A 139,130-nucleotide genomic window follows, 5' to 3' on the forward strand; every position below is an offset into this window, starting at 1 on the left:
CAGACAGGAAGTCCACACAGAGGTGGCACTGGAGATGAGGCCAAGAGTCATGTCCCTGACAATATCCCCCACCAATATTTTCTAACAACCATTGGCTATACTGTCAATGTATTGATTCATTTATTCCACACTTTTTGACACCTACTGTGTGCCAAGCATCCTCCTGGGTGCACTTTCTAGACTGTAAATTCCTGCACTGGAGGAATTTACAGTCTATAAAGAAAGACAATAAATATATTCTATGGTCTATTTTAAGCTTTTTGAACACAGGAGAAAGAAATAAGGGTGTAAAGGGGAAGATAACCCAGGTATGGGGAGTAAGGTGATCTCCACGACTTTCCTCCAGGGAGGAGATGGTATTTACCTTCAACTGTTCAACCTTCTTTATTGAGTACTTACTGGGGCCAGACCCTGTTCTAGGTTCTGGGAAGATGGCCATGAACAAGACAGAAGAAATCCCTGTCACTGTAGAATTTTATATTTTAGTGGGGACAGACAATAAAGAGATGTGAATACATGGAATATGTAGTGTGTTAGATGATGGCAAGTAATACCAGAAAGGACAAAGCAGGGGGGTGGGGACACCAAGGAGTTGTAGTTTTTAAGTAGGCTGGGTAAGGAAGGTCTCACCAAGAAGGTAACATTTGAGCAAAGACCTTAAGGAAAGGAAGACATGATCCTTGTGGCTACCTGGGCAGAAGAAACAGCAAGTGCAAAGGCCCTGCAGCAAGCGTGTTTGAAGAATAGCAATGGGATTCGAGGGAGGTGATGTGATTGAAGGTGAATCTGTTAAATTTTCCTCTGGCTGATGAGGGAAGAAGAATGTACAAGGGAAACAAGAATAGATAGATGCAAAGATGACAGGGAGAAGAGCCTCCTGGGGGCTCCATGCACAGAGACACTGCAAAGAAGACAGTGCAGACAGGTTATGTTAGGACAGAGCCTGAGTCAGCAGTTGTAGTTGATCTGTGGCAGTGGAAACACCACAAATACTCTATCTTGTAGAAAAAGTAAAGCCATCTGCATGGAGAGAGATGGGAGGGTCACTAGACTCCAAGGTAGGGAGATAACCGAGGCCCACATCTCAGTGCATTCCTCTCCATCCCCACTGCATTTGAGGCACGTTTTGCTTCTTTCTCTGCCCACAAGTCCTCCTCTCCCTTCTTTTCAGTTCTCGGCCCAGGATGACCTAGAGATCAAAGCCAGCGGCAGTGGAAGAGGCACCATCTCGGTAGGCCTGGTGTCCGGCCCTTGTGTTTCTTACCTAGAGCCGAGGGCTCCCCTAGCTTGTAGAAATAAAGGCAAATCTAGACTCCAAGAGAAGCCCGGACTCATCAATAATCTCAGCCACATTTTAAGACACAACTCTTTGCTAGGAATCAAGCTAAGGACACCTTAACACCCACCCACTCCCCACACCACAGAAGCTGGTAAAAAAATATTGGCTGCATTTGACAGGTGGGGAAATAAATGTTCAGAAGGGTTTCTACTTGCAGTAAATCAAGAGTCAGGCAAGGTAGAGGCCAAAGATCTTTGGACACCCCTGCCCCTCCTATGCCGAGTCCCTGAAAGCGTGTCTCTTTCCTTGATCCCTGCAAAGGAAGAGTTTCCCTCCAGGCACCACTCAAGGCCCAGAGAATAACTCCACCCTTCCCCCAACATCTGGGGGTTCCATCACATCATTTGGCCCTAGCCCTGTGGCTGAGAAAGACAGCCCTCTTAGTCACCAAATTCAAGGTAGCCTGCTACCACATTTTAGGCAATGGAGCCACAGTTGAATTCCTGCCTTTGTTGTGTGACCTCAGGCAATCACACTCTAGCTTAAGCTTCAGTTAATTTTCAATTACATAAAATTAAAAATTCAGCTCCTCAGTTGCACACTAGCTACATTTCAAGGGCTCAGCACCCACATGGGGGGAGTTCCCAATGTGGCTCAGTGGTAACGAACCTGACTAGTATCCATGAGAATGCGGGTTCCATCCCTGGCCCTGCTCAGTGGGTTAAGAATCTGGTTGCTGGAGTTCCCGTCATGGCTCAGTGGTTAATGAATCCAACTAGGAACCATGAGGTTGCAGGTTTGATCCCTGGCCTTGCTCAGTGGGTTAAGGATCCAGCGTTGCCATGAGATGTGGTGTAGGTCTCAGACGCGGCTTGGATCCTGCATTGCTGTGGCTCTGGCATAGGCCGATGGCTACAGCTCCAATTCGACCCATAGCCTGGGAACTTCCATATGCCGGGCAGAGAGTTGGGCAGGTGCAGCTCTAGAAAAGACAAAAAAAAAAAAAAAGACTCTGGTTTGCTGTGAGCTGTGGTGTAGGTTGCAGACCCAGCTCAGATCCCACATTGCTGTGGCTGTGGTGTAGGCCGGCAGCTGCAGCTCCAATACAGCTCAGCCTGGGAACTTACATGTGCTGTGGGTGTGGTCCTGAAAAGAAAAAAAAAAAACAAAAAACAAAGACAGCCACATGGCCTGGTGGCTGCCATGCGGACAGAGCAGATAGAGTCTACTGCCGTTACTGCAGCAAGTTCTATTACACCGAGCAGGCCTAGATTCTATGGGCTTTCTGGCCACTGGACCCCTGGATTGAGGGAGGAAGACTTTGTTGTGAACTCCCCATGGGGCAGAGAGCTGGGCAAGTAAGAACTGAAGCAAGGAGGAGAGGAGTAGCTGTGGATAGGCTCTGATGCTTCCCCTGCCCCGACAGATCCTGACCATGTACTACAGGTCCCCAGAGTTCTGGAAGGACACCTGTAACCTGTACCACCTGAATGTGACTCTTCACACAGCCCAAGAAGGTGAGCCTGGGCCCAGGGACACCCAACTCTTCTCTTTTTTTAAATGATTTTAGATGTTATCCAGTAAGCACATTTATTGCTTTATCTAGCCGTTCAACAAATATTTTTTGAGTATTTGCTATGCGCCACGCTCTGTTCCTTGGCCCTGAGAATATAGGCAAAAACAAGAAAAAATATCCCTTCTTCTCCCAGATCCCATATTCTAGTAGAGAGAGGGACACAAACAAGGCAACAGTAACAATATATTATACTTCTGGAGTTCCCATTGTGGCTTAGCGGTAATGAACCTGACTAGTATCCATGAGGACTGGAGTTCAATCCATGGTCCCACTCAGGGGGTTAAGGATCCAGGGTTGCCATGAGCCATGGTATCAGTCACAGAAGAAGGTCGGACCCCACTTTGCTGTGGCTGTGGTATAGGCCGGCAGCTGCAACTCCGATTTGATCCCTAGCCTGGGAACCTCCATATGCCGCAGGTGCAGTCCTATTTTTAACAAGTATAAATATGTAGTGTACTTATGTAGCAAGTGATGAAAAGTGACAAAAGTACCATATAAAGTAGAAAAAGGAACTACAGACTTGGAAGAGGTCCAGGGAACACTCTCTGAGGAGGTGGCATTTGAGCTGAGACGTGAGAGAGTAAGCCATGGAGGATCTAAAGGAAGAGCATTCCAGGCAGACAGAAGAGCAAGTGCAAAGGGCCTGAAGCAACAATGAGCTCTGCTGTTGAGCAACAGCGGAGATGACAGTGTGGCTACAGAGGAGCAAGTGGTAGTGATTTAGGAGCAAGAGTTAGAAAGGTGAGGTGGGCAGAGGATGCAGGGACTTGTGGGTTACGGTGTGGACTTTAGGGTTTGCTTGGAGAGAAGTGGGAGCCAGAGAGGGTTCTGAGCAGAGGAGGGACATGACCTAGCGCATGTCTGCACGGGCTCCCTCTGGCCGCTGTGGGGGAAACAAACTGTAGAAGGCACAGGTGGGAACCGGGAGACCAAAGAGGCTATGACTGCACTGGTCCTGCAGGAAATGGTGCGGCTGGACCAGGCAGGGGCCGTGGAGATGGTCAGAAATGGTGGGATCCTCGAGTTTCCAGTCTGGGGTACCAAGAGGGAAGAGACTGGGAGCTCACTGTTGGGGTGGGGGGAACAAGCCTCACCAGTCCCAAGCCTTTCAGGGACTAAAAGTGATCAAGACTTTGATTTGGGCCCCATTTCTTAGCAGTCATAGTCATATGATAGTAATAACAACTGACAGGTATAAAGCACTGATCAGGCAGAGTTAAATGCTTTATTTATATTAACTTCCTTAAAATGAACCAGCTGGGCACAGGAAACTAAACTCAACATCATGTAATAGAGAGTTTCCGTCGTGATGCAGCAGAAACGAATCCAACTGGGAACCATGAGGCTGCGGGTTCGATCCCTGGCCCTACTCAGTGGGTTAAGGATCCGGCATTGCCGTGAGCTGTGGTGTAGGTCGCAGATGCAGCTTGGATCTGGTGTTGCTGTGGCTGTGGTGTAAGCCAGCAGCTGTAGCTCCAATTCGACCCCTTGCCTGGGAACCTCCATATGCCGCAGGTACAGCCCTAAAAAGACAAAAGGACAATTATATATATATATATATATATATATATATATATATATATATATATATATATATCCTGTGATAGACCATAATGGAAAAACAAATTAACCAGCTGGGTTGGGAATATGATGATCCCCATTTACAGCTTAGGAAACCAAGGCTCGGAGTCACCCAGCAGAACTAGGATTTGAGTCCAGGAAGCTGGCTCCAGAGTCCCTGTGTTACCAGGCCTCTAAATTCCTGCCTTCTCTCTGCAGAGAATAAAAAGGGGGAAGAGACCTTTCAGCTCCGGATGAAAACAAGGTCAGAGCACCAGGATCTTGGACTAGGCCAGGGGGAGGACCCACTTCCTGGTATCCAGACGCCTAAGCAGCTCTCCCTGTGTACTGAGTGGAGGGTGGGAGCCAGCCAAACTTACCTCTCCATGTCTGTGCCCTCATTGCTACATTTCATCCCACTCTCTCCTGCCTGTCCCCTGTGCTGCCCCCATTCCCTGCCCTCCCATGCTTGTCCACCATCCTGATCCCCAATCCTGCCTCTTATCCTGCCATGTCCCAGAATGACAGGCTCCTGCATGGTGAGCATCCACTGTGCCCCAGACGCTCTAAGCCCTGTGGTTCTCTCTCATTTTCCTCTCCTAACACTCTGGTGCCCACCCAGATCCCTCTGTCTCCCAAATACCCTTCCCCAAGTCTGTCCCAGATTTTTTTTAAAAAATGTATGTAGCACCTACTGAGTGCCAAGCCCTGCTTTAAGAGCTGGGGACACAGCTGTAAGCAAGGCAGTGCCTCCCTGCCTGGTGGAGCTCACAGCTTATCAGGGGAGACAAATGATAACAAAATAGCCACACAGAATCAATGGGAAATGACAATGGTGATTAAATGTGGTAAAGGAAAGGTCCATGGAACCACAGGAGGACAAATTAGAGAATGATCTGGTGTGTGGGCTGGAGAAGGCTTCCCGGAGGGGGTGATGCATCAGCTGAGAGATGAAAGAATTTGCCAGAGCAAAGAGGGAGAAAGAATTAATTCCAGGCTGAGAGAACAGCACATGCCAAGGTGCAGCAGCAGGAAGGAGACTGACCCTTCAGAGCAGTCCGATGGAGGCTGGAGTGGGAGGAGGGGAGGTGGAAGGGGGAGCCCAGGCATTTTGGAAAAGCAAGGAGGTGACATTTCAGATCCCTGTCTGCTAAAGCTGTGTGCTGTTGGGAGACAAAGGGGGAGGTTACCGCGCTTGTCCAGGCGAGAGGTGGTGGCAGTAGGGGTGTCTGGGGAGGGGAAGGGGGACAGTGAGAAGAGAGACTGGGAGCTATGACATCCCCAGATTCCAGGGTTATCGAGAGGCCACAATGACCATCATGGAGGTCTCCCTGCTCACCGGCTTCTACCCCAACCAAGATGACCTCAAACAGGTAACGACCAGAGCGGGGATGCCCCTCTCTCCCCATGTGGGTGCAGAGCAGCATCTGCCTGGGTCATGGCCCCCAGGTTAATTTAATGCCCCATGGTCCACACCCCATGGTCAGTCAGTGGGAACGGTCCCTTCTGGGAAACATCCTGCATGACCTTAGCCAAATCCTTGCCCTGATTGTGCCTCAGTTTCCCCCACAAGGGGGCTGATTGGACAAGGGAGCCCTGTCTGGAGCTCCCAGGGCTGGGTGCCTTGGAAGATCTCTGCCTTGCCACCCTCCTCATCCTCTGCCCCAGCTCACGAGTGAAGTGGAGAGGTACGCTTTCCAGTATGAGACCAAGACGACCACCAGCGACAGCACCGTGGTCCTCTACCTGGAGAAGGTGAGGAAGACCAAGCATCCTCTACCAGAGGTCTGTGGGCAGCTGGGTGGGCAGAAGAACTCGGATCAGAATCCTGGGTGGTGTCGCCGGAGAGCCCTGCCCTCTGATGTCAGCTCCTCTGGACTCAAGGCCATGTGGTCAGTACCCCATGTCCAGTGGCCCTGATCAGCTTAGGCAGGACTCCCCCCCCCCAACATGCCCTGCCCAGCTCTCGCACAAGGAAGACACGGTGCTGGGTTTCCGGATCCACAGGATGCTGCAGGCGGAGTTCCTGCAGTCCGCCCAGGTCACGGTCTACGACTACTACGAACCTTGTGAGCAGGGGCCTGGGGGTGGGGGGGTATCACCCAAGGGTAGGAGGCCTGAGAAGGACTCAGCCAGAAGGGATGGCTGAGGGGCGGGGCCAGGAAGGATTAATGGTGCACGGCAGAGAGGGTCCTTGGCTCAGTGAGGGGGGGTGGCCAAGAGGGTGCCAGAAGGGACCTAAGGGGCGTGGTGATGAGGGGCGTGGCCTTCCTTGGTAGTAAAGGGGGCCGGGGGATGGTGGGGAGGGACCTGGAACGGGATGTTGCAGATCTGAGAGGAGACTGGGCTTGACCTGATGGGTACGGGTGGGCAAAAAGGGGGCAGGGTCCTCAAAGGGGAGGGACCTGTTGAAGTTCCCCGGCGGCCTGGCAGTAAAGGACTCTGCGTTATCACTCCTGTGACTGCTGTGTTGCTGGTTCAATCCCTGGTCAAGAATCTTCCTCATGCTGCCAAAAAAGGGGGCGTGGCCTTCTGGGAGCGGGGCTAGACGCGTACCCAGCTCCCAGAGAGTCTAATTCCAGACATGCGCGCCCTCTCGCAGCCCGCAGGTGCAGCTCCTTCTACAACCTGCCCACAGAGGGCTCTTCCCTGCGGAAGATCTGCCATAAAGACGTCTGCAGATGTGCCGAGGGTGAGCTCATGGGGACACGGAGGGCAGGGGCTGCCAGGCTAAGGGTTCAAGAGCTTTTCATCACCTCCTGGGCTGAGTTTAGGCAGAGAGAGAGAAACAGACAGGAAGACAAGAGACAAAGCGAGAAAAAGAGACCCAGAGACAGAGAAGGACATACGCTCAAGCACAGCCAAAGTTCAAGTGAATCGGAGACACAGACACGGAGGGAGACAGAAAAAAACTCAGATGAGAGAAACCGACAGGAAAAAGGCCAAAACAAGAGGCAGAGGAGGAGAAAGCACCCTACAGACCAGAAAGGCCAGACCCAGAGACCCAGGCGTTGCCACCAGAGGCGGGATGGGGGTCAGTTGGAAGGCCCCTCCCCCACCGCAGCCCAAGTAGCCGCCCCCTGGTCTTGGCCTTCCAGAACAGTGCCCATCTCCTAAGAAGGACAGCAACCATGTGAGGCAAGAGGAGCTCCAGGTAGCAGCCTGTGAGATAGGCGTGGACTTTGGTGAGTGTGGGGAGTCTCGGGGCAGGAGGCTGCCCACCTGTGGGTTGGATGCCAACACTGAAGCCCTCCTGGATCCCTTCCCTAGTGTACAAGGCCAGGCTGGAGTCTGTGGAAGCCTCCACCTCCAACCCCTACATCTACTACAACATGCAGCTCCAAGCCATCATCAAGAGTGGTATGTCCAAGAAGCTCCCTGGTGGCTCAGTGGGTTAAGGATCTGGCATTGCCACTGCTGTGGCTCAGATGGCTGCTGTGGTGCGGGTTCAATCCCTGGCCCAGGAACTTCTACATACTGCAGGTGCGGATTAAAAAAAAAAAAAAAAGGAGTTCCTGTTGTGGCTCAGCAGGTTAAGAACCCAGCTAGTATCCATAAGGATGCAGGTTCGATCCCTGACCTCACTCAGTGGGTTAAGGATCCAGTGTTTCCACATGCTGTGGCAGTATAGGTCACAGATGAGGCTTGGATCTGGCTTGCTAAGGCTGAGGCAGTGGCATAGGCCAGCAGCTGGAGCTCCAATTCAACTCCCACCCCCAGCGTGGGAGCTTCTACATGTCATGGGTGTGGCCCTAAAAAGAAAAAAAAAAAAGAGGGAGATGGTGTGGGGGCCTACCCTGGCTGGGGTGGGGGGGGTCCCAACGGGGGAAGGCCCAGGCTGTGCAAGCTGACACACTGGGTTTCTTCTCCAGGCACAGACTCTGTCAAATCCCTTACCATGAAGAAATTCGTCTCCCACACCACCTGCCATGACTCCCTGGGGCTGGAAGAAAATGAGACATATCTCATCATGGGCCAGACATCAGACCTGTGGAGAGTCAAATCTGAGTGCGTGGGGAGGGGAGTCCTCTGCTACACTAGGGACTCAGACCTGGGTTCCCTTCCCAACCCCAGCCCAGTTCTTGATGTCAAAAATTCTACTGTTCCTGTCAACAGGAGTCTTGGGGGAGTTCCCATTGTGGCTCCGTGGTAACGAACCTGTCTAGTATCCATGAGGATGAGGGTGTGATCCCTAGCCCCACTCAGTGGGTTAGGAATTCTGCGTGGCTGTGGCTGTAGCATAGGCCGGCAGCTGCATCTCTGATTCAACCCCTAGCCTGAGAATTTCCATATGCTGCAGGTGCAGCCCTGAAAAAGAAAAAAGAGTCTTGGGTTTCAAGGCTGCCCTGAATGGAGGTGCAGGCTGTGCACTGCACAACTCCTGGGAACAACATTCATAAGATGTTGTAAATGTAGATGTAAATTTGGTGTTCCGGAATTCCCATTGCGGCGCAGTGGTTAATGAATCCGACTAGGAACCATGAGGTTGCGGGTTCGATCCATGGCCTTGCTCAGTGGGTTAAGGATCTGGTGTTGCCATGAGATGTGGTGTAGGTTGCAGACGTGGCTCGGATCCCACATTGCTGGCTCTGGCGCAAGCCAGCAGCTACAGCTCCGATTCAACCCCTAGCCTGGGAACCTCCATATGCCGTGGGAACGGCCCTAGAAAAGGCAAAAAAAGAGAGACAAAAAAAGAAAAAAAAAATGGTTTTCCAACAGAGGACAGTAAAGAGTTAGAGGAAGGGGAGCCTTTTGCAATCCCCAGAAGTATGGACTAGAGGTGGGGGAACCCAGGCTGGAGGTGGGGGAACCCAAGATGGCCCTCTGGAGTGGACACTGCAGGCTCTTGGCTCCTGGAGCCTGCCAAGCAGGGCAGAAGGGTGAGTCAGGAAGCTCTCCACACCTTCCAGGCACCAGGCTGTCCTCACCCCCTTTTCCATCTCTCGCCCACAGATATACCCATGTCCTGGGTAAGGAGACATTCCTCATGCACTGGCCGGCGGAAGGGACAGCGGGCAAGAAGGAATTGCTGGACCAGCTGGAGGGGTTTTCGGAATATATGCGCACCCATGGCTGTGAGTCCTGAGATCTGGAGGCCTCTGCTATTCTCAGGGAGTTGTCTCCAAGCAGGCCCGGGGCCACCGGGCTTAACCCCAATAAAGAGCATGGGCTATCTTGCCCAAACTACAGACCTTTGTTCCTGCTTCAGCATTCAGCAGGGGCCCTCCAGAATCTGCCCTGACACTGCTTGAACCTGCCTCTGCCCTCTCATTCCTACTCCATTCCAATTACACTGGCCTCCTTTGTGTCCTTCCAACACCCAAATTGATTCCTGCCACAGGGCCTTTGCACTCACTGTCCCCTCCACCGGGTACACCCTTCCTCCAGATACCTGTATGGATTGAACATTTCCCCTACTTGGACTCTGAATGAAGCAAGAGGAAGGCTAAAGGGCTTGATCATTATCAGGGGTAACAGGGAGCCTTGGAGATGTTTGAGCAGGAGAGGAATTGACCAGCTCTGAGGTGGAAAGGCTCAGTTGGCTGGCGGGCAGAAACCAGAATTGATGGCAGGAAATCTGAAGAGGAGCCTGGGGTTGTGGGGCCACAGGACAGCAGGGCAGCAGCTGCTTGAATTCTTTTTTTTTTTTTTTTGTCTTTTGTTGTTGTTGTTGCTATTTCTTGGGCCGCTCCCGCGGCATATGGAGGTTCCCAGGCTAGGGGTCGAATCGGAGCTGCAGCCACCGGCCTACGCCAGAGCCACAGCAACTCGGGATCTGAGCCACGTCTGCAACCTACACCACAGCTCACGGCAACGCTGGATCGTTAACCCACTGAGCAAGGGCAGGGACCGAACCCGCAACCTCATGGTTCCTAGTCGGATTCGTTAACCACTGCGCCACGACGGGAACTCCCTGCTTTAATTCTAATTCTGCCTCCACCTCTTCCTGGCTTGTGTGACCTTAACTCAATTACTCCCAACCTTGTGCTTCGGTTTCTTCATCGCTAACGTTACTGTCCTCAGAGTCACTGTGAGTGCCCAGCACATAGTAAGTATTCACTAAATGTTCACTGGCTTTATTATCAATGAGGCGAAAGGCCTTGGGGAGAGAGTAAAGCTGCTAGAATCTATACGACAATCAGAGAAGAAAATCAGACCACAGCAGGAGTTCCCGACGTGGCTCAGCAGTAGCAAACCCAACTAGTATCCGTGAGGACACGGGTTCAATCCCTGGCCTCAGTCAGGGGGTTAAGGATCTGGTGTTGGTGTGAGCTGTGGTATAGGTCGAAGATGTAGCTAGGATCTGGCGTTGCTATAACTGTGGCTGTGGTGTAGGCTGCCAGCTACAGCTCCGACTCGATCCATAGCCTGAGAACTTCATATGCCACAGGTGTGGCTCTACAAAGCAAAAAAAAAAAAAAGAAGAAGAAGAAAGAAAATGAAAATCATACCAAAGCAACCCCCACCATCAAAACCCTCCCAGGCTCCCACTGCTGTGACACCGCAGCACTCAGGGCCCTGCAGTGTGGCCCTGTCACCTCCTTGACCCCCACATCCCGCCCACTCTCCACTTCACTCACTCCACTCCAGCCACATGGGCCATCTTTCATTGTCCTGAGAAACTCCAAGCTCTTTCTCACCTCTGGGCCTTGGGTGCATAAGCTGTTCTTTCTGCCCAAAGCACTTTTCCCATAACCGCTTTCTCTTCATCCTTCAAGTCTCCAATCAGAGGGGCCTTCTCTGCCACCCTTGCTAGAGGAAACTGGATCCTTCCCCTGAGGTTATCTCTCCCTGCAATCTGTTTGTTCCCTTCGGAGTAAATGTCACAGCGCATGTGATGTGCTAGACTCTTTACTTACATCTTTGCCTTCTGTCTCCTTACTGGGCTGGGAGCCCCAAGAGGGCAGGGATGCTATCTGACTTAGTCATAGATATAATCGCAGCAGCTCACTGAGGACCTGGCACATAGTAGGTGTTCATTTTGCTGAATGAATGGCTGAATAAATTTAAAAAATGAAGGACAGTGAGAGAGAAGGGAGGAGGAGGGATACAGGGAGAGAGAAAGAGAAAAAGAGAAAAAAAGAGAGTGATGGAGGGAAGAAGGAAGGGGGGAGGGAGGGAAGGAAAGATGTCAGGCAGGCTCATGGCTTCTTTTTGTCCAGCCCTTAAGCTCAGAATGTTTTTTACATTTTAAAATGTAAGGACTTTAAAATAAAAGGATTTTTGGTGTTCCCACCATGGTGCAGAGGAAACGAATCCGACTAGGAACGATGAGGTTGTGGGTTCAATCCCTGGCCTCGCTCCGTGGGTTAAGGATCCGGCATTGCTGTGAGCTGTGGTGTACGTTGCAGATGCAGCTTGGATCTGGTGTTGCTGTGGCTGTGGTGCAGGCCAGCAGCTGTAGTTCCAACTCGACCCCTTGCCCGGGAACCTCCATATGCCATGGGTGCAGCCCTAAAAAGCAAAAAAAAATAAAATAAAAGGATTTAAAAAAAAAAGAAGAAGAATGTATGACAAAGAATGTATATAGCCTGCAAAGACTAAAACGTTTGTTATCCGGTCCTTTATGGGGAAAAATGTGTGTCTACTCTTGAATTAGTGCATTGGTTATCCCTTGCTATGAAACATATTTCCCCAAAGCTTAGAGGCTTAAAGCAATAAATACTTATTATCATTCACAGTTTCTGTGGGTTAGGAATCCACAGGAACCACTTAGCTGTGTAGTTTTGGTTCTGCAGTCTCTCAGGTTATAATCAAGATGTCAGCTGGAAGCTGCCATCATCTGAAGGCTTGACTGTGGCTGAAGGAGCCATCTCTAAGGTAGCTTACTCACATGCTGGCAAGTTGGTGATGGTTGTTAGTGGGAGGACTCAGTTCCTCACCAGGTGGACTGCTCCACAGGGTTGCTTGTGCCTCCTCACAATCTGGTGGCTGGCCTTCCCCAGAATGAGGGATCCAAGAGAAAAAACAAGGAGGAATTCATGGTGCCTTTTGTGACCTAGCCTCAGAAATCACATACCATCATTCCTGCAATTTCCTATTGGTCACACAAGCAAGCATTATTCACAGTGTGGGTGAGGATGACAGAGGGCCTGACAACCAATAGGCAGGCATTACTGCAAGCCACTGTGGAGTCTGCCAACTACAAATAGTAAGTGGCAGAGCTTGGAATTTGAACCCAAACAATATGGGTCCTCACCAGCATATAAAGATGTCCCTCAATGGCAAAAGTGGGCACATTTTTTTAAATAGACTTCATTTTGTAGACTAGTTTTCAATTCACAGAAAAATTCGGAAGACAAAATAGATATGAGAACTTTCTCTTATACCCCTGCACAGTTTCCCAGAGCTCTTATAAGCATCTTCTATTAGTATGTTTGTTATAATTAATAAACCAATATTGATACATTATTATTACATGAAATCCACAGTTTAAATTTCCTTTGTCTACACCTAATGTCCTTTTCCCTTCCAAGATCTCATCCAGGACACCCTATTACAGGAGCTCCCCTGTGGCTCAGGGAGATAAGAATCCCACAAAGTGTCCTTGAGGATGTGGGTTCAATCCCTGGCCTCACTCAGTGGATTAAGGACCCAGTGCTGTTGTGAGCTGTGGTGTAGGTCTCAGACTCGGCTCAGATCTGGTGTTGTTGTGGCTGTGGCCTAGGCCTCAGCTGCAGCTCTGATTCGACCCCTAACCTGGGAACTTCCATATGCCACAGGTGTGGCCTTAAAAAGGGCTGGGGGAGGTACTCTATTACATTTAGTTGTCACGTATCTTTAGGCTCCGCTTAGCTAAGACAATGTCTCAGACTTTAGTTTTTTGGTTGTTTTTTTTTTTTTTTTTGTCTTTTTCCCTTTTCTTGAGCCGCTCTCACAGCATATGGAGGTTCCCAGGCTAGGGGTTGAATCGGAGCTGTAGCTGCCAGCCTACGCAAGAGCCACAGCAATGCGGGATCCGAGCCGCGTCTGCGACCCTCACCACAGCTCACGGCAACGCTGGATCGTTAACCCACTGAGCAAGGGCAGGGATCCAACCCGCAACCTCATGGTTCCTAGTCGGATTGGTTAACCACTGCGCCACAATGGGAACTCCAAGAGCTGCAGTTCTGATTCGACCCCTAGCCTGGGAAATTCCATATGCCGCAGGTGATGCCATTCAAAAATGATAATATTTATATTTATTATATTTATAAATAGTCTTAAAATAAAAATAAAATAGAAAACATTTTAAAAATAAAACAATTCATTCAATCATTTATTTAGTTCAGCATAGAATCATGAAATATTTATTTTATACTTCGAGTTATAAACGAATACTACTTTATTGCTCAAATCACTCCAGTTTGGCCACTGGAGCTCTTTCAGTTGGCTCCTAGTGGATACATGTAAATTTTCATGTATATTACTAAGTTAGATCCTAATAGCTTTGGCAGTTTACATTTCCACTCTACTGTAGATGGAGGTTTTTATTTTTTATTGAAGTGAAATTCACAGAACATAAAGTTAACCATTTCAAAATGTGCAATCCAGTGGCACCTGGTATATTTACAATATTGTGCAATCCCCACGTCTCTCTAGTTTCAAAACTTTTTCATCACCCCAGAAAAACATCCTGTACCCATTATGTAATCACTCCCCACTTTCCCCTCCCTCCCATCCACTGGTAACCACTAAACTGCTTTCTGTCTCTATGGATTTGCCTGTTCTGGATACATCAAAAAAAAAAAAAAAAGGAATCATGCAATAGGTTGATATTTGATGCCTGGCTTCTTTCACTTAGCATCATGTTTTTAAGATTCATCAAAATGAGAGCATGTATCAGTTCTTTGCTTCTTTTATAGCTGAATTATATCCCACTGTATGTGGGAGATACAACATATTGTTTATCCATTTATCTGTTGATAGACACTTGGGTTGTTTCAGCCTGTTGGCTACTATATAGTGCTGCTATGAATACTGACATACAAATGTCCATTTGTGTTTTCCAATACATATCCTGGGATAAATCCCACCTGGCCATAATGTTCAATCGATTTAATATGCTGTTGGGAGTTCCCTTTGTGGCTCAGCGGATTATGAACCTGACTAGTATCCATGAGTTTTCAGGTTTGATCCCTCACCTCAAGCAGTGGGTTAAAGGATCTGGTGTTGCCATGAGCTGTGGTGTAGGTTGCAGATGTGGTTTGGACCATGAGTTGCTATGGCTGTGGCGTAAGCCAGCAGCTGCAGCTCCGATCTGACCCCCAGCCTGGGAACTTCCATGTACCTTGGGTTTGGCCCTAAAAAAAAGGCGGGGGAGAAAAGAAAAGAAAATTTCCTCTTCTTTAAAAAAAAAAAAAGTTAAAGGAAGTTCTTCAAACAGAAGGAAAATAGGAGTTCCTATTGTGGCTCAGTGATAATGAACCAAACCAGTATCCATGAGGATGCAGTTTCAACCGCTGGACTCACTCAGTGGGTTAAGGGATCCAGCGTTGCCGTGAGCTGTGGTTTAAGTCATAGATATGGCTCAGATCCCGCATTGCCATGCCTATGGCTTAGGCTGGTGGCTCCAGCTCAGTTTCAACCCCTGGCCTGGGAACTTCCACATGCTGTGGGTGTGGTCCTAAAAAGACAAAAAAAAAAAAAAAAGAAAGAAAAAAAGGAAAAAAAACAGAAGGAAAATAATAACAGAAGGAGAGTGGAACTTCAGGAACAAAGACAAACAGAAATGGTAAATCTCTCCGTAAGTATAATAGAATATTTTCAAAAAAAAAAAAAAGAATATTTTCCTTCTTAAAATATTTGGTGGAGTTCCCGTCATGGCGCAGTGGTTAACGAATCCGACTAGGAACCATGAGGTTGTGGGTTGGATCCCTGCCCTTGCTCAGTGGGTTAACGATCTGGCGTTGCCCTGAGCTGTGGTGTAGGTTGCAGACACGGCTCGGATCCCGCATTGCTATGGCTCTGGTGTAGGCCAGCAGCTACAGCTCCGATATGACCCCTAGCCTGGGAACCTCCATATGCAGTGGGAGAGGCCCAAGAAATGGCAAAAAGACAAAAAATAAATAAATAAATAAAATGTTTGATTGGAAAAAAAAAAATGTTCGATTGGAGTTCCCTGGTGGCCTAGTGAGTTAAGGATCCAGTGTTGTCACTGCTATAGCTCAAGTTACTGCCATGGTGAGGGTTTGATTCCCTGGCTTGGGAACGTCTGCATGCTGCAGGCTTGGCCAAAAAATAAAATAAAATAAAAATAAATAAAATATTTGATGTTGAAAGCAAAAATTAAAACTCTCTGATGATCAATGTATGTAGATGTGACAATTCCAACAGAGGGGAGGAGAAATGAAACTAAACAGTGATTCCACACTCCACTTGAAGTGGTAAAATATTAATTCTAAGTAGATTGTGAAAAGTTAATATGCATATTGTGATCCCTAGAGCCACTACTAAAAAAGGAGAGAGAGACTGTGAAAAACTAAAAAGCTGAATTAAAATGGAATACTAAAAATTATTCAAATACAGTCATGCCTCATTTATGGCATGTCACTTTGTCTCGTTTTTGCAGATATTGCATTTTTCACAAATTGAAGTTTTGTGGCAACCTTGCCTGCATTGAGCACATTTACTGCCAGCATTTTTCCAACAGCATTTGCTCACTTCAGTTCTCTGTGTCACATTTTGTTAATTCTCACAATATTTCAAACTTTTTGTTATTATTACATTTATTATGGTGATCAGTGATCTTTGATGTTACCATTACAATTGGGTTTTGTTTTGTTTTGTTTTGGCTGCACCTGTGGCATAAGGAAGTCCCCAGTAGGGACTGAATCTGAGCTGCAACTTTGACCTACACCACAGCTGAGGAAACACCAGATTCTTAACCTTCTATGACACAGTGGGAACTTCTGGACTTTTTTTGGGGGGGGCCCGCACCTGTAGCATATGGAAGTTCCCAGACTAGGGGTTTAATCAGAGCAGCACTGCCAGCCTACACCACAGTCACAGCCACAGCCACACCAGATCCAAGCCATGTCTTCGGCCTACACCACAGATGCTTAACCCACTGAGCCAAGGCCAGGGATAGAACACATATCCTCATGGGTCTTAGGTGGGTTCGTTAAGTGCTGGGTCACAAAGAGAACTCCCTGTTTGATATTTTTTAACTAAGGTATTTACATTGTTTTTTATACATTAAAAACACTGTTACAGGAGTTCCCATTGTAACTCAGCAGAAACAAACCCAACTAGTATCCATGAGAATTTGGGTTCGATTTCTTGCTCTGATCAGTGGCAACAGATCTGGTGTAAGTCACAGACGCAACTCAAATCTGGCATTGCTGTGGCTGTGGCATAGGCCAGCAGCTCTAGCTCCAATTCGACCCCTGGCCTGGGGACTTCCATATGCTGAAGGTATGGCCTTAAAAAGAAAAAGAAAAAGAAAGCAACACTCTTTCACACTTAAAAGACTACATTATAGTGTAAACATAACTTTTATGTACACTGGGAAATCAAAAAATTCATATGACTGGTTTTGCTGTGATATTTGCTTTATTGTGGTGATCTGTAGTATCTCCAAAGTGGGCCAGTAATCCAAAAGAATGAAGGAAAGAAAGAAAAAAGAATGAAAAACAAAAGAGACAAACAGAAAATAAATAATAAAACAGTAGACCCGAATTCAACCAAATCAATCAAGCCTTGAGATGATGGCAGTGATGATGGCCACTTTGTGAGAAACTTTGAGGCAAAGGCACTTTGTTAAGTGGTGCCAAGATTCCTGACCCACAAGAACCACAAGAAAATAAAGGTTTGTTGTTGCAGCCATTACATTTTGGGATAATTTGTTATGCAGCACTAGCTAGCCAATATAGTGGCTGCCTTTGGAAAACAGTCTGCTGCCACCTGAGTCCTGTCTAGCATTGTTGGGTTATTTGAGATCTTTCAATGAGCCTGTCTCACTTCTCACTCTCATCAGAGACCCATCTCCCTGCCCCTCTCAAGCATGGCCAAGTTACATCGGTCACTCAATGGCCAATAATGAGTAGGTAGAGGATTGCAGGATGGTCTCACTCCAGACCTTGAGTGCTTGGCCATGTTGGCATGCATCTTGCTTCTCTACATATAATGCAAGACAAAAAGGAGACATGTCTTGGAGCTCCCGTTGTGGCTCAGGGGTAACAAACCAAACTAGCATCCACAAGGACACAGGTTCGATCCTTGGTCTCACTCAATGGGTTGAGGATCCAGCATTGCTGTGAACTGTGGTATAGATCACAGATGCGGCTTGGATCCTGTGTTGCTGTTGCTGTGGCTGTGGTGTAGGCCGGCAGCTGCAGCTCTGATTCTACCCCCAGCCTGGGAACTTCAGGGAACTATATCCAGTGATGTCTGATAGAACATGATGGAAGATAATATGAGAAAAAGAATGACTGGATCACTTTGCTGTACAGCAGAAATGGACAGAAATTTGTAAATCAGCTGTAAAGAAAAAAAATTTTTAAGAAAAAAATTTTAATTGAAAAAATGGGGAGGAGTTCCCGTCGTGGCTCCATGGTTAACGAATCCAACTAGGAACCATGAGTTTGCAAGTTTGATCCCTGGCCTTGCCATGAGCTGTGATGTAGGTTGCAGACACAGCTCGGATCCCACGTTGCTGTGGCTGTGGTGTACACCAGTGGCTACAGCTCCAATTAGACTCCTAGCCTGGGAACCTTCATGTGCCGTGGGAGCGGCCCTAGAAAAGGCAAAAAGACGAAAGAAAGAAAGAAAGAAAGAAAGAAAGAAAGAAAGAAAGAAAGAAAGAAAGAAAGAAAGAAAGAAAGAAAGAAAGAAAGAAAGAAAGAAAGAAAGAAAGAAAGAAAGAAAGAAAAAGAAAGAAAGAAAAGAAAGGAGTTCCCGTCGTGGCGCAGTGGTTAACGAATCCGACTAGGAACCATGAGGTTGTGGGTTCGGTCCCTGCCCTTGCTCAGTGGGTTAAGGATCTGGCGTTGCCATGAGCTGTGGTGTAGGTCGCAGGCTCGGCTCGGATCCTGTGTTGCTGTGGCTCTGGCGTAGGCTGGCAGCTACAGCTCCGATTCGACCCCTAGCCTGGGAACCTCCATATGCCACAGGAGCGGCCCAAGAAATGGCAAAAAGAAAAAAAAAAAAGAAAGAAAGGAAGGAAGGAAGGAGAGAGAGAAAAAAAGAAAAGAAAGAAAAAAGAAAAAATGGGGGAAAAAGAGACATGTCTTAAGATAACCAGGAGTCCCCTGGTAGCTCAGTGGATTAAGGACCTGGCGTTGTCACTGCAGTGGCTTGGGTCGCTGCTGTGGTGCAGGTTCCATCTCTGGGGGAGCCCCTCCATGCTTCAGGCACAGGCAAAGAACAAAAAAATGGGAGAAGAATGATAACAATAATTTCCTTCTATGCTCTCCACATAACTGTCACCATCCCCATTGTCCACAGCCACTATCAGGAAACCTTCACATAACTCTCTCCACCATTAGAATGTCAGCTCCTGAAGGGAAAGGATCTGAGGACCAGAACAATGTCTGGCACTCAGCATTTATTGAATAGATAAGATCCCCTGTCTTGGAGTTCCTGTCCTGGCTCAGCAGTAATGAATCCAACTAGTATCCATGAGGACTTGGGTTCCATCCCTGGCCTCCATCAGTGGGTTAAGGATCTGGTGTTGCCATGAGCTACAGTGTAGGCTGAAAACTTGGCTCAGATCTGGCATGGCTGTGGCTGTGGCGTAGGCTGGCAACTACGGCTCTGATTTGACCCCTAGCCTGGGAACTTTCATATGATTTGAGTGCAGCCCTAAAAAGCTTTAAAAAAAAAATCCTGTGTCTTTGCACTGCCTTGGCACTTCTCATAAGTCTGGGGTGAGCACTGGGAAGTTGCCTTTTTTAACAAGCCCCTGGTGAGGTCCTGATGTTCTGGAGAGCTTGAGAACTCCTAGTTCAGCTCTTCCTCCTTTCACCACCCAACCCTGTGTCACATGTACCACTTCCTTCTGGAATACTGCCCACATGCTCTTCCTCCCCTACCCTGGACATCTGTATGGAACATTATGATTGCTTATTGTTTATTGGCACCCCTGGAGTGGGGCATCCTGGAGGGCAGAGTGGTAGCTCCTGTGTCTCATTCTCTCACTTAATCCTACAATAGGCACGAGTGCTGTGATCCCATTTTGCAGATGAGCAAACCAAGGGCTTCAGTAAGTTTCAGCCTTGGGCAGGGAGACATCTTGGACTCTGGTTTGAACCTACATCTTTTTATTTCGGCCACCCCGTGGATATGGAGTTCCTGGGCCAGGGATCAGATCTGAGCTGTAGTTGTGACCTAAACCACTGCAACAAGGCCTGGTCCTTAACCCACTGTGCATGGCTGGGATCAAACCTGAGTCCCAGAGCTCCCAAGAGATGCTGCCTATTCAGTTGCGCCACAGCAGGAACTGAACCTGCATCTTGTAAAAGAGTCAAAACAAACATTTACTGAACACCTATGTCGGGAAGGCTCTGACAAAAACACTTCTTATACATTAATGGCTTTCTTCTCCCAGCAACTCTAGGAGGCGAGAACTGTTTCCTTCCCATTTCTTAAGTGAAAAAACAAAGGCACGGTGGAGTTCCTGTTGTGGCGCAGTGGTTAACGAATCTGACTAGGAACCATGAGGTTGCGAGTTCAATCCCTGGCCTTACTCAGTGGGTTAAGGATCCGGCATTGCTGTGAGCTGTGGTGTAGGTTGCAGACACAGCTCAGATCCCCTGTTGCTGTGGCTCTGGCATAGGCTGGTGGCTATGGCTCCGATTAGACCCCTAACCTGGGAACCTCCATATGCCACAGGAGCGGCCCTAGAAAAGGCGAAAAAAAGAAAAAAAAAAAAAAGGCACGGAGAGTGTGTATATCTTCCCGGAGTACCCAGTAACAAAATAACTTCCACTTTTGATCTGGAACTCTGCTTATTTAGAAATCTGGACTTACTTTTTTCTTTTTTTTTCTTTTTTGGCCACCTCACATCATATGGAGTTTCTGGGCCAGGGATCAGAACTGAATTGCGACCTATGCCCCAACTGTGGCAACGCTGGATCTTTAACCCACTGTGCTGGGCCAGGGATCAAACCTGCACCCCAGTGCTCCCAGGACGGTGCCAATCCCATTGAGCCACAGCGGGAACTCCTAGGGTGACACTCGGTTTACTCCACACAGTGCTCCCGTCTTTTGGGGTCCAGCTGAAACCAAACAAGACTTTCTTCTACCTCAATGACTGTGCTCTGGGTGTGAACATCCAAGCCCAGTGAGTTCTTTTATCCCCCAGTCCAGCCAGAGGACCAGGGATGCCAAGAAATGGAATGGGTAGAGAGAAGTGAGCCACTTCTGTGGTAGCACCAGATTCTTTAACCCACTATGCCAGGCTAAGAATCAAACCTGTGTCCTGGCCCTGCAAAGGCATCAATCATCCTGGTGTGCCACAGTGGGAACTCCTAGACATGTTTTTTTGTTTGTTTTTTGGGTTTTTGTTTTTTACTTTTTAGGTCTGCACCCACAGCATATGGAAGTTCCCAGGCTAGGGGTTGAATCAGAACTGCAGCCACTGGCCTATGCCACAGCCACAGCAACATGGGGTCTGAGCCGCATCTGCAACCTACACCACAGCTCAGGGCAACTCGGATGCCCAACCCACTTAGTGAGGCCAGGGATCAAACCCAAAACCTCATGGATACTAGTGGGATTCGTTTCCACTGCGCCACAGTGGGAACTCCCTACCCTTGATTTTAAGTCACTGTTTTCCTTTAGTTATCACTATTATGAAGTCAGATAGAAAAATAAGTAGCTTGGAGTTCCTGTTGTGGCAGAGTGGAAACATATCTGACTAGGAACCATCAGGTTGCAGGTTCGATCCCTGACCTTGCTCAGTGGGTTAAGGATCCAGCATTGCTGTGAGCTGTGGTGTAGGTCACAAACATGACTCAGATCTGGCGTTGCTGTGGCTGTGGCTGTGGCCAGCAGCTGTAGCTCTGGGAACCTCCACATGCCGCATGTGCAGCCCTTAAAAAAAAAACAACAAAGAAAAAGAAGTAGCTCAAAGGAAAAAGACCTGGAAGAATATGCATCAAATGTAATGGGGCTTATTCTGGGGACAGGGTAATGAGGAGTTACCAACCCTTCTTGTATTATTATTGTTGTTATTATCATTATTATCATTACTATTATCATTATCACTATTAATGATACATGAAGACATTCTAGCAAAAAGATTCCCCAGATTGTAGAGATATAGGAAAGAAAATGTAATACCCCATCCGAAGCCTCCCCATCCAGGAAGCAGAACTGTCCATGGCTTGTTGGCACACCCTGTGCCCTCTTTCCTGTGTGTTTCTGGACACCCTGATGGCCACAGGCAAAGCTTTAACTTAAGGTTTTATTTTGCTGTGTATATAAAGACTTCCTCTTTCTAAATCAAATCTTTCTTAATATTTTTTAGAACCAGCACACTTCACTTTGGCAACCAGAAAAAAAGAAAAAAGAAAAAAGGCAGTGTCCTGGGGTGGGTTTTTTGGGGCGCAGGGGCTGGGGGGTGTTCTACAAATTTGAAATTTCAAAATGTGAGATATAAAGAGCTGAAGTCACCTGAACACCCCACTCCCAGAGCTAAGATTACCACATGCACTTTCCTGAGAGCTTTCTGGAAGGTGGGATCAATGATTAACTGTGGATGTGTCTGCTGCCAGGGGCAGACAGGGAGCCACCAGGCTCAGGGCTGGAGCAGAGAACTGTTTTCCCCACATTTCATGCCAGGGGAAAAGCAACATAAACCAAGGTGGTGTGGTAATAAAAATAGCTATGCGTTCCTGGGAGGGTTACTGTGTTTTGTATCCTTGAATCAGCACAATCCCATAAGAATATAATGGAAGCTGCATCTGTAATTTTAAATTTTCTAGTCATCATATTTAAAAAAACAAAATGAGGGAGTTCCTGTTGTGGCTCATTGGTTAATGAACCCGACTAGTATCCATGGGGACGCAGGTTCAATCCCTAGCCCCGCTCAGTGGGTTATGGATCTGGCGTTGCCATGAGCTGTGGTGTAGGTCACAGACGCCACTCAGATCTGGCTTTGCTGTGTCTGCGGTATAGGCTGGCAGCTGCTGCTCCGATTTGACCCCTTGGGGGAGAACTTCCATATGCTGCGAGTGTGGCCCTAAAAAGAAAGAAAGAAATAAAAAATAAAAAGGCAAAATGAAACCAGTGAAATTGAAGATAATTTTATTTAGCCCAGTGCATCTGAAATAGTATCACTTCAACCTGTAATTAGAACAAAAAGTCAATGATGTGTTATTTAACATAAATCTTTGAAATCCAGTGTGCATTTGACCCTGAAAGCACCTCTGGATTAGGACCTGCCATGTTTCAAGGGCTCAAAGGCCACATGTGGCCAGAGGTTACCCTTTCAGACCACACAGGTCTACATGGTTTATCTAGTGTTTTAATATTTTTTCATTAAAGTATAGTTGATTTACAATGTTGTGCCAGTTTCTGCTGTAGAACAAAGTAACCCAGTCATACACACACACACACATATATATATATATACACATATATACACATTCTCTTTCTCATACTATCTTCCATCATGGTCTATCCTAAGAGACTGGATATAATTCCCCATGCTGTACAATAGGACCTCATCGCTTATCCATTCTCAATATAATAGTTTTCATCTACCAATCCCAAACTCCCCATCCATCTCACTCCCTCCCCACTCCCCCTTGGCAACCACAAGTCCATTCTCTACGTTTGTGGGTCTCTTTGGGCATAGATATGTTTACCTATCTTTGTACATAAATACGTTTATGTTACTCTTTGTACATAGGTTTTGGTTTATATACATTAACTCACAGAACCTTCACACCTTTATTCTCATTTCAGAAATGGGGAAACTGAGGAGTTCCCGTCGTGGCGCAGTGGTTAACGAATCTGACTAGGAACCATGAGGTTTCAGGTTCGATCTCTGCCCTTGCTCAGTGGGTTAAGAATCCAGCGTTGCCATGAGCTGTGGTGTAGGTTGCAGATGCGGCTCGGATCCCACGTTGCTGTGGCTCTGGCGTAGGCAAGTGGCTATAGCTCCGATTCGACCCCTAGCCTCCATATGCCACGGAGCAGCCCTAGAAAAGGCAAAAAGAAAAAAAAAGAAATGGGGAAACTGAAACCCAGAAAGATGATGAGATTGCTCAAAGAACTAGCAATGGACCCAAACTCAGACTGTCTGGTACCAAAGTTTGCCTCCTTGACCTCTATATTTATCCTCGATTCCAGCTTGAAAGAGCATAGCGGTCCTAACTCTGCCACTTATAAGCCAGGTGCCCATGTGATTTTCCCAGGCTAGGGGTCTCATCGGAGCTGTAGCTGCCAGCCTACACCACAGCCACAGCAATGTGGGATCCAAGCTGCATCTGCGACCTACACCACAGCTCACTGCAATGCCAGATCCTTAACCCACTGAACGAGGCCAGGGATCAAACCCGCAACCTCATGGATCCTACTCAGATTCATTAACGACTGAGCCACGCACTATTTTCTTAATCGCTCTGAAACTTAGATTCTTCATCTGATAAAAGGGCTGGTGGTGGAATTCCTGCTGTGGCTCAACAGAATCTTGGGAGCACTTGTTCAATTCCTAGCCCAACACAGTGGGTAGGTCGCAACTCCTGCTCGATCTGATCCCTGACCTGGGAACTCCATATGCCTTGGGGTGGCCAAAAAAGAAAAAAAGGGACGGTGGCACCTAAGCCAGAAGGCTGAGAGATGATTTGATAGCCTGAAGCCTGGAAGACACCCCACAGAGAGCCTGGAGCCCAGCTGGTTCTGAGGGTACTTAGCCTGTTTCAGCTGCTGCGATGTCTCCACTCACGAAATTCATTTGAACAGAGTTCCAAACAAGCCACCCAACTTTTGCACATAATGCATTCCTGGAAATTGATTTCGCAAAACTCAAACAATAGATTTCTGGGCTGTAAAGGACATTCTAAAGACTACACAAATTATGAAATCCCAAATTACTTCTCACTTCTTAAGTGTCATTATCAAAGACAGATTTCCAGGACTTCATACATGTTATTTTTTAAAATAATTGGATTTGTCTTATTGTGTATTTTCTTGGTTCTGATTACAAAAGTGATAGATGATTATTGCAAAAAAAAATTGATTTTTAGAGAAATATGCCATGTGGAAGGTAAAGGTGCTGTGGTGGAGATGCACATGCAGAAATATTCACAAATGGTTTGGGTGTGTGCCCAGGGAGGGTTCGTGAGGCCCCAGCTGTCAAAGCACCAGAATATGGGAGTTTCTGTTGTGGCTCAGTGGTTAACGAACCCAACTAGCAACCATGAGGACATGGGTTTGATCCCTGGCCTCTCTCAGTGAGTTAAGGATCCAGCGTTGCCGTGAGCTGTGGTGTAGGTTGCAGACGCGGCTCAGATCCCGAGTTGCTGTGGCTGTAGCATAGGCTGGTGGCTGCAGCTCCAATTCGACCCCTAGCCTGGGAACCTCCATATGCCATGGTGCTGCCCTAAAACGACAAAAAGAGAGAGAGAATGAATGAAAAGAAAGAAACTTAAAATAGCACACAATGCTTTAATAAGTTTTGATGAACTACCCCCTCCAAAGGTTCTAATAAGGGACACCTTTTCCAAGGAACAGTTTGGAGCTTTCCCATTTCCAAGACCACCAATTCTGGGCATTCCCAAATTTCTTCATTTTCGTTAAACTGAAGGGGAAATTGACTAGGTTCCAAAAAGAACACACATACTCCAATTGTGTCCATCACCTCCACAATTAAACATACTGTCGGGAGTTTCCTGGTGACTCAGTGGGTAAAGGATAAGCTGTTGTCACTGCTGTGGCTCGGTCACAGCTGTGACTCGGATTCGATCCCTGGCCTCGGAACTTCCACATGCCATGGGTATGGCAAAAAAAAAAAAAAAAAAAAAACCAACCCTGAAACATACTGTCACCCAGTGTATACCTCAAAAAGTCTAACTGAAGTTCAAGATTTGGGGTTTGGGGCATGAGCTTCCTCTTCTCCCTGCTTGCAAGGCCAGGCCACAGTGGCCTTTAGTTTCCCACAACAGATCAAGTCTCTTCCCACCTCAGGGCCTTTGCACATACTATTTCCTCTGCCCTGCACCTCTTCTCTAGTTCCTATTCACTTTTTAGAGGGAACCCTTTATCAGGTTTGAACTTGTTTTCCCTTTTGTAATAATATTACTCCCTTTGTAGGATTGCTAGGAAGACACAAAGAGATACCTAGTTTAAAACACTTGACACAATGTTGCGGAAAGTGCTAAGATTTCAATTCAAGAGGCACCTCCTCCATGAAGCCCTCCCTGACCACCCTATGCAGATCAGGTTCTGACGTGTTATCCTTTCTCACATATTTCTCATTTATTTTCCCTCTCTGTCTCATATACTATCAATATAATTAAATAACTACTTACAGTATTATCTGCTTCATGTTTCTCTTTCCCATTAAGAGGACTCTGGGAGTACCCATAGTGGCTCAATTGGTTAAGAACCTGGGTAGTATCCAAGAGGATGCAGGTTTGATCCCTGGCCTCAGTCAGTGGGTTAAGGATCAGGCGTTGCCACAAGTCATGGTGTGGGCTGCAGACTCAGTTTGGATCCCGTGTTGCTGTGGCTGTGTTGTTGGCTGGCAGCTGCAGCTCTGATTTGACCCCTAGCCTGGGAACTTCTCAGGTGGAGCCCTAAAAAAAAAAAAAAAGAAAGAAAGAAAGAAAAGACTATGACTCGGGAATGGTAGAAATGATGCCCAGAACCGTGTCTGCCCCCAGAAGAGGCGCTTGATGCATGCATGTCAAATTAATGAACGGATGGCTCAAATGGGCTCCATCTTTGACTCAATTAGACTAAATTGCCAGAGGTTACACTTCTTTTTTTTTTTTAGGGGGGGTCCTATTTTGGCTATCCCACAGCATATGGAGTTCCTGGGCCAGGGATCAGATCTGAGCCACACTTGCAACCCTGCCAGGCCAGGGATCGAACCTGTATCATGTAGATGCAGAGAAGCCACCAGCCTCATTGCGCCACAGTGGGAACTCTGGGGGTACACTTCTTATCACTGTTATCGGCACATCTATTTTATCCCCTTCTATGCCTTTTTATGAAAATAAAGGATAAAATGCAGTAAAGTTCACATCACTGCACCAGCCACATCTGAACAGCCCAAGATGGCCACAAAGCTCAAACAGAGCTACTGGCAGGCAGGCAGCGCCCCCACGTGATCGCTGGGAATCTTTGTTTTTCTGTTCACCTACAAATGCCAAAATTCAATACTCAGGTTGTATCTTTGTCCCTCCAGATTGACTCTCACCCTTCTCCCCCTGCTCTGAGCCCTGAGAGGCTAACTGTGTGACTGACTCCCTTACTTTCCTTACCTTCTGGTGCAGCCAGTGAAAGGCTCCAGCAGGAAATGGTAGGGGAGGAGCAGAAAGAGGACCGTCTTTATCCCCCAATCCCTAGACATGGGCTAGATCTAGTGACTGGATTTTAACATAGAGGATGCAGCAGCAGAAGTGGTGCTATGTGACTCTGGAAGCTAGATTATAAAGATACAACTTCCACCTGGCTTTCCTTCCTCGGATCACTTGTTCTGGGGAGGCCAGCTGCCAAGTTGAGAGTATCAAGCTCAAGCAGCCCAATCAGGGAGGAACTGAGGCATCCGGCCAACAACCAGCAGCCACATACCTGCCATGTGCGTGAGCCACCTCGGAAGTAAGATCTTCCAGCCCCAGTCAAACCTTCAGATGACTGCAGTCCCAGGCAACATCTCGATTATAACGTCATAGAGACCCTGAGCCAGAAAGCCCAGTTACTCTTGGATTCCTGACCCAAAAAGCTGTATGAACTAAAAAGTGTTTCCTTTTTTTTTTTTTTGCTTTTTAGGACCACATCCTCGGCATATGGAAGTTCCCAGGAGAGGGTTCAAAATGGAGCTGCAGCTGCTGGACATAGACACAGCCACAGCAACACAGGATCCAAGCAGCATCTGCAACCTACACCATGGCTCACAGCAACACCGGATCTTTAACCCACTGAGTGAGGCCAGGGATCGAACCTACATCTTCATGGATACAACCTACATCTTCATGGATACTAGTTGGGTTTGTTTCTTGTTTTAAGCCACTAATGCTTGGGGATAATTTGCTATGCAGCAATAGAGAATTATAATACCTGGTAACAACAGTCCAAGGCTCCCACCTTCTACCTGGAATTCTCCCCCTCACCACATCCTTCAGATCTCCCCTCAGCTGTTACTTCCCACAACCATTTCTAAACTCCCTTTACCCATTCCCCCTACCCAGTTCATTTTTCCTCCTGGCACTTATCTCCTATCCTATTACATACTTGTTTCTTGTCTCCCCTACTAGAATGCTAGCTCGATGAGGATTTGTTTTATTTGGTGCTGTGTCCACAGTGGCTGGCACAGAGTAAGTTCTCACTATGGTGGCCATTATGATGAGAATCTAGCAGACCTGACTTGTAACAGGACTGTTTTAGGCTCCCACCCGTTTCCTACCTGCTCAATGCCCACCCTAACCAAGGGATGGGACGTAGCCATGCCCTCCCCCTCCACTGGATAAGGAGTAATTGGCAATTATAATGGGAGAGCCCCTCCACGCCTCCCCACTTCCCTCAGGATAAAATCCCAGGTCCTATGTGCTGCCTAAAGGCCCCCATCCCTGCTTGCAATCCCACCAGCCAGCCACAAAGAACTATGAACTATTTACATTCACTAATAGAGCAGGCTCCAGAGAAAGGTGCATAGACCCCACAAACAAAAGGTTGAGGTTCAAGAAGAACACTTTAGAACACTTCTCTTTTTTTTGTTTTTTGGCAGCCCCTTGGCATATGGAGTTCCCAGGCCAGGGATCAGATCCAAACCACAGTTATGACCTATGCTGCAGCTGCGGCAATGCAAGATCCTTAGCCCACTGTGCAGGGCCAGGGATCGAACCTGCATTCCAGCACTCCAGGAACACCACCGATTCCGATGCGTCACAGTGGGAACTCCGGAACATTTCTATTTTTAATGTCCTTTTTTTTTAGTCTGCTGAGGAATATCTTTATGCACTGAATACATTATTATTAAATAATCTATGGAATCTCTCAGTATAACTGTATTTGTATATAGTTTATACACAAATAGCCACCTGGGGATGGAGCTTGAACATAGGGGTGCTCACTGAAAAATGATTTTTGGAGTCATTTGTCCTAATGCAATTTAGCCCCTCAGAGGGTATTTGGCAGCATCTGGAGACACTTTCAGTTGTCTCAACTGGGGCAAGGGTGCCACTGGCATCTGGTGGGTAGAGGCCAGGGATGCAACTCAACACCCTACAATGCACAGGGCAGGTCCCCACCACAAAGAACCATCCAGCCCCAAGTAGAGCTGAGGTTGAGAAGCCCTAGACTAAAGCCCTAGATTCTCTTGATTCTGGGGTCTTTGCAGGACTAGCTCCCTCCTTCCCTACTCCATTCTTCGCTTAGCTGAGACCTCATACTTCAAGGATTCCTCAGAGAAGCCATTTCTGAAGCCTTCAGGCTGGGCCAGAGCCCTTCCTAAGAGCTCCTCCAGCCCCCTCTTCGCCCCCTGCTAGGTTAGAAAAGTTCGGACCCCTGGGGTTCTCAACCTTCCCATTTACAGTGTAAATTCCCTGTAATCCCCTAGACAGCCTAACTCTGGACAACTGCTAGGGACCCAGGGAATTTGTATTCTTAACAAGCATCTCTTCCTTCCCCCCAGCTGCTTGCCCCTCCTTATTTTACACATAGTAGGTGACCCAGTGACTAGTTAAGTATCTGCCAGGCGCTACTAACTGCTCTACGCGGGGAATCGAATCCTGGCAAACACACACCGCCCCCGCCGCCCCCCGCCGCCAAAATACACCCAGACTGTAGCCACTACCATCATCCCATCTTACAGAGGAGTAAATTGAGGTTCAGAAAGGGGACGTGGCCAGGTAAGAGACTCAGCGCAAGAAAGGGGTCCAAGTGCTGAATACTGCCTGATTCCCGGGAAGGGGAGGGGATGGAACAATGAAATGGGGGGGCGCGAGCTAACGGGGGCGCAGAAACTCGCCGCGGCCTTCCGATGCGGCCCCACCCCCACGAGGGACGTGAAGACGCGGACCCCGCGCAGCGTGGGGACATGTGACCGACTGCAGAGGCCGCGCTGCCTCCCCCGCCCGAGGTCTGCGCGCTCCGCCGCAGGGTGCAGATCGGTGGCGCCCGCCTGGGTTTGGGGCGCAAGAGCAGAGGCGGAGCCAAGGCGGAGCCAGCGCGCCCCGTCCCCCCTTTCCCTATCGAAAGCGAAACGGAGGGCCGGAAAGGAAGGGCGGAGCCCGCCTGGAGGCCCCGCCCCCTGCCCTGCGCGGCGGCAGGACCGACAGGCGCGCCCAGGTAGGGGGTCGCTGAGCGCGCAGTGCGGACCCTCGCTGGGACCTGCGCCGCCACCATGTCTCAGGAAGGTGTGGAGGTAGGAGATGGCTGCCAGTGGGCCGGGGGCCTGCGAGAGATGCTGGGGAGGAGTTCGGGGCGCGAAAGGGGCTTCGCAGTTCCTGGGGACTCCATCTGAAACCCAGACCAATCCTTAGGCTGGCACTCGTTCCCCTCAGAAAGGAGAGTGACCACCACATGCCCTAGAGCGAAATGCGGCCTCCTCGAGGAAAAGCGGAGGCTGCTGGGTCAAGGGTCAGAGGCCAGGGGTTACCTGGCGGGCCTCCTCTCTTAGCCTAGAACGCTCACCTTGGTCCGCTCCCTCCCCCAGTGCCTTGTAGGGACTTTGGCTTTTTCCAGGAAATGCAGTAGAGGGATTGGGGGGGGGGCTGTGCAGAAGCCAAAACCAAGGGTCAAGTTCAGGCCGAGAAAAAGGATGCCTAGGGATGGGGGAAGGGCCATCGCTCCTCTCCTTCCTCCTTCGGAGCCCCCTGTCCCCACCCCAGCTGGAGAAGAGCGTCCGGCGCCTCCGGGAGAAGTTTCATGGGAAGGTATCCCCCAAGAAGGCGGGGACTCTGATGAGGAAATTTGGCAGCGACCACACCGGAGTGGGGCGCTCCATCGTGTACGGTGAGCAGGCCGGATCGAGGGCCTGGTGGGGGTTCTGCAGAGGAGCACTGGAGGGGGGTGTGGTCTGTGTTGGGGGTAGAAAGAAGCGATGAGATCATCTCTTTGGGGAGCGGTCTGTATCAGGGGTTCTGGGGACACTGAAACTCCCACAAGATCTTTCAAGGGCCCTTCACTTACACTTACTCTCCCCACCAGGGGTAAAGCAGAAAGATGGACAGGAACTGAGTAATGACCTGGATGCCCAGGTAAACTGTCCCTCTCCCTCAAAGGATGTGCTAAGGGGAGGGAGAACAGAAGGGTAGGCTCATTCACGCTGAGCCCCCGCTGTGCACTGTCAGTCCACAACTCATGGTACAGCCTCATTCACTTATTCACCTCTCAGTCTTGTATCTGGCTGGGGGGCCTGCAAACAGTAGGTGCTCATTACATGCTGACTGTATTCAGTGGGGGAGAGAGAGACAAGAAACTAGCCAGTGAAATGAATCGGGATTAATGTCATTTACAGAGGAGCCACAGAGGTCAGGGAAGGCTTCCTGGAGGAGTTGGAAGGAAGTTGTTCAAGATCAGGGAGGAGTCATCCCTGGGAAGGGGAGGAGTCAGAAAGGGTCTTCCTGGAAGAGGGAGGCTGTGCGAGCAAAGGAACATGCAGACAGGCTGGGATGAGCAGGAGGTGGGGGAGGAGAGAAGGGCAGGGGATCCCAAAGGAATGAATGAATGAATGAATGAAAGGCTTTGAGGCATAGACACAACAGGGCCACTTTGCCCCTTAGATGGCTTTGGTGTCTGGTGCACTGGTTTCACCTGTCTAAAAGGCCCAGCATAGAGTTCTTAAAAAGTGTAATAAAGGATGTATTACACTCTTAACATTCATATATTTACATTTATACATATGATGAGTATGATAAAATAGCAAAGAGTGTCATTGATAAAGCACTTCCCCTGTGGCAGGACTCCAGGACTTTTACCTGTTGACTGATTTCATTGCCACAGGTCCTATGAGACAGGTCCTATTAAGATACTAGCATGTCCATTTTACAGATGAGAAAACTGAGACACAGGGTGATGAAGCCACTTGTCAGGTTCATGCAGAAGGCAGGTGACAGCTGGGATTTGAACCTCTGCCACCTAGAGTCAGAACCTGGGCTCTTAGATGTCCCTCAGTAGTGGGAATGGCTTGGCCACACCCCCACAACTGGAGGTAATGAGGCCAGGATTTCAACCCCCATCTCCCTAAATCCAGAGCCCAAGCACTTAGCCTAAAGCAGCATGGCCTCAAAGAGGTGACCTGTCACCATGCCAACAAATGTGTGGCATTTGTGAGTAGGACAGGAGCATGGGGTCCAGGCCTGCCCCACCAGGTTCACTCAGGGTAAATTCAGCAAGCCCTCTCCCAGCTCTGGGCCTCAGTTTCCCCATCTGAACAATGGGGGTAATAGATATGCCTACCTCTCAGGGTTGCTCTAAGGACAACTGAAGTCACACATCCTGCCCTGAGGAAATAGATACTTCGCAGTCAATCAACTCCTCCTGAGTTAGGAACACCCTGCTTTTTTTTTTTTTTTTTTGGCCACTTCATGGCATGTGGAGTTCCCAGGCAAGGGATCAGACCTAAGCCTCAGTTGCAACCTAAGCCGCAGCTGTAGTAATGGAGGATCCTTAAATCGCTGTGCTGGGCCAGGGATCAAACCTGCATCCCAGCACTCCCAGGACACCATTGATCTGGCTGTTCCACAGCAAGAACTCCTAGGGACACCCTACTCTTAATATGGGGCCAGAACCCCACCTCCCCAGAAGCCCCACCCACAGAAAAGATGCATGAGCCACATCCCCAGTTTCTGCCCTGGTGTCTCCACTCAGGACCCCCCAGAGGATATGAAGCAGGACCGTGACATCCAGGTGAGTCCAGGATGTGGGACGGGAAGGTGAGCAGGGAGGACATCCATGGGGAGGTCCCTAGGTGAGGAGGAGGGACGCTGTAGGGGGAGGAAGGGAAAAAGAGGGCTGACAACCCTCCCATCCCCACCTACACCATCCTACAGGCAGTGGCAACCTCCCTCCTGCCATTGACAGAAGCCAACCTACGCATGTTCCAGCGTGCCCAGGAAGACCTCATCCCTGCCGTGGACCGGCAGTTCGCTTGCTCTTCCTGTGACCACGTCTGGTGGCGCCGCGTGCCCCAGCGGAAGGAGGTGATAACCCAACCCCTGACCTTGGTTCTGTCCTGACTCCACTCCCAACCCTCAACCTCAGTGTCCAAACCCTTGACGGAAGAACATCAGCCTCTAAGAACCCAACCCCCGACCTCCAACCTCAGAGATCAACCCGAATCGCATACCCCAACCCCGACTGGACTTCTCTTTCAACTTGAGAAGCTCGACTTTTACCCCAGAGCCTGATCTCGGATTACACAGTTTGACAGCTACCGCAGAAGTCAAACCTGACCCCCCCGCAACCACAACCCTATATCTGGCTTCTGAACCCCTTGACCAGTGGTGTGCTTCTGGTAAATGCCTATTAGCCAGCTCTTGTGGGGTGGAGGCAACCCCGGATTTATAGTGTTTGCCAATTTCCATTGTGTAAATCTCACTGTGGCCAACATCAAGCTGTTGGTGCTCACCTCTGACCTCAAGCCGGCTCCCCTTTCCGCACCCCCAGGTGTCCAGATGCAGGAAATGCAGGAAGCGCTATGAGCCGGTGCCACCCGACAAGATGTGGGGCGTGGCTGAGTTCCACTGCCCGAAATGTCGGCACAACTTCCGGTGAGGGCACAACTTCCGGTGAGGGCACAACTTCCGGTGAGGGTTCTGACCTCTAGTCCCCACTCTCGGCCCCTCCCCACCCCACCCCTGCCCCTCCTAGACCCGGCCCCACACTGGCCCAGGCGGCCCTTGGACCCTCACGGCCCTCCCCGCCCCCAGGGGCTGGGCGCAAATGGGGTCCACATCCCCCTGCTATGGGTGCGGCTTCCCCGTGTTTCCAACACGGATCCTCCCTCCGCGCTGGGACTGGGACACGGATCGCCGCAGCAACCACACCCACTCCTGCTCAGCTGAGGACTGCTACAACCGGCGAGGTGAGGGCCTGGTGTGTCCCTGTGGCCTTCCCCAACTCTGGGCAGTCTACCTGGCCTTGATTCCTGGGACATCCACCCTGGGGATTTAAGTACCAGGGTTTCTGCCTGCCTCTTCTGCATGCCTCCCAAGGCCACATCAGTCCTGGAGGCCCTTTTGTCTCCCAGCGCATCTGCCCCTCCTTCTACATCTTCCATGGTCCTCCAAGTCTCCTTACCTCCAGGTCCCTCAGGACCCTTGCCCCTCCTAACACCCACCTCCCATGGCATTGGCCACCTTCCATTGTCTTACCCATAGGCTCTGTGGTCTCACTCCAGTGGCCCACACCCCAGTGTCCTGTGGCTTCTGCCCTTGTGGTCTCTGCGTTCTTGGCTCCCATTTCGTCTCCCATAGTCTCAGGTGACACCCATGTACCTGAGTCTCTGGTGGCTTCAACACCTGTTACCTTTGTCTCTGAATCTCCTGTAGCTCTGGCCCATAGCCTATAGCCTCTGCCCCTCCTTCCCTGGAGCTCCCCGTGGCCTTAGCCTCCTTGCCCCCAGAGTCTCATGTAGCATCAGGGTCCGAGGACCTCAGAACTTCTCCCTCCCCAGAGCCCCACGTGCCTGGGACCTCCTGTGCGCACCCCAAGAGCCGGAAGCAGAACCACCTACCCAAAGTCCTGCACCCCAGCAACCCCCACATCAGCAGTGGCTCCACAGTGGCCACCTGCCTGAGCCAGGGGGGCCTCCTGGAAGACCTGGACAACCTCATTCTGGAGGACCTGAAGGAGGAGGAGGAGGAGGAGGAGGGTGGGCATGGGGAGTGACCCCTGCCAGGTGCAGATGCAAACCAGACACGGTCTGTGGATACTTTGTGTTGTTATAAAATGTGAGCTCAAACGGAGATCTAAATGCCCTTGGGGAGCGGTCTGGGTCTGAGATATTGGCAGGGGGATTCCCGGGTCCTGTGTTCAGGGCCCCCAGGAGCAGATCCACAATGGGAAGAGGTCTGTGGGACATGGCCTGCACTGAGCCATGAAGGAGGTGTGACCAGGACAACTTGGGCTCCTGCTGACAAACATCCCCCTGGGACCTGGGGGAAAGATGGATAGATGGTCACAGCCTCAGGGGCCGGATCAGCATGGCCGCCTTCTTGAGAGAGTAAGCCCCACCACGAAACTCGGCCCAGTAGACACCGTCCTGGTAGCGGCTACGGTAGTGGCCACCACGATGCCACACACCATTGAGGTTGGAGTGGGCACAGGCATGGTACCACCAGCCTCCCCGCTGGTACAAGGCACAGTTACCTGAAGGGAGAGAGAATCCGTGTTGTCTCATCAGAATTAAAGCCTCTACCAACATCTCATTAGTACAAGGCTTTTGCCAGGCATTCTCTGCCCACCCCACCCCCCAACTTTCTTCAGAGTAAGAGCCTTAATTCCTTCCTTATCCCCTTACCACAGTACAAGTCACATTTTCCCTACTGTTCTTCAAACTAGTAGCTTTACTTCTCACTCCTTTATCAGGGAAAACAACCTTCTCTACTTCCTTTCTAGAATAAGAGTCCTAGTTCTCATAGTTCACCTCATCCCAGTCCACCTGCCACCTTTTACCAAGGTAGGAGTCCTGACTCTTACTGCCTCATCAGAGAATGAATCTGCAACTCCCCACCCTCTCACCAGAATAAGAGTCCTGTCCTCCATTTCCTTGTCTACCCTGATACTTACGAGGGGAAGTCATACCCCACCCCCTTTCATTTCCTCACTAAGTCCTCTATCCCCACCACCACCAGGAGCAGAATAAGAGCTCCTTACCAGAATAGGAGTCTCGATCCCTATCCACAGTGCTGAAAGGCTTGTCGTTGTGCCAGGAAAGAGAGTCTCCAGCATCTCCATGGTACTGGCCAAGCCGTAGGCGGTAGTGGTCACTCTCAGGCTCCAGGGAGAAACTGTCATAGTGGGCACGTGCCCCACGGCCTCCCCAGTCTTCAAGGAGAACCAGTAGCTCATGGTCCCCACGGCTGGTCAGCTGATGCACAGGTTCAAGGCCTAGCCAGTATTCCCCATCAGGCTGACCAAAGCCGGCCTGGCAGGGTAGGGAAGTCAGGAGCAAGTCCTCTTCCCTGCCCAGCCCTGCCCCACACACCTGGGCCCACCTTGTAGTGCTGCCAAGTAGTGAAGAAGTTGACAGAGCCATCTTGCCGCCTCTGGATCACAGTCCAGCCCCCACCTTCCAGCTGTTGCTCGCACCATGCTGATACCACATGCCGGCCCAGTCGTAGCTCATATACTCCACTCTGTCCATGGCCTGCCTGGCGGGCCTCTGCACAATCCTTCCATGGCCCTATGGGCACAAGAATATGAAAGAGACACAGCCTGGACCAATAACTCCTTATAAGGGTAAAGAGTCCTGATTCTCACTGGTCCCCTCACCAGAATAGCAGTCCTGTCTCTCCTACCCTCTCTCTAGAATAAGAGCCTCAGTGCCCCTTTTCTTATCTAAATAAGACTATGTCACTCTTCTCTCACTAGACCAAATGTGGAGATTGGGATTCTTAAATCCTTTTCTGGTCTCCTCGCCAGAAGAGAGATCCTGAGCATGGCCCTCTGAACTCCCTCAAATTCTCACCGAAGTAGCAGTCTAAATTCCCTGCCCCCCTCATCAAAATAAGAGTACCAATCCTATTCTCACACCACAGTAACAATTTGGGTCTTTATCAGAATAAGAGTTCCATCATAATCGGAATAAAAGCATTATTTCTTCCAGTCCCATCTCCATGAGAAGAATATGGCATTTAAGTACAATTTGTTATTTGCCTCAATTCATGCTGCACTGGGAATCTCCTGGCTCCTCAGACCCCCAACAACCCTGCCCTTGTCTTACCTGCAGGCTTGGTAGGGACAGCAGGGTGCCCTGAGGGCAGAGGAGAGGCCAAGGGCTCCTGCTGTCTCAGGGTCTGGTCTCTCTGGGGCTTTGGGGCTGAGTTTAGCCTCCTACTGGTGTCATTAGTATCACCCACCAGACTGACTGGAACCACAGGCACCAGAGGCGGTGGCAGGACCTGGGGTAACCAAGAGAGTTACATGTGATTGGACTAACCATCAGCCCAGAAGGCTCCGGGCTCCTAAATCTCTGAGCACTCAGGTGAGAAGGACAGGGCATGGATTGATCCTCTCCAATTGAGTCTCTAGTAGTCAAAAAGAGACAGAGCTGGGCTTAAACTCCTGCTCTGGCATTCACAGCATAACTGATCTGTGCCTCCAAACTTTTCTGCAAAGTAGGGATAATTAGTACATCCAATATTGAATATTAACTAACTGAATCTGCCCAACAACCCTGTAAGGTAGGCACTGTCACAAAGCAATAATCTCTTAAAACTCAGGGCCAGACAGTCCAGAATTCAGGATAATATGGCAGGAGTTAGAAACAGTAATACAAAGTCACCATGTATGTTACCTAACACCCTCTATGAGGTCATTGGTCTTTATCCACATATTAATTTGCTTGTTTACAGGACCCTATAGGTATTCATATCAGATAGATAGGTAAAGACTTTAAGTAGCCACTAGTCGCGTTTTAACTCAAATGAGTTATTGGGGGAGAGGTAGGCATCCGGTTTTTGGAATTTTTGTATTTCAGAACTGCGCATAAGATATCCTGGAGTTTCAGGAGGCCCATCTTCCTGACGATGCTCACAAGAAGTGGCTGCGATTTGCAGGGGGGTGGGACCGCGTTTTGGAGTTACCTGCTGCTGCCCGCCCGCACCCCCCGGGCACAGGCGCTCCAGGCGGGCGATAAGACCACTCTGCTGGCTGACCAGCTGTGCCAGCTCGCGGAACTTGACGTCCAGCTGGTGGAAGCGGACGGCGGCGCGCTGCGCCTCGGCCGAGGCGTTGAGCACTCGCTCCCCAAGCAGAGCCAGCGCGGCGGCGGGTTCCGGCCCCGCCCCCGAGCCCGCCTCGTGCTGCAGCTGCGCCCGCAGCTGGCCCAGGCGCGCGCTCAGGCCTCGGCTCTCCTTGCGCAGCGCGCGCACCTCGCCGGCCACGGCGCCGTCGGCGGTCGCCAGCCGCTGAAGTTCGCGCAGCAGCTCCTCGTGGCGGCCCACGCGCAGGCGCAGTGCCTCCACCTCGCTAGCGTTCACAGCCTCGGGTGCCGGGCGCGCGGCCGCCGGCCCGCTCCAACACACGGCGCCGGTGAACTTCTGCGGGGGCAGCACGAAGGTGTAGGTGCAGCGCGGGGCGGCCGCGCGCGCCCCCGACGCGCCCAGCAAGAGCAGCAGCTGCAGCGTAAACAGCCGGGGTGCCGACATGGCGGACCTGCGAGCAGAGTATAAATCGAAAGGAGGGGGACCTCCTAACCCAGACTAGTCCCCTCGTTTCTCAGGCCGGGCCAGACCTATCTGCTCCCACGCGGGAACGCGCATGTCTGTAACTGCGTGGATCCAGGTCCACACATCCCACCTCCACCCCTTTCCCTGCCCGGAGGCCGTAGATAGATACTCTAATAGGATCCAGCCCTGCCCTCTCCACTGAGTTCCAAGCTCCCAGACAGTATGCCACAGCATTAACTCAGCAAGTGTTTACTGAGTGCTTACTGTGTGCTGCCTCAATTCTAGGTGCTGGGAATAGTGGTGAACAAAACACAAAAATCCTTGCCGTGGTAAACAGGGAACAAAATTAAGTTAGGGTTGGAGTTCCCTCTGTGGTGTAGGGGATTAAGAATCAGACTGCAGCAGCTATGGGCACTACGTTGTCTTGGGTTCGATCCCTGGCCCAGGAACTTCCACATGCCCAGGCGTAGCTAAAAATAAAAAGATAACAGTAAAGGGCAGATATGGGGATATGGCAGGGGCTACTTGAGAGGAGGAAAGACCTGGAGAAGATGACATTTTTATTTTTTATTTATTTTGTCTTTTTGCCTTTTCTAGGGCCGCTCCTGCGGCATATGGAGTTTCCCAGGCTAGGGGTCTAATCGGAGCAGTAGCCACCGGCCTATGCCAGAGCCACAGCAACTCGGGATCCGAGCTGTGTCTGCAACCTACACCACAGCTCACGGCAACGCCGGGCCCTTAACCCACTGAGCAAGGCCAGGGATTGAACCTGCAACCTCATGGTTCCTAGTCGAATTCGTTAACCACTGCACCACAACAGGAACTCCGAAGATGACATTTTTAAACAAAGACCTGAAGGAGGTGAGGGAGGAAACCATTAGGGTGCCTGGGGAGAAGAGGTCATTGGCAAGGGGAATGGAAAGTGCAAAGGCCCTGGAGTTCCCATTGTGGCTCAGTGGGTTAAGAACCCGACTAGTATCTATGAGGATGCAGGTTCCATCCCTGACCTCACTCAGTGAGTTAAGGATCCAGGGTTGCCACAAACTGCGGCATTGCCATGGCTGTGGCTGGGGTGGCAGCTGCAGCTCCAATTTGACCCCTAGCCTGGGAACTTCGAAGGAAGGGAGGAAGGGAGGGCAAAGGCCCTGAGGTTGGATCTGATAACTGATGGGCAAAGGCCCTTAGGTTGGTTGACTGATGTATTAGAGAAATTTGGAAGAGGCTGGAGCAGATCCCAGACCCACTGAGCAAGGCCACGGATTGAACCCGAATCTTAATGGATACTAGTCGGATTTGTTTCCACTGCGCCACAATGGGAACACCTGTCTTTCTTTTTTTTTTTTTTTTGTCTTTTTGCTTTTTCCAGGGCTGCTCCCCTGGCACATGGAGGTTCCCAGGCTAGGGGTCTCATCGGAGCTGTAGCTGCTGGTCTACGCCACAGCCACAGCAACTCGGGATCCAAGCTGTGTCTGCGACCTACACCACAGCTCACAGCAATGCCAGATCCTTAACCCACTAAGCAAGGCCAGGGATCGAACCTGCAACCTCATGGTTCCTAGTCAGATTCGTTAACCACTGAGCCACGATGGGAACTCCGGGAACACCTGTCTTTTTATTATTATTATCATTCTTTTTTGGCTGCCCCATGACATATGGAATTCCTGGGCCAGGGATCAGATCTGAGCCACAGTTTCAACCTACGCCACAGCTATGGCAACACTGGAGCCTTTAACCCACTGTACCAGGCTGGGGATCAAAGCTGCATCCTGGTTCTGTTAAGACGCCACCGAGCCACAGTCATTTTCATTTTAGCATTTATCACTCTGCAGCTGCTTCATTTATTTGCCATTGTTTATGGTCTGAACTTCTCCACCAAAAAATCAGCTCCCAGAGGCTGTGTCTGGGTTTTGTCCTCTGCTCTGTCCCCAGAGCCTAAAACAGTGCTACCTAACCCCCAGCCCTGCAGGATCACACATGGGTCCCCACTGTCTTCATTCCTGGGATTCACAAACTTGCAGCCTCGAAGATGGGGATATACTTCCCTCCCATGTGCACTTGCTGACATTCAGACCACATTCCACGTGTTATCCCCGTCTGCACCAGTGTCCGCTATGTCCAAACCCACACATCCATTGGCCACAGAGGCATGTGTCTTGAGGTCTGCATTGTCACACACATTGCCTCATTTGCACACCCAATACACATTCCTTGAGCACCTTTTGTGTGCCAGAAGCTGTTCCAGGAGATGGGGACACAGCTGTGACCAACACAGATAAAGTGCCTGCCCTGGTGGAGCAGGTTGGGAAAACAGACAGTGGGGAGGTCAGAGGCTGATAAGTGCTTAGGAGAAAAATACGGAAGTGAGTGGGAGAGCTGGCCTGGGGAATGGGCATTTTAAATAGAGGAGTCAGGGAGTTCCTGCTGTGGCACAGTGGGTAAAGAATCTGACTGCAGCAGCTTGGATCACTGGGGAGGCATTGGTTCAATCCCTGGCCCAGCACAATAGGTTAAACGATTTAGCATTGCTACAGCTGTGGCTCAGATTCAGTCCCTGGCCTGGGAACTTTCGTGTGCCTCAGATGTGGCCATTAAAAAAAAAAAAAAAAAAACTGTGAACTATATCTAGTCACTTATGATGGAGCATGATAATGTGAGAAAAAAGAATGTATACATGTATGTGTAACTGGGCCACCTTGCTGTACAGTGGGAAATTGACAGAACACTGTAAAGCAGCTATAAATAGAAAAAAATAGTATTATAAAAAATACTAGGGCGCAGCTGAAACCAATCTGACTAGGAACCATGAGGTTGTAGGTGCGATCCCTGGCCTCGCTCAGTGGGTTAAGGATCCAGCGTTGCCATGAGCTCTGGTGTAGGTTGCAGACGCAGTTCAGATCTGATGTTGCTGTGGCTGTGTCGTAGGCCGGCAGCTGTAGCTCTGATTAGACCCTTAGCCTGAGAACCTCCATATGCCGTGGGTGCGGCCCTAGAAAAAGACAAAAAGACAAAAATAAATAAATAAATAAATAAATTTTAAAAATAAATAAAAGAAAAAATAGAGAAGTCAAGAGTTCCCTGGTGGCTCAGCAGATTGGGAGGCTGATGTCTTCACCGCTATGGCTCAGGTCACGGTTGTGGCTTGGGTTCGATCCCTGGCCCTGAAATTTCTGCATGCACAGCCAAAATAGATAGATAGGGAGTTCCTGCTGTGGCCAATGGGATCAACAGCAGCATCTTGGGAGCACTAGGACGAAGTTTTGACCCCCCCCCCCCCCGCAAGCCCGGCACAGTAGGTTAAGGGTCCAGCGTTGCTGCAGCTGCTGTCAAGACTTTGGCTTGGACCTGATCCCTGGCTGAGAACTCCATATGCCTTGGGGCAGTCAAAAAGAAAAAAAAAAAAAATAGGAGTTCCCATTCTGGCTCAGCAGTAATGAACCCAACTAGCATCCATGAGGACATGGGCTCAATCTCTGGCCTCTCTCAGTGGGTTAAGGATCCCACATTGCCATAAGCTCTGGTGTAGGTTGCAGACATGGCTGGGATCCCGTGTTGCTGTGGTCGTGGTGTAGGCTGGCAGCTCCAGCTCTGATTCGATCCTTAGCCTGCCTGAGAACTTCCATATGCTGTAGGTTCAGTCCTAAAAAGACAAAAAAAAAAAAAAGATAGACAGACAGGTAAATAGGGGAGTCAGACTTCACGCAGATGACACTGGAGCAAAGACTTGAAGGAAGAGAGCGAAAGGGAAGAGCATTCAGACAGAGGGAACAGCAAGTTCAAAGGTCCTGAGGTGGGAACCTTAGCTGCCATGCCCAAGGAATAGCAGAGAGGCCAATCAGGCTAGAACAGAGTGAGTGAGGGGGAGAGAAGGAGGAGGTGAGGACAAGGAGGTGAGTGAGGGGACCAAGTGTGGAGGACCTTGCGGGCTTCAAGGAGGATTCAGGGTTTTACTCTGAGTCGTGTGGGAGCCATGGAGGGTTCTTAGCTGGACAAAGGCATATTCACCACCGTATTCATACACCAAGCACAACTCCCAAGGGCAGAGCCGGATCCTCTCCTTGACCCCCTCAAAGACACCAGGCCCCCCACAACAGAGATGGGTCAGACTCCTTGGAGCAAGAGTGTAGGATCTATACTCTAGATCCTGGATCTGCTGCCTTCCAGGATCTCAGCCTGGAGTGAAGAGGAGGCCTGGGGAGCTCCCCAGCCAAGCCAAAGCCCAGGTTTCCCAACAGATTCAGCCTCCACCTGCCCTCCCACCCTCCTGCCGTCTCACCTCTCACGACCAAGACCCTGAGTCCAGTAAGGCCTGCAGCAGGCACAAGAAGTCCAAGGACGAGCCAAGGGTCCCGCAGGACCTCTGGACTGGAGAAGGGGAGAGGCTGGTGGTACAGCAGGAGGGAGGAGGCTTGGTAACCACTCCAGGCCACTCTGAGCCTGGGACTAGAGTGTGATGCTAAGTCCTGGAGCCCCAAGTGTAAATATTTAGCATTTCCCACATGAGAACTTGAAGCAGAATTGCCAGATTCCCCTGCCCAGGCCACCAGAGCCTGATAACACAGGTCAGTGTCCTGGACGTTCCCCCTACAGCAGAGCATAGAGCGTGGGAAGCTGCAGGCCCCAAGAGGCTGCGGGGAATCCTAGCCTCAGACACATGCCTGTGTGTGTATGCACACACATGCACACACACACACACACACGCACACCACAGAGAACAATAATAGCAAACATCAGCAGCACCTACTGCTTGTCAGGCATGACTCTAAACTCTACCTTTTGTAGCTCATTAAATCCCAGCAACCTGAACTGGTTTCTGTATGTAGCCATATTTTACAGCAAGGAAAACTGAGCCTCAGAGAGGGTCAGCAACTTGCTTGTGGTCACACAGCCAAAGAAAGGGTCCTCAGTGGGATTCAGCCCAGGTAATATGACTCCAGAACTCAGACACATATACCAAGACAGACATACACACACCCATGTGCACATAACAGTGTAGCACAGAGATATGCAGATACCCAATGAAACATCCAAACCAACCCAGGAAGCAGTTAACATAGATAGATGGAATGTGTATGTGTGTGTCTGTGTCTATGGATTTGCCTGGCATACACACAATTGGAGTTCCTGCCATGGCACAGTGGGTTAAGAATCTGACTGCAGGAGTTCCAATTGTGGCTCAGTGGAAACAAACCCAGCTGGTATCCATGGGGATGCCAGTTCAATCGCTGTCCTCGATTACTGGGTCTAAGGATCCAGTGTTGCCACAAGCTGCAGTGTAAATCACAGACTCAGCTTGGATCTAGCGTTGCTATGGCTCTGGCTGTGGCCAGCAGCTGTAGCTCCAATGTGACCCCCAGCCTCCTGGGAACTTCCATATGCCTCAGGAGTGGCCCTAAAAAAAAAAAAAATCGAACCACAGTGGCTCCGGTCACTGCGGAAGTGCGGGTTTGATCCTGGGTGGGCACAGTGGGTTAAGATTCTGGTGTTGCTGCAGCCATGGCGTAGATTGCCACTGTGGCTCAGATTTAACCCCTGGCCCAGCAACTTCCATATGCTGAAGCACAGCCATAAAATTTAAAAAGTCATAATTTTTTAGACACAACTGGAAACACAGCACAGATTTGAGCAGCAATTATGTGTTCAAAATGTGGTTACACACACACACACACACACAAACGCAACCAGGACTTAAAGGAAAATACCCTGTGGGCTGAGTGGATCTGTATCTGTGTCTGCGTCAGACACGTAGACACCCAGGTACACGAGGTCACACACTGGCAAGAGCAGAGACACAAACCAGGTGCACAGCAAGCCCCTGATGCCCGCCAGCCTCAGCAAGTTTCCATTTATCTCCCACACACACTCTCACATCCTCACACAGGTCAAATCCTGCAGGGATGAAAACAGGCAGAAGTAACTACACAGTCATCTCGCAGAGGTACAAAGTGACTCACGTAGAGGCCCCGCCAGGCTAGGGTCTCCGACTTGTAGGAAGGCCTCCCCGACCAGCAGACACACTCTCAGGGAGCAGTCTCCTTCTCCGTCTTCTTCAGTTCTTCGTTCTGGACTCGTAACCCGAGTGGCCTCCCGGGCTGAAAGAGGAAATGGTCGTCCCAGATCTGAGAGAGGCTGCCAGGCTGGGCTCCCGGCCTGGGCTGGGGGGCCCCCCTACACTGGGCCCCTTGGCCCCCCACCCATAGCCCCCTCTGACTTCCCCCATTGGCAACAGAGAGAGAGGGAGTCTGAGAGACAGAGAAGGAGAGATGGGGAGAGAGATGGGCATCAAGGAGAGAAATGAGGATAGAGACAGAGAGAGAGGAGAAAGATGGAAATGTATAGACGAATGAAGGAGACAGTTGATGGCAGAGACAGCTGGGGAAAGGGAGACAGAGACAGGGAGAAGACAGAGATGGGGGGAGACAGAAGAGGGAAGAGGAGAAGGAACTGGAGTGGGGAGATGGAAAGGGGAGGCAAATGGTGGGGGAGACAGTTGGGGGAGGGGAAGCAAATGAGGGAAGGAAACAGATGGGATAGGGAGAGAGATGTTGAGGGGATCCCTTCCCCCCATCCCAAGGTTCTGGGGAAGAAGCCAGAGGCCTGAGGCCAAGGCTGGGGATTTGAGCGGAAACTGGGAGGGGGTGAATTATTCACTAAGCGCCCGCCTTGCCCTGAATTTCCAGAAGGTGATGTGGAATTTCCATCCCTCAGTCCGTCCGCAGACAAGGCTCCCGCGGAGGACAGCTGGGGGCCCAAATAAGCAATAACTGCCAAGGCGCTACCCCCTTCTCAGGCCCCCAAGTGCCTGGAGCCAGTGCGCCAAGTATTGTGCATCCATCATCTCTCTTAATTTGTGGATCAGGGAGGAAGGAAATGGTTATCATTCTCACTTCAGGATATTTTAGGAGCCTCCCAAAATCGCACAGCTGGTGGAAATGGCCGAGGTGGGATTCGAACTTGTAGTACATTTCTCCGAAGCTCCCCGCGCGGTGCAGCCCCGCCCTGATTTCCGTGGAAACTAGCACCAGATGTCTCCATAGTAACGCCCCCGACGTTTCCCCCGCCTTCCAACCTGGTGCGTGTGCCCAGGTGATGACGTCATCACGCAGCGTCTCTTTACGTAAGCGCCTCGTCGGCGCCGGAAATGAGCGTGCGGCGACGGAAGCAGCCGGCAGAAGTGGCCTCGTGGAGAAGACAGCGACATGGGGCAGTCCGGGCGGGTGAGGCGCTGTGGTCTGGAAGGCGGGCTGCACGGGCGGGGGCCTGGCCGAGCGCGGGGCGCTCATCTCTTGGCTCTCGCTCTCTCAGTCCCGGCACCAGAAGCGCGCTCGCGCCCAGGCACATCTCCGCAACCTCGAGGCCTATGCCGCGCAGCCACACTCGTTCGTGTTCGCTCGGGGCCGCGCTGGTCGCAGCGTCCGGCAGCTCAGTCTGGACTTGAGACGGGTCATGGAGCCGCTCACCGCCACCCGCCTGCAGGTCTGCATCAACCAGTACGCCTCCAACCCAGCCTGGGCCCTGTCTTCCTGGCTACCAGGGTGGCTCCACCCTCGAGGTCGCATGAGGCCTGTCTCCCTGGCTGAAGAAAGGAACCCTTATGGGGACCTTAATGTCTGCCTCTGAGGGCTTTGAGGGGCAGCAGCGAGAGTGAGCAGATGAACGCACCCAGCTGGGAGTTTGGCTGGATGCTTAAGGCTGGTAATCAAGAGGGGACTCAGGAGTCAGCAAAGCTGGCTTCTCTCAAAGGCTCGGATCAAGTTACTTAATTAACCTTGCTGGGCTTCAGTTGGCTCATCTGAAAAATTATGCTGACACGCAGTGTTGAGGGACAGAGATGGAACTCCAATTTAAGTCTTTTTGGCTCTAGAGGCCAAGAGCAAGCATTACACTCCTTTCCCGCCCCCCCCCCCTTCCCTGTTTCTCCTAAGGGTTAAATGCAGGAAAGAACATGACAACTTAAGCTTATAGGTTTTGCTCAATAAGGGGATATCTATGATCATTTCTTTTTCTCTTTGTAATTTCCAGGAAAGAACATGACAACTTAAGCTTATAGGTTTTGCTCAATAAGGGGATATCTATGATCATTTCTTTTTCTCTTTGTAATTTCCAGATAAGAAAGAAAAATTCTCTGAAAGATTGCATGGCAGTGGCCGGGCCCCTTGGGGTCACACACTTCCTGATCTTGAGCAGAACAGAGACCAATATCTACTTTGTGAGTTGATGCTCTCGCCCACAATCCCCTTCACCCTCCTCCTCCCCCAACTCTCATGATGAACCTTTATGCCTCTGAGCTGCCATGATTCTGGCTTCAAAGTAAACGCTCTGAAGAGCTGGGGCAGAGGTTCCTGCTTCCCCTGCTTTGTAGTTAGACCCCTCGACCCTCACTGATCCTTTCTTCTGTAGAAGCTGATGCGACTCCCAGGAGGCCCCACCTTAACCTTCAGGATCAACAAGGTAAGGGCTGGAGACAGTCCAGTGCCCCTGTAGGACAGGAGCTGGGTTTGGGGGTTGCACCAGCCACCTGTGGTTGGCCATCACCCACTCCTCACCCTGCTCCACAGTACACATTGGTGCGTGATGTAGTCTCCTCGCTACGCCGGCACCGCATGCATGAGCAGCAGTTTGCCCATCCACCTCTCCTGGTGCTCAACAGTTTTGGTCCCCACGGCATGCACGTGAAGCTCATGGCCACCATGTTCCAGAACCTGTTCCCCTCCATCAATGTGCACAAGGTGCGCTGGGCCCGGTGTGGCAGGTGAGGGTGGGTGGGGCAGGCCACAAGTGCCACACACAGGCACTTGAGTTGATTGCCAATCTTCCCCTCCAAACACTGAGGCTGAGAGCTTCAGGTCCTGAGGTTGAATCCCACTCCCGTGTTGTGTGACAGTGGGGCAAGAGGCTCGCCTGTGAGCTGCCGTCCCATCTGGCCAGTGGAAAATGATGGTGATGGTGCTTCATCTACTAAGTGTATATTTAGTGTTGGTCTAATCAGAGGTGCGTGTACTGTGGTTCCATTTTGTAAAGGGGGAAACTGAGGCTGACAGGTTAAGTCATAAGTCTCAGGTTAGATACAAGGGGCAAGGAGGCAGGACTGGATTTTGAAAATTTGTCTGGCTCCAGACACCCTGCTCTTAATCCCTGGCAGCAGCAGTTCTCCAGTTAGTCTTGTGCAGTGCCCATCACCAAGAGTATCTGGTGTGGGTGACCTCAATGGGCCTCAGAACCAGGATTTCTGGCCAACATTCTTAATTTCCCTTCTAGGTGAACCTGAACACCATCAAGCGCTGCCTTCTCATCAACTACAACCCCGACTCCCAGGAGCTGGATTTCCGCCATTAGTGAGTCCTCTGGGTGGGGGGGAGGTGGTTGCTTCTGTGCGGCTGATGACAGCACTGCTGCTGAGACTCTGTGATTGCTTAGTCTCAAAGTAAACGCCCTGACGCACTGTGGAAAGGGTTGGGGGTGGGACTGGTAGAGCCAGCCCCCAACCCCATGGTTCCTAACTCCCATCCACTCACTCTGGCCTCTGCAGTAGCATCAAAGTTGTCCCTGTGGGTGCAAGTCGTGGGATGAAGAAGCTTCTCCAAGAGAAGTTCCCCAACATGAGTCGCTTGCAGGACATCAGTGAGCTGCTGGCCACGTGAGGAGGGCTGGGGGTATAGGGGTGGGGGACAGCAGACCAGGGGATTCCCAAAGCTGTCCCAGGAGAATGGGATCCCCTGCTGAGCCCCACTTACTTGTGCCCTACACAGGGGCGCAGGGCTGTCTGAGAGTGAGGCAGAGCCAGATGGCGAGCACAATATCACAGAGCTGCCCCAGGCTGTGGCTGGGCGTGGCAACATGCGGGCCCAGCAGAGTGCAGTGAGGCTCACAGAGGTGAGGCCTGGCCAGCCCATGGTGGGTGCCAGGGCTTCCCCAGCTTCAAGAGAGGACTGATTCTCCCCTGTGTTCCTCCAGATCGGGCCTCGGATGACGCTGCAGCTCATCAAGATCCAGGAGGGTGTTGGAGAGGGGAACGTGCTGTTCCACAGTTTCGGTGAGAGTGGGGCCGGGGACAGAGGGGTCTCAGGCGATCAGAGGTGGGTCAAGAGGCCCAGGGGGGCTCACCTGGATCTTGGTGAAGAGGTCAGTGGCCATCTCTTCCTATTAAGTGCACAAGACGGAGGAGGAGCTGCAGGCTATCCTGGCAGCCAAGGAGGAGAAGCTGCGGCTCAAGGCCCAGAGGCAGGACCAGCAGGCCCAGAACATCCAGCGCAAGCGGGAGCAGCGAGAGGCCCATAAGTGAGTGGTCACCAGGTGAGTGAGGCGGGGTCGTGGGCACACACTGCCATGTTGACCCCCATTCCTCCTCCAGAAAGAAGAGCCTGGCAGGCATGAAACGGGCACGGGCAGAGGCTAACGGGGACAGCGATGCAGAGGACCCTGGCGCCCCCCCAGAGGCAGAGGGAGCCAGCCTTCGAGAGGAAGAGGAGGATGAGGCTGAGTATTTCCGACAAGCTGTGGGCGAGGAGCCTGATGAGGGTGTGTGTCAGGCGGGGGGTCAGGGCAGCTGGGCACCATGGGCCTGTTCCCATGCCCTGGTAGCCCTGACACAGCTTCTCCCCACAGACATGTTCCCGAAGGCAACCAAGTGGAGGCGGCCCACTGGGCCCCCAGGCAAGAAGCGGCGGGTAAAGGAACGGAAGCCGGACCGAGGCAGTGACCAGAGGCCTCCCAAGGCTAAGGGCAGACCCCCGGGGACCCAGGCCAAGATGGGACCCAGGGGAGTTGCCAGGGACCGTGGACGAGGCCGATCTTGGCCACCTAAAAGAGTAGCCTGAGGCCAAGCCCGAGTGATAGATGGAATGCCCCAGATTGGGGCCTGAGAGATGCTGCCCTGAGCTCTGCTTGTGGTGGGCCTTCAGGTGCGGTCCTCAGTTTCCTTTCATAAAGGAGAGCTGTTTCCCTAACCGCCCCTCTAATAAACCGATTTCTCGTGAGTCTGCATCTGCTTTTGAAATCAGCTTTCTTTCCAAGCCTCGGCGTGTTTCCCCATCCGGGGCAGTGGAAGTGTGGGCCCCTGCTTTACAGGCTAGGATGATGGACAGATTTGACCCCAGGTCAGGTGCCTTGGGGTTCTGGGCCCCTCCCCAGTGTCTCACCAAACCAAGGACCGTGCAAGCAGACAGCTCCAGAGACGTGGGTGTCAAGAGGAAGGAAACGGGGTGGGAGTGAGGTGCACGCCCAGAGCCACTCTTAAGGCTGTCGGTGCTGCTGGGAAATGGGAGGAGCCAGTGGTGCCGCTGGTAGCTCAGGAAGGGACAGGGTAGCACAGTGAGGGCACTGCAGAGCATGTGCGCCATGGCTGCCACCACCTCAGGTGAGGAGCAAACACTGCTGGGTTGGTTGAGCCAGGCATATGCCCAGGGGCGGAGGCGGCTGGCTCTGGGAAGGTGGAGGGGAGATGGATTAAGAATCACGTCGTGACAGACTTCCTCCCATGGCGGAGGAATGAGATAGGAATGCAGAAGTGAGAGGAAGCTGTCTGGCACAGGGGACGGATATATTCTTCTCGCCTGGAGCTTGTGGCGAGACCAACCAGGAACAGGCTATTTCTCAGTTGGAGAGCAGAGGCCGAGTTGGGTGTGTAAAGCACCAATTATTCCCCACACTATTGTGTCCCAGGTGCTGTTCTGGGCACTGGGAAGCCAGTAGCAGGACACTTCCCACTCCTCAGGGGGGGATATTCTTGTAATCTGATGGTTATAGAAGCTGTAGAGAAAAAATAAGCAGGGTAAGGGGCCACAGGGTGCAGTTGCAGTATTAGGGCACTTCCATAACAATGGCCATTCCCAGGATCAGAGACCAGGAAGGGGTGAGGTGGGGCAGCCTTAAAGAGTCTGTTGCTGGTGACTCAGCCACGACAATGGCCCTGAAGCAGGCTGTTCCATAAGCGAGCAAGCGTGGGAAGGACTGAGTCGGGAGAGGGAGAGGAGAGCAAGTAGGGTGGGAGGGAGTAGCTCCTTCAGTGCCTCATGAGATGAGGTGAGCATTGGTTTCTCCTCCATGTGAGGGGGGAGCCTGGGAAGCTTGGGAGCATAGGGATGTGATGGACTCAGGTGTCCATGGGTGCCCTTTGGAGGCTGTTAGAGAAGATGGGTGAAGGCGGGAGCAAGGAGACTCAGGTGGAGCCAACTGTGCTGGTCCAGGTAGATGGTGGGAGCTGGACTCCGTGGCACTAAGCGGGTGACAGACTCCAAAGGTGGAAACTTGCTGCTGACAGATGGCACTTAGAGTTGTGTAATTGGTGGGATAGGGGATACTCCCCTGGGCTCCATCTGAGAGCTCTGAGTCATCACTACCAGGTTACATGTGTCCATGGTTTCTCACCCTAGCTTTTTTTTTTTCTTTCTTTTTTTTTAATGGCCATACCTATGGCAAATGGAAGTTCTGGGCTAGGGATCAAATTGGAAGTGCAACTGCCAGCCTATACCACAGCCACGGCAACACCGGATCCAAGCTGCATCTTAACGGGATTTGATTTTTTTTTTTTCTTTTTAGCCCCTCAGGCTAGGGGTCAAATTGGAACTGTAGCTGCCAGCCTACACCACAGCCGCATCAACTCAGAATCCAAGCTGCGTCTGCAACCTGTATCACAGCTCACCACAACGCCAGATTCTCAACCCACACTGAGTGAGGCCAGGGATCGAACCCGCATCCTCATGGATGCTAGTCAAATTTGTTTCCACTGAGCCACAACGGGAACTCCTTAATGGGATCTCTGACCCACTGAGCAAAGCTAGGGATCGAACCCACATCCTCATGGCCACTAATCGGGTTCTTAACCCACTGAGCCACAACGGGAACTCTCCCCAGCTGGTTCTTGATGGTGCGGGACACAAAGAGAACCTAGTAACCATCGGCTGAATGAAAGGCCTCTATCCAGGCCTCTGATTTCCTCCACACAAAGGAGCTGTGGCTGGTGCCCACTGCCGGGTGTGAAAAAGCACTCAGTGCAACTGGGCTCGCATAGGGCTGATGCAGGCCCAGTCTGTGGTAGGTATGTGGTGCCGGAGGCACTTGGAACTCTGAAGGGAGCAGGTGCCACGTTCAGGGACAGGGCTCACTCAGCAACACCCTCTGCCCACAGGTGATAAGGACTGTCCAGCCCACTTCTCAGCGGCTGCTGACCGCATCCTCAGTGGCTTCCAGGAAGACTTTCTGTGGCCCATGCTGGTAGCTGAGTTCCTGGTGGCCCTTGCTGGCAACAGTCTGGCCCTGTACCGCTTCTGCACACGGGAGCAGCGCCCATGGCACCCAGCCGTGATCTTCTCCGCCCAACTGGCCATCAGCGACCTGCTCTATGCCCTGACACTACCCCCACTGGCTGCCTACTTCTACCCACCCAAACACTGGCGCTATGGGGAGGTCACCTGCCGCCTGGAGCGCTTCCTCTTCACCTGCAACCTGCTGGGTAGCGTCATCTTCATCACCTGCATCAGCCTCAACCGCTATCTGGGCATTGTCCACCCCTTCTTCACCCACAGCCAACTGCAGCCCAAGCACGCCTGGGCCATCAGCACTGCTGGCTGGGTGCTGGCAGCCCTGCTGGCTGCACCCACACTCAGCTTCTCCCACTTGAAGAGGCCGAAGCAGGAAGGCAGGTGCACTGTGGCCACGCCGGAGGCCTGCATCAAGTGCCTGGGAACAGCAGATGACAACCAGCTCGAGGCCTACAGAGTCTATGGCCTGGTGCTGCTGGCCCTGGGCTGTGGCCTGCCGCTGCTGCTCACCCTGGCAGCCTATGGCGCCCTGGGGCGTGCCGTGCGGCGTAGCCACGGCATGACAGCGGCCAACAAGCTGCACGTGATAGTGCTGGTAGCCAGTGGTGTGGCCCTCTACGCTAGTTCCTATGTGCCCTACTATGTCACACAGGTGCTCAACGTGTATGCCCGGCAGCGCTGGAGGGCCCTCTGCCCAGGCTTCACAAGCACAGCCCAGGCTGAGAAGGCGCTGGACTGGAGGACATATGTGGCCTACCAGGTAACACGGGGCCTCATCCCCTTGGCCATCTGCATCCACCCGCTGCTCTACATGGCGGTGGTGCCCAGCCTGGGCTGTTGCCGCCAACACTGCCTTGGCTGCAGGGAGGGCCAGACCCCGGAGAAGGCCGAGTGCTCCAGCCAATCCCTGCCACTCAATGTCACAGCTACTCCCAAAACCTCAGGGCCCCAGTCCCCTGAGTTGAGCCCATGACCTGGACCATCTCCAGTCCCCTCCTCATCACCAGATCCTGGGACCTGGCAACAGAATAGGGGCTGAGAGCACAGCAGGCCCCTGGCCCTGAATCCTCAACAGGCCCTAAGTGTACTCCTCCACAGAAAGGTCTAGGGTGGGACCAGGGAGCACCCAAGCCAGAGTGGCAGGAACTTCTGCCTCAGCACCAACTCTGGACAGGGCCAGGAAATAAACCCACATCAGGGAGGGGGAGGGGGGAGGGCAGGATGGCCCCACCCCTCAACAGTGCGAGCAACATCTGTGAATAAATGGAACAGCACTGGGCAACTGGAGATTTTTTATTACCCTTGGAGACCCCTGCCCCCAGCTTTCGGTCACTGAAGGATCCCAGGGCTGGGGACGGAGCAGCAGCAGCTGGCTTAGTTGGTTGACGGCCTAGAGAGAGAGAGACGTGAGGTGGCTGAGAATGGTTAGCGGAGAGGCTTCATACCCCTAAGAGAATCCCAAGACCCCCCACCGCCACACACAATAGGGACCTCAAAAGGGATGGGGGGTGGGGCAGAGTGAGACAAGGTGGTGGCCCAGGGCACACAAAGAGACAGACTGGCAGTGACCAGCCTGGTCCTGCCCCAACCCTCCACACCAGAGGAAAAGGACAATAAATGACCTGTGCCCCAGGACAGGCATGGTGGATGTTAAACTGGTGCAGGGCCTGCAGCCAGTCTGAGTGTACGCTATGTGGGGGAAGGGGCAGGGGTCTTACTTGGCCCACTCGACGTTGAGGATGAGGTGGTCATAACCGAAGCCAGACACCCCAGCAATAGCACGGGCGGCATCCTCACGGCGGTGGAAGCTAATGAAGGCAAAGCCCTGGAGGAGGGGGTGGAGTCAGGAGCACATGGGCACAGACAGGACCAAGGATCCCTCCCCATCCCCATGGCCACCAGCCCACCTTGGACTGGCCAGTGGTCTTGTCCTTGGCCAGGTAGATGCGGGAGATGGAGCCAAAGGGCCGGAAGAGCTCCTGCAGGTCGGTCTCACGAGTGTCCTCAGACAGGTTGGTGACACGGATGGTGGCATTGTCATCGGCTGGGTGGGCAAGGAGAGGTGTCTGTGAGGGGCCCCGCCTGCCCGTGGGATGATCACAGGATACAGGGAAGTGCCCGCCCCCACCAGCCCGGCGACTGGGTGCCCTCACCTCTGCGGTTGGGCTGCATGGACTCCCCACGGCGGCTGGCCCCGTCCCGCAGGCTTGGAGGCACGTACTTGCCCGTCTTGTTCTGTGTGGCCTGCACGGGCTCCAGCTCTGGAGGACAGCAAGGTCGGGTCAAGCCTCTCCTGGCACAGATGGAGGGACCCATCTGCCCCAGGATGCCAGCAGCTCTGGCCACCATCCAGCCCAAGAGCCGTCTGTTGAACCACACACACGGTTGGGCCCTTCGAGGCCTGAGGGCCACAACTTAAAAGTCACATCCGGGAAGCCGATGTCATTTATACACCCGCCAGCAGCACAAGAAGTGAGAACCCACAGTGACACCCAGCCTCACAACATAGGAACACAGATACAGGTACACGGGGTAGGGACAGTCCCCAGGTTCCACCCCCCGCCCCCCAACACACACACGGCAGGTGACAAATGAGTCGCACACACAAGTCAGGGGCGTAGAGCTGTCCAGACTCAAACTTACAGTCACATGAGTGAGTCTGCCCTGGGTGTGTGCATGCAGACACTGCAGGCAAAGTGTATTTATTATGTGCAAGCCTACACGAGCCGCTCTCACAGCCCCTAATGAGGAGAGGACAGGGGACATAGCCAGCAGTCACAGCAGCCACCGCCAGTCTCTCTCATACACACACACAAGCATGGACTGTAGCTGCAGCCTTGCTGTTGTGTGGGAGATGACAACTGCCAACAGCGGTGGCCCTGTTCAGACAGCAGGTGACAACCTACAACTCTCCCGGAAGTGAACACAATCCCTGTCCCCCTAGTCCCCAGGCCCCAGCACCTCCAGGCAGCTTCTCCTTCTCGCCAGTAGACAGGCCCAGCTGCTCAGCCAGCTCCTTCTGCATGGGCCCCAGTGTGTCCTTGTAGGGGCAGCGGGTGGTCCAGTGGTCGCCCTTGCAGATTCGGCAGGACACGATCTTCTGGCCCTTGAGCTTGTTCATCGGGTCCTCCTCTTCCTGGCAGTTCAGATCCTGGCAGGGCAGGCAGAGGCAGCTCAGACGGGACTGCCGCACCCCCCGCCACTGCCGCCACCACCCTGGCCACTGGCCCCAGTCTCCTGGCCTACTTACCTCTTTGCTGGTGATGAATGTCATGGACACATCATCACTGACTGTGGTGGTGGCCACATTGGGCCCTGGTGGGTCGAACTCTGAGTTCCCAAACTTCTTCCAGTTCTGAGCTCAGGGTGGGATGAGAGACAAGTCAGAGCAAGGCCGAGCAGGACCCCTCTGCTGGCTCCCTAGACTTACAATGTCTGCTCCAGGGCCTTGAACCCCATTCTCCAGCCTCCCCCAAATGACCCTCAGAGCAGTGACGAAGACAGTTCCTGTTCCCCGAGCGCATGCCAGGCCCTAGCTTCACGCCAGTTCCAGAGGCAAGGGCAGCTCTAGGCTCCGTGCTCCAGATTAGAAGACTGAGGCTCAGGGAGAATCCCCTCCACAGCCAACAACTCCTGCTGGGGTGGTGCAGGTGGCGGACCAGCTCCTACCAGGGAGTGATGCTCAAGGGTGCGTAGGGATCACCCAGACTTCCAGGGGCCCAGAGCTAGCTAAGCAATCTGAACCTTAGCTGCCTCCTCCAGGAAAAGGGACCCCAATGGCCCCCCCACCTCCCTGGAATTCCAGGGGGACTGAATGGGAAAACGCTTCCTGCAAAGAGCTTGGGTCTAACGCAGAGAAAGCGCACAGGTAATTGTGCCAAATGTATTTACTGCCATGACTTTTTCTGCTACGACCATCTCAGGGGAGGACTTGGCTTTGTTTCTGCTGGCAGACAAGCTGAGAGGAGTGAGAATCGACCCCCCCTACTCCTGCACACGCTGGGCTTTTCAGGACCCCGACAGAGTGCAAACACCCTTAGGCCTCAGTTCTGCTCCAACAAAATTGGTACAGTTAAGGAGTTCCCATTATGGCTCAGCAGTATCCATGGCTTTGATTCCCAGCCTTGCGCAGTGGGTTAAGGACCTGGCATCGCCCTGAGCTGTGGTTTAGGTCACAGGTGTGGCTACGATCACGAGTCGCTGTGGCTGTGGTGTAAGCTGGCAGCTGCAACTCCGATTCAACCCGTAACCCGGGAACTTCCATATGCCCTGGGCATAGCCAAATAAATACAGGCACTGGGGAAAAGGATTCTTATTTTCTCTGAGTCAGCCCTGGGGGAGGCCCCAAGACAGGGTGAGGAGGGTCTTACCTTCCTCCTTGCCACAGCCTTTGAGGCCTTCCGAGTCTCAATTCTGAAGGTGCGGACAATCTGTGGGTAGGAGAGGGGAGAAGTTTGAGCTTCCTGCTCCTTAAGGTTCCGAGGGCCTGGGCCAGGGTATCTTCCTCATCAACCCACCCAGCACACACCACTTTCTCCTAGTCCAAGAGCCCCCAAGCAAAGGGCATCTGCCTCCTCCCCCAACTTTCACCTTGAATTTCTTGCCGTCCTCATCTATCTTGTACTCGGTCACTGTCTTGATGTTTCCATTGATGACCTCCTTGGGAGGCGGCAGTGGAGCTGGGAGAGGGGGAGAGACAGAGGAACTGAGCCCTGGGTACTGGGGACCAGGCAGGAACTCTGCAGGGGAAGAGGCAACCCAGGAATGGTGGGGAGGTTGTCACTCACCTCCCGGTAGTAGTTCAGGCTCTGGGCTGGTATCCCCGGTGGCCAGAGGGATTCCCTTGAGGAGCTCGCTGGTGACACATTTGTCTGTGAGAGGGAGTGTGGGGAGCTGGGGTCAGCTGGGGGGTGGGGGAGCTCCCAAGCTGAAATGGAGGGACCTTTGGGATGATGCCCCTCCCGGGAGCTAAGAAAGGTGGGACCAAGGGTAGGGGACTAGCCAGGAAGTGTCCTGGGAGAGTCGTGCAGGGACATGGAGCTGACTGTAGTGACTTCCAGCAATGCCCGGCATAGAGGATCCCAGGCATGAAGGCAGGGGCGGGCCAAAGGCATCCCCGTGCTAGTACAAAGACGAGAGAGGCTGTGACAACTTCCTCCCCGGAGCAGGGGAGCAGCTGGGCTGGTACCAAGGACTTTGACGGTGGCATGGGAGGAAGAGGGACTGGCCGGTGAACAACTGTAATGGAAGATACAGGCTGGCCTGATGAGGATGGAGCGGGGCAGGGGCTGGCCGTGAAGGGAGATTCTGGGTCAGACAGCGGCGCCAGGGTCGGGGTGGGGGGGGTTGGAGCAGGCGGCAGTGACGGGCTGGGGGCTGGCTGCGGTGATCCTGGGCAACAGGGCAAACTCACCGTCCTCTCCCTCCTCCTCCACCTGGTCGGCCCAACTGGGCTTCGAACTGCGGGGACAAGTTTGCCGCGGGGGAAGGCTGGGTGAGACGAGGCCCGGATCCCACGGCCTCGAGGCACCCGAGCCCCATAATACGCCCTAGGACCCCCAATCTGCCTCCCAAGCCCCCCTCCAAGACCCCATACTCACTCAAAGTCTCCGGTAGGCATTGCTAAAACCTTCCCCACGCAGCCCAAGCCTGGGCCAAAGACCGGAAGCTGGTGAGAACAAGACTTCCGGTTCTGCCGCCTAGAGCAGCCCGGCCGCTGCGCCCACAGCGCCGCCCTGTGGACAGAGGTAGAGGCGCTGGCTTATGAGAGGCTGGGCTCTGGTACTAGGTAGCTGAGTAGAGGCGCAGTTCTCACCGTTTTTTTTGGCCCCGCGGGTGGCGTATGGAAGTTTCCCCGGTCAGGTATCAAATCCCAGCCGCTGCTGTGACCAATGCCACAGCTGTAGCAACTCCAGGTCCTTAACCAGCAACACCACAGCAAGAACTCATTTACCTTCTTTTTTTTAATTAATGATTTTTATTTTTTCCATTATAGCTGGTTTATAGTGTTATGTCAATTTTCTACTGTACAACGAGGTGACCCAGTCACACATACATGTATACATTCTTTTTTCTCACATTATCATGCTCCATCATAAGTGACTAGATATAGTTCCCAGTGCTGTACAGCAGAATCTCATTGCTTATCCATTCCAAAGGCAATAGTTTGCATCTATTAACTCCAAGTTCCCAGTACATTCCACTCCCTCCCCCTCCCCCTTGGTAACCCCAGTCTGTTCTCCATGTCCATGATTTTCTTTTCTGTGGAAACTTTCATTTGTGCCATATATTGGATTCCAGATACAAGGGATATTGCAGAGTATGTGTCTTTCTCTTTCTGACTTATTTCACTTAGTATGAGAGTCTCTAGTTCCATCCATATTGCTGCAAATGGCATTATTTTGTTCTTTTTTATGGCTGAGTAGTATTCCATTGTGTATATATACCACATCTTCTTAATCCATTCATCTGTCGATGGACATCTAGGTTGTTTCCAAGTCTTGGCTATTGCGAATAGTGCTGCAATGAACATATGGGCGCATGTATCTTTTTCAAGGACAGTTTTCTCTGGATATATGCCCAAGAGTTGGATTGCTGGGTCATATGGTAGTTCTATATATAGTTTTCTAATTCATTTACCTTTTAAAAAATTTAAAGTTATTAATAACAGGAGTTCCCATCATGGCTCAGTGGAAACGAATCTGACTAGAATCCATGAGGATGCAGGTTCGATCCCTGGCCTTGCTCAGTGGGTTAAGGATGCAGCGTTGCTGTGAGCTGTGGTGTAGGTCACAGACGAGGTTCAGATCCTGTGTTACTGTGGCTGTGGCGTAGGCCAGCAGCTACAGCCCTGATTCAATCCCTAGCATGGGAAACTCCATTTGCCATGGGTGTGGGTTAGGCCCTAAAATCTCCATATGCCGCATGGTGGTGGATGCGGCCCTAAAAAGACAAAAAAAAAAAGTTATTAATAGCAATAAAGCTCAGTTATTGAATTCAGCGAGAACTGTGGAGAGAAAATTATTTCCATTTTACAGCTGAAGAAACCAAAGCTAGTCTTCCTTGTTTGGGAAGAGCTTTCCTACACTTGATCTTAGCCAAAAGGCCGAGAAGCGATGGAAGAGCTTTCCTGATCAAGCAGTCAAGTGGCCCCTTCAACCATTCTCCCTCCTTTCCTTTTTTTCCTTTTAGAGCTGCACCTGCAGCATATGGAGGTTCCTAGGCTAGGGGGTCTCATCGGAGCTACAGCTGCTGGCCTACACCACAGCCACAGCAACGCCATATCTGAGCTTAATCTGTGACCTACACCACAGCTCACAGCAACACCGGATCCTTAACCCAATGAGTTAGGCCAGGGATTGAACCCACATCCTCATGGATATTAGTTGGGTTCCTTATGGCTGAGCCACTACGGGAACTCCATCTTTTTTTGTTTGTTTTTTTGGCAGTTCTCGGGCCAGGGATGGAACCTGTGCCACAGCAGCGACCAGAGTTACAGCAGTGACAACACCAAATCCTTAAGCCACTGAGCCACTGGGGAAAATCCCTCCCTCCTTTAGTAACATTCTTGGCTTCTCTAATATAATCTTTTCCATTTACTTGTTTATAATCCAGCTGTCCCTCTAGAGCATTCTCAACGGGAGTGATATGGCTCCCAAGAGAGCCAAAATAAATTCTTAGATGGCTTAAAACAAAAGCTTAGACATTGCGATAGCTTATAGCCCTCCTAAGCCAACCCTCCAGGACAAAATATTATTTATGAATATTTAATTTCTATTGTTAGGGGAAAATTAAATGTAATTAGATTAAATTGATTTAAATTAAGGATAGGAGTTCCAGTTGTGGCTCAGTGGAAACGAAACTGACTCCCATCCAGGAGTTCCCATCATGGCACAGCGGAAAAAAATCCGACTAGGAACCATGAGGTTGTGGGTTCAATCCCTGGCCTTGCTCAGTGGGTTAAGGACCCAGCATTGCCGTAAGCTGTGGTACAGGTTGCAGATACAGCTCAGATCTGGTGTTGCTGTGGCTCTGGCGTAGGCCAGCAACTGTAGCTCTGATTAGACCCTTAGCCTGGGAACCTCCATATGCCACAGGTACAGCTCTAAAAAGACAAAGGACAAATAAATAAATTAATTAAATAAATTAAAAAACAACAACAAAACTGACTCCCATCCATGAGGATGCAGATTGGATTCGTGGCCTTGCACAATGGGTTAAGGACCTGATGTTGCCATGAACTGTGGTGTAGGTTGCAGACCCATCTCAGATCCCATGTTGCTGTGGCATAGGCCAGCAGCTACAGCTCCAATTCCACCCCTACCCTGGGAACCTCCATATGCTGCATGTGTGGCCCTAAAAAGACAAAATTAATTAATTAAGGATAATTCCATTTCTCACCTAGAAAGGAGCAATAATGAAAAAATAGTTGAGAAAAACTGCTCACGAATGCCAGCTGCAGAAAGCAGACATTTGCCTATTTGGTTCATCTCTGGGTCCCCAACACCCATGGGGTGTCTGTACTTAGTATGTGTTCAATTAATGGACATTTGGGATGGGACAGGAACCAGATTATAAATAGCTTTTTTTTGGCCTCATTTTGTGGCATTTGGAAGTTCCCAGGCCAGGGATTGAGCTCATACCACAGTAGTGACTAGAGCCACAGCAGTGACAGTGCCAGATCCTAAACTACTAGGCCACCAGGGAACTCCTAAGAGAATTTTTAAATCAGGTTAATGAGGATAGGCTCTTTATCCTGCAGGCTGTACGGTCACTGACATATTTTGAGTGGTGACCAATGTAACCAGATTTTCTTGTGAGAAAGATTATTCTGGAAGCATGTAGAGAATAGAATGGAAAGGAATAAATAAGTAGGAGACCAGGAAGGAGGCTGGGAAAATGAGTGAAAGAAAGAGAGTGGTCTAGCAGCCCAGATAAAAATGCAAAGTTTGTACAAAGGGCCAATAAACACTTGTGCAACCTCACTCAAGTTTACTCCAAGAAATACAAAATCCAAACAATGGAGCAGATGGGCAAAACTGTAAAAAATTGCTATTACCCAATGGTAGCAAAGATGTAGAGAAAAAGACTCTCCCATATTTTCTTAGTATGTGAGGTTATGTAAACTCTTAGATGGAATGTTGACAATATCTACTAAAACTTAAATGCACATATATATTTTCCTTTGAGTCAGCTAATAATTCAGCCTGTGAGAAAAACTTGTAAATACAAAGATATGAGAATAAGCTATCCAGGCAGTATTGTTCATGATAGCAAAAACTGGCAATGCCTATCTGTCCATTCCAGGTTGGTTGAATGGAGCAAGTTATGCTATTCTGTCATCAATATAAGTGCTATGCAGTCTTTAAGGAAATAGATCCATTTGTGGGACATGTTAAAAAAATATATATCTTGGAGTTCCCATTTTGGCTTGGTGGGTTAAGAACCCGAATAATATCTATGAGGATGCGGGGTTTGATCCCTGGCCTCACTCAATGGGTTAAGACTCCTGCATTGCTGTGGCTGTGGTGTAGGCCAGCAGCTGCTGCTCTGATTATATCCCTTGCCTGGGAAGGTCCATATGCCATGGGTGTGGCCCTAAAAAGACAATAAATAAATAAATGTCTAAGATGAGAGTAAACTAGCTATAAAATGACGTATGCTATAGGAACTTTTTTTTTTTTTTTAAATGGCTGGCACCCGTGGCATATGGACATTCCCAGGCTAGGGGTTGAATCAGAGCTTAGCTGCCGGCCTACACCACAGCCACAGCAATTCAGGATCCGAGCCTCTTCTGTGACCTACATCACAGCTCACCCCAATGCTGGACGCTTAACCCACTGAGTGAGGCCAAGGATTGAACCTGAGTGCCCATGGATGCTAGTTGGGTTACTGCTGAGCCACAATGGGAACTCCCCAGGAAGCAATTTTTGTAAGCAAATTTTTGTCAGGTGGGTTAAGAAGCTGACTAGCATCCATGAGGATGTGGGGTTTGATCCCTGGCCTCACTCAGTGGGTTAAGCCTCCTGCTGATCCCTAGGAAGCAATTTTTTCCCCACACCCATCTGTGGCTTATGGAAGTTCCCAGGTCAGTGGTCAAATCCTAGGCACAGCTGCAGTCAGATTTTTATTTTTTTTTATTTTCTTATTTTTGTCTTTTTGCCATTTCTTGGGCCGCTCCCACGGCATATGGAGGTTCCCAGGCTAGGGGTCGAATCGGAGCTGTAGCTGCCAGCCTACGCCAGAGCCACAGCAACGCAGGATCCGAGCCGAGTCTGCAACCTACACCACAGCTCATGGCAACGCCGGATCGTTAACCCACTGAGCAAGGGCAGGGACCGAACCCACAACCTCATGGTTCTTAGTCAGATTCGTTAACCACTGCGCCACGACGGGAACTCCTGCAGTCAGATTTTTACTCCACTGTACCACAGCAGGAACTCCTGCAGTTTACTTTTATATACACTGGAAACCAAAAATTTGTGACTCGCAATATTTATATTATTTATGTACTTATTTTGATATGTGCTTCCCTGCCATGGTCTGGAAATGAAACTGCAGTATCTCCAAGGTCTGCCTGCCCTTCCTTTTCAGTAACTTTCTGTATGGCATACTTTTTCTTAAACATCAAGCATGTACTATTTTTACAAAAAAAAACCCGGATATTTTCCAAGGAAAAGTACAAGGGGGGCCAAAGGAGTATAGAGCAGCGGGGAGAAGGCTGAGTCCAAAGCTGGATGGGAAAAAAAAAATCACCATTCTTTTGGTCCTTCCTTACGGCACCGACATTCTTTCCACTTCCAGAATCTCCAAAGAGGAGTTCCCTGGTGGCCTAGTGGTTAAGGATCTGGCAGTCACTGCTGTGGCAGGGCTCAGATCCTTTGCCCGGGAACTTCCACATTGCCACAGGAATGGAGGAAAAGAAAAAAGAAAAATCTCCATAGGACAGCACAGCAACCAGGAGAGCATCCTGCAAAGGGCATGAGGAAGGAAGTGTGGATGTGCAAGGTGCACCACCTGCTGGAAACTCAGCAGCAGCTACAGGGAACTCTGGACCTCACTGGTGGAATTCGATTTCTCCATGTTCTTCATAAGAACTGGAAACACGGGAGTTCCCGTCATGGCGCAGTAGTTAACGAATCCGACTAGGAACCATGAGGTTTTGGGTTCGGTCCCTGCCCTTGCTCAGTGAGTTAATGATCCGGCATTGCCGTGAGCTGTGGTGTAGGTTGCAGACACGGCTTGGATCCCGTGTTGCTGTGGCTCTGGTGTAGATCAGTGGCTACAGCTCCGATTAGACCCCTAGCCTGGGAACCTCCATATGCCGTGGGAGCGGCCCAAAGAAATAGCAAAAAGACCAAAAAAAAAAAAAAAAGAACTGGAAACACGTCCACAAAAAGCCATGCATTAGAATATATGCACAGATTTTTTTGTGGCTCAGTGGGTTAAGGATCAGGCATTGCTGCAAGCTGTGAGGTAGGTTGCAGGTACGGTTGAATCTGTGTCGCTGTGGCTATGGTGCAGTTCGGCAGCTGTAGCTCTGATTCAGCCCCTAGTTTGGGAAATTCCACTTCTTAAAAGGAAAAAAAAAAAAAAAGATGTGGTACATATACACAGTGGAATACTACTCAGCCTTAAAAAAGAATGAAATAATGCCATTTGCAGTAACATGGATGGACCTAGAGATTCTCATACTAAGCGAAGTCAGACAAAGACAAATACTGTATGATATCACTTATATGTGGAGTCTAAAACATGACACAAATGGGAGTTCCCGTTGTGGCTTAGTGGTTAATGAATCCGACTAGGAACCATGAGGTTGCAGGCTTGATCCCTTGGCCTTGCTCAGTGGGTTAAGGATCCGGCGTTGCTGTGAGCTGTGATGTAGTTTGCAGACGCGGCTCGGATCCCTTGTTGCTGTGGCTGTGACGTAGGCTGGTGGCTACAGCTTCAATTTGACCCCTAGCCTGGGAACCTCCATATGCTGCAGGAGCAGCCCAAGAAATGGCAAAAAGACAAAAACAAAACAAAACATGACACAAATGAACCTATGTATGAAACAGACTCCGAGATAAAGAATATGTACATGAATGTTCATAGCAGATTCACCATGACCCCCAAACTGGGAACAATTTGAATTGGTTTGCTAGGTCTGCTGTAACAAAATTCCACAGACTGAAAAGGATTATAAACAGAAATGTATTTTCTCCCTGTTCTAGAGGCCAAGAGTATGAGATCAAGGTGTTGGCAGGATAGGTCCCTTCTGAGGCCTCACCTCCCTCCTTGGCTTGCATATGGCTCTATTCTCCCTGTGACTTCACATGGTCCTTGTAAGGACATCGGTCATGTTGGCTTAGGGTCCACCCTAATGACCTCTTTTAATAAATATAGGGAGTTCCCATTGTGGCACAGCAGAAATGAATCTGACTAGTATCCATGAGGATGCAGGTTCAATCCTTGGCCTCACTTAGTGGGTTAAGGATTCAGGTACCACATTGCTGTGAGCTGTGGCATAGGCCAGCAGCTACAGCTCGGATTTGACCCCTAGCATGGGAATTTCCATATGCCTCGGGTGCAGTCATAAAAAGAAAAAAATATAGTCGATTGACAATGGTTTTTTATTTGCTTGCTTTTGCTGCACCTCTGGCATGGGGAAGTTAATGGGCCAGGGATTGAACGCTAGCCATAGCAGTGACAATGCAGGATCTTTAACCCACTGAGCCACCAGGGAGCTTCCTTCTGTTTTAAGGGCTGCACTTGCAGCCTATGGAAGTTCCCAGGCTAGGGGTTTAACCGGAGCTGCAGCTGCTGGTCTATGCCACAGCCACAGAACCACCAGATCCTAGCGCAGCTTCAACCTACACCACAGCTGGAGGCAATGCCAGATCCTCAACCAACTCATCAAGGCCAGGGATCATTGAACCTGAGTCCTCATGGATACTAATCAGGTTCTTAACCTGCTGAGCCACAATGGGAACTCCCTGTTTAATTTTGATTGTAGTATTTCTTACTCTTTAAAATCCCCCAGTTCATTGTGGAATTTATCTGCCTGCTTTATTCTTGAGGCAGGAAGTGTCGGCATTGGCCTTATTGCTATGGATGTTCCCAGCCCCAGAACCAGGACTGGGATGGTCAGTGGCAGATCAGTGATTGTATGGTGCTGCCCGTGTGCATTTTTGGTAAGTAGCTGCAGACGATCACCGCATGTCAACATGGACACAGCCAACAGGCATATTATACATGTGCGTGATCATGGTCACTGTGGTGATGGGGTGTTAAAAAAGCTTCCTCATGACACAAAAAGGGGAAACAAGTGCTGATTATTCATCTTCACTGTTGTGGGAGTCGGTGTCTTTTTTTCTACAGCTTGCTTTTCTTTAAAAACCACAAACAGACTTGAGAGAGAAAAGCAGGTTGCAGATAGATAGGTGGAGATGCATAGATTAACCTAATGTTTTGAAAGACAGAATGACTGAGTTTATGGACCTATGGTAAATGAGGAAAAATTTGGACAGGAAGGAGACATGGCAATACTTTCATGGCAGTTGTGTCTGGGGAAGTAGCTAATGAGGATCTGAGAGGCACGCAAAGGGGTTCAGCTGTACCTTGAATATTTATTGCATTAAAAAAACAACCTGCTGGAGTTCCCGTTGTGGCACAGTGGAAACGAATCTGGCTAGGAACCAGAATCTGGCTAGGTTGTGGGTTCTATCCCTGGCCTCACTTAGTGGGTTAAGGATCCGGTGTTGCCATGAGCTGTGGTGTAGGTCAAGGACTCAACTAGGATCCCCTGTTGCTGTGGCTGTGATGTAGGCCAGCAGTAACAGCTCCGATTGGACCCCTAGCTTGGGAGCCTCCATATGTTGCGGGTGTGGCCCTAAAAATATAAAAACAAAACAAAAAGCCAAAAAACCTGCTATGGAAAATAGGATAGGTCCTCAAAAACTTAGGAATTCCTGCTGTGGCACAGCAGGCTAAGGATCCAGCCTTGGTGCAGCTGGAGGGTGGGTCACAACTATCCCTGGCCTGGGAACTTCCAAATGCCACAGAGGCAGCCAAAAACAAAACACAAAACACACACAAACAACCACCTTAGAAATAGAATATAGAATAGAACTATGAGCCAGCAATCCTATGTCTGGGTATGTACCCAAAATAATAGAGAAGTATGGTTTCCAACAGATATTGGTACATCCAAATTCATAGCAGCCATGATTCACACTAGCCCAAAGTTGGAAGCAATCTCAGCGTCCACTGACGAATGAATGAATAAACCAAGTGTGGCCCATCCATAAAATGGATTATTCAGTCTTAAAAAAGAACAGGAGTTCCCATCGTGGCTCAGCGGAAACAAATCTGGCCTGGGAACTTCCATATGCCACATGAGGATGCAGGTTCGATCCCTGGCCTCGATCAGTGGGTTAAAGGATCCAGCGTTGCTGTGAGCTGTGATGTAGGTCACAGACGCAGCTCAGATCCAGTGTTGCTGTGGCATAAGCAGGCGACTACAGCGCCAATTTAACCCCTAGCCTGGGAACCTCCATGTGCCTTAGGTGTGGCCCTAAAAAGACAGAGGAAAAAAAAAAGCAGAGTTCCCATTGTGGCTCAACAGTAACTAACCTGACTAGAATCCATGAGGACTTGGGTTTGATCCCTGGCCTTGCTTAGTGGGTTAAGGATCCAGCATTGCCACAAGCTGTGGTGTAGGTTGCAGATGTGGCTCGGATCATGTGTTGCTGTGGCTGTGGTGTAGGCCAGAAGTTACATTTTTTTTTTTTTGGTCTTTTTGCTATTTCTTTGGGCCGCTCCCTCGGCATATGGAGGTTCCCAGGCTAGGGGTCGAATCGGAGCTATAGTCACTGGCCTACGCCAGAGCCACAGCAACGCAGGATCCGAGCCGCGTCTGCAACCTACACCACAGCTCACGGCAACACCGGATCATTAACCCACTGAGCAAGGGCAGGGATCCAACCCGCAACCTCATGGTTCCTAGTCGGATTCGTTAACCACTGCACCACGACGGGAACTCCTACAGTTTTGATTCAACCCCTAGATTGGGAACTTCCAAATGCTGAGGGTGCAGTCCTAAAAAGAAAAAAAAGGGAAAGAGCTCCCGACACATACTACAATGTGGATGTACCTTTGCATCTTGAGGACATGATTGATGCTTGTGAAATAAGCCAGTCACAAAAAGGCAGATACTGTGTGATTCCACTCATGTGAGGCCCCTAGAGGAGTCAAATCCAGAGACAGAAAGTAGGATGGCAGATGCCAGGGATGGAGGAGGGGGAGGGGGAGTCAGTGTTTAGTGGGGACAATTTCAGTTTCACAAGGTGAAGCGCTCTGGAGGTGGATGGTACTGACAGTTGCACAGGGTGAGTGTACCTAGAGCATTCGTTTGTCAACTGTATAAAGATGGGGAGTTCCTGGCTCAGTGGTAACAAACCTGACCAGTGTCCATGAGGACTCAGGTTCAATCCCCACCTTGCTTGTTGGGTTAAGGATCCAATGTAGATCCCATGCTGCTGTGGTTGTTGAGTAGACTGGCAGCTGCAGTTCCAATTCAACCCCTAGTCTGGGAACTTCATGTGCTGAGGGTGTGGCCCTAAAAAGAAAAAAAAAACAAAACTGGACTACTTGTACATTGCTGGTGCAAATGTAAAATGGTATAGCTGCTGTAAAAAAGCTTCCCAGTTCCTTAAAAAGGTTAAGCATAGAATTATGCAGATCCAGCAATTAAATTTCTAGGTATATAATAAAGAGAACTGAAAGCAGGAAGTCAGACACTTATCAGTGTTTACTCCACTATTGTTCACAATAGTAAGAAGGTGGAAACAACATAAGTGCCCACTGACAGATTAATGGATACACGATGTGTGTACACATAATGGAATTATTATTCAGCCTCAAAAAGTTAACTCTGGAGTTCCCGTTGTGGCTCATCAGGTTAAGAATTTGGATGTACAAATATCTGTTGGAGAACATATTGTCAGTTATTTTGGGTACATACCCAGGAGTAGAATTGCTGGCTCATATTTCTATCCTGTATTTACAACAGCAGAAAGAGCATCTCGTTACTATGAAGGAACTTAGTCAATTCTACATGTGAATTCTCTCTAGTCCTTTAGTCTTATGATTAAGGCACCTGTGACTTCAGTGGAAAGTTACAGTTGAAGTGTCACCAAGGGCTTTTTCATAAAAGTACGTGTAGAGGTGGTGGAGCAGCTATTACCTCACATCCTAACAGGGTTGTGTGCTGGTGACTGACATCTTTGTCTGCTTCTGCTTTGTCATTTTTTCCCCCTTTTTGGCCACCCCTGTGGCATGTGGAAGTTCCCAGGAAAGGGACAAAACCCCTACCATAGCAGTGACCTGGGCTACAGTGACAACACTAGGCCACCATGAACTCTGCCTTTAAAACGCTTTCCCACTTGCATCTCACTGGCCAGAACTTGAGTCACAACTCCCACCCCCAATACACTAATGATCTAACATCAGACAAACGCCTCCATGGGGTCACCTTCAGCAATGAGGAGCCCACCCTCAGCCAGCCTCTGAGAGGAAGCCAGAAGCCCCTTGTAAATTATGAGTCAACACCCATGGCAATTTATAGGAGAGATTTATTTGAAGAAATATTACAACATATAAAAACTACATAAAGTCTTAAATTTCCACTCATACAGTGGTAAATTTGATATAATGCATAATAAAAAACCTTTAAAATCCAGAATGCACAAAGTACTGCACAGTTTGATCACTAAGTCAGTTAGTTGATAAGCAAACCTCACAGAACAGTTTCACTGTCAGCCAAGGCCACAAACACCGTGTACAACACATTGAACTGACAGACTGAAATGTTAAAAATACAATATCAGTGCACGTTGGGTATCCCTGGTGCCAGAAACAAGGGCGATGGGAGGGCAAAACTAGTCCTTCGTAGTCTCTTCCTTGACTTTAACTAAAGAGAAATAAAGGGAAAGTCACTGCAGGGAACACATGTTACACTAAGCAATGGGCAAGTATAACAGGAACTGCGTTAATGCCCAGGCGCCCATGTTAAAGGATGACCCCATGAGGACCTGTGGCAACTCTGCATCAGCATCCAGAGAGGGGGCACTGCTCAGGTGTCCCTAAAGGTTTCCAGACCTCCCAGGTTAGTGGCTAAGGCAGGCCCGGACAAGCCAGACTCCCTGGGCAGGACAGAGGCAAGTGTTTCCTGGGTACCGGGCTCCAGTGCTATAAGCACTTATAGGAGCCTTCAACTCAAGCTCAGCCACCCCTTGACAGAAGCAAGGCTACCAGGGAGGGTGGGTGACTCGCTTGAGTACAGAGCCTAAAGCTGTACCCTTGCCGCCCTGCCCCACGCCCCCATACCTGAGGCGCTCTCTCGTGCTTTGGCCAACATACAGTGCTTGATCTCTAAGCCGATGGCTTTGGCCAGCGGTGGTGGCACAGCATTACCCACCTGCCAGAGAGAAGGAGGGCGATGCTCAGAACATGGGCACAGCGCCCCTGGTCTCACGGGCCTCCAGAGCCCCTCTACCACGATGGCGCTCAGACTTTCCACCCAGCCCACCCCAAACACCAACGGGTCAAGAACCACCCAGACAAGGGGGCCTTCGAAAGGCTTTAGAAAATCTTAGACATCCAGATATGGAAGACACCATGCTTCACTTCCACCCAAGGGCTGTTGCTTCCAGTGCACAGGATGGGGAAAAAGGTGAGATGGGTTTTGCTATAACCTCAGGCACTGCTGGCTTTTTCAGCCTCATGCCTGTAATACTTGGAAATGCATTTAATTAACCCAACATCCTGAGAAACAGTGAGGAATTACTGGTTCAACTCCTAGCAGTGAAGTTCCACCACCACCCACTTAGCCTGCTCCTTCACTCAAATTCAATGTGCTGGAACTTTCCTTGGAGCTAAATCTGCCTCAACTATAAATGGCAATCAACATGCTTAGTGACTCAGCCTGACCCGTGAGCATACCAGGCCCGAGGAATAGGAGTCTCTCCCTCCTGACCACCACTCTCCTGGGAGTACTAAACCCAGTCAGCCAACATGCTCTTGGGGCTTAGTGTCCCCTCAGAAGTGACCATGTGAGCCAAGCCCACTGAACCACCCCACCCTGGTGGGAGGTGCCGGGGGAGAATCTACTGACCTGCCGGTGCTTGTCCAGGATGTTGCCGAACAGCCGGTAGGTGTCGGGGAAGCCCTGGGAGCGGGCACACTCCCGCACGCTCACCACACGGTGCTGTTCCGGGTGGAGCACGCGGCCCTGGGGTGAGAGGTGAGTGGTGCAGTGGGGGTGGGGAAGAGACAAGAAAACTGTACCATGGAAAACCCAGCCCTGAACCTTGGGGAGTGGGCCTGCCCCATCCAGAGGTAGAAGGTGAGGAGACCAGCCCACCTGCTAAGCCTGTATCTCCACCCCCTCCCAGGCCCCACCCAGGCCCACCCGGCCCCCAGACCAACCTGCTTGCCCATGGGCTCAGGGTTGGTGACAGTTGTGCTGAAAAAGCCGTCCCACTCAAGCCGTCCATAGAGGCCAGCCCAGTGGTTGTGCCTGTTCCCGGTGTGGGGCAAGCACCAGGGAATGAGGGTATTGAATTGTCTGGCCGCAGGGTCACAGGCTTTGCCCGCTGGAAGAGAAGGTTGCAATGAGGTTCTGAGTACAGAATGGGAGGTAGAGGGTAGCCAACAGTCCCCGCTCTCTGGGCAAGGCTTTTACTATAGACCCTGCCCTTAGCAGCTGTTTAGACCAGGGACACCAGGCTTGGCATGTCTGCGCCCAACCCAGGGCTAGTGGGTTACTAGGTAACAGCCCTAGTGCGTCCTAAGAAACTCTGGAGGCAGGGCTCCTTCCCTGAGCCCCCTGGACTACTGCAGAATTTCTGGGGCTGGGGGCTCACACCCAACTTGAGGGAGCCCACACCAAGGGGCCCACCTTCCACGCAGGAGCAGACCCCACGGAGGGCCCCGGTGCTGCTGCAGCCATTCTTCTTGTCGTGGTAGTTGTACCGCAGCTTCCTGGCCAAGGTGCCATCTGAGAGCCGCACCTCAATGTTTGGTAGGTCCCGCCAGTCTGAGCCTGGGGCCAGAGGGATGTGCCGCATACGGGCGGCCACCAAGGCGCTCATGTCCTAGGAGAACACAGCAGGCCCCAGCTGTCGCTGAGTTCAGGGAGCACCCGAGCACATGCAGTTGATGGGCAGCATGATGCTCAGCACTGGGAACACCATGGGGCACGCGTCCCACAGAGGAAGATAAACAGTAACTACAATGGACAACCTCTGGATGGCACAGTTACCATAAAGACAACAGAACAGGGATGTGGAGTGAGGGGGAGCAGGTGAAGAATTAGCTTAGGGCAAGCACAGGGAGGGGTGACCCTATAGGATGGAAGCCAGCTGTGGGGAGAGCTGGGGTTTGGTGCACTGGGGAGAACAGAACGGGAGTGGCGAGAGATAAGGTCAGTGGTAGGAGGCAGTGGCCAGACATGTCACTCTGGACCTATTCCTACAAAGACTGTAGCTCTGATGACACCTGATATGACCATGTACTGCAGGGGTGGGAAGGAGAAGCAGGAGGCAGTGAGGTGGTGAGGCTGCGGGCCAGCTGAAATAATGCGGTTTGGGTCAGGGGCCAAAGTCAGTGGAGGAGTTAGGAAGGGGCTGAGATCAGATTCCCCCTCCTACCCCAAAGCCCATCCTGGCAGGACCCCAAACACAGATCTGTTCCTGTGAGTTGGCTGGAAGGAGGCCCCACCTTGGGTGGTGCTATTACCTTACAGATGTGGTCCCTGAGGATGGGCTGGTACTGCGAGCCCCGGAGCTGCCTTTGGAACCAGGACTGAGGCTCTCCATTGTACGAGATCTCCTGCGCCGATGCTCCATTCCGGATCTCGGGAAGGTCGGACATTGTGTCCCGCACAGTGATGGTTCGGAAGGGACCCGAGCTCAACCTGCGACAGGGCACAGCAGATCAACACCTCTGGGGACACATGGCTACCATGCCCGGACTGCTGGCATGGCCTCCTCCAGAGAAGGCAACTTGAGGGCACAGGGGCAGCGTTCTCCTCAGACCGCCTGATAAGGGGACAGACAGGCTATAGTGTGGGCCCTGCTCCTGACTGACTGCAGCCAGGCCTCTGGCCAATGCCCCGTACACAGGGCACTTGGGGTCAGAATGAGACTAGAGGTAGAAGAGCATGAGGGGCAGGCTGGATGCTGTGCCATCTGCTCCTTGGCTCAGACCTCTACCCAGAGATCCACCAGCACCAGTCCTCCTGGGGAAGGCTCACAAGTGCCATGCATGACAGCAGGCAAGCGGGGGTCCTACCTAGTGATGTTGCTGACAAACTTCTTATCATCGACCACGACGCTCAGCTGACAGGCCCGGGGTGCGAACACGTGTAGTGGCTCTGGGAACAGCGGGAGCTGCTCTCCGGGGGCCGCGGCCAGGATGATGGCCCGCCTCCTCGTCTGGGCCACGCCATACTGACCAGCCTGTGCACGGGAGGGCCAGACACATGCACAGTCAGTGGGCACCTCTGACCAGCCAGCCTGAGGGCCAGGCTGCAGCACCCGGCTTTCTGGAGTGGCTGGCTGCCGTGAGGCTTCCCTAGGGAGCCTCAAGTTGAACCCGCAAGTTTGCCCCTAAGAGCAGATGGACCAGATGGGAGAACAAGAGAGCCAGATGGTGGCCGCAGCCCCTGGAGAGGATGGGAGTAAACCTCGCTGGTGATACTGGCTCTTCAGACAGCACATGAGGGATGCCAGGGTCTCGGGACTCAGGGAGAAGAGCAGCCAGAGCAGACACCAGGAACTCTGCCACCTGCCCGGCAGCTCATGGTCATAAGGAACAGAACAGGACTGCCAAAAGGCCTTGATCAGAAGGTGGGGACATCATGGAAGCTGAATGGGGGAACCAGGTAGTCCCTACATGCAAACACTCACTACTCTCCAGCCAGCTTTCCCTCCTGTTCTGGTACTCGTTTTAGTTCTAGCTATGCCGTCAGTTACTGGACGGTACACACAGTAGCTGTGTTCCTGAAAGGGCCTCACCCCTCTGATTACCCCAAATCCCTGTCCCTGCAGGCCCAGCATGGGTAGCCACCTGCAATGACCCCCCACATTCTTAGTTGTTGGTAAGCACGTTCATTCACCCAAAAGGAAAACCTGGTTTTTCAGCCTGTAACACTTTGCCCTGTGCTTAGTTCTTCACCCACCTGCTAGGACCTAACTGCTACCTGAAGCCTCACAGCTGACCCCCATCACTCCCTATAGAGGAAAACGAGGCAGTAGAGAGGCCTCAGGCACATGAGGGGATGCAGGGCTGGCAGCTGTCTCACCCACACTGCTGGTTACCACACTAAGGCCAGTCCCTTTGAGCTCTATTTTCAGTTTGGGACAGTCCAGAACTGCTGGCTCCCCTTCTCAGGCCACACATGTCGGCCCACTGTGCCCCTGCCAGGAACCCACCTGCAAGACGCCAAAGGTGCACTGGTAGCCCATGCGGACCAGGCAGCGGAGCGTGAGCTTCAGGACCATGGAGCGCTTGAAGGAGACGAAATTCCTGACGTTCTCCAGGAGGAAGTACCGGGGTCGGTAGTAGTCACAGTAGCTGTGGGAGGTGGGAGAGACGAGTCACCCCACACCCTGCCAGAAGGGGAAGACCTACTCTGCCAAAGCCCACTCCCTAGTGCTTGGCATTTGTCAGCAAAGCTCCCCGCTCTCAAGGACTCTCCCTAGCAGAGAGGAGGCCGTGAACTTCCCGAGGGCAGACCATCATCTCACCTTAGGGCATGACCTAAAGCAGCAGGGGAAGCTAAGGTAGTTAGTGCTCAGCCCTGGCACACCTGCGACACCAGTCACAGCCCTGAACGAAGAGAGGTTTCTACTCCGTTTACCTGAGGAAGGAGACCACTAGGGAGTTCTTGAACTTGGAATAGGTACGAGAGTTGAAGCGGTTCATGCCGCTAAAGCCTTGGCAGGGTGGCCCACCACATAGCATCTCCACATCTCCCTTCTGAGGCAGCTTCTGGCCACGGGAGTTGGTCACCTCCCCGGCCATGACTAGCTTCAGCAGGACATTGCAGTCCTCCGTGAACACCGTGGACCCAGGATTATTTAGCCGGAAGGCCTGGGCTGCAGGGTCCCACATCTCAATGGCCCACAGCGTTTCCGAGATGCCTGTGGACACAAGGACAAAGATGTGCTGTGAGCCCCCTCAAATGAGACTCTTTAGTCAGAACTGTGACCAGAGCCAGAAAGGTCTTCCAGGCAGAGCCTGCTCAATCCAGCTGCACTAGCCATGAGGAGAGAAAACCTGGAGCGTACCTGCTTGGTGGAATCCTTCTGATAATCCCCCACAGCCAGAAAACACATCCAGGGTCCGCAGCTTAGGCAGTTTTATTTCTGTCTCCAGTTCGCTCGGCTCACATGTTTGAGACTTTGTCCTGCTTTTCCCTGCAGAAGACAGGCCACAAGTCAGATCAGGGCCCTAAAGTGCTTTCTTCCGACACCGTGGTGATTCAGAAATAGCCGTGTTTTGAGTTGAGAGCAACAGAGCGAGGTAACATTGGAGGCTGTTTTGGGGATTTTTTGTTTTTGGCTGCACCCAAGGCATGTGGAAGATCCCGGGCCAGGGATCAAACCCAAGACACAGTTGTGGCCAGAGCCTTAACTTGCTCTACTACATGGAAACCTCCACAGGCTGTTCTTTTATACTGAGTGATTCATGAGAAGCTTGAGCTATAGAAGATAGACTTGAAAAGAGGCCCATGGAGCAACATACCTTTTCCCTTCCCTTTCCCTTTGTTTCCAGGGCTACGGGCATGATTTGGAGGATCTTCAAAGCTTTTGCTCTTGGCATTATAGGCCTGAGAAGGAAAGAACCACAGTAGTCTGGAGAAAAAACACTGGTCCCCAAAGAGGATTTAAGTTAACCTGATAAAAATCTACTTAATTTCTCCCTAATATGGTCATAAGCAATTAACCACCAATAAGAGTGTTTTTATTACAATGGAGAAGAGGAAGAAATTCTATAAGCACAAACATTTTATGTGGCTGACATTGAAATTCCTGCTATTTTAAGTACATGGACTACACATTCTAAAAATAGGCAAGTGTAGGAGTTCCCGTCGTGGCTCAGTGGTTAACGAATCCGACTAGGAACCATGAGGTTGAGGGTTCGATCCCTGGCCTTGCTCAGAGGGTTACGGATCTGATGTTGCCATGAGCTGTGGTGTAGGTCACAGATGCGGCTCGGATCCAGCGTTGCTGTGGCTCTGGTGTAGGCCAGCAGCTACCGCTCTGATGAGAGCCCTAGCCTATGAACATCCACATGCCGTGGGAGCGGCCCAAGAAAAGGCAGAAATACAAAAAAAAAAAAAAGGCAAGTGTAAAAATTAAGCTGTCCACATTGGAATCTGGGGGAAACAGACATGGATCATTTTAAGATAACCCAACACAGAAAAGCCACGCTGCAACAATTTAAAAGCAAATCGCTTCAGCAACAGCCTCCTGGCTCCTCTCTCCATAACCAGGTCACCTGTCAGCCATATGGCCCTGGCCTAGACACAGAGGCCTGGCTGGAGGGACTGGGGGCAGGGGCACCATGGCCTAACTTAGAGGTACTGGGTGGGTCAGCAAAGGCTGTTTAAGAGTCAAGTAAATTTTAGTTCCATTAGGACAATCAAGTGTTATATTTTGTTTTAAGCTAAAGTATTAAATTCCAGAACAGCTTGAACATCATAGATTTACTCTCTGGATAATTAAACTGCTCTCTCAGGGGCTGTGTCTGACCCAAAGGCTCTCCCTCCAGTGAGCCCAGGGCATCACCTCAAGGAAGTAGAAGCGGTCGGGGCCACCAGCTGAGAAGTCCTGGAGGCACTCAGGAAGGTCCTCGCCATACTCGACGGTGCATCGGCCCTGCACAGACTTGAAGTCCACCACGGCCTCCTCGTCACTCCAGTAAAGCAGGTTGATATCCGCATGGTAACTCGCTGGGGTGGACTTGTGGGTGTTCTCTGGCCTGCGAGTTCAAGAGTCTTTGTTACACATTCCTCAGAGGATGAGTGGGTAAACACCATGCCCCTCCCCAAATAAGTCACCTTGATTACTAACCCCCTTAGCTGGCACTCAACTCTACAAACTAAGTGATTTCTTGCCATGAACTCAACAAATGGTTTGCCTCTATTTGTGCCCCCACATAGCCCAAAAAACAGCCGCTGGTTTCCTGTTAAGAGGTATGTTTACAAGTTCCCTTGTGGTTCAGTAGGTTGGAGATCCTGCCCTGTCACTGCTGTGGCTCTGGTTACAGCTGTGGTGCGGGTTTGATCTCTGGCCTGAGGATTTCCACATGCCTTGGGCACAGCCAAAAAATAAGCATTTCTTGGAGTTCCCACTGAAGCACAGTGGGTTAGGAATCCAACTGCAGGAGTTCCCATCGTGGCTCAGTGGTTAACAAATCCGACTAAAAACCATGAGGTTGCAGGTTTGATCCCTGCCCTTGCTCAGTGGGTCAAGGATCCGGCGTTGCTGTGAGCTGTGGTGTAGGTTGCAAATGCAGCTCGGATTCTGCGTTGCTGTGGCTCTGGCGTAGGCTTGGCAGCTATAGCTCCAATTTGATCCCTAGCCTGGGAACCTCCAAATGCTGCAGGTGCAGCCCTAGAAAAGGCAAAAGAATCCAACTTCAGAGGTTCCCACTGTGGCACAACGGGATTGATAGCATCTTGGGAGCACTAGGACAACAGATTCAGTCCTCAGCCTGGCACAGTGGGTTAAGGATCCTGCATTGCCATAGCTGCAGCTCAAGTTGCGACTATGGCTTGGATCTTATTCCTGGCCAGGGAAGTCCACATGATTTGGGGAGGCCAAAAAAACAAAACAAAAAACCAAGACAAAACAAAAACTGCAGCAGCGGTGCAGGTTTGATTCCCCAGCCTGGTGGTGGGAGTTAAAGGATCTGGTGTTGCCACAGTTGCAGTGTAAGTCACAGCTGTGTCTGAGTCAATTCCTGGCCCAGGAACTTCCATATGCTGTGGGTGCAGCAATTAAAAAAAAAAAGCAGCAGCTGTCTAGAGCTGCTTTCTCTCACCTAGACTAACCAAGTTTTATTTCTCATTATTGAACTGATTATTACAAAGACTTTATACAATCTTTCATGTACATTAATTAATAAGTAGAGTGCCTTTAGCTCCCTCTGTATGGATTAGCTACTAACCACTATCAGGATCCCAGAAAAAGACCGAGTGAAGCCCAGAACAGGAAAACTGGGAACCAGCAGGGTGGGGTGTGGAGGCTCAGAATTCAGACAGTTGTAAACAAAACAGGGGTTCTGAGGGTGCCCAGGACATTCCTCGCCTGCTTTTGCCACACTCTGGACTTCTGCTCATGGATTTTAGGACAAAGCTCTGCAGCTCTAAGATAGAGGTCTGAAAGCACAGCTATGAAATATAGTCACCGTACCCACGAGATAGTCAGAAACACTTAGAACAGCTACTTCTACCCAATTCTTAGAACAGCCCTGTGTGTGCTACATTATAACCCCGGGTCAGGCAGAGGCTTTGCCAACCTGTAGAACTTGTTGAGTCTGATCTTGATGTCGGTCTCATTGGGCTTGCCATTGCTCTTTTTGGTGCAGAAGATCTCTTTTATGCGGCCAATTCGGTAGGGCTCAGGGGCATCCAGGTTGCTGCCTTTTATGTAGTCAGAGTATTTCCGGTAGTGTTCTGGGTACAGATCTTCATCCACAGGCTCCTTCCGTGGGCGTTTCACAGGACTGGACAGCTTAATGCTACAGAGAAGCAACCATTGTGAATGACTGAACATGAAGCCATAAACAGTTCAACATGACAGATCAGTGACAACCATTTAAATTCAGACACCCTAAACTAACACAGCTAAGTACCTCAGAATAGACTTAGAGATTAAGTCTCATCCTATACAGATGGAAAGGGGTATTTCTCCATTTGTGCCCTGGCTATAGTTGCTAAATTCAAATATTCCCCGCTCTCAGCCTCACGAGAGGATTATACTTCCTGGCACATGATTCCGCTCAGCTCCGTGCCTGTGAGTAGAGGTGACGCCCAAGCACTTGGAGCAGGAGCACTCAACTGGCAGGAGAGCCTCCAAGGTGCTTCCCCTCACCTCTGACCAGCAACTTCTGAGAAGGCAGAGGCTCTGTCAGTCCAAGTGCCCGGAACCACAGCAGACACACAGTGTAAGCAAGAAGTAAACTTCTGTGGTTTTAGAGTTGTCACCGTAGCATAACCTGCACTCTGGCTGAGGTGCTGAACCAGAGAGGCATGGAAAGAAGGCTCACAGTCTGGGCAAGCAGAATCTGGCCTGACCACATACTGCAGTAAAGCCAGTCATCTGATTCAGCCACAGAGACTGCAGGGCTGCACACTTGGAAGGCAGCTGCTGTGCTTTCCCACCAGGCCTCCCACAGTCTGATGGCTCCAATGGCACCTCTGAGGACCTGTGCTTTCCCTTGGGCTCTACCAGGAGCACATGGTAAAGACCACCACAGGGAGTCCTCCCCTTCCCTTCCATGCCTAGAACTGTTAAAAGGGGAGACACATACCCACTGTGGGGGCCTGGAAGGATGGAGGTTTTATAATTCAGTGACTGAACTGAGGCCTGGGGAGTGGGTTCCAATTAGGACTCTAGAAAAATGGAATTGCAAATCAGGAAACTGAGCTAAGCTAGGAAAATGATGGTTGTAAATCCAACCACATACTAGTCCTTAGAATGAATGAGGAATGGATCAAGTCTGGAAAACAACTGGCTTTGATTTTTCCCTGAAGAGCCTCAACTCTGATATGCAAGTCTTTTTGTGTGTTTTAGGGCCGTACCTGCAGCATATGGATATTCCCAGGCTAGGGGTTCTAAGTGGAGCTACAGCTGCCAGCTTACACCATAGCCACAGCCAACGCCAGATCCGAGACGTGTCTTCAACTTACACCACAGCTCGCGGCAATACCAGATCCTTAACCCACTGAGCGAGACCAGGGATTGAACCCTCAATCTCATAGTTCCTAGTAGAATTCGTTTCCCCTGCGCCGTAACAGGAACTCCTGATATGCATGTCTTATTGATACAATTCTATTTACCAAGAAATTCAGCCAGCCAGCCTTTACTCCAAGTCACTGTGCTAATAAGCACTTTTACTCACTTATTCCTTCAAGGCCTGGCAGACAGGCTACTCCTCTTCCCATCTGATAGACGGAAACTGGGAGAGGGTGGTCTCTACCGTGACCAACTGGGCAGGAACGCACCACTGACTGCAACACCCTCCCTTAGCCAGCGGGATCTCTGACTTCTTTCACAGACTCAGCTTCACTGCCACAGAATTAGTTGCTCTGCACTGGGTAGCTGGATACTGTCTGCCCATGACAGATGCCAGTGTGATGGCTTGGGAGCAGCTTGTACTGGGATGTGGGGTGGGGGACATTGTGGAGCCAGTCCTGTGCAGACCCAGGGCTCCTGGCCATGACTCACTTGAACGTGAAGGCCTCAGGGGGGAGGTACACGCCATCGCCCACTCGATACTGGATGCCATTCTTGGTGGCTGAGCTGTAGAGAACCCGGCCATCCAGGTCCTCAAGCTGCTCCATGACCCTGGGAACTTCTTTCTGTCTCATTTCAGCCAGGCGCGCACAGCTTACGCAGAACCTGAAGTAGTGAAGGACAAAAATCAAAAGCCCTTAAGTGGCTGGCAGTGACTGCAACAGCTGCCACCTGCTTAATCCAGACTCTGGTGATGAAAAAGAAGTATTTACAGATGTTAGAAGGAACTGGCCTTCCTGTACTTTTTCTTTTTACAGCCGCACCTGTGGCATATGGAAGTTCCTGGGCTAGGGATCAAAAGGGAGCTGCAACTGCCGGCATACGCCACGCCACACTGGATCCGAAGTGCATCTGCAACCAATGCTGCAGCTCACAGAAACACCAGATCCTTAACCCACTGAGACCAGGGATTGAACCCACATCCTCAGGGACACTACATCGGGTTCTTAACCCACTGACCCACAATAAGAACTCCTGCACTTTTAAGTTCACATTTACTTGGTACCAAAGCTGAAAGATACACATAATAGGAAAATGACAAGCTAAGCCCATTTTTTGAGTAGTTGCTATTAAAAACCCTATGACATGGAGTTCCTGTCCTGGCTCAGCAGAAACTAATCTGACTAGCATCCATGAGGACGCAGGTTTGATCCCTGGCCTCACTCAGTGGGTTAAGGATCTGGCATTGCCATGAGCTGTGGTGTAGGTCACAAATGAGGCTCAGATCCTGTGTTGCTATGGCTGTGGTATAGGCTAGAGGCTACAGTTCAAATTCAACCCCTAGCCTGGGAAGTTTCACATGCTACAGGTATGGCCCTGAAAAGATAAAACAAACCCTAGCAGGTCAAGGATTTGGTGTTGTCACCACTGTGGCTTGGGTCACTGCTGCAGTGCAGGTTCAATTTCTGGCCCAGGAACTTCCATGTGTTGCAGCCACACATCCCCACCCCCTAAAGTATATAGCTTCAAATCAAACAAAAAACCCCAAGGCATTAACAATCTAAAGATATGGTTAAGAACTCTAAATGCGAATGCACAGTGGTAAAGTTTTGGAACCTAAAACGTCAGGAGGCTCACACTTATCCCTAAAAGCTGAAAGGTTATTTGGTAAAATTTAATGTGATTTCTGGTTAATAAACCCTTAAAGGAAGATTAGAGACTTTTTTTTTTGTCTTTTTGCCATTTCTTGGGCCGTCCCCATGGCATATGGAGGTTCCCAGGCTAGGGGTCAAATCGGAGCTGTAGCTGCCAGCCTACGCCAGAGACACAGCAACGTGGGATCCAAGCTGCGTCTGCGACCTACACCACAGCTCACGGCAACGCCGGATGGTTAACCCACTGAGCAAGGGCAGGGATCGAACCCGCAACCTCATGGTTCCTAGTCGGATTTGTTAACCACTGCGCCACAACGGGAACTCCCTAGAGACTGTGTTAAAATAGATCAAGCTAAAAAGCAGCCCCAGGATGAATGGAGAAACACCAGAGGCATCTCAGTGAGCCCTCCAAGCTTCAGCTCCATCAGCCTTACTGCCACATGTTGCTTGCTCTTACAGGTGCCAGCTGCCACTTTTTAGTCAAAACCAAGTGAGGTACCAAGGTTAAAATGGAAGGCAGGGGGCACTAAACGATTTTTTTAGGAAGGTTCCCTAAAAGCATTCAACCACCAGTTAGGATAAAATGGAATCAAAGATTTCACTGATGAGAAAAGACACAAGACCTGGGGTACACACTGAGAAGCACAGGACACGGCCTGTCCTTGGATGGGACAGCTGCTCATGAGGCTAACTCCCCACAGGTGGTCCACACACTTGCAGCCACTGCAACCAAATGAGGCTGGCCTCCAGTGGGCTTGGGAAGACAATCAGAGGGTGTAGGGAAGACACACCCAGCAGACAGAACCACAGGAAAAGCTACAGAGATTCAGAGAGCACCAAGGAACGGCCCCAAAAAGCCCAGGCCCGGCACTCACTTGAACTTGTTGTCCTCCGTTGGCTGAGTTTTTGGAGGGGACTCAAACCTTGCATACTCTTGGTCATACCACAGCTGGTAGAAATAGGTCTTCCCATCATCCTTCGACATCAGTGCCTCGGGGTCCATGCCTCCCTGGGGACAAGGCCACCGTCAGCCATGATACAGCCTCTTGAAGTGAGGAGGGGCCCATAAGAGGCGCCAGGCACTCACCTCCAAGGCCCAGTTCTCTGACGGAGGTTTATAGATGACCTTCACTTTGCTATGAATGTATGAAAGCTGCATGTCCTCACATTCATCTACCAGGAACAGCTCCAGGGGGTCCGATGTGGCCCCGAGGACCGTATCTATCCCAGCACAGAACCAGTGGGCATGAAACATCTGCCCGTTGCTGCTGTCCTCCCACAGAGCTGTGACCCTGGAGCCAGAGAGGGGTGGGAAGAAAGTTCTAACCCGAGTGGCAGGTCGGGACCGAGCCTACTTAGGGGGACCGAGCCTACTTAGGGGGATATGTATTTGTGGGTTTAGTCTAGGGTGAAGAGCTGCTGGTGTTCCTGCACAATAGGCATCTCCTACTTGTTCAACAGAAAGTGTGGGCTGAGGTCAAGCAGAGGGAAGGATACAAACCTGGCTAAGTAGAGCGGTTTTGAGGAATCATCTGGAATAACAGAGACACAGTCCCCCACTTCCAGGGTTTCTGAGTCAATGCATACCTTCTTGTAGTAAATCTTCTTCCCATCAGTCTGTAAAGAAGAGCTTAATTTTAGGTGAGGATGGCTTTGAAGGTCTGTGCCAGGCTGGACCTGCATGTTCCTGTTACTTCACGGGAAAGCATGACTCACAATGATGTCACTAAGAAGGCATGGGTGCTACCAGCCAGCTACTACAGAGACCATCGTCCTCCCCTGGCTGCAGCAACGGGTGCTCGCATCCCTCCATTGCCAGCTCTGCCCTCCTGTATCAGTAGCAACGGGATCCAGCACTCGATTTTAACAGCACCGCATCCCACCCCTCACCCTCCCTCAGCCACACAGACCTCCTTCCCTCTCTCCCATAGGAAAGCTGGTTCCGACCTCAGGTCCGTGCCCTGTTCCTGAGACCTTCAGGCAGTTGGCTCTTCTCCAACCTTTTGGGTCTCAGCCAAACGTCACCTCCACAAAGAAGCCTTTATGGGCCCAGCCTCCTTCCTTCCCCCCACCTGCCTGACAGTACATGTGTCACAGGCAGGAGCGTAGCCATGTCTAGGCCTAGAGCACACCCAGCAGGGGTAGGCCTCACGCCACTGAGGAACTGACCGTACCTGACTTATGCCACCAAGGGAACAATGCTGAGAAGACACTCTCTCCAGCTTTGACGAAGGATTTGACCCTTAGGTGACCACAGAACCACAGAGAGGCAGTCTGCTACTGCTCCCGAACCCCTACTCCCAGGCCAGAGGGCCGTGATGGCTCTCTGCTACATAAGCTTTGACGGGGAACCAGCCTGACAGCCCTAAAACAGTATCAAAATGCCCATTCTGGAGCATGAGGAAAGCTGAGTGTTTGGGTGTATAAGCAAAGATGCATTTGTGGTGCTTGACATGGGCCTCAGCCTCTCGGCTAGCCCTGCTCTGCTCACAGGGCAAATGAGCAGGTTTCTCAACTCAAGGGCTCAGGCTGCACAAGACGTCTGGCAGCAAGACACCAGGAGACAAGTTGCTTCTATGAAGGGCAGCACAAAGATGAGAGCCAGGCCAGGATCACCTTGACAGCTTCTCCAATCCAAGAGATCCGGTCCTTGTTCTGTTTTTTCTTTTTCCCTTGATGCATCTTTTTGGGTGACGGCATCTCTGGAATATTATCATCAACTTCTTCATCATCATCTGCCTCTTTCATGGCCATATTGGGACACCTACAAAATCACTTGTTATAAGCAAGGTCCCCTTTACAAGTAAAGCCAACTAAAGGTGTTTTAGGCAGAAAACAGAGCAAAGGCTGGTGACAGTGCAGGACAAAGGGATCCTGCCTGCTCTGTACATGTCACCCCAGCCGAACCACACAAGGCCTAGCTGACATTTCTCTCTACCTCAAGGTCAAGTGTTGGCCAAACCTACCTCCTCTCTTGGCAAGCTTGTTTGCTGCGTCCACTACCACCAAATTTAACCATATCCTTACAGGCTTTACACTTTCCACACTCAGGCTGTTGACAAACCTAAAACACATTTTTTAAAAGTGAATAAAAGCCATTAGTAACAGCTGGTAACCAGTTTTTGATGAATTTTTTAAAAAGTTGTATATTTAGCCTCATTAGAAGTTAGGGAAGTAAGAGTCAGGAGATAGGAGATTTGCAAAAGTTAAGCCTGACATGTGGCATTGGGACAGGTGTGGGAAAATAACTCAAGATCCTCAAAGAATTAAGCTGGTGCCACAATTCTGGAGAACAGTTTTCTGTGTCAAAGTTAAGTACATGACCTACACCCCAGCAACTCCTCAGCAGTCACAAGAAGCCTCATCCAAGGACGTCACTATAGCACTGTTTATAGTGTTAAGTTGGGAGAGTCATAATAAAATACTGTGGAATGCTTAAGTGTTGACCTCTATCAATATATAATTATGAAAGATGTCAATTTAAAGTTATTTTTGCTTTTTAGGGCTACACCCAAGGCATATGGAAATTCCAAGGCTCAGGGTCGAATCGGAGCTATAGCTGCCAGCCTATACCATAGCCACAGCAATATGGAATCTGAGCTGTGCCTGAGACCTACACCACAGCTCACAGCAACACTGGATCCTCCAGTAACTGGGCAAGGCTAGGGATTGAACCTGCATCCTCATGGATACTATTTGGGTTCCTTAGCTGCTGAATCACAACAGAAACTCCTGAAAGATGTCAATTAAAAAAAATTCAGAGCTTGGGTACATGTGCTAGATGAAAAGTAAAAGCAAAACAACAATGGTGAGGACAGGCAAATTCCTATTAAGTGCAGCCACCAAAACAAAGGAGATGCTTCAAATCCAGCATGAACACAGGGTGGTTCTGAAGGCAGCTGCTGCATTTTTACATTTAGGTTTTCACCCAAAATAAGTCAAATAGATACCAAAACACATTGATCCCTAGGTCACAGAATTAAGGGGATTAATTCTTCTAGAGTGATGTAAATATATATTAAATTCCAAAAGTTTGGTTTTTTTGCACTTTTTAGGGCTCATCTGCGGCACATGAAAGTTCCAGGCTAGGGGTCAAATTGACGCTGCAGCTGCCAGCCTATGCCACAGCCACATCAATGCAGGATCTGAGCCATGTCTTCAACCTACACCACAGCTCACAGCAACACCAGATCCTTAAACCACTGAGTAAGGCCAGGCATCAAGCCTGCATCCTCACGGATACCAGTTGGGGTCATTACTGCTGAGCCACAATGGCAACTCCAATAGAGGTCTTTGAAGCCCTCAGAGTTAAGTAGGACAAGGTCCCCAGTCCTGGGAAAGTTATACCATGAGACAAGGCAGGCTCCTGGGAGGAGGTCTCCTGTAGGAGGAAGCAGCCTCTGGGGTAGTCACTCCCCTTGCCCTCACACCAAGGTCTCTGGACATAGTGGGATGCGGGCAGAGCAAAGGCACCCAGGAGGCCAGGTTCCGTAGCAACAACAGTGGCAATGACAACAAGGTGCCAGAGCATACCTCTTTCCATAGCTGTCTTGTCGATCTGTGCCCTGAGACATGTAAATCCCCCTAGATCAGTAAATCCCCAAATCACCAACTCTTTCTCCCAGCTCCTATTTTAGGGGTCACATTTGAGCAGTGAGAATCTCAAGCCAGAAAGAAAGAAAAGAATTCCTCAAGAGATTACAAGGGAGCTGGATCATTTCTGGGGTGGGAGAGCAGGCTTAGGCAAAGTTACCTCACAAACGCCACACCGCCGGCGTTTAAAGGCATTCTCCTTGTCTTCTTTGTCATCCTTTTCAATTTGTTCCGCAAAGAAAGTATCAAAGATCTGGTAGACCAACTTGGTAGTGGTGGCTTTGGTGGGGCCTTTGTCCTTCTCCTTGGTAGAATGCCCAATGGTCCGCCGCCTTTCAGCTCGCCTGAGAGAGAGGTAGGTTAGAAAGAAAGCACAGAACCCTCCTGACTTCTGTCCCACATCTTCAGTTTTATTCTTGCTCTGTCCTTTACCTTTTCCCCAGGGTGACCCCGGCCAACTTGATCAGGTCTCTCATGCAGGGCGTCAGGAAGATGGGCTGCTCGTCACTGTCTCCAGCTTGATCATAACTCTCTACTTGTTCCACCACAAACTGGGCGTGTCGAAGGAGAGAATCCTCTGTGAATCGATTCAGGTTGAGCACAGAAGGAGGAACAGTGGTCTAAAAAAAAAAAAAAAAATTCAGAACTTTCTCGTAGGCTTATGCAAAACTGGTCTACATTGAACAGAAACTGTTTCTGCTGACTCTAGACATGTTTCCTCACACATTTGTATCGCATGTAAATAGGTGTGTATCTCAGATTACAAAAAACTTAAACCTCTTTCCTCAATTTTGTTTTTTTTCTTTTTAGGGCCACACCTGCAGCATATGGAAGTCCCCAGGTTAGGGGTTAAATAGGAGCTGCAGCTTCTGGCCTACGCCACAGCAACACCAGATCTGAGCTGCGTCTGTGACCTACACCACAGCTTATGGCAATGACAGATCATTAATCCACTGAGCGAGGGCAGGGATCGAACCTGGTTCCTCATGGATACTAGTCTGATTCTTAACCCACGGAGCCACAACGGGAACTCCATCTTACCTCAATCTTATTGATCAAGTCTTCATAGGTCGAGTCAGGGTTGTTCTGCAGGAACTCAACCACTATCTTACTTATGTAGATCTTCTCCTGCATCACGCTGAACAGTGGTGCATACTCTGGGTTGGGATCCATCAAAATGTACTCGGCAAATGCTGGAGTGAACAAACATTTTAAAAAAGTGGTTTGAACCTGATGGCAGCTACAGTGGCCAAGGGTAGGGATGAGGCTTATGGAACATCTAAGTGTCGTTCCATACCCAATGTCAAAACACATGAAGTACAATCACAGTTAGCTCATTCAGAAGGGGCCTGTCCGAGTCAGCCAGAGAACAAAACTGGCCAAGTGGCTTTTCTTTAGCTCATCTGTGGTGCTTGGAATTCGGTCTGGGTCTGAGGTGTAAGAACATGACCTGCTCTTATACTGGAGGTTCAGTTCCAGGGCCAGTTGTAACTCATGAGAGGCCATCCCAGTCAAACCTGATGTGCTTCCCACACGGTCATGTGAGCATGAGACTTTCCAGAGCCTACCCCATACCCCCTGGGGGACAGGAGCAAAGGCCCCTTTCAGATTCCAGAACAATCCTCAAGTAGTCACATACTTACAGGTGCTGAAGCCTATGAGTGCCTTTTCACCCCCATCAAAGCCAGTGATCCACCATTCATTTATGGGGCCAAGATTTTTGCCATTAACACCACCTAAAAGAGGAGAGAAAGTTTCCTGAAAGGAAGTAGACTTTCAAAAACCCAAGATGTCAAAGTGGCACTGAAGGCCCACCCGAGGTGACATCTCTTACCAGCTGACCTGGCAGTCCTTATCAGAGCCAGTCTGCTTGTAGCTGTTCACAGTACAGCTTTCAAGCCCTAACTTTAAGAGGTGGTAGTCCCAGCTGAATATTGTTCTGAGAGTTGTTTGTAAACTTATCTGTCCCAAACAATCTGGAATGTTCCATTTACCTTCAAGAGACGGGTCATCCTCATATATTGGCTTTGCTGAACCAGAAAAGAAGAGCTCGACATCTTTCTCGATGAGGCCAGTGTCGATCGGGCACAGGTGACCACGTTTACAGTACACGCTAGACAGGCGACAGAGCATTTACTTGCTGACCAGCGAAGGCGGGTCCAAGCACAGTCAAGCTCAGACACAAGGTGGACTACATGCAATTACTAGCCTCAGTTATCTACTTGGCTGCCAGAACACATGTTCTTTCACCCAGACAGCTTTCCCTGATTTGCCCACCCACGCATCAAAAGTCTAAGTGTCTGAAAAGACAACAAACAGAGATAAGCAAGACAGTGGGATGACAGGAAATCTCACAGGGGAGCCACTAGGTACACTCCCCTTCGGTGAGTTGCTAGTAGAGAAACACTGGCTTTTCAAGCACATTCTATCCGGAGTTGTGCAACCATAACCTCCAGCTCCAAAATGTCCTTGTTGCCAAAAATAAAACCTCACATCCATTAAGCTGTCACTCCCTATTCCTTCCCCAACCCCAGCAACTACTGATCCCAATCTGCTTTGTTTCTATGGGTTTGCTTACTCACAATTTTTTTTTTTTTAAGGGCCACAGCTGTGGCACATGGACGTTCCCAAGCTAGGGGTCAAACCGGAGCTGCAGCTGCTGGCCTTCACCACAGCAATGCAGACTCCAAGCCACATCTGCGACTACACCACAGTTGATGGCAATGCTGGATCCTTAAACCCACTGAGCAGTGCCAGGGACTGAACCTGCATCCTCACGGATAGCATGTGGGGTTTGTAACCTGCTGAGCCACAACAAGAACTTCCACAATATTTCATATTTGATTTTGTTCTATGACTTTCATCTCAAAAGATAATTTAAAGCATATCATGTAACAGAATAAAAAGCAAGGGGCATCAAGGACATGGGAAAGGAGGACTTCCACATCCCTCTGGGGGTGAAGTCTCAAGTTGAAGGGCATCTACTACCTAGAGATGCTTTTTGATATTTGAGAGAATGCACCTCATTAAGCAGGATGCCAAACTTAACATGATGGGGTGGGGAGGTTCTGTGTGGACCAAGCCAACCTGGAGGACCACCCTTCTGCACCAGAGGTGCTGTGCTATCCCTCAGAGTCCTCGACAGGTTGCACGGGATCCATGTAGGTCTAAGACCAGCTCCATCACACTTACACAGCCTCAGCCCTTGGGAGCCAAAAATTCTCATGGAATTTCCTAAAATTTTTAAACACTTTGAACATGACTTTGAAGTTCCTCTACCAGGCATGGTAGACAGACATGGGTCACAGCTTGCTCTCAGGACTTGAGGACGCAGGAAAGATGGACACACATCAAGAGAGAGTAGGGCGCTGCGGACCCACAGAAGGTAAGGATCTGGGGAGTTCCCGTCGTGACTCAGTGGTTAACGAATCCGACTAGGAACCATGAGGTTGCAGGTTCGATCCCCGGCCTTGCTCAGTAGTTAAGGATTTGGTGTTGCCGTGAGCTGTAGTGTAGGTCGCAGACATGGCTCAGATCCCGCGTTGCTGTGGCTATGGTGTATGCTGGCGGCTACAGCTCCGATTAGACCCCTAGGCTGGGAATCTCCATATGCCATGGGAGAGGCCTAGAAAAGGCAAAAAGAAAAAAAAAACCCAAAAAAACAAAAAAAAAACCGCCACACAGAAGGGGAGGATACATTGCCCAGCCTGATGGGGTGTCCTCGGGCTCCCTCAGGAGAGGTGACGTGACTAGTCCCAAAAGCAGGGTGAAGTGACTAGTCCCAAAAGCAGGTTCACAGGATGGGCTTGTCTCCACATGCTACTTTCGGCCCAAGTACAGAAGTAAACAGAGTCCCTAACTAACCCAGGTGGTCTGGCTGCAGTAGCCTGATGCTAAAAGACATGTCCATCATTCCTGGGAAGCGTGTCCTTACTGCCACCCTCCCAACCTATATGAATGAGTCTATGGCAGATCCTGTTCTTGAGGTGACCAAGAGTCCCCACGCCCTGATGTTCATGACTGCAGCAGCTCCAGGCCCTGGTTCTTTTGAGCCTCTGTCCCAGAATGCCACAGGGAAGCTGCGAACATCAGTGAGCCAATAGTATGCTTCATCTATGCTGTCAGGCAGAGTTTGAGCCAGGGGATTCCTGGTAGATGGACAGAAATCACAGTACGGATCAGGATCCTGATGGTGGGGAGTGGGAGATGGCACCAACCACAGTGAGTGTATAGAATACCATAAACGAAACATACTGGGCTTCCCTGGACTCAGAGGCCCCCAACCTGCTGTGGGACAGGAGTGTCAGAAAGGCTGGCCATAAACAATGCCACATAAGGCTTACAACAGGCAGTCCTGCCACTCCCACCACTCTTGTCCAAGAAGAGGAAAAGCATGTGCCAAGGCCTGTAAGGAGACACAGGCTGGTCCCGGAGCCAGGCCACTTCCCACAAAGAAGCAAAGTGAAACACCTCCAGTGGTGGTGAGAGAACTGAACCAAGGGAGCTGGAGAGCAGAGGGACTCTGTTTGGTCACAGGCTTGTTTGAGCCTTGCCAAAGGTAGAGTCCAAGCACATGGACCTCCACCCAGGAAACCCCAGTATCACTGCCATCGCCTGCAAAGCCCTGCAGAATCTAGCCCGCTCCCCGGGCCCCTGCTCCTTGACCACATCCGCTACCACTCACCCCCACTCCTACTCCAGCCACACAGCTGAGCACCTAGCCTTTCACAGCCCATCACCCACCTCCCAGCCTCTACCTGCTGCTCCCTCCTCCTGAACGCCTTTCCCTCACTGTCCCCTCGGCTTGTTTTTATGCCACCAAGCTCTTTGCTCAAGTCCCTCCCCCTCCATTCTGAACAGTTTTCTCCCACCTACTCTCCCTGCTTTTCACATTTGTCAAAGTTGTTACTACCTAACAGGCTTAATTTTTGTTCTGCCTCCATGAAACCAGGGGCCTGGCACACAGCTGGCCCTCATTTGAATGAATAACCTTTGAGAATGTTTCTACAGAAGATCTAACGTGTATATACATGTTTATTTTTTTTGGCCATGACTGTAGGATGAGGAAGTTTCTGGGCCAGGGCTCAAACCCAAGCCACAGAAGTGACAATGCCAAATCCTTAATCACTAGGCTATCAGGGAATTCCCTAACATATGCAGTTTTAGTAACAAACCCCAGGAGAGATCTACTACACGTCTACCAGCTTTGTGCCCCTTATCCATGAAGGACTAGCAGCTTAACATTGCGGGTTAGGTGCTAAAAACTTTACTAGGCTATTAAAAACTTGGCTGTCTTTCTGGAAGCGTCCTGTTACAGTGAAGCAGAAGCACATCAGTTACCTGAAGCCGGTCAGTTTGTGTTGGGGAAGAGCTTCATAACTCTCAAAGCCAGATTCATTGGCATCGAAGATGGACAGTCTCTCATTTGTCAACAACTGTATCTCTTCCACCTGAGAGACATTGGACCATTAGGTAGAGGCATGAGAGACAGAAACAGAAGGCTGAACACAGAGCTGAAACTTACTGCATCAGGAGGATGCTGTTCATATTTTAGTTCAGCATCATCCAGGTACTGTCCACACTGAACGCACTTCAGAGGGTCGGCCTGTGGAGCATGAACAGACAGTGCTCAGAAAGCAGCTCTAAGCAGTCCCACTAGTGTTGCACAACTACTTTTACTCCCAGATTGACATTTACCTTGGTGGACACTACTGCTGTTTTGGTTCGAGCCAGTTTTTTCTCAGTTCTGGGAACAAAGCAGATTTTTTTTTTTTTAAGCCATTTCAGAACCTATCAGGATCTATCTTAATGTGATACCTAATCTAGACACAGATGAGCACCACCTGCCACATGAAGGGGCCAGGCATGAGGTCACAAGCATGTCTTTACTAAACGGAGGGGACCTGCCTCACACGACAGAATTGGGGTATCTTGGGCCTCTGCTCACAAGCCAGATACTAAACTAAGGCTGCTCCAAGAATTCACTAAAAACCTCTACGACAGCTATTTTACTATAATGATGCGTTTTGTAGCAAGAAAAATAAGTTCTTACGGTTCTTTGTATGTAGTTCTACGTCTCTTCTCCTCCTAAAGGGAGAAAACAAAAGGGTAAAGGGTAAAAAAAAAAAAAAAAAAAGTATTTTACATCTGGCTACTGCCTCAGGATTATTTCTTTTGGCTACACTAGTAGCCTACAAAAGTTTCTAGGCCGGTGATCAAGCCCACACCACAGCAGGGACCGAAGCCACAGCAATGACAATGCCAGGTCTTAACCCACTGTGCCACCAGGGCACTCTGAGTTAAGAATTTTGTGTATACACACACACACACGGCTATCACAAAACCTAGTTGGAGGAAGGAAGGCGGTCAAAGAACCAGTAGGACCAAAGCCATCTCCAGTATCTAGTCTTGTCAACAAAATTCTTATAACCAAAGACTTCCTTGAAAGACTCATAAGAGACCAGTTTTTTGTTTTTGCTTTTTCTTTTTCAAACTAAAGTTTTCCTGTACAAGTGGTACCTCAAGTATATAACTGATGAGGAGAACCATGGATGGAGTTATGTGCATCTCCCCCCAAATTCCTATGTTGAAACCTTAGACCCATTGTGCCACAACTCCAAAGCTGAAAGCAACTTTATAATGGATACACCAGGCAGACAGCAACTAAAACCAATGGTCACCTCACACCTTAAAGAAACAACCCTGCCTTCCGGTATGAAGTCCTCTGGGAACCAAAGAGACCTGGCTCTGGTAAAGCCTCTGAACTAACGACCAGTCTGTGGGAGATAGGACTGGAGGGAGGTGCCAAACCTGAGAACCTGCAAATGCTACTGGTGAGCTGGCTACTTCCATAAATGAGTAAGAGGAGAGAGGTGAAACTGGAGATGACACACTGAGGACAAAGAGCAAGCAAGTAGATTGCACAGACTTTGTTGAGGTCCCGAATCAAACTGTAGAACAAAATGGACATCAGAGAAATCTGAACATAAGATTTTTTTTGGCTGTTCCCGAGGCATGCAGAAATGCCTGGACCAGGGATTGAACCCACACCACCCAAGCCACTGCAGGGACACCAGATCCCCAATAGAACTCCACCACAGATTAGATTTTGATATTGTGTTATGGTAATGGCATTGTGGTAATGTTTTAAAAAGATTCCTTTCCTTTTAGAGGCATTTCCATAAACATTTCAGTAATATGTCTGGATTTGTTTATCATCACTGTGAGGGAGGGAAAGGAGAATGAGCAAGGCGTGGGTAAACACTCCTGGTCACGGGTTGATAACTGTTGAAGACTGAGAACTGAGGGTTTGCTGCCCCATTGTGCCTACTTTTGGCTACGTCTGAATGTTAGAAAAAATTTTTTAATATCACTTTAACATAGCCCAGCCAATGGGATATATGAAACAGTAGGACTGAAAAATCAGGCCTTACCTTTTCATCCTCATCTTTCTCATCAGAAACTTGTGGTTTTATTCTTTCAGGTTCTTTTTCTTCAGGTCTCCGTTTGCCAGCTCTATTGAATAAACAAATTAGCCAAATATTAGCTTTAAACACACATAAAACTAAATTGCTAGTTCACATCAAAAGTGACAAACTAATTCCTCCCTCAAGAAAAGCAAAATATTCAGAAGAGAACTGACGAACAGACACTTTCTTCCTATCCAAAAAAGGAAGTCCCTTTGTCACAGTGGCTCTGAAGGCTCATCGCTAACCTATAATCTTGAAACAAGGCCTTTGGAAGCCCCATGTGACCCCTCACATGTGGGTCCTGATGAGAGGAGGTCCTGGAAACTAAGACACGTGACTGCAGGGATGGGAGGGCGGGTGGCAGTGACCCACATGGCAGAGGTAACCTGATTTCTTACCCAACCCCACTCAAACTGATCCAACCTTCCAACAGCACAAGCAGTTCCCTGTAAACCTCTATGTCACAGGTCTCCAACAGTTACTTCTGTAATTTAAATTACATAAAGCATAGCAGAAAAGCGCAAGCATTTTAACCACTTACAGATCTTTAGGTTGACTTCTGTGCCTCTTTTCATCCTGAGAGGGGGAAAGTGTGGGTGGAGAAATAAAGGGGGGGGGGGATTAGTTTCCAAGCAAGAGTTGAGACAAAACCCCAAAGTAACAGTTAATGACTGCAGCACTGTGGAACAAGAGAACAGGAGAAATCTAGGCGGGTTGTAGACCCGAGTAGAGATGAGGCTTCAAAAATTTTAACTTGGGTCCCTAATGTCTATAAACAGTTGACCGGGAATTGGCAGACCAAGGCCAAAAACACAGTTTCAGATTTACAAGTCACAAGATCATCGTCATAGCTACTTAACTCTGTCATTAGAGCACAAAAGCAGCCAGAAACAATATGTAAGTGAAATGGCATGGCTGCGTTCCAATTATGAAAATAAGCAGAGGGTCTTTGGATCCTAGTTTACCAACCTCTGTCCTAAAGTGGCTTAACATAATATTATAGTCATTTTGCTTATCTTGGCCAAAATGCCTACAGCTCCACCTATCACTTGGTGAGGGGTGAAGATGTCATATAGACAGGGACGGCAGGAGTGGGGGGGGGGGGGTGACAACATTAAACTTTGGAATCTAGTATGGCAAAGAAATAGAAATCCCCAACTTGGTCACCAACTCATTAAAAACGGCTGAGCCTGCATACAAAAAATACCTGTCTGATAAAGTCACCTTTATAAAGCAAGAGATATACAAGTTAAAATAGAAGAAAATTGGCGTTCCTGTCGTGGCTCAGTGGTTGACGAATCTGACTAGAAACCACGAGGTTGCGGGTTCAATCCCTGGCCTCAATCAGTGGGTTAAGGATCCAGCGTTGCCGTGAGCTGTGGTGTAGGTCGAAGACATGGCTAGGATCCTGCATTGCTGTGGATTTGGCGTAGGCCAGTGGCTACAGTTCCAATTAGACCCTTAGTCTGGGAACCTCCATATGCCACGGTTGCAGCCCTGGAAAAGACTAAAATAAAATAGGAAATTCAACAGTACTAGACAAAATCCAGTGTTTGATCCTTCTGTTCTCTCCTGCCATGAGGCAAATGTGTGGTCTAAAACTCCTGCCAGTTGCCGAGAATGGATGGTTCAACACCAGCACTAAGATCTCTCTAGATGTGAAGGGATCCCAGGCAAGTGCTGACAGTAAGGTAACAAACGTCCAAATAGAAAAGGTGAGAGACAGTAAGATTTTAGCCCAAGCTGGAGGCGACACCGAAAGGATCACTTGCCACAGAACAAGAAGGGGTGTCCACTGCCGGCCAGGCTGGAAGAAGAAATGCTCACAACCCAGTAAGTCTGACCTCAGGCTCTGCTCTCTAGACCTCAGACAGACCCTGGGACTACCCAAGTCAGTCTTCTCTTAGGGACCAAAGTGCTATAAGGACATAAGATTCCTGTGCTGTGGCCCCCAGCACATGTATTCCACCCGCCCCCCCCCCCAACTGCTTCCAGAGCTCAGGGAGCAGGGTAGCCCTGTGGATAAGCCTGCCGCCGAATACTTCTACACTGGCCCACCCCGGCTCAAAGTACAACATTTTAGGGTTTAAGCGTATTCATTTAGCTAAAGTGGGGAAGCTGGTGGGGATGGGAGGAGCTGAACTCAGAAGAACTCAGGAGACTGGCTGGTAAGGCAGCACAGATGTGATGACACATGTATGTGGGGTGACATGTTTAGGCCATTCAATGCAGAGGCTCTAAAGAGAAACTGGTTCCACACCTCTAAATCAAGGCACACTTGGGCTCTTGCCACCATTATGATAAATAGATAACACTCACTATGTATCAAGCACTGACATGCGGTGACAACCACCAACCCCTGCAAGGCACAGCAGGTAACTGCTCAGACCCACCCCTTAGGGAGGCAGGGCTGGTCTGAATGCAGAGCCCCTACCCCATGCCATTTCTCCCAACCAACTGGAAATATAAGGATCAGGTAGTTAAGTAAGTCAGTCTTACTTTGTCTTCTTCATTCGTTTCAGGTTGAGCTCCTCCAGGCCTCGTGCTTCTGTCTAGCTCCTCCTTAATCTTCTGTTTAGGTGTTCTGCCACAAAACAAAATAGTTCAGAGAGCCCTGACTCCATTTAAAGCATGGTCTCCTCCCCAGACTTATAGGGCAAGTCTTCACTGCAAAAAACCCAAAAGGCATTTACTACTTCAGAACTTAATGATCTCATAAGTGCCATCAACACCTCACATGCATTTTGCCAAGACACACAATAGTTCAAAAATACCACAAGGAAAAAAAAAAAAAAAAAGAACACATGGCTCTTCTGATTTCTTGTAACCTGGTGGGAATCCTGCCAGAGCTGGATTCCTATGCGGGTTTGCAAGCTGGCCTGATATATGGTCTGCAACAGCAACCTTGGAAAGCCGAATGCACAAGGGGTATCTTCACTTCTCCTGCCAGCACCCAGCCACTTGGTTCAACCACCCTGGACACCCAGTCTCAACATCTGCTTCAGCCCATTGCATGTCAGGGGCTCCTTTCCACTTCTGCCCTCACATGCTGCCACTGCCGTGACAGTGCACCCAGGCTGCCAAGTGCTGGGGCCAAAGCAGGTCAGCCTGGCCAAGATCAGCTGGTGGCCACTAAGCTCCACATATAAGTTCAAAAAATGTTTACTATCATAGGTCACTGAGCTTTGGGGCAGTTTGTTAAACATCATCTTTGCAGCCACGGCAAAGAGACAGCTACTCGATACCCTTTAACCACCACCAAACTGTGCTGTATAAGCACCACTGAGGAAGGGCCTGGGGTGAAGGTCAGCTAAACCTCAGCTGACCTCAGCCTTCACTGTGGTGAAGCACAAGTAAACCACATATTACATGTGTGATCAATGCACTTTATGCTGTCCAATTCATTATTTTTACCAGTACACTTATTTTAGCAACAAGCTTCACAAAGTACAAGGCATGTTAACTATACTTACAGTTCTTTGGTTTGACTTCTGAGTCTCTTTTCTTCCTAAGGAGGAGGAAGGAGGCGGGGGGGAAAGGACTAGTCAATTTTTTCCCCATTTGATTCTGACCTTTTCTAGGAAGATTTTTTCTTCCTTTTTAAGGCCATGCCTGTGGCATATGGAAGTTCCCAGACCAGGGGTCAAACAGGAGCTGCAGCTGCCAGCCTACACTACAGCCACAGCAATGCAGGATCTGAGCCGCATCTGTGACCTACACCACAGCTCTCAGCAACACCAGATCCTTAACCCACTAAGTGAGGCCAGGGATCAACCCCCCCATCTTCAGACACTGTGTTGGGTTCTTAACCAGCTGAGCCACAATGGGACCTCCTACTAAAAAGTTTTATGGAAATAAAATACCTAAACCTAAGCTACAGTCTAGTTGGTGGGTGTAAAGATTCTCTTCTTTCAAGATAATAAATTTCTTTGGCAGGGTTAAGTGGGCAGGAAATAAAGAACTCTCAATCCTACTGTCTAAGAGGGATTTGGGGGTAAAATACTATCAACTGTCATGACTGAGTGTTGACAATCTCATAGATAACTAGAAATCTAATAAAAGAATGAAATAAAGGAGTTCGGAAGTAACGAACGCCACTGGCATGCATGCAGGTTTAAACCCTAGCCTCATTCAGTGCGTTAAGGATATGGTATTGGCGTGAACTGTGGTGTAGGTCACAGATGAGGCTCAGAACTGGCATTGTTGTGCTGTAGGCTGGCAGCTACAGCTCAGTTAGACCTCCCAGTCTGGGAACTTCCATATGCTGTGAGTGTAGCTCTAAAAAGACACACACACACACACACACACAAAATAGAATGACAAACTCAACAAGAGCTCTGTCTCAAACATGGACAACAAATTGTTTGAGCCTGAATTTAGAGAGCTAAACACACCTCTCCAGAGAGAGGTCAGCCTCAAGAACCCCACACACTTTGTAAGGGGATTACAAACACTGGTGATGTCGAAACACACTGCAGACCTTCCTACTCCAAGAAGAGATCCTGGAAGTCTGGCCACAGAAAGGAGATTCAATCTTGCCCAAAGATCCTTCTTGGAAAGGTGGTGATGGAGCTAGCCCACTAGAAATGCCTGTTCTCAAAACGAATTCAACATGTGTCCCAACCGTTAACTGCTGCTAATCTGAAGTAGGATCAGGGTAAGGAAGTGATTAAAGACTACTTTTTTTTTTTTTGGTCTTTTTGCTATTTCTTTGGGCTGCTCCCGCGGCATATGGAGGTTCCCAGGCTAGGGGTCGAATCGGAGCTGTAGCCACTGGCCTACGCCAGAGCCACAGCAACACGGGATCCGAGCCGCGTCTGCAACCTACACCACAGCTCACAGCAACGCCGGATCATTAACCCACTAAGCAAGGGCAGGGACTGAACCCGCAACCTCATGGTTCCTAGTCGGATTCGTTAAGCACTGCGCCACGACGGGAACTCCAAGACTACTTTTAAGCATCAAGTGATTCAACAATTATCGTACTTATCGGTAATTATCGTACTTATCTTAGTGGATTCCCCCATTAGAACAAAACAAATACTCATCCTCTACAACAGGCTCTCCATTCACATTTCCAAGAAAATTCTAACCAATGTCTTAAAACCCAAAGGGGATCAATATAGTTTCACCCCCTGTGACTGCCCAATGTCAGCCCTTTGTAACATAGGCAGTGCTGTCCAATGGTAAAGCTTCCTGTATTAGACCCCCAATTTTTTTTTTCTTATCTGCTCTGGTGGTACATTTGTATTTCACAGAAACAAACTCTGAGTTTACAAAGGAGCTAGGGGTCTGAGGAAAGAATGGGTCTAATCTTAAGAATGCACCTTTTTATCTGGATGATGCTATAGGATTTTAGCACCTCATGTGTTTGAGAATGAGATCTTCATAAAGATCTCAAGGGAAGAGGGGCAGGAAGGCAAGGGGATAGACCAAAACTCTGATTGGCTGTTCTAGGATCAGAGGTCCAGCTGATCTCTGGGCCTACTACTGATGTACTTACTATCACTAGAGCTGCATAACCCACCTTCCACATAGAGAATCAGCAGAAAAGTTTGAAGAGCATTTTAGCCAAAGTCAAGGTCATTTTGTTTTTTTGGCTGTGCCTACAGTGTGCACAAGTTCCTGGACCAGGAAGTGAACCTGCATCACAGCAGTAACCTGAGCCACAGCAATAATACCACCAGATCTTTAACTGCTGGGCCACCAGGCAACTCCTAAGGTTATTTTGATCATTAAAGTCATTCTGTTCCTACATGTTTCCCCACCCCCTTCTTAAAACCAAATGCGGACTCAGACTAAAGTGGAAGTGACAAACTCAGAGGTGACCAGGCTTTACTTTATCATCTTCTTCCATGTGAGTTCCTGGTCTTACTCTTTCCGGTTCTTCTGTAGGGAGCAGTCCGGCAACTCTGTCAAGCAAAATAACATACCCCAAGGATGACTCTCAGGGACTCCTCCCCAGAAGCAGTTTTCATAAGGTCTTCCTTCCTACCCCCAAATCAATTTTCATCTCAGAAGCCCTGACAGGCACTTACTATGACCTTTATATATCGTTCTGCAAACAATTTCCAGTTCTCCTCAATTCATTCTTGGCAATGAAAATTGTACTTGAATCAAAAGGTTAATAATCTGACCCCATACTTGGCATCCTTAAGCTACCCATGTCACCTTATAACTCACTATAAAGTTTTTATTTTTCTTTTCATTTTTTTAGTTTTATTGTAGTTGATTTACAATGTTGTCATCATTTCTGCTGTATAACAAAGTGATTCAGTTATACATATACACACCCACCATTCTCTTTCAGATTCTTTTCCCACATAGATCACAGAATACTGGGTAGAGTTCTTTGCTATACAGCAGGTGCCTGTTGGCCACTAATTCCATATACCTCAGGATGCATATGCCGACCCCAAACCCCCAGTCCATCCCTCCCCTTCTCCACCTGTCCCCTTTGGAAACCATAAGTTGTTCACAGTCTGAGGCTGTTTCTGTTCTGCATAAAGTTCTCTTTAAAACATTTCGGAATAGTAGTTTTCAGTAATCAAAATTACATTGCACAAAACAAAAAGGTATATTATTCTTACGAGTCTCTGGATGTAACTTTACGTCTCTTTTCCTCCTATGTGAAGAGAAGGGAAGAGAAAAAGACAAGAATATTCATTTTAAAACAAGATCAAAACCAAAAGCATGAGTCAAAGTATTATACACATTTGATATGGTTAAAAATGGGGGTGGGGGTAATCTGGGTTTGGGGGAGATCTGGGCAACCATCAGTCTGGTACTGATGTCCCACCACCCTCAAAACAAAGGGGAGGCCCAGGGGTTGGCCCTGCATATATCTGCGCTAGAGGTTGCCTAATTGCTATGTAAAATCAAAGATCCATCTCATGTTAGGACTTCTTTTAATATTAGGAAGAAAAGCAAAGTGGTAGTTTGGGATTCACATTAGGAAGTGATGATGACAAGCTAAACTGGACCCCAGGTCATCTCAGGTAAATAGTGCATTAGCGTATTCATTCACGTTCACAACACTTGCCACCTCTAGGATATCTCTGTGTATTTAAAAGGGATAAAAAATATTGTGATGAAACAGATCTGCATCTTGTTTGAGGTGGAGGTTATTACAAGAACCCATGCATGCATACATGTGACTATACATGTATAATGAAAACATGAAATATGAATAAAATCGGTAAATTATACCAAAGTCTATTTTCTGATTTTGTTATTGTATTAGTTATGTGAGAAACTACCACTGGAGAATGTCAGGTGAGTTACATAGAACCTCTCTATTATATGGAATGTATATATAAATCTGCATGTACATATGTATGTAAAATTTTGCCTTCCAGACTGCCTTATAGACTTGAGCTACAAAAACTCTCCCTTGGGTCTCTAGCCTGTTGGCCTGTCCTGCATTATTTCAGACTTTGCCAGCTTAAAATCATGTGAATCAGTTGCTAAAGTTTATCTCATATTTATCACTGGTTCTACTTCTCTCAAGAACTCTAAAATAGATGTTATACTATGTTAACTAGTATATATACATAATCTGAAACAATATAGAAGAAGCTGATAAATGCTTGTCTCTAGAAGGAAGGTCAGGAAGGAGGAGTGACCCTAGGTACTAAACAGCCTTTTGCACCGTTACACCAATGCCATGTAATACCCATTTTTTCAAAACACAGTAAAATCTCAATTTTTAAGTTGACTAAAGATTCTCTCTGTATTACTACTTATCCAACCAATACCATGCAATAGCACCGATTTCGTGCACCTAACCTTACTCTAGTACATTCCAACAAACCCTATTCCTACCAGTGTTACTCCTCATAGTCCCCGAGGCCTCACACACTGTAAGTGAAACTGCTTCCTGCTTGGGACACAGTGCCCTGATTTGTTTCTTTAGAAGCCAGAAAAGGCTATGTGAGCCCTCCAAAAGGTTAGCGTGCAAGAAACAACTCTAGAACTGGTACATTTATAAAAATAGACTTATCGGTATCGTAAGAGTCAACTTCCTTTCCCCTGTGACATGTTTTCCTGGGAGGCGAGAAACTTGGCCATGTCACTTGGACAAGCTGTTTCCCTGTTTAGACTACCCACTCACAGGTGGGAAACCAACCAAACCCAACTACAGACATCTGAACAAAGACCACAAACAGTGACATCCAATTTCTAAGAATAAAACAGGAGAATCAGCATGTCTTACAACAGGATCTCAAGTCTACCTCAATGATACCGGTAGCCTTGAGTCCAGTGCTTCTCACTTAGGGAAATTCTGCCCCCGCCCAGGGGACATATGGTCATATGAGTCTGAAGGTGATTCTGGTGGTCACAACTGAGAGGGGAGAGGGAGAATGTTAGTGGCATCTAGTGAGCAGAGGTAAAGAGAAGCTGCTCAGCACTCTACAATGTGCAGGACTGACACCCCACAGCAAAGGATTATTTGCCCCCAAAAGTCAACACCTTGGCTGAGAAACGCTGCCTTAGAGTCAACCATGGATAATCATCTTTAGCAGGTAGCAAGAAGGCATCTATTCCCGACCTGTAAACAGACTTCCCAACTTACATAGCTAATCCTATGGCAGAACTGAAATAGCTGGCGTCTGAACATCTAGTATTTTCTAAGTTTGCCCCTTAAATCACATAGGACAGTGCCAGAGATGGACATTTTCTTTATTAGTCTACAACAAGCTACTAAAGTCTATGCAGCATTATTATAATACATGTAACATTATAACATGACAACCTTCCTTTAAAAGAGAAATTAGATGTGGGAAAGGAATTTATCTGACATCAGAAACAAATGTTTTAGACACGTCCTATCTGGGGTTTGACTGTCAAATCTTGACTGCTAGAGAGGTAGGAAGGTAGATGGCAGAGAACAGACTGAAGTTGGGGGCCTGCTGAGCTCTTGGGTCCAATTGTGATATACGTCTAACTCCCTGGGTCCAGGCATGTGTTCTAAAACCTTCTCACTCATTTTAAGCCCATTTGGACATACAAAGTTTAAGTTCACCATTACTAGCAAGTGCACCAAAATAAGGCAGAGTTAAGAAACTTCAATACCATTCAACATCACTCATTATTAGAGAAATGCAAATCAAAATCACTATGAGGTACCACCTTACATCAGCCAGAATGGCCATCCAAAAGTCTACAAACAATAAGTGCTAGAGAGGGTGTGGAGAAAAAGGAACCCTATTACACTGTTGGTGGGATTGTAAATTGGTGCAACCACTGTGGAAAACAGTATGGAGATTCCTCAGAAAACTAAACATAGAAGTACCATTTGATCCAGCAATCCCACTCCTGGGCCTCTATCCAGAAAAAATCATGACTCGCAAAGACACATGTACTCCGATGTTCATTGTAGCACTATTTGAAATAGCCAAGACATGGAAATAACCTAAATATCCATTGACAGAGGAGTGGATCAAGATGTGGTACATATACACAATGGAATATTACTCAGCCATTAAAAGGAATGAAATACCGGCATTTTTAGCAACATGGGTGGACCTAGAAATTATCATGCTAAGTGAAGTCAGCCATACAATGAGACACCAACATCCAATGCTTTCACTGACATGTGGAATCTGAAAAAAGGACAGACTGAACTTCTTTGCAGAACAGATGCTGACTCACAGACATTGAAAAACTTATGGTCTCTGGAGGAGACAGTTTGGGGGTGGGGGGGATGTGCTTGGGTTATGGGATGGAAATCCTGTGAAATTGGATTGTTATGATTATACAACTACAGATGTGATTAAAAAAAAGAAAAGAAAAAAGAAACTTCAATGCCAGCCCTACCTGGTCTTTTTCTTCTTCTTCGACAGGACTGTCTGGTTTTGCTTTTGCAGTGTCTTCCTCAGGTTTCCGTTTGCCAGGGCTGTCACACACAGTAAAGCCAATTGTTAGCCTGGCCAGACCCTAGACCTCCAGTGGGCATGAAATAACTTAACATCTCTCCCTACCAAGAGTACCCTCTGTTAGGAAGATCTACTGCATGGGTACTTTCTTCCCTCCAAGGAGAAGCCCTCGTTGTTAACAGGTTAAAAGAGGCTTCGGGTCTAATGTTTCTTTGAGGGACAGGTTTAGAATACCACCATTTTGCAAACCTTAAGAAATCATAGATCTAGATTTTGATCAACAGCTGCTAGCATCACTGAAGAGACATTACATGCCTCTGATAGCCCCACACCACCAGTCAAGTCTCAAAAAAAGCTGGAATCTGATCAAATCTCTAGACCTAACTACCGGTTTACAGGAAACTGGAGACAAGGGAACACATTAACCACTGTAATGATGCAGTCAGATCTAGAAACTGTTAGACTAATGACCTAGTTTCTTTAAATAAACGGCAAGAAAATAAGGACTCTATATAACTTAAAATCAACCAAACTCTTACACGTGGGAAAGTGTGAACACTGCTATGTGTTATTTGGTAGTAAGGGACAGTTACACTAAGGCTTAAGTCATAGTTGTCTTTTTAAAAAGACCACTTGCTAAGTTTAGGCAATTACAGCAAAATATGAATAAAAAAACTCGTCAGAGACCTTGTCATCTAGAGATATAATGAAATATTTATGGATAACATGTTTGATTTGTTTCAAAGTAATCCAACTGGGGCAACATGGGTATGTATGGAGTTGTAATCCATTTGCAAGAATTCAGTTGGAGCACATAGGGATATAAGAAGAAATGACAGCCAGGAGCTGTTGACTGCTGCCACTGGGTGAAAGGTACTCAGGGGTTCTTTACTACCTTCAGTAATTTTGTGTACATGTATTTGAAGTTTCCGCTAAGAGTAAAAACGGACGGGGTCTTCAGAAACGTTGTTCGTGAATGTCTGATGAACCAAAGTTCAAAATGAAGGCCTATGTAATGTGGAAGGATTACTAGGTTACATCCAACGCATTCTATACGTGTTTTACCAAAAACAGTTGGCCCCTAAAAGGGGGGCTGTCCATTCATTATATACTGACCCCCTTGTGAAATGAGATGTGATGGTGGTCTGCCTGGTAGTTTGCCTTGTAATCCTGGGACTAGATGAGACTTCGGCTGCTTAAAGAAAAGGAAACAAAAAAAGCCACTATGAATGAAAAAGTTCACAGCGAAGGTACAGTTCTTCAGCATTACCAAGCTGGTGCAGAGACCAGGTTCTGAGGATTAAGTATCCTTCTCTTCTTATTCTAAGCAACCACCATCTTGATAAAATCAGCCAATTAGCACTTGCCAATGTGCTGAGCCATTTAACACCAGCTCTTATACGAGGGGCCCAATCCTGAGACAGACAAGGAAACAACCTCTGCTTGTATTCTCACGAGACGATGTGGCCAAGACCCTGACCTGAGCTCAAGTCCCATGCTCTTAAAGCCCCATGCTCTTATTTAAAAATTCCAAAGAGTCAACTCTGACTACAAATTGGGTGAGTCTAAGAATAACTGTTTAGCTAAAACAGGTATATCAATTAGACATAATAACTATTAGTAACCCGTTAACTTCCACCTCATAACTTCAGCCAAGTTTGGCGATCTAATGCTCTATAACTTGGTCAAAGACAAAATTTAAAGTATACATCGAGGGGTTCCCATCGTGGCTCAGTGTAAACAAATCTGACTAGTATCCATGAGGATGCAGGTTCTATCCCTGGCCTCGATGCGGCTTGGATCTGGTGTTGCAGTGGCTGTGGTATAGGCTAGTGGCTACAGCTCCAATTCAACCCCTAGCCTGGGAACCTCCATATGCCATGGGTGTGGCCCTAAAAAGAAGGGAGTATATATCCGAGCTAGTTAGAAGTATACACAAGAAACACTGTCCGTGGCAGGGGGGCACCTATGGCTCCAAATCTAACTGTCCCCTTAGGTGGTACCGGTCTCCATCAAGGTCAGACAAGTCAAGTGCTCTTACACTTTGCTTCTCCATCTGACTTGCTTCTCCGGGGTGGGCCAAGTTTGGAAACAGGTTTGGGGGACTTGTTTTCCTCTGCCATTTCCACTCTGCGGTCCTCACCACTTGTCTGGCTCCCGTTTTCTAGATATCCATTCACTTCCCGACTGAAAGCATGAGCTCCGTTCTCCAAGGACAAATCTTTATTTAAAAGGGATTTGACTTTAGCCAGGTAGCCCTCCTACAGCAGGAAAGGATAATTTAAGTAGCAGTGAATGTAAACAAGTGGCAATGAGAGAACAAGGAAACATGTGTTTCCTTTATAACTGTCAGGTAACAAGGAGAATTGGGATTATTCTGCCTCCCTGGTCACAGACAGGTTACATGAGAGGAAATTTCTAGACACCAGGATGCTGAATACTTACCTCTGATAATTCTTCTTTATGTAATTTGGTTTCCAAGTCACATAACTGATTCTTTATTTCTGTCTGTAGAAACTCATGCAAGAGATTCAATTTCTCCTTCACGCATTCCTAAGGGAAGGATATAGGTTTAGAAGTCCCCATGCTCCCGAGCTATTAACTAGGGGCCTAATACACAAATAGTTATACTACCTGGTCACATAACAATGACTGAATGGCAGGCAATGCTAAGTCAGCCAAAAAGAAAATGAAATATTCACAAAACACATTTGTGATGCTTCCTTTAAGATCATGTCATACCATCTCCAGAGTAGTGAAAAATGGGCAGATTGAGATGAAAACACACACAATGGTATATTGGACCAAAATTATGCTTTCAAAAGCAGGGTAACCAGGACAACTTACAATCCAGACTTGATTGTATGAAACCTAGACTGGGAAACTCATTGAGTTACCAAAAGCCTACTAAGAATAGCATATTAATACAGCACATTAGACAAAAACGCCCAAGTTACCCTCAAAACTTTAGGGAAAAGGTCAATTCCACTTAAACTTGTTTTTATGAGCTAGAGTATCTGTCCAATAGTTACATTTGACAATAAGTTTTGTTTAAGATGGAGGTTACCTTTTCTGTTAAACTATGTCTTTCCAAATCTTTGAGCCTGAGGGAAGAAAAAAAGGAAGAAACACTTGTTAAGCAATGTTCTTTACCTAATACACCACAGTTTTAAAGAACTTGGGAAATAAGTTTAACATCAATGTTAGGAAAGAAATACAATGGTTCCTCTTACACCCAGAACGTCTAGAATGCCCTACTGTAATGCCTACACATTACAATCAGGATGCAGTTTCCCTGGGGGTTGGGGGGAAGGGGTTTTTTTTTTTTGGCCATGCCCAAAGCATGTAGAAGTTCTCGGGCCAGGGATCAAACTACGCCACAGCAGCAACCATGCCAAAACCTTAACCCACTGTGCCACTTGGGGGGGGGATTCTAATGATGATGGAGATAAGAGATGACAGAGGAGCTCTATAATACAATGTTATTTTAAAAGACACTGGGTGCTACAGGTCGGCCCTTGAAAGCAAAAAAAAACAAAAACAAAAAAAAAACAAAAAAGACAATGGAAACAGGAAACAGGTTACACAGTTAGGATTCTTCCCAAGTTAAGTGAATACAGATGGTCTTCCTCCAACTGGACCTGACGAGATCCCACAGAAGGGTACAGAAGGGTTGAACAAGGAGGCCAGGGCCACAGGATACTGTGGAGAACAGCCAGCTAACACTCCCAAAGGCCAGGATGGCAGCATTCTGATGAGGAATATATAAAATGGAGCCAAGGTACTGGGGCAGCAGGGGGCTTGCCCACGCACAGGGGAGATAAATGAAGTTAGAAAAGCTGGCTGGCACCTCACCCAATATCTCATCCTCCCAAATGTTTGTACCAACTTATTCAGAAGTGCAGAAAACTATCAAAGGAGTTTAGCTGGAAAGTAATGGTCTGATAGATTATTGGGTATTAGTATCATTCTTCTAGGGGGGAAGAGAGCAAAAGAATAAAGAAAACAAGAGGGAGTTCCCATTGTGGAGCAGCAGAAACGAATCCCACTGGTATCCATGAGGATACGAGTTCTATCCCCGGCTTCACTCAGTGGGTCAGGGATCTGACATTGCCGTGAGCTGTGGTGCATATCACAGATATGGCTCAGGTCCCACGTTGCTGTGGCATAGGCCAGCAACTGTAGTTCCAGTTCAACCTCTAGCCTGGGAACTTCCATGTGCCTCGGGTGAGGCCCTAAAAAGCAAAAGCAAAAAAAAAAAAAGACACTGAGAAAAGTAGGGAGGCTGTTGTGTTGTTCTTAGCCTGGGTGCTGACTGTGGGCAGTGGGGCAAAAACAGGTCTAACCAGCTAACAAGTGTCTGTCAGCAGAGGGGGAGCACTCTGGGCAGTGACCAGGCTTCTACCATCTGTGGGTCCTCTCCTCTGGCACCCAGACTAGAGTACCTCATAATCAGAAGCCCAAAGGGTTGGAACAGAGCTCTTCCAGGACAGCCTTCCTAGGGGGCAAGTGTAAGCAGCATAGCCAGGAATTTGAGCAACAGGGTTTGCTAGACTAATGACAGTGTCTACTGTGTGTGCATGTGGACCCTGCTTCTGGCTTCAAAAACCATTCCCATCAGTGGGTGTCTAACCTATGCCAGGCAACGAGCTGAGTGATGAGATGTAGGCACTACCAGGCAGGGACCTCCTGACTTGCTAGATAGTCAGGAAAGGCCTTTCTATAGAAAAGACTTAGCAGCCTACAGATATACAACATTGTAACATAAGGTATATTATCACTGTAACCTGGACTCGAGATTCAGAGTCAAGCTTTCCAGAAGCACATGGAGCCCCTTCCAGGCAAAAGAAGCCCCTTCAAGTAAGTCAGGTCCTGGGAGAACCTTAGCTGCAGAACTCAAGAGCCAGAGGTGCACATGCTGCTGCAGGAGCATTACATCTACCTGCCTTCAGTCATTCTGCTCACAAAACTGTAGCAAGGCATGGCTCCAACCTCAACCAGGTCACCTCGGGTGGCAGGGACAACACTCAGACTGAACCCATCAAAGGGACATTTCTACAATGCTGACAACTCCTATATCTGTGCAGGAGACAAATCTGAGTCTGAGTTCTTTGAACCTGTCCTATGAAGTGGGATATTCAGCCTGACAGAAAGGAGCAGAAAGACAAAGAGACCTTCAGAAAATCTAAAATGTCTTGCCCGGGGAGTTCCCGTCGTGGCGCAGTGGTTAACGAATCCGACTAGGAACCATGAGGTTGCGGGTTCGGTCCCTGCCCTTGCTCAGTGGGTTAACGATCCGGCGTTGCCGTGAGCTGTGGTGTAGGTTGCAGACTCGGCTCGGATCCCGCATTGCTGTGGCTCTGGTGTAGGCCGGTGGCTACAGATCCGATTCAACCCCTAGCCTGGGAACCTCCATATGCCATGGGTGTGGCCCTAAAAAGAGGGGAAAAAAAAAGTCAAAGGGGATGTGGAACCCAAGATATGATAGTCATGCTTTATGGGAAAAAAAATCTGGCATAAATATACAATATAGATTAGATAGAAAAAGATAAGATTAAATTACCCTATCTAATCTAACCTAAACTAGAAATGCTGGTCTATAACATGGTTTAGCAGGAGTTGAGAACATGTTAGAGAAATTACAAAGCTCCATTAACTCTGCCTCTTGTAACTGGCTGCATTGTGAGTGGTGCAGGGCTACCGGAGATAGAATTTGTGACAGGAAGGATAAGAGACACCCCTCCCCCCAAAAGATGTCCATGCTCAATTCCCCAGAACCTGTGAATATATTACCTTACATGGCAAAAGCGACTTTGCAAATGTGATTAAGGTTACAGCCCTTGAGATGGGGAGGGTTATCTTGGATTATCCAGGTGGGCCCCATCAAATCACTTAAATCTTCACTTAGAGAGCACAGAAAACTTCCAAGCTGCATTTCAAGACGTGTGACTACAGAAGGGTCAAAACAATGTAATGTGGAGCTCTCTTGTGGCACAGAGGGTTAAGGACCCGTTGTCACTGCAGTGGCTCTGGTCACTGCTGTGGTGCAGGTTTGATCCCTGGCCCAGGAACTTTCACATGCTGCAGGCACAGCCATCCCCCCACCCCCAAAAAAAGATGCGATGCGAGAACAGGCTTTGTTGACCTTAAAGATGGGGCCACAAACCAATAGATGCCATTACCTCCAGGAGCTGGGAATGGCTCTCATCTCAGAGCCAGCAAGAGAAGTGGGACCTCAGTCTTATAACCACAAGGAAATGAATTCTACCAATAACTTGGAAGAGAGTAAGAGATTCTCCCCCTAGAGCCTCCAGAAAGGCATGGCATTTTTTAGAACTGTCTCTCCAAAGAGGTACCCCTCCTGGCAATCCCAACTGCTGGAAGTGGAAGTCTTTAAGACTGAAGACAATAAAGTCCAAGACCTGAAAAGGGATGTGGAGGAAATCAGGGAGGAGGCTCCCTGGAAGTAAAACAGGCAGTAAACAAGAGACAAGGATACAAAGAATTAAGTAGTAAGATACTGGGATGAAAAAGGACAGAAAGCCACCTTAACTAAAGTCTGCTTGGTCAAAGGCAGGACTGGGTACATAGCACAACAGCTAAGCTAAGGTGGCAGCAAAAAGAGCAAGTCCAGGCATTTTATTGGAAGCCAGGCAAATAGGAAGGTTAGAATGATAAGCAGGCATACACTGCTCTGTTAACATGTGCCTTAGTATCTGCATGTTGGTCCTTCAAATTATGCCCTCCCCCATCATGGAAATGAAACATACAGCTGACCATGTGGTAAGCAGTGAAGGTGGTTTCTGTTCAGGTGCTCTCCTATAATGCTTACAACTGTCAGCTCAAACTTCACAAAGCCCCAGTGGAACTGGCACTTCCGTCCCATTTTACAGATAAAGCACCTGGGAGTTCCCATTGTGGTGCAGTGGTTAATGAATCTGACTAGGAACCATGAGGTTGCAGGTTCGATTCCTGCCCTTGCTCAGTGGGTCAAGGACCCGGCATTGCCGTGAGCTGTGGCGTGGGTTGCAGACGCGGCTCAGATCCTGCATTGCTGTGGCTCTGGTGTAGGCCAGTGGCTATAGCTCCAATTCGACCCCTAGCCTAGGAACCTCCATATGCTGCGGGAGCGGCCCCAGAAAAGGCAAAAAGACAAAAAATAAAAATAAAAAAAGCACCAGGAAGTCAGACGACTCAAGTCATCCTGCTGGCAAATGGTAAGGCAAGATTTAAACCCCAGTAATCTGTGCCTCTAGAATCCTACTGCAGGGACAACTAGAAATGGTAGGTTAGTCTTGCCCTATTCTGTATCTACCCAGGAGCCATGGAACTAGACAAGAACTTCAACACTCAGCCTAATTTAATCAGAGTGGCTAGCAGAAAAGAAAACTATCATAATTACAAGGGATAGGAGTTCCCATCATGGCGCAACAGAAACGAAATCTGACTAGAAACCATGAGATTGCAGGTTCGATCCCTGGCCTCACTCAGTGGGTTAAGGATCCGGCGTTGCCATGGGTTGTGGTGTAGGTCACAGACTCGGCTCGGATCTGGTGTTGCTGTGGCTCTGGCGTAGGCTGGCAGCTGTAGCTCCGATTAGACCCCTAGCCTGGGGACCTCCACATGCCATGGGTGTGGCTCTGAAAAGACAAAAGAAAAAAAAATTACAAGGGTTAAATCAGTTGTGCAAGGAGGTGGCTGGAAACAATATGTAAATCCAGGCTTCACTGAAGGGGAAAGACTGGCATACAAGCATTCAAGAGTCTACCGGACACCAAGCTGCAGATGAAATGAATGAGGCAAACATGCTCAAACAAAACAACAACTCCAAAACTACAAAGGCAGCAAACTGGATGTGCTGACAGAATTTGACATCCTTCTCAGGCAGGAAAGGGGAGTGTCTTTCTTTCGACCAGTGCGTGCAGTAGCTTGATGTGGGATCTCAGTTCCCAGACCAGGGACTGAACTCGTACCATAGCAGTGAAAGCACCAAATCCTAACCACTAGACCACCAGGGAACCCCATGAGAAGGGGACTGTCTTTCTGAACATTCTTACAGATGAATGGACAGTAACCAGCATGGGGAAGCAATAGGTAGAGCCCATTGTCACACTGGTTGCTTTGCATGGCCTCAGGCCCTAAGAACTTAAAAACGTAGCTTGCATGGCTTGTGAGGAAAAAGAGCACAAGATGAGTCAGGGCAATGGACAGAGATCCTGGACTTCAGGCCAAGTGCACCAGGCAGTTTGTAGGGCAGGAAAACCTTTGGATTCAACTTATGTTGTAGAGGATCATGGTTTCCACTTAAAGAAAACAGACCTGAGTAGCAATAGAAGGACAAGTGGGAGATTATTGCTTTTTCTATACAAAGACGGTGGCTTAGACAGTAAGAAAAATCAAGTGGAAAAATGTGATTTGTCCTGAAAGGCATGATTTTTACAAGACTTAGGGTATAAAATACTTCAAAAAGTTAGATTTAAAAATTCAAGTGTAAAAAATACCTTTTAGTATCATTACACACCTAATGTAACTGACTTTTAAAAGATGCTGCCGTTGGAGTTCCTGTTGTGGCTCAGCGGCAACAAACCTGACTGGTATCCATGAGGATATGGGTTCGATCCCTGACCTTGCCCAGTGGGTTAAGGATCCAGCATTGCCATGAGCTGTGGTGTAGGTTGCAGATGAGGCTCAGATCTTGCGCTGCTGTGGCATAGGCCAGCAGCTGTAGCTCCAATTTGACCTCTGGCCTGGGTACTCGTATGCCGAGGGTACAGCCCTAAAAGCAAAAAAATAGGAGTTCCCGTCATGGCGCAGTGGTTAACGAATCCGACTAGGAACCACGAGGTTGCGGGTTCGATCCCTGGCCTTGCTCAGTGGGTTAAGGATCTGGTGTTGCCGTGAGCTGTGGTGTAGGTCGCAGATGTGGGTCGGATCCCGCGTTGCTGTGGCTCTGGCGTAGGCTGGCGTCCACAGCTCCGATTCAGCCCCTAGCCTGGGAACCTCCATATGCTGCGGGAGCGGCCCAACAAATGGCAAAAGACAAAAAAAATAAATAAAAGACAAGAAAAGACTCTTAAAAAAAAGCAAAAAAAAATAAATAAAAAGATGCTGCCATAAACACTAGTATAAAGTGACAAATACCTCATCGAGGACTAGGCCTAGATTTTGTTCCCAGAGTATTCTACTGGACTTAGGTACCTCATATTATATAGACTGCTTCTAGAATTTTTCCTTTTCCTTTTTTTCTTTTTTGGCTGCACCCACAGCATGCAGAAGTTCCCAGGCAGGGATCCAACCTGAGCCACAGCAGTGACCAGGGTGGATCCTTAACTGCTAGGCCACAGGAAACTCCATCAGTTGAGAAGAGTTACACCTTCATTAACAAGGAGATAAGGGAATTTTTCCCTTTTTATGGCTGCACCTGCGGCATATGGAAGTTCCTGGGCGAGGGGCTGAATCGGAGCTGCAGCTGTGGCCTACGCCACAGCTACCACAACACGGGATCCGAGCCACATCTTTGACCAAGGCCACAGCTTACAATAACGCAGGATCCTTAACCCACTGAGCAAGGCCAGGGATGGAACCCACATCCTCACAGGATCCTTAACCCGCTGAGCCACAATGGGAACTCCACTAAGGAAGTGATTTAAGGGAATAATGAATGCCATGTTTATGTGTATATTCGGTACACTGAAATTCAAAATTTTAAGCTGTTGAGAGGGTCACATAAGCTGACAATGTCAATGGTCTGAGGCAGAAACCCAAAACTCCATACCTAGAATACGCAATTCTAGTTCAAAGCAATATGCTACCTAGGGTGAATGGTGGATTGTAACACTCGCCTAAAAACATTCAAATTCAGCCAAACACAACACTTCTCCTGCCCAATAAAAGCCATAGCTGAAGGGAAAGATTTTGGCAAGCAGCAGACCTCAGTGGGAATCCTTGTTTCCTCACAGTGAGCTCCTATGGCAACCACTCTAGAGAACACTTAAGGATTGAGATAATATAAAGTGTTTTATACAATTAGCAGAACTGGGAAAAACCAGATTAGTCAATTAACAGTGCTAACATGAAGGCCTTCATGTGCCAGGGCATATTGTCATTTAATCCAACACCACTTTAAAGCCCATGTTAGGAGTTCCCCGTCGTGGCGCAGTGGTTAACGAATCCGACTAGGAACCATGAGGTTGCGGGTTCGGTCCCTGCCCTTGCTCAGTGGGTTAACGATCCGACGTTGCCGTGAGCTGTGGTGTAGGTTGCAGACGCGGCTCGGATCCGGCGTTGCTGTGGCTCTGGCGTAGGCTGGTGGCTGCAGCTCCGATTCAACTCCTAGCCTGGGAACCTTCAACTCCTAGCCTGGGAACTTCCCTATGCCTTGGGTGTGACCCTAAAAAGACAAAAAGAAAAAAGAACCACCCTCTAACTGTGGTTAAGAGGTGGTCTGGGGAAAGGATCAAGATGGCAGAGGAGGCGTTCCCGCCGTGGCGCAGTGGTTAACGAATCCGACTAGGAACCATGAGGTTGCGGGTTTGATCCCTAGCCTCGCTCAGTGGGTTAAGGATCTGGCGTTGCCATGAGCTGTGGTGTAGGCCACAGACGTGGCTCGGTTCCCACATTGCTGTGGCTCTGGCACAGGCCAGCAGCAACAGTTCTGATTAGACCCCTAGCCTGGGAACCTCCATATGCTGAGAGTGCAGCCCTAGAAAAGGCAAAAAGAAAAAAAAAAGATGGCGGAGAGAAAGACGTGGCGCTCACCTTCTCCCACAAACACATCAAGAAGTGGCCTGACACTTGAAAGGGAGAGCCAAATTCTCCCAACACCTACTCTCCCCACCCCCAAAGCCCAAATCAGAACTGGCCTGGCACAACTATGGGAAACAAGCACGGGGTGGGGGTGGGAATGGCAAAATCAGGTTTCACAAATCTGGTTGTGAAGTGTTTGGGACTGGTCAAGGATCCTGAGACTAGGGCTCCAAGTGAGATCTGCAAGTTTCAGGAGTGAAATTGATGCCCTTCAGGAACATGAAGCCGGGGCTCAACGGTCTTTCGGCCCATCCATGTGCACCGAATAGCTGTAGCAGGGTCCCACATATTAAGTGTTGCCGTCTCACTCCCCCTACACACACGAAACTGGTCGGTCCTCCCTGGCAAGGCTTCCTTATTGCCCACAGCTCACAGGCACAGATTTACTAGAAGAAACCACTCCGCTTTCACTCTGCCCAAGCCCGACTCATGGTCAGAATTCCTCCTAGGATGCTACTTCCCTAACTGTGTGGGGTGATGGAGGGAGCCCCCCGGGGAAGACAGGGCTCGCAAACCTGAGCCGGCCGCGCCCGGGACCCAACCGGCGACGTCGGTCTCTGGAGGCTGCCATCGGGATGCGTGGTGTGGGGGCGCTGAGGGGGCCCCCCCAAATGCCCCCAGGGACCAGGATGGCCCGACCACCCCCAACCCCCAGCAGACCGGGCACCGGAAGTGGAGGCCGAAGTACCGGGCCTGAGGGGTATCCTGAGGCCGCGGGTTGCCCACTTCCTGCGCGACCAGGCTGGCGGCAGGGGCCGGGCCCGTGGCTACTCAGGAAAGGGGGTTCCCCACGGCAAACCCAAAGCTTGCTCTACTTTGAGGTCAGAAGAGACCCCAAATTCCTAGTCATCAGGGAGCCGTGAGGGGCCTCGGCCCATTTTGGCGCCAAACGGCCAAGGGCGCGCGCGACCGGAAGTGCCACCCTGCCCGCGCCAACTGCCGCCGCGCGCCGCGCCATCCCACGCATGCGCGCCCGTCTGTCAGCGGCCACGGGCTACCCCGAGGGGAAGCAACTCCCCCACCCCCACCGCCTTGCCACCCTCCCACGTTCGCAGTCCCCCGCGGCACCTACCGCCTGCGGACATCGTCAGGCAGTGAGAACGCCCGGGAGGCCAAAGCGGCCACCCGCGCTGGGGCGGTACGGGCAGGCATCTTGGAAGGTGCAGCAGAGACAGCAGCAGCACAGGCAGCCCTGGCTTTTCGCGCGGAAACCGATGGGGAGGGGCGGCGAGCGGAGGCAGCGCGTACCATCCTGGCCCAGGCGTGGGGGAAGGCGGGACGTACCACACTGAGAGAGGCCGTACCACGTGTGGGCCGACTCAGTGGAGCTGGTTGTGCGCAGGGGCTGCGCATGCGCGAGGCGGGCGCGCACCCCCGCGCGGAGAAGTGGGCTGGTCCAAGCTTCTGTTTGCTGGGAGCCTTGCCTGAGACATTCATTCATTCTTTCCCACAAGCTAGGGATAAAATGAGGAGTATCCCCATGGGATTTCCGTGTGTGGGCTCTAGAGTTCAATTACTCAGTTCCAACCTACACCTATTTGCTCACGATAACAACCTTGGGCAGGTCATTTGGACCCAGCCCTAGTTTCCTTGATGTCTGTGAAAAGGCTCTAATAACACTCCAGAAAATATTGAGGATGCACAAAATAGCTGGCACCAAAGATCCCACAGGGCAGGGAAACTTGGGCCACTGCCACAGCCCAGAGTGCTTAAAACGGATAGTCTCTTCAACACATGGTGCTGAGAGGGAGTTCCCACTACAGCGGCTCCAGTGTCTGGTGGAGGCACAGGTTCAGCTGGTGCCACCATTTGAAATAGTGCTGAGCAAATCAGATATCTACATGCAAGAGAATAAAATTGGACCCTTAACTTACACCTTATGTAAAACAGTTAACTCAATGGGAGTTTGAGGTCAGCAAATGCAAACTGCTACCTGTGGATAAACAAGGTCTTAGTCTATAGTACAGGGAACTATATTCAACATCCTGTGATAAACCCTAAAGGCAAAGAATGGAAAACAAGAATGTATAGGAGTTCCTTTGTGGTGCAGTAGGTTAAGGATCTGGCTTTGCCACTGCAGTGCCCAGGTACCCGGCCCAGGAAGTTACACATGCTGCAGCCTTGGTTTAAGAAGGAAAAAAAAAAAAAAAAAAAAAAAAGGAGTTCCTGTCGTGGCTCAGTGGTTAACGAATCCGACTAGGAACCATGAGGTTGCGGGTTTGATCCCTGGCCTTGCTCAGTGGGTTAAGGATCCGGCGTTGCCGTGAACTGTGGTGTAGGTCACAGATACGGCTTGGATCCTGCATTGCTGTGGTTCTGGCGTAGGCCGGTGGCTACAGCTCTAATTAGACTCCTAACCTGGGAACCTCCATATGCCGCGGGAGCAGCCCTAGAAAAGGCAAAAAGGCAAAAAAAAAAAAAGTATAATATATACCTGAAATCACTTTCCTGTACAGCATAAATTAACACTGTAAATCAATTATACTTCAATTTTTTTAAAAGTTAACTCAAAATGGAGTAAAGTCCTAAACCTAGACCTAAAACTATGGAACTCCTAGAAGAAAATGTGGGAGGAGAAGGGGCATCTTCAGGATACTGGGCTTGACAATGACCCCAAAGCACAGGCCACAAAAGCTAACAGACAAATGGGACTACCTTTAAGTGAACTTATGCACAGCAAGTGAATCAAAAGTGGAAAGGCAACCCATAGAATGGGAGAAAAATGTCTATAAACCATGCATCTGATCGGGGCTTAATATCCAGACTACATCAAGAGCTCCTACAACTCGACAGAGACAACTTGATTTTAAAAAACTAGCAAAGGATTTGAATAAGCAGTTCCATAAAGATACAGATGGACAATAAGCACATGAAAAGATGTTCAACATGACTAATCAGGGAAATGCAAATCAAAACCACAATGAGGTCACCTGATGTCATTAGGGTAGCCTCTGTCAAAAACAAAAGGGATTGACAAGGACGTGAAGATTAGAACCCATGTGCACTGCTGGTGGGGATTTAAGAGTAGTGCAGCAGCTGTAGAAGTGTGGAGGTTCCTCAAAGAACTAAAAATAGAATTATCATATGATGCAGAAATCCCAGTTCTGAATATATAGTCAAGAGAATAGAAAATAGGATCTTAAAGAGATTATTTGTACACCAGTCTACACAGTGGCTTTATGCACAATAGCCAAGAGATGAAAGCAACCCAGATGTCCCTGGATAGGTGAAGTAATAAAGAAAATGCAGCATATACATACACTGGATTATTCAGCTTTAAAAAGAAACCCTGTCCTTTTGTGCCAACCTGGATGAAACTTGAGGTCATTATGCTAAGCGAAATAAGCCAGTCACAAAAAGACAAATGCTGGGGGAGGGGGGGAAAAAATCACACTTATTCGAGGTATCTAATTTAGTCACCTCTTAGAGAAAGAGCAATGGGGGGGACCAGGGACTAGGGGGAGGGGGAGCGGGGAGTTGTTCCATAGGAGCAGAGTTTCAGTTTTACACAATGAAATCATGTTCAAGCTCTGCTGCACAAGGACATGTATGCAGTTAATACTACTGTACTGTACAATAATGGTTGAGATGATAAATGCTCTGTGTTTCTTACTACAGTAAAGAAACAACAAACCATTAATAAGTTAGGGCTGAGTTTAAAAACAAAAAACTATTTGCCACAACAACAAAAAAGCATCAGGGGGCTGGAGGAGTGATGCACTGGGAGTTTGGGGTTAGTAGACACAAACTATTACATTAAGAATGGATAAGCAACAGTGGGTTAACGATCCGGCGTTGCCATGAGCTGTGGTGTAGGTTGCAGACGCGGCTCGGATCCCGCGTTGCTGTGGCTCTGGCGTAGGCCGGTGGCTACAGCTCCGATTCAACCCCTAGCCTGGGAACCTCCATATGCCGCAGGAGCAGCCCAAGAAATAGCAACAACAACAACAACAACAAAGACAAAAGACAAAAAAAAAAAAAAAGAATGGATAAGCAAGGTTCTGCTGTACAGCGCAGGGAACTATATCCAATCACTTGTGATAGAACATGATAGCAGATAAGGAGAAAAAGAATGTATATATGTATGACTGGGTCACTTTGCTGTATAGCATAAATTGACACAACATTGTAGATCAACTATACTTTAATAAAATTAAAGAGCAACCTTGCCAGAATACCACCAAAAAACATCAGGGGGTGGGGGAGGGATGGACAGGGAATTTGGGGTTAGTAGATGAAAACTATTACATTTAGAATGTGCAAACAACAAGGTCCTACTGTATAGCATAGGGAATGCTATTCATTATCCTGTGGTAAACCATATGGAAAAATATGAAAAAACACGTATAGCTGAGTTACTTTGCAGGACAGCAGAAATTAATACAACATTGGAAATTGACTACACTTCAATTTAAAAAAGCATCAGAAATGGAGTTCCAAGTTATGGTATCTACATTTTTTGGAGTTCGTATCATGGCTCAGCAGAAACGAATCTGACTAGCATCCATGAGGACGCAGGTTCCATCCCTGGCCTTGCTTGGTGGGTTAAGGATCCGGCGTTGCCATGAGCTGTGGTGTAGGTTGCAGACGCAGCTCGGATCTGCTGTGGCTTTGACGTAGGCTGGCAGCTATGGCTCCGATTCAACCCTTAGCCTGGGAACTTCCATATGCTGCAAGTGCAGGCCTAAAAAGCAAAAAATAAAAATTTACATTTCTGTATTACACAATTTACAAGTGACACACAAACTTGTTTCCTGCAACAGCTGGTGAAGAGTTTCTGGCCAGAAGTGGACCTCAGGCCCTCTGGTTGCTATGGGTTACCAACCCAAAGCAGGATCCCAGAGAACTGATATATTAGGAATAAAAAAGCTATCAATAGTTAATCAGCACTTCTGTGCTTACTGTCTCGGGTTCTTTTAAGAGTTATTTAATTGAATCATTAACCACCATAAAGGGAGGTATCAGGACCTGTATTTTGCATGGCCTAGGATATTTATTTCAGAGGATTTTGGCTCTGGAGTTCCCACTGTGGCACAACAGGATCAGCAGCATCTTGAGTGCTGGGGCACAGGTTCAATTCCTGGCCCAGCACAGTGGGTTAAGGATCTAGTATTGCCAAGGTGCAGCTTAAGTTGCAACAGTGGCTCGGATCTGACCCCTGGCCATGGAAACTCCATATGCCTTGGGGTGGCCAAAAAAGAACAAAAAAAGATTAAAAAAAGTCTGGCTTAGAGGCTGCTTACCCACAACCATAGGCTCAGTAAGCAGTGGAGACCATGGATCCACGTGTCTAGCTCCAGAGCCTGAATGTGCAAGAGTGACCCCAGTGTGGCCAGCTCTTGGGCCCCCTAGGAGGTCTAGAGACAACTCTGGGGGAAACTGGACTAAGGAGAAAGGGCAGAAAAGGGATGGCAGGTAGAGAACAGTCTCACCAGATGGAGGCTCAGGCCCCATAAACCTGTCAGAAGCTGGCATCAGGATCCGGGCCCCTAACCCACCTTTGGGAAAGGGGAGGACAGGATAGGAGAAGGAGGGGAGACAGATGAACAGATCTCCCATTCAGGAGCCTCAGCTCACAGGAGAGCAGCTGCATTTACTGGAGTCTCCCTTTCAGGTAGATTCTCTTTGTCATCCCCTTGCCAAGGGATGATTCAACCTATTTTACAGATAGGGCAAGGCCTCAGGGACAAAGATTTGCTCCAGGGCCCTCAGCCCAACTCCTCTAGTTGCTCAGAGGCAGAAAGCCAGGTTCCACCTCTTTGTTTATTTTTTGGTTGTACCCATGGCCACTTGGAAGTTCCTGGGTCAGGGATCAGACCCAGGCCACTGCAATGACTGATAGATCCTTAACCCACTGAGCTACAAGGTAACTCCAGCCAGGTTCCACCTCTTTCCTCTCCTCCTCCTCTCAGTAATCTGTTTCTTCTTTTGAATTAGACCCAGGTCTTCCTACTTATCCACTAGGCTGCCATCATGGCTCACCTGGAGTATTCTAGCAGCCTCTTTCCCAGTCTCCCAGACCACTGCAACCAGAACTCAAAAACAAAACACACAAACACACACAAAAAAACCAGCCCTGTCCTCGCCGAAACCTTTTAGACTGTCCCAGTGCCCTTGATTTAAGATATAAGCATGTTGAAGTTTCTGTGGCACAGCAGGTTAAGAATCCAGTGTTGCTGCAGTTTCAATTAGATCCCTCTGCTTGGGAACTTCCACGTGCAGAAAGAAAGAGGGGAGGGGAGGGGAAGGGAAGAAAGAGGGGAGGGGAGGGGAAGGGAAGAAAGAGGGGAGGGGAGGGGAAGGGAAGAAAGAGGGGAGGGGAGGGGAAGGGAAGAAAGAGGGGAGGGGAGGGGAAGGGAAGAAAGAGGGGAGGGGAGGGGAAGGGAAGAAAGAGGGGAGGGGAGGGGAAGGGAAGAAAGAGGGGAGGGAGGGGAAGGAAGAAAGAGGGGAGGGGAGGGGAAGGGAAGAAAGAGGGGAGGGGAGGGGAAGGGAAGAAAGAGGGGAGGGGAGGGGAAGGGAAGAAAGAGGGGAGGGGAGGGAAGGGAAGAAAGAGGGGAGGGGAGGGGAGGGAAGAAAGAGGGGAGGGGAGGGGAAGGGAAGAAAGAGGGGAGGGGAAGGAAGAGAATTCATTCCCCCCCTTTTTTTTTTTGCTTTTTAGGACCACACCCTTGGCATATGGAGGTTCCCAGGTTAGGGATCCAAATGGAGCTACAGCTCCCAGCCTACACCACAGCCACAACAACCTGGGACCAGAGCTGCATCTTCCACCTACACCACAGCTCACGGCAATGCTGGATCCTTAATCCTCTGAGTAAGGTCAGGGATGGAACCTGTATCCTCATGGATGCTAGTCAGGTTGGTTTCCGCTGAGCCAAGACAGAACTCCCCTCATTCCCCCACCTTAATGAGCTCCAGCTTCCTGGACCCACTTGCAGTCTTTCAAGCTATTTAAGTGCCCCAGGGCCTTTGCCATCACATCTATCTGGGCCACTTTTCTGGGAGATTCACAGCTCAAATATTGCTGCTACCCAGAGGCTTCACCGTGGCCACGTGGGAGAAACCCATCACCCCCCAACCCCAGTTACTCTATCCTATTACCCAGTGGCCAAATAGCATTTCCCACTGTCAGACTCTATCGTAATTTTTCTGTTCCACTAGAGCAGAGTGGAACATCATATATTTTGCTATAAAGGATCCAACAGTAAATATTTTAGGTTTGAGGATCATGTGTTCAGTCACAACTGCTCAACACTGCCACTGGAGCATGAGAACAGTCATGGGCAATACGCAAATGAATAGGTATAGCTGTGTTTCAATAAAACTTTATTCACAAAAATCTGGGCCTTAGCATGCTGACCCCTACAGAGACTATAGGCTCCAAAGGGCAAGGACTTTGGGAGGAGAGATGCAAATGAGGCAGACCCCCCTAAGGTTCACTAAGTAGGAATCCAAGTATCAGCTGAATAAACTTATAGGACATGAGAGGTCGCACTCTGAAAGCACCTGACGCAAATGTTGGTAGGTGTAGAGCCCTTTTCTTCCCCACCAACTATGTGACTTTCCCTTTCACAAACAGGGAAAGTGAGGCCCAAACCTGATCAGTTTTGTCTCTAGTCCCTCAATCACCTGCTTCACTCAACTTACCCGACCAGTAAACTGTCAGCCAAGGTCAAGGGGAAGGGCTAGGGATGGCTTCCAGGAGCCTCCAGAGTGATTTGTTGGATCAGACACCTCCCCCTTCCCCACCTAGAGATGATGGGCTGATCCCATGACAAACAAATAGAATTTCCAGAACAAGCCAGGTTCAGCCCTTGCGGGCATTTACTCTGCCTCCACCTCTCAGTAGAGTTCACAAACCCTTCATGATTCCTGGCAGACCTCAGCTCCCTGCCCCCCCCCCCCCACCAATTCCTGCCTCCAGCTGGAGGGCCACCCTCCAGAGACCAGGAGAGGTCAGGTGTCAGCCCGATCAAGGTCTGGGGGGCCCAGAGGGCTGGTGGAGGGATGGCCACGTGTCCTGAGCCACAGTCAGTCAGAAGGCCGAGGCTGAGTCATGCCACACACTAGGGAATTAGTCACGGCCACTGAGCTCTCACTTGGTACCGGCCCAGCAAAGGCCCTGGCAGTGACAGCAGCACTCAAAGATTCAACAGGGACACATTGCCACTCTCACCCTGGGCAGGTGGCCAGGCAGGAAGACCACGAGGGCAGGCCTCACAAGCAAGCTCTCTCTCCAGGCTCAAGTGACCAGGAATTGGATCACGGAAACCATCTCTGGAGTGTGCTGGGCAGGCCCGCCTGCTCCTCGCAGGGCCCTTGAGCAGGGTAAGAGCTTTCTCTCTGGGATCAAAGGAGGCTGGCTGCTAAGCCTGGCAGGGTTTTCCTTCAGACAACCCTTGAATCAGTTAACACATCTGCCCCTCCGGAGCCACTGCCCCGGCTCAGGTCATCCTTCCCTGTCTCCTGGACACCATCCAGCCCTCTCCCCACTATTCTCCACAAGGAAGTGGGAAGCATCTTCTCAGAATCCATATCTGATCATCTCACTGCCTCCCTACCCCCATTGAAAGTACCTGAATGGTTTCTTAGTACTCTTTCAGGGTCAACTCCACCCCTCTAGGCCTAGCCCTGCCCACATCAGCCCTTTTCTCAGCCCAGCTGAGCTGCATCCTGAATCCCTCCCAGCCCCTTCCTAAGGGCTGTGGTAGCCAACCTCCAACAGGGCCTCAACATCCTTTGTCCTTCAGCATTCACGTCCTTGAGGAATTCTCTCCAACAGTCAATCGGGGCCAGCCTGTATGGCCAAGAGAATATGGTGGACGTGAATGTGCAGGGCTTCCAAGCCTAGGTCATAAAACACAGCTCCACCTTGTTCTCCTGGGAGAAGGTAGCTACCATGTTGTAAGGATGCCCAAGCCACCCTGTTGGGAGGCCCTTGGGGAAGAGGAACCAATCTTCCAACCATGTGAGAGAGCAGCTTTGAGAGTGGCTCTCCAGCTCCAGTAAACCTTCAGATGACTGTAGCCCCCAGCCAGTATCTGACTGTCACCTCAAGAAACCCTTCAAGCTGGAACTGCTCATGTTGCTGCTCCCAACTCCCAGCCTACAGAAACCATTGAGAGAGAATACATGGGTGGCAGTATTCTAAGCCACTAGACTGTGGAGCTTTTTGTTGTTCAGCTGTAAACAATCATTGCAAGGTTTCAACACTTGCTGTTCTCTTAGCCTGGAAAGCCCTGCTGCTCCTGTGTCCACTTCTGCCTGGAGAATTGCTAGTCATCATTCCCATTTTGGATCACCCATTGCTTCCTTCAAGGAGCTTTCCCGATCTCCTCCAATCCTATCAGGTGTCTGACAGCTCTTTCTTACAGAGTCTTTACCTCAGCTGATCACACACTTTGGGGTGATAGCTTTCTGCTAGCACCTAGTAAAGTGCCCAGGATGTAGCCGACATACAACAAAGACTCATGGAGCCCTGCCTGAATGACGGTGTGATGTCTCTTCCCCTACATTAAATGCTTAGTCTGCAAACATCCATCAAAACCACAAGTGCACAACCCTTTTATTCTGCTATTCTACTTCCAGGAATTTCTCCTAAGAGATACTCACACACGTGTGCAAAATGAGAAGTGAGCACAGCCTTTCATTGAGCTTTGTGGGTAGAAAAATACTGGCAAGAACTTTGTTCTCCATCGGTGGGGATTTGCTAAAGGAATTGTGTTCCATTCATACACTGACAGACCCCCACAATAACAACAACAAAAGGATATTTTTCTACATAACATCCTAGAGATTGTTTCCTGTATGTAAGTGGAAAAGAAAAAGAAGTAGGGTAAAATACATAGTGTGATACTCTTTACATAAAAAGGGGGAAATGGAAGGAATATGTTTATTTATATGTTCTTACTTAAAATCTTGGGAAAGAAACAAGAAATGGATAAACTCCTGGAAATAAGGAATGTTAATTAGCAGGATGAGAGCTGCTGGAAGAGGAATTTTTCGGAATCTTTTTGCCCTTTTTGAATGCTGGACCATGTTGTCTATATTATCTACATCACACAAAAATAATTGTCAGAGCATTGGCGATGGGATAGTCTGGATCTACAGAAAGCCTCCATGGAAGATAGTGAACCTTGATCCCTACCCTCACACCATAAACAAAACCCAATTCCAGCTCTCTTGAAGATCTAAGGGGAAAAGCCAAGTCAAGAAAGTTTTTGGGTGGGGGGCACTTTTCCTCCTTTTCTCTTGAATCCCTTAATTCTCTCCACACAGTTTTGTCTTTTTAGGGCCACACCTGCAGCAAATGGAAATACTCTGGCTAGGGGTTGAATCAGAGCTGCAGCTGTGGTTTACACCACAGCAACACTGGATCCAAGCCATATCTGCAATTTATGCTGCACCTTGTGCCAATGCCAGATCTTTAACCCACTGAGCGAGACCAGGGATTGAACCTGCATCGTCATGGACACAATGTGGGGTTCTTAACCCACTGAGCCACCATGGGAACTCCCAAGAAAACTTTTCAAATAACAGGGTGGGAGTTCCCGTCATGGCTCAGTGGTTAACAAATCTGACTAGGAACCATGAGGTTGTGGGTTCGATCCCTGGCCTTGCTCATTGGGTTAAGGATCCGGCATTGCCCTGAGCTGTAGTGTGGGTCACAGACGGGCTTGGATCCCGCATTGCTATGGCTCTGGCATAGGCTGGCGACTACAGCTCTGATTAGACCCCTAGCCTGGGAACCTTCATATACCATTGGTGCGGCCCTAGAAAAGACACACACACAAAAAAAGTCAAATAATGCAGAGTATCTTCATGACTTTGGAGTAGGCAAGTGTTACTTTAGTAGGACCAAAATCACATTCATCATAAAGGAAAATATGTTAGGCTGTATTAAGATGAATTTGTTCAGCGAAAAATACCACTAAAAGAAAAGTCAGACATAGATCCACCAACCAAGGACTTATTCTTACAATACATATAGAATTAAATAAGAAGCCTGGCAATCTCTTTCTTATTAAGTAGACAAAAGAGCTGAACAGACACGTCAAAAGAGAGGACATCCAAATGGCCAAGACTCGAATGGGAAGCTACTCACCTTCATTAGTCATCAGGGAAATGTGAAATTAAGCCTCCGTGTAATTATCAGCTCTCACATACACCTAACACTCCAAGGTGGCCAAAGCTTGGGAGTGTTAGTAAGACCAGAACTCTCCTGTGCTGCTGGAAAAGCCCCAAATGGTACAGCCACAGTGGGAGATTATTCGGCAATGTTTACGAAAGCACTCCTATGCTCTGACCCGGTAATTCTATTCCCAGAATGGGTACTTTGGTCCAGGTATTTCTCCCTACTTCCCTCACTCACTCACTCCAAACTTGGGCCTCCTTCCTTTCTTCCTTCCAAGACAACTATGTCCTGCTTTGCCTTCCTCAGCCCACCCCCATTCTTTTGAGTCTGCCCAGTTCCCCTAGCCACTACTTATTCGCAGCCACTTAACCCTAGAGAAAAACAGTGGTCAGACCTCAAGGCATCACTTACCTCCCAAGACACAAAGTGAAAACACACCACGTCAGCTCCCGAGCAGCAAAAAAAAAAAAAAAAAAATCGTCCTCACCACAGTGAGCAGGGATGAGAAATGGGCCTGCCCTGGCCATTAAATCAGAAGGGCTTCATTTGAAGCCCCTCCCTCCCGGAAATGATTGCTAATTAACCACCACTGCCTCTCCAAAGGCAATCACCAAGTTATTACAATTACCTGGCAAAGAGGGATTCCAAGCGGGGCATCCCCACATTCCCAATTGAATCAGATGAAAGGAACCAGAAGGGCAGGCACTGTTCCTCCACCTGGGCCCTTCAGATCCTTGGAGCCAGATAAGCCTTTGTCACGGGAGACTGTCCTGTGCATTGCAGGATGATTAGGGACATCTCTGACCTCTATGCACTACATGCCAGCAGCATCCCCCCACCCCCAGGAAGGACAACCAAGAATGTCTCCAGACATGGCCAAATGTCCTCTGGGGGTCGTGGAGTCACCCTGGAAAAGAGGGACCAATTTAGCCATGTGGAAATGATAATGCAATGGTCTTGTCCCACCCGTATGTCCTTTGGATAATATCCTACAGCTGAAATTCGGCCCCAGATCAGCATTTTTAAAATGGTTAGGTCGTGGGAGTTCCTGCTGTGGTGCAACGGAAATGAATCTGACTAGTAGCCATGAGGTTTCGGGTTCGATTCCTGGCCCTGCTCAGTGGATTAAGGATCCGGCATTGCCGTGAGCTGTGGTGTATGTCGCAGACATGGCTTGGATCTGGTGTTGCTGTGGCTGTGGTGTAGGCCGGCAAGCGTAGCTCTGATTTGACCCCTAGCCTGGGAAGCTCCATATGCCTCGAATTCAGCCCTAAAAAGAAAAAAAAAAAGGTTAAATCATGGATGGATCCCATCAGGAAGGGTACAGAGCAAAAATGCAGAGTCCTAGGCCCTAGAGTCAGATTCTCTGGAGCCCTGGTAGGGCTCAAGTAGCTCTCTATTTTTTTTTTTTACACACTCTCCAACTGTGAAAGTTTAAGAAGCATTTTCCGGAGTTCCCGTTGTGGCGCAGTGGTTAATGAATCCGACTAGGAACCATGAGGTTATAGGTTCGGTCCCTGCCCTTGCTCAGTGGGTTAAGGATCTGGCGTTGCCATGAGCTGTGGTGTAGGTTGCAGATGAGGCTCGGATCCCGCGTTGCTGTGGCTCTGGCGTAGGCCGGTGGCTACAGCTCAGATTTGACCCCTAGCCTGGGGACCTACATATGCTGCAGGAGCGGCCCAAGATATAGCAAAAGGACAAAAAAAAAAAAAAAGAAGCATTTTTCCTTCCAGGTTTATTGAAGTATAAATAAAAATTGCCTGTATTGGGAGCTCCCACTGTGGTGCAGTAGGTTGAGGATCCAACGGCAGTGGCTTGAATCACTACAGAGGCTTGGATTTGATCCTGGGCTCAGAGCAATGGGTTAAAGTATCCTGCGTTGCCACAGCTGCAACTCGTATTTAGTCCTGGCCTGGACACTTCCATATGCCACAGGGGCAGCCATAAAAAATTTTAAATGCATATATTTTAGGATTTCCCTTTGTGGCACAGTGGAAACGAATCCGAGGAACCATGAGGTTTTGGGTTCTATCCCTGGCCTCGCTCCGTGGGTTAAGGATCCAGCATTGCCGTGAGCTGTGATATAGGTCGAAGAGGCACCTTGGATCTGGTGTTGCTGTGGCTGTTGTATAAGCTGGCAGCTGTAACTCTGATTTGACCCCTAGCCTTGGAAACTCCATATGCCACGGGTGCTGCCCTAAAAAGCAAAAAATAAAAATAAAATAAAAATTTAAAAATAATAAAATGCGTACATTTTAGGTGTACAATGTGATGATTTGATATCTGTCTACATTGTGAAATAATAACCACAGTCAAACTAATTAACACCTCCATCACCTCACCTGGTGGCCTTTTTTTAACCATCCTGCTATACATTAGATCCTTAAAACTTATTCATCTTGTAACTGAAAGTTGGTCAAAAGTGACAAACCTTTCCTCATTTCCCTCATCCCCCAGCCCTGGGCAACCACCATCCTACTCTCTGCTTCTGTGAGTTCAATTTTTTTTTAGGTTTTCACCTGTAAATGAGATCATACAGGATTTTTCTTTCCGTGCCTGGCTTCTTTTTTTTTTTTTTTTTTGGCCATACCCTCAGCATGCAGAAGTTCTTGGGCTAGGGATTGAACTTGCACCACAGCAGTGACAGGAGCCACAGAAGTGACAACACCAGATCCTTAATCTGCTGAGCCACCAGGGAACTCCCTGGCTTATTTCACTGAGTATGATGTCCTCCAGGCTCATCTATATTGTTGCAAATGGCAGGATTTCCTTCTTTATGGCTGAATATAATTCCCTGTGTGTATATGCGTATGGTTGTATCATGTTCTTTTATTCATCCTTCCATTGATGGACACGTAGATTGTTTCCACATCTCAGCTACTATGAATAATGTTGCAATAAACATGGGAGTGCAGATACCTCTTCAAGACACTGACTTCATTTCCTTTGAATATATATCCAGAAGTGGGATTGCTGGATCATATGATAGTTTGACTGATTGATTGATTGATCGATTGTCTTTTTAGGGCCTCACCTGTTCTATATGGAAGTTCCCAAGCTAGGGGTCGAATCAGAGCTGCAGCTGCCCGGCTACGCCACAACCACAGCAAAGCTAGATCCAAGCCATATCTGAGACCTATACCATAGCTTGTGGCAATACCAGATTCTTTAACCCACTGAGCCAGGCCAGGGATCAAACCTGAATCTTCATGGGTAGCAGTCAGTTTCTTAACCTGCTGAGCTATAATGGGAACCCCTGATAGTTTTATTTTTAATCTTTTGGGGCATCTCCATACTGTTTTCCGTAATGGAAACTTCCTAACATTATATTATAAAATTACTTTTATGGTCTGTTTCCCCTACTGGAATATAAGATGGCTGAAGGTAGAAATAAAATAGAGTGTTTGATACGTATTTTGAAAGGTTAGGATTTTTTTAAAAAGCCTTATTGAAGTAAAATTTTTATACCACAAAATTTTCACCCATTTTAAGCAAAGAAATTTTTAGTAAATGGCCAAATTGTACAATTATCATTACAATCCAATTTTAGAGTATTTCCATCACTTCAATAAGAATCCTCATGCCTGTTTCCAGTTAATCCTAATTCCTACCTCCAACACCCAGGCAACCACCCATCTACTTTCTATCTCTATAGATTTGCCTCTTATGGATATTTCATATAATGGACGATTTCATATATTGGACCATACAATTTGTGATATTTGGGGTCTGACTTCGTTCACTCGGCATAATCATTGTGAGTTTCATGTTATTATGTGTATTAGTATTTTTTTTTTTGTCTTTTTAGGGCCGCACCCTCGGAATATGGAGGTTCCCAGGCTAGGGGTCTAATTGGAGCTGTAGCCACCAGCCTATGCCACAGCCACAGCAATGGCAGATCCAAGCCTGTCTGCAACCTACACCACAGCTCATGGCAACACCAGATCCTTAACCCACCGAGCAAGGGCAGGGACCGAACCCGCAACCTCATGGTTCCTAGTCGGATTCGTCTCCACTGAGCCACGATGGGAACTCCTTTTTTATTCTTCTTTTATTGCTGAGTAAAAATATTCCATTGTATGGATGAACCACATTTTGTTGATCCATTCATCAGCTGATGTACATTTGAATTGTTTCCACTTTGGGACTATTATGAAGAGTGCTGCTATGAGCATTCACATATAAGTCTCTGAGCATTCACATATAAGTCACTTATATTCACATATAAGTGTGGACATATGTGGTCATTTTTCTTGGGTAGATATTTGGAGTAAAATTTTTAGGTCACATGGTAATTTTGTGTTTGCCTTTTGAAGAGACTACTGAACTGCTTTCCAAAGTGGCAGTGCCATTTTGCATTCAAGGTTGGGATTATTAACCTACCATTTCATTTTACAGATGATGAAACCAGCTGAGACTTGTCAAATGACCTATTGAAAGTCCACTTGGGTTGTCAAGGGTTGGATGGGAGATTCAAGTCTTTTTTTTTTTTTTTTGGTCTTTCGGAGTATGCACCCTTGAAACTTACACCGCAAATGACGCTGACACTGAGTCATATCCACCCAACTTCATTTCCCTTTCGTGACAGATTTAACAATTCTTGGACAAGACATATAGGAAAAGGCGGTAGATGTCAGACATCTGAATTTCAGGAAGTACATTTGCTTTGTAGACAAATGAGGAACATGGTCCAGAATGTGAGGATGAGGAGGTAGTTTAGAAACCCTGTGAAGACACCTAATGAAATGATAGGTCCAGGTAAGAGTCCACACATGATCAAACCGTTAAGGGACAGTTGGATTGGGAATTTATAAAGGCAGGATTGGAGTTCCCTCGTGGCTCAGAGAGTTAGAGATGCGGCAGGATCAGGCTGAAAGCATGGGAACCGCTTGATCAGTCTTAGCCCTCAGTAAAAGAGAGAGCCAGACACCATGTCCTCCTGGTGAAAGTTTCCAGCACCACCTAGGAAGATTTGAAACCCAAAATATCAATCCTGAATTTGACTGGGGACAAAAGAACATGTTAAATGACCTCAGCCAGTACCAAACTATGGGAAACACTGCAGGGCAAACAATCTGACTTCTTAAACCAATGAATTAGAAAAAGAAAAAAAAAAAAGAGAGAGAGGAAATCTTGTAAAGCAAGGTTAAATAGGTTTAACCTGGTTAAATTTAACCAGGTTAAACAAACTTGTTAAACAATATTTCAGAGATTCCTTAATGAAATGCCATGTGAGGACCCCATTCTGACTCAATCAAAATGTTAAAAAAGAAAACTGACACCTGAAACTAACACAACATTGTAAATCAACTGTCAATTAAAAAAAAAAACTGAGAAAGATGGGAAATTTTAAGATTAATACTTTTGATAAGTATGATCACAGCATTGTAGTTGAGTTTTTTTTTTTAAAGGTGTTGCTTTTGGAGTTCCCATAGTGGCTCAGCAGAAACGAATCCAACTAGTAACCACAAGGTTGCAGGTTTGATCTCTGGCCTCGCTCAGTGGGTTAAGGATCCGGTGTTGCCGTGAGCTATGGTGTAGGCCAGCAGCTGTAGCTCTGATTCAACTCCTAACCTTCCATATGCTGAGGGTGCGGCCCTGAAAAAACAAACAAACAAACAAACAAAAAAGTGTTGCTTTCTTTTAAAGATAAAAAGTGGAGTACTTACAAATGAGAGGGTGTGATATCCTCTGATTTTCTTAAAAATGCCCAGTGAGTAGTAATTGATTCAGACAAGAATGGATGGTAAATGAATGGAAAGTTTGATGAGTAAAAGAATATTTGCCAAGTCTCAAAGTCCCTCCCAAGACAACTCTTAATTTCAGAGGAGGAAATAGTTACTTTAAGGTGCAAAACTTGGCAGGTACCTCTGAGCAATAGGTTAACATTGCTAGCGATGGAACTAATTGAGAAAGATGCACCACTTCTGTGGTATTTCCGCCCAAAATGTATAACCTGAATCTAATCGTGAGGAAACATCAGACAAACCCAAATCAAAGGACATTCTATGAAACTACTGACCTATATTTTTCAAAAATGTCAAGGTCACGAAAGACAAATGTTCAGAAACTGAGCATTTGAAGGGAATGAAAAAGACAACTGGAGGGAACAGGTGAGCAGAGATTTTCTTCTGCTGTAGAGGTCAGTAATGAGACAGTTGGTGAAATCTGTTAAGGTTTGTAGATTTGCTGATTTTGATAATTTTACTGAGGTTATGTAAGAGAATGCCTTGTCCTTAGGAAACACAGTGAAGTGTTTAGGTAGAAGTATGTATTTATGTATGACTGAATGGATAGACAGACAACAAGAGAGGCAGGTGTCTGAACTGCCAGTGAATGGGCATCCATCTTTCTTACCTGGTACTAATTTCCTCTGAAACCTTTATATATGAGAGAAATCAGTTTCTCTCTCTCTTATTTAAGTTACGCATATTTTGTGTTCTCTGTCATTAGCAGCTGATCTTGATAGCATTAGAGATAATACTCTGAAAATCATGAATATGTGTAAGCTACGATGGCATTCACGATGATAGTAGTGATAAGATAGGAATTTTTATTGAAAGGATGGCATCGTGCCAAGTTGAGTCATAAAATCTGAAGAAATCAGAGACACGAAGTCTAGAATCGTGCTGTTAGTACTGTTAGCTAGTGGTCACACGTAGCCATTTATATTTAAATTAGTTCAAATTAAAATTCAGCTTCACTTGCCACATTTCACGTGCTAAATGGCCACAGAAAGTACTACTAGACAGCTATGCTCTAGATTGTGGAGTCTAGAATGTTTTTCAGAATATGGTCCCAAGATGATGCTTTTTCCAATTACTGGTGGGGGGCAGTGGGACTTGTAAGAAGCATGCATGGCTAGGGTCACTCCAGACCTATTTAATCAGAATCTCTGACTGTGGAGCTTAAGAATCTGCCTTTTTTTTTTTTTTTTTCTTCTACTTTGCCCCTCTGAAGCATGCAGAAGTTCCTGGGCCAGGGATCAAACCTGCACCACAGCAGCGACTGGATCCTTAACCTGCTGCACCACCAGGGAAATCCTGAGGGCAATTTATTGCCTGGCCTGGCTGCCTCTTCCTCCTCCCAGCTCCATAGGGTGCGTAAGGGCTCAGGTTTCCCAATTTCCAAAGAGGTTGTCTCCGTACTTCTAGAGGAAGGGGAATTCTGATGGGGCAGGGGGAGAGGTGCAGGGCTCAGACTCTGGCTGCCTTCTACTCCCTCTCCTTCTCTCCTGCTGGGTGCCCTAGATTTGCACTGATATTGCTGGGTGGAGCTTCAGCTTGAGGGCCTGCTTACCCCATCAAAGTTCCAGATCTATCTTCAAAGGAGCCTGATGGCCCCCATTCCTGTGGGCAAAGGAGGGAGTGTCATCCTGGAGCCCAGCTAGGAAACCACCTTTCAGCTGCATCCTAGCTGGGCATCTCCTGGATCCCTGTGGGGCTGGCTGGGGCTGGCAGCCCTCACTCCCCACTTTTTCCACGGGGTTGAGGATCCTTTCTCTGGTCCAGTGGTGGAGCTGACAGGATCTAGAGTCTGCCTACCTGAATTCAAATCCAGACAGCCACTGCTCTAGCTGGCTCTGTGACCCTGGGCAGCCCACTTAACTTCTCCGAACCCACATCCCCATAAAAGGAGTTTATAGTAACTCCTGTCTCCTGAGGATTCTGTCTTTGTGTCTGGAAAGTGCTTGATGAAGGTCAGCCTTTCCTTTGGGGAATACTGAGCTTTTATTTATTTATTTATTTATTCATTTTTGGCTGCCTTGCAGCATACAGAGTTCGCAGGCCAGGGATCAGATCTGAGCCACAGTTGAGTCACGTGGCCTAAGCCATAGCTGTGGCAATGCTGGATCCTTAACCCACTGTGCTGGGCTGGGGATTGAACCTATGTCCCAGCGCTCCCAAGACACCACTGATTCTGTTGTGCCACAGTGGGAACTCTGGGAATACTGAGCTTTTAGGGGGAATCACTGTCTCCCAAGACTATCTCTCTAGCTTGGCGGGGTTGGGGGGAACAAAGAAGGGGGCTCCCACTACTCACCGGGTTATCTTTGAAGGAAAGCAGGGAGGTCCTGAACCTAATTTTTTTTTTTTTTTTTTTTTGCTTGTTAAGGCCACACCTGCAGCATATGGAAGTTCCCAGGCTAGGGGGCAGAATTAGAGCTGCAGCTGACGGCCTGTACCACAGCCACAGCAACTCGGGATCCTGAGCCTCATCTTTGACCTACACCACAGCTCATGGCAACACCAGATCCTTAACCCACTGAGCGAGGCCAGGGATCAAACCTGCATCCTCACAGATACTAGCTGGGTTCTTAACCTGCTGAGCCACAATCCCCCCCCCACCTCCAAACCCAGGGCCTAATTCATAATCACTGAGAGTAGCCAGAAAACTGCCCTAGGGAGGTCAGCGTTTACCCTGTTTTCTCAGAAGCCACTGCAATACTGACCTTGCCAGGGCTAGGGATGGGGGTACCGGATGGGAAGGCCGGCAAAGCATGAGTTGTCTGGGGAGCAGCCATCCACCCCCAGCCACGGGGTGCTGATGACAAACTGACACCATAAGCCTAAAAAGACAACCACCACCAGGAGTTCCCACTGAGGTTCAGCAGGTTAAGAATCCTGACTAGTGTCTGTGAGGATGTGGGTTCAATCCCTGGCCTTGCTCAGTGGTTAAGGATTTGGCATTGCCCCAAGATGTAAGTCGTATATGTGGCTCGGATCCTGAGTGGCTGTGGCTGTGGTGTAGGCTGGCATCTGCAGCTCTGATTCGACACCTGCAGGTGCAGCCTTTAAAAAAAAAAAAAAAAAAAAAGAGGAATTCTTTTCGTGGCTCAGTAGTTAATGAACCTGATCAGTATCCATGAAGATGTGGGTCCGAACCCTGGCCTCACTCAGTGGGTTAAGGATCCAGCATTGCCGTGAGCTGTGGTGTAGGTCTCTGACGTGGCTCAGATCCGGTGTTGCTGTGGCTGTGGCTGGCAGCTACAGCTCCAATTCAACTACTAGCCTGGGAACCTCCGTATGCCCTGAAAAGACAAAAAAATAAGAAAGGGAAAAAAAAAAAGAGACAACCACCACCAGAAAGAGAAATTGTCAACTGTTTATTGGCCTGGGCCCAGGTCTCAGGCATGAGGGGCATCTGGGGTGCTGTGTAGGGGGAGACAAGCTCCCACCTGGCTCCTTGCCCCCCCAGCAGAGACCCCACCCCCAGCCTTTGCAGTCACGTGAAATCACTTTGAAGCATGAAATTTCCTTCCCCGAGGTGAGCTGCACCCTAGCTCCCAAGTCGGGGAGATAAGTCAGCAATTACAAAGGGTCTGCATGGGGGCCAGACCCCTCTTTGGCAGCTTCAACACAGACATGAGGAGACAAAACAGCATCCATTCTGGGAAACATGATGAGGAGACGGGATCACAGCCTTCACACACACACACACACACACACACACACAAAGCCACACACACACACAAAGCCACACACAGATACTCACCGACACACATAAATATACATTTGTACCGCAATGTCCCTTCCACCTAGCCACAGATTTTAGCAAAGTCCTTCTGGAGCAGAGTTAAAGGAGAGCATCCTAAATTGTCCTTAGCACCCTCACCCCCATGCTCTGTTCAGTACAACCTCAAAGGAGGCACAGCGGGCTCAAGGCTGCCCTGCCTTGAGAGATCTGGTACCTTGGCTGGGGCTGGAGGTGGGAGTAACTTAGGGGTTGGTTGTTTAGGGGGGTATAGGGGGCCCTGTGCCATTGGCTCCCCTAGAACTTTCTCAAATTCCACCCTGCCCCCCTTGGGAGGCCCGGAGCTCTCCTCAGTCCCCCAGACCGGTTTTTCCAGACCTCAGTGATTCCCCCGTGCCCCAAATAGTGCAAATGGCCAATGAGGTCTGAGAATGGGGTTTAGTCCCCCATCCCCACGTGGTTTCCTGGCAGAAAGAAAGGGAAGAAGTCAACAAAGTGGCAGCTGGTGAGATTTAGGGAAGCTGTGGATTGGAACCCGGGGAACTGTCATCCGGGACTGCCCAGAACGGTCAGGGAGGAGGTCTCCAGCCCCTCAGGACAGTGGTTCCAGGGAAGTGGCCTCTGAGATCGCAAGGAGGTGGCAAAGGGGGTAAATTCAGAGAGGGAAGTCTGGGCACAGGGTGGAGGGGAAGGCAGACGGTTGTGAAATGTTGAAATCCTCTGTACTGGGTGGGAAATCGCTCCTGTGCTGTGCTTTTTTTTTTTTTTTTTTGGTCTTTTTAGGGCTGTACCTGCAGCATATGGAAGTTCCCAGGCTAGGGGTTAAATCAGAGCTGCAGCTGCCAGCCTATGACACAGCCACAGCAATGCCAGATCCAAGCAGTGTCTGCGACCTACACTGCAGCTCATGGCAGCACCAGATCCTTAACCCACTGGGCAAGGCTAGGGATTGAACCCACATCCTCATTGATACCAGTCAGGTTCTTAAGCTGCTGAGCCGCAACGGGAACTCCCTCTGTGCTCTTCTTGAGCACCCACCTACTGTCCCCTGGGCCCTTTCCGGGTCCCCCCTCCCCCATCCTCCCCAAGATCCAGTTCCGAAGAGGTCACACGGGCCACCGCGCTGGCCTCTGGGACCCTGCTGCAGCTCTGCCATCCGACTGGCATGGCATACCGAGTTGGCCATACCAGGTGTGAAATATCTTCAACATCACCCCAGGCTGTGGAGTGGGGGCCCCTTGCCTGGTAGCCCCACGTCACCCAGTGACTCTCCACGTAGCCTAACTGTCAGCCCACTTGGCCCTCAGACCATTGTGTTGCCCTCCAGAAATGTGGGTGATGTGGGCATGTGCGTGCCCCTCTCCAGGGAGCTGGAGCTGCGGAGGGGCAAGAGGCGGTGGCCCGGGGTCCCGTCCCTCCGTCCTTGCCCCCCAGCCGCCCGCCGCCAGCACTGCAGCGGCCGTAACACCTCCCGCCGCAGGTCCCGGCTGCGCCACGTGTAGATGACAGGGTTAAGCAGAGAGTTGAGGGTGGCAAAGGCAAAGAAGTAGTGGGCCTTGTAGAGGATGGGGCAGGCCCGGACGGGACAGGCGTAGTCCAGGAGGAGGATGCTAAAGGCGGGCAGCCAGCAGACGATGAAGACGCCCAGCACAATGGTGACGGTCTTGAGCAGGGCCAGCGTTTGCTGGCCGGCCACATCAGCCTGGCTGGAGCGGACGACGCAGTAGATGCGGATGTACAGAGCTACGATGGCTGATAAGATGACAGAGAAGATGGTTACCACACAGAGCACGTAGGGCTTGGCGTAGAGCGGCAGGACAGTGGAGCAGGCCTCTAGGTGGCCCAGGCAGTTCCAGCCAAGGATGGGCAGGCCGCCGAGAACCATTGAGATGAGCCACGAGGCGGCGATGAGCAGCAGCATGCGACAGCTCTTGTCGCTGCCATAGAGCTTGACCTTGGCAATGGCCACTTGTCGCTCGATAGCAATGGCCAGGAGACTGAAGACGGAGGCGGAGAGCGTGATGAAGGCAGAGCCCTCTCGAGCAAACCACTGCACAGGGGTCAACCTCAGTGTGAACGGGCCCGAGAGCAAGGTATTAGCTATGAAGGCCACGCCTGCCAGCAGGTCTGAGGCAGCCAGGTTGCCCAGGAACAGGTACATGGCCGAGTGGAACTTGCTGTTGCGGGCAACCGCGATGAGCACCAGCAGGTTCTCCAGCACAATGGCGCAGCAGAGGATGATGATGAGGACTGAGGCCACCTGGCGGGAGGGCGTCTCTGTGACTGGCGTCTCCTTGGTATAATTATAGTGTTCTGGGACCTTGCTGGGGCTTAGGTATTCTGAGTATAGGTTGCCCATGGTGGGGCTCAGTGGCCGACCGGGGCCATGGGGCTGTCACAGCTGTAAAGAGAAAAGACAGACAGCTAGGTTAGTACTGTGGCTGCTGCCTGGACTGAGTCTGGACAGCCTTAGTTCAAGTCCTAGCCCCATCACTCCCCCACTGTATGGATCACATGAAGTCAGAATTATCATCATCCCTGCATTACAGACAGGAAAATATCAGGAAAACTGATATTTCACACCTGGGACAGCCAACTGAGACACCAGCCAGTTGGATGGCAGAGCTGCAGCAGGGTCCCAGAGGCCAGCGCGGTGGCCTGTGTGACCTCTTCGGAACTGGATCTTGGGGAGGATGGGGGAGGGGGGGACCCGGAAAGGGCCCAGGGGACAGCAGGTGGGTGCTCAAGAAGAGCACAGAGGGAGTTCCCGTTGCGGCTCAGCAGCTTAAGAACCCGACTAATATCAACAGGAAAACCAGAGAGGTCAATTCACTTTTCCAAAGCCTCAAAGCTAGTAAGTGGCAGAGTCTCAGAGACCCACTCCAGAGCCTCTACAACCTCTAGGCTACAGTGTCTTTCAAAGGATCAGAAGGAATTCCCACTGTGGCGCAATGGGATTGGCAGCATCTTGGAGCACTGGGATGCAGGTTCGATCTTTGGCCTGGCACAGTGGGTTAAGGATCTGGCCTTGCTGCAGCTGCAGCTTAGGTTGCAACTGTGGCTGGGATCTGATCCCTGGCCGCCTGCAAACTCCATATACTGCAGGGAGAACAAAAAAAAAAAAAAAAAGGACCAGAAGCTCCCCCAAAAGGCATGAAAAAAACAAAGTGGACTTCTGGGAGCCTTACCAACCTACCCAGAGAGGGAGTCCTGGCCAGCACCTGGAGGGCTCGTCTCCTTTCTCAAATACTCTGGAGCCTCAGGTCTCATGCAGCCTGCCAACCTGGGTCGGCGAGATGCTCATCACTGATAGCATCATCCCCTGCTCTTTACCACCCACTGGCCTGGATTTCAGGCTGGGTTGAAGCCTTGAGGCTATAGGTGTTCCCAAGATAAAGTCTTAGGGAGACATCAGGGCAGCCTTGACATTTGAGCATCACAGAGGTCCCATCACCTTCGAAGACTTGGACCTTGCACACAATCCAGTGCTGTGGGACCTCGGGGAAAGTCAAGACACTTACCTCTCAGCCTCAATGACCTCATCTGTGCCATGGGAATAAGGAAGCCCACTTCATAGGGATGATGGGAAAATCCTGCTGAATGATGCATTCACTAAATATTAGCTAATGTTAAGAGCTCCCCTCTTCCTGCCACACACATAGCTAGGGACTAGGTGCCCCTCCACCCAATCTTTTGAGAGGAGATGTTGACTGAGCCAGTTGGGCAAGATTCCCAACAGCCTGTTCTCATCAGCGCCATCTAGCCCTGCCCTGGGACAGAGGGTCCCAGTGGGGTGGGCAGGGCTCTGGCACCCCCTCCCCAGCCAGGATGAAATCCAGATGTGAGGCCCTTGGAACAAACAGGGTGGAGTCCTTGTTCCCCAGTCACATCCGGTGTGGGGAAGGCTGGGAGGGGATGATGGGCTAGGGGAGCCACAGGAGACCCACTGGGAGGTCCTGGCTGGGAAGATGGGGCAGCTGTGCAAAGTCATGTGAGCAGTTAAGGGGGCGTGCAACACGGCGGGGAGGGGGACTGGTATTTGCTTCCATCAAAGCCTGAGTCACCCCTCTCTCAAGGAAAACTGAGCCCTGCGGGGAGGGGGCGGGAAGAAGTGCGTGGGCTGAGAGGGTGAGAGGCCAACATCGTGGCCTCCCACCGCCCCCAAGCTTGAGAATGGTGGGGGGTCTCAGAGGAACTGGTGCAGTGTCTGTCTTTCAAGGGGGCACAAGGGGAGCCGGGAGGAAGCTCCAGACCAGACATTAATTAAATGAGGAGGCCGCTGAAAGAGCCCTCCCCAGGTCTCTGGAAACACGCCCGGCAAGGACCGCGTGCACGCCAGGAGCACCGTTCCAGAAAAGGCTGGTTAGGCCGGTTCCCAGTGAGCCTGGAAGTGATGAGGGGTTTCTGGGGTCGCCCAGCTATCTCAGTCCCGGATGCCCCCTCGGAGGGGTGCCCTGGCCCCTGGCCCGATAAGAGACAGCTGCTCCCCCTGGGCGAAAGGACATCCGTCCCAGTTTGGGAACAGAGAAGGGCTTGTGCGCATCCCCAGGGACTGCCGCCCCGCCCAAATCGCCACACAGAGGCCCCTTGTTCCCTTGCCCGACAGGGCTGGAGTGCCCCGATGCCCTCTGCTTGCCGTAGCCGGCTTGGCCCAGGCCTCGGTCTTAAACCGGCCCTCGGGCCAGAAACAGCCCGCGGACCCTGATTGGTTCATTTTCAATCCCAGAGCATTGAACAATTTGCCTATTGGTCTGAGCTTTCCTCCTCGGCATTTGATTGACCCAATGGGGGGCGCTCTATGATTAGCGCTACTGATCTGGTCCTTCACAGGCAGTTGCAGTGCATCATCTTTCCAAGGACATTGTTAAGGCTGTGTGGATGTCCCACGGGAGAGTTTGAACCATGGCCTGACCGCTTGGTCACCCCGACTAGACGCGCCTAGGCTGCCCTGGCCTACTGGGTCCCTCCTGGGGATCATAACTGAGAATCCAGGATGTGTGGCAGGTCTGGGAAGCGCCCTTGCTAGAGGCCTAGAAGCCCAGGGTGTGTCCCATGGTGGCCCCCTCCACTGCCCCCTCAGAACCCTCTCCTGTCTGGAGGCCAAGAGAAAAAATTATAGCTGCTTCCTGGAGAAATAAGAAATGGTTTGAGCCAGGGACTGACCAAAATGTCTTCTTCCCTGCAGAGGGTAGACACTCACTTCCTGTAGCCTTGGAAGGAGAGGTGGTTAGTCAAACAAGGGGAAACTGAGGCCCATGATGCCTCCCTTTCCTCCTCTAGAACCTTGTTGAAGGCAGGTTTGTGCTTCCCAGAAAGAGGAAGCAGAGTCTGGAGCTTGGGGCTGGCAGAGTCACTCCTAGGCAGATACAGGCCTTGCCTGCTTCCCCTCCCTGTGTCAGGCTCCTAGGCCTGGCTCACACAGGGCCCGTCTCCTGTTCACCTTCAACCAAGGCAGTCCTGACCCCCTCCCTCCCAGATGCTTCAAAAGAGGTCATTAGGCTCAGCACTCAGGGAATGGCCAGGCCTGAAATAGAGCAAGAGAGGCAAGTGACAGGGTTGGGGGAAGGTAGGGGGAGGGAGACAAACCAAGACTGTTCAGGGGGAGATTAGGAGAGAGGAAGGCAGGAGGAAGCCTCAGTGGCTTCCAGGAGCTCCACCCCCATTGAGGCAGCCTCTGTGGTTACCATTCCCCTGGGCACTTACTGGTCTCATGCTTCTTGCTTTAGGGCAGCCCCCTGGGCTTGGTTTCCCTTCCATTGTGGCCTACACTGCCATTCTCCATGCAGCAGCCAGAGGGAGCTTTTTCATTTATTGCTCCATTGTGTCACTCAGCTCCAAATTCTTCCATGGTTCCCTGGTGCCCAAAATGGCCTGGCCCTATCCCACCCTGCTTTCTCTCAGGGTCACTCCACTCCAATGACACTCCCATTCCCACCTCAGAGCTT

At 49.4% G+C, this 139,130-nt stretch overlaps 7 protein-coding genes and 2 non-coding genes across 15 annotated transcripts in view; 5 read left to right on the forward strand and 4 right to left on the reverse strand.

Annotated features, from left to right (window-relative positions):
* The window catches only part of LOC125124676 (complement C3-like), a 21,596-nt gene extending 15,032 nt beyond the window's left edge, over positions 1-6,564 (forward strand). The window contains exons 18-23 of the mRNA XM_047774711.1: positions 1,172-1,231; positions 2,706-2,796; positions 4,635-4,680; positions 5,701-5,788; positions 6,084-6,170; positions 6,379-6,564. Coding sequence (XP_047630667.1) covers positions 1,172-1,231; positions 2,706-2,796; positions 4,635-4,680; positions 5,701-5,788; positions 6,084-6,170; positions 6,379-6,564 — 558 coding nt within the window. The remainder of the gene's footprint in view (positions 1-1,171; positions 1,232-2,705; positions 2,797-4,634; positions 4,681-5,700; positions 5,789-6,083; positions 6,171-6,378) is intronic.
* A 23,042-nt stretch (positions 6,565-29,606) lies between these two features.
* SHFL (shiftless antiviral inhibitor of ribosomal frameshifting) lies at positions 29,607-34,937 on the forward strand. 2 transcript variants are annotated; one of them, XM_047776994.1, is made up of 8 exons: positions 29,607-29,934; positions 30,401-30,524; positions 30,720-30,769; positions 32,382-32,420; positions 32,564-32,713; positions 33,180-33,283; positions 33,443-33,597; positions 34,189-34,937. In XM_047776994.1, exons 1-8 carry the CDS (start codon positions 29,914-29,916, stop codon positions 34,401-34,403), a joined length of 858 nt encoding a protein of 285 aa, XP_047632950.1. In that variant the 5' UTR covers positions 29,607-29,913; the 3' UTR covers positions 34,404-34,937. The 2 variants fall into 2 exon arrangements, with proteins under 2 accessions (XP_047632950.1, XP_047632949.1); XM_047776993.1 differs by having other exon boundaries at positions 29,659-30,524; positions 34,189-34,476.
* On the reverse strand, positions 34,439-44,911 carry ANGPTL6 (angiopoietin like 6). 2 transcript variants are annotated; one of them, XM_047776989.1, is made up of 7 exons: positions 44,791-44,911; positions 43,858-43,995; positions 37,322-37,892; positions 36,460-36,637; positions 35,732-35,919; positions 35,391-35,661; positions 34,439-34,883 (listed from the first exon to the last, which is right to left on the reverse strand). In XM_047776989.1, exons 3-7 carry the CDS (start codon positions 37,883-37,885, stop codon positions 34,693-34,695), a joined length of 1,392 nt encoding a protein of 463 aa, XP_047632945.1. In that variant the 5' UTR covers positions 37,886-37,892; positions 43,858-43,995; positions 44,791-44,911; the 3' UTR covers positions 34,439-34,692. The 2 variants fall into 2 exon arrangements, with proteins under 2 accessions (XP_047632945.1, XP_047632943.1); XM_047776987.1 differs by lacking the exons at positions 43,858-43,995; positions 44,791-44,911 and adding an exon at positions 42,180-42,360.
* Positions 44,912-45,019: 108 nt separating this feature from the next.
* Positions 45,020-52,441, forward strand: P2RY11 (purinergic receptor P2Y11). 2 transcript variants are annotated; one of them, XM_047776991.1, is made up of 13 exons: positions 45,020-45,120; positions 45,209-45,379; positions 46,011-46,112; positions 46,304-46,354; positions 46,462-46,632; positions 47,162-47,238; positions 47,433-47,540; positions 47,653-47,776; positions 47,858-47,936; positions 48,052-48,181; positions 48,255-48,421; positions 48,509-48,570; positions 51,011-52,441. In XM_047776991.1, exons 1-13 carry the CDS (start codon positions 45,103-45,105, stop codon positions 52,133-52,135), a joined length of 2,385 nt encoding a protein of 794 aa, XP_047632947.1. In that variant the 5' UTR covers positions 45,020-45,102; the 3' UTR covers positions 52,136-52,441. The 2 variants fall into 2 exon arrangements, with proteins under 2 accessions (XP_047632947.1, XP_047632946.1); XM_047776990.1 differs by lacking the exons at positions 45,020-45,120; positions 45,209-45,379; positions 46,011-46,112; ... (7 more) ...; positions 48,255-48,421; positions 48,509-48,570 and adding an exon at positions 48,722-49,259 and having other exon boundaries at positions 51,030-52,441.
* LOC125126609 (small nucleolar RNA SNORD105) lies at positions 46,156-46,242 on the forward strand. The gene has a single exon (XR_007134713.1). It is a non-coding gene; the product is annotated as a small nucleolar RNA SNORD105 (small nucleolar RNA).
* LOC125126615 (small nucleolar RNA U105B) lies at positions 47,271-47,350 on the forward strand. The gene has a single exon (XR_007134717.1). It is a non-coding gene; the product is annotated as a small nucleolar RNA U105B (small nucleolar RNA).
* EIF3G (eukaryotic translation initiation factor 3 subunit G) lies at positions 52,438-56,848 on the reverse strand. The gene is made up of 11 exons (XM_047776992.1): positions 56,763-56,848; positions 56,576-56,622; positions 55,950-56,033; positions 55,753-55,841; positions 55,533-55,592; positions 54,413-54,517; positions 54,124-54,313; positions 53,316-53,423; positions 53,070-53,206; positions 52,881-52,987; positions 52,438-52,552 (listed from the first exon to the last, which is right to left on the reverse strand). Exons 1-11 carry the CDS (start codon positions 56,780-56,782, stop codon positions 52,537-52,539), a joined length of 963 nt encoding a protein of 320 aa, XP_047632948.1. The 5' UTR covers positions 56,783-56,848; the 3' UTR covers positions 52,438-52,536.
* Positions 56,849-67,763: 10,915 nt separating this feature from the next.
* DNMT1 (DNA methyltransferase 1) lies at positions 67,764-113,839 on the reverse strand. 4 transcript variants are annotated; one of them, XM_047776996.1, is made up of 40 exons: positions 113,653-113,839; positions 104,842-104,878; positions 104,220-104,327; positions 103,816-104,035; positions 102,891-102,966; positions 101,716-101,794; positions 98,487-98,521; positions 97,736-97,808; positions 95,370-95,404; positions 94,396-94,480; positions 92,438-92,472; positions 91,861-91,942; positions 90,480-90,514; positions 90,125-90,173; positions 89,952-90,032; positions 89,768-89,877; positions 86,422-86,540; positions 86,071-86,163; positions 85,469-85,620; positions 84,860-85,047; positions 84,588-84,771; positions 82,801-82,898; positions 82,451-82,598; positions 81,336-81,451; positions 80,922-81,126; positions 80,710-80,843; positions 78,672-78,845; positions 76,741-76,962; positions 75,006-75,198; positions 73,960-74,044; positions 73,503-73,631; positions 73,073-73,355; positions 72,645-72,786; positions 71,503-71,669; positions 70,948-71,125; positions 70,109-70,304; positions 69,637-69,803; positions 69,323-69,439; positions 68,536-68,626; positions 67,764-68,119 (listed from the first exon to the last, which is right to left on the reverse strand). In XM_047776996.1, the coding sequence occupies exons 1-40, from the start codon at positions 113,829-113,831 to the stop codon at positions 68,088-68,090; spliced, it is 4,932 nt and encodes a 1,643-aa protein (XP_047632952.1). In that variant the 5' UTR covers positions 113,832-113,839; the 3' UTR covers positions 67,764-68,087. The 4 variants fall into 4 exon arrangements, with proteins under 4 accessions (XP_047632952.1, XP_047632951.1, XP_047632954.1 ...); XM_047776995.1 differs by having other exon boundaries at positions 102,891-102,969; XM_047776998.1 differs by having other exon boundaries at positions 102,891-102,969; positions 103,816-103,995; positions 113,653-113,836.
* Positions 113,840-132,798: 18,959 nt separating this feature from the next.
* S1PR2 (sphingosine-1-phosphate receptor 2) overlaps positions 132,799-139,130 on the reverse strand; it is an 8,027-nt gene continuing 1,695 nt past the window's right edge. The window contains exon 2 of the mRNA XM_047776999.1: positions 132,799-135,586. Within this exon, the coding sequence (XP_047632955.1) occupies positions 134,489-135,544 (1,056 nt within the window). The 5' untranslated portion in view covers positions 135,545-135,586 and the 3' untranslated portion in view covers positions 132,799-134,488. The remainder of the gene's footprint in view (positions 135,587-139,130) is intronic.

Source organism: Phacochoerus africanus, chromosome 4 (genome assembly GCF_016906955.1).
Source record: "Phacochoerus africanus isolate WHEZ1 chromosome 4, ROS_Pafr_v1, whole genome shotgun sequence".
NCBI classification, from domain to species: Eukaryota; Metazoa; Chordata; class Mammalia; order Artiodactyla; family Suidae; genus Phacochoerus; species Phacochoerus africanus.

Bases quoted from the DNA above. Each gene is read 5' to 3' on its own strand.
- SHFL (XM_047776993.1), top strand. From the start codon at position 30,341: ATGGGGGAAGGGCCATCGCTCCTCTCCTTCCTCCTTCGGAGCCCCCTG. The intron at 32,421-32,563 runs GTGAGTCCAGGA...ACCATCCTACAG, and splicing joins AGCAGGACCGTGACATCCAG to GCAGTGGCAACCTCCCTCCT. The intron at 33,598-34,188 runs GTGAGGGCCTGG...CTCCCTCCCCAG, and splicing joins GGACTGCTACAACCGGCGAG to AGCCCCACGTGCCTGGGACC.
- ANGPTL6 (XM_047776989.1), bottom strand. From the start codon at position 37,885: ATGTCGGCACCCCGGCTGTTTACGCTGCAGCTGCTGCTCTTGCTGGGC. The intron at 35,662-35,731 runs GTGGGCCCAGGT...CTACCCTGCCAG, and splicing joins CTACTTGGCAGCACTACAAG to GCCGGCTTTGGTCAGCCTGA. The intron at 34,884-35,390 runs GTAAGGAGCTCT...CTCTCCCTTCAG, and splicing joins GGATCGAGACTCCTATTCTG to GTAACTGTGCCTTGTACCAG.
- P2RY11 (XM_047776991.1), top strand. The intron at 46,633-47,161 runs GTGCGCTGGGCC...TTTCCCTTCTAG, and splicing joins CCTCCATCAATGTGCACAAG to GTGAACCTGAACACCATCAA. The intron at 48,571-51,010 runs GTAAAGGAACGG...GGGCTCACTCAG, and splicing joins CCCCAGGCAAGAAGCGGCGG to CAACACCCTCTGCCCACAGG.
- EIF3G (XM_047776992.1), bottom strand. From the start codon at position 56,782: ATGCCTACCGGAGACTTTGA. The intron at 56,623-56,762 runs GTGAGTATGGGG...TTGTCCCCGCAG, and splicing joins ATGCCTACCGGAGACTTTGA to TTCGAAGCCCAGTTGGGCCG. The intron at 53,424-54,123 runs GTGCTGGGGCCT...GCTGTCCTCCAG, and splicing joins GAAGGAGAAGCTGCCTGGAG to AGCTGGAGCCCGTGCAGGCC.
- DNMT1 (XM_047776995.1), bottom strand. From the start codon at position 113,831: ATGGTACGCGCTGCCTCCGCTCGCCGCCCCTCCCCATCGGTTTCCGCG. The intron at 104,328-104,841 runs GTAACCTCCATC...TCCTTCCCTTAG, and splicing joins GACATAGTTTAACAGAAAAG to GAATGCGTGAAGGAGAAATT. The intron at 73,632-73,959 runs GTATGTTGCTCC...TGTCTTCTGCAG, and splicing joins AGGGAAAGGGAAGGGAAAAG to GGAAAAGCAGGACAAAGTCT.